This window comes from Marmota monax, unplaced genomic scaffold, assembly GCF_021218885.2.
Source record: "Marmota monax isolate L192 unplaced genomic scaffold, Marmota_monax_Labrador192_F-V1.1 WCK01_AAM20220418_F8-fsc00021, whole genome shotgun sequence".
Classification (NCBI taxonomy): Eukaryota; Metazoa; Chordata; class Mammalia; order Rodentia; family Sciuridae; genus Marmota; species Marmota monax.
In genome coordinates, this window is record NW_026695228.1 from 13,384,236 (window position 1) to 13,528,414 (window position 144,179).

At 41.7% G+C, this 144,179-nt stretch overlaps 2 protein-coding genes and 1 pseudogene across 10 annotated transcripts; 2 read left to right on the top strand and 1 right to left on the bottom strand.

Moving 5' to 3' along the window:
- Nucleotides 1–1,907: 1,907 nt before the first annotated feature.
- Nucleotides 1,908–5,229, top strand: Rpl14 (ribosomal protein L14). The gene is made up of 6 exons (XM_046437422.1): nt 1,908–2,008; nt 2,511–2,612; nt 3,041–3,135; nt 4,366–4,465; nt 4,551–4,604; nt 4,878–5,229. Exons 1-6 carry the CDS (start codon nt 2,006–2,008, stop codon nt 5,181–5,183), a joined length of 660 nt encoding a protein of 219 aa, XP_046293378.1. The 5' UTR covers nt 1,908–2,005; the 3' UTR covers nt 5,184–5,229.
- A 6,984-nt stretch (nt 5,230–12,213) lies between these two features.
- On the top strand, nt 12,214–61,960 carry LOC124087785 (zinc finger protein 621). Of its 9 annotated transcripts, none has more exons than XR_006850195.2 (7): nt 12,214–12,352; nt 12,968–13,048; nt 17,406–17,532; nt 17,710–17,880; nt 18,093–18,209; nt 22,098–24,513; nt 24,848–27,323. XR_006850195.2 is itself a non-coding variant. In XM_058576829.1 (7 exons), exons 2-7 carry the CDS (start codon nt 13,025–13,027, stop codon nt 60,763–60,765), a joined length of 2,457 nt encoding a protein of 818 aa, XP_058432812.1. In that variant the 5' UTR covers nt 12,214–12,352; nt 12,968–13,024; the 3' UTR covers nt 60,766–61,960. The 9 variants fall into 9 exon arrangements, 8 of the variants coding, with proteins under 8 accessions (XP_058432812.1, XP_046292812.1, XP_046292814.1 ...); XM_058576829.1 differs by lacking the exon at nt 24,848–27,323 and adding an exon at nt 59,884–61,960 and having other exon boundaries at nt 22,098–23,233; XM_046436856.2 differs by having other exon boundaries at nt 17,710–17,859; nt 22,098–27,323.
- An 8,482-nt stretch (nt 61,961–70,442) lies between these two features.
- On the bottom strand, nt 70,443–70,844 carry LOC124087863 (histone H3.3A-like; annotated as a pseudogene).
- Between the last annotated feature and the right edge of the window lie 73,335 nt (nt 70,845–144,179).

Here is a 144,179-nt window from a genome sequence, read left to right on the forward strand (position 1 = left end):
CCAGAGGGCATTTAAGACCTGAGCCACATCCCCAATCCTTTTTATTTTTTTTATTTGGAGAGAGGGTCTCACCAAGTTTCTTAAGGCTTCCTTAAGTGAATGAGGCTAGGCTGGAAGAGCTTGTAATTCTCCTGCCTCAGCCTCCTGAGTCTGGGATTTCAGGAGTGCTAGCACTCCGGGCTGCATTGCGATTCTTAAGGGAAATAGAGAGGGGAACACATTCTAGGAAAGGAGGATCTCAAGTGTATGAAAGGCCAGGGGGTGGGGGTGGGGGGGTGTAGGTATAGTGAGATAGGAGTGGAAGAAGCAGAATGACCAGATCTGTAGAGAAAAAATAGGAGGGTGTTTTGGGGTGAGATTGTGGAATGCGTGTTTGTTTGAAGAATGAAATCCATGGACACAAGGGTGAGAGCAAATAGGATGTATTAGAGTAATAGAAGAAAACAGAACTCCCCAAGGGGGAGGGATCCCAAGAGAGGGTTGCCAAGGGATGTGTGTTCTCTAGGAGTTTATATCAATCATGGGGTTGAGAAAGTTAGCACCCAACCCTGGGTAAGGCAGTGTGCACAAACTCTTCGTGAACCTTTTGGTCCAGTCAGATTACCCTGCCTTTTTTGGAGGGAGTCTGACCACCAGGCAACAGATGTTTCACTATCAGTTTGTATACTTACCTAGGAATCAGCCTGACCTTGGTGAGGCCTGGCTTTTATTGTCTGTAGTCTTTTAGTCCTGCTATACAGAAACCTGACCTTGAAGGGGCCCAAGTTGCCTTTTTTGTGCCTCATTATCATGAAAGACTAAGAAAGGCTCAGCAACTGTTATAAATTTTATTAATTTGGTACTGGCAATTTGAACCCAGAGGTGCTTTAACACTGAGCTACATCCTCAATTTGAGACAGGGTCTCCCTAAGTTGATCAGGCTGGCCTTAAACTTGCAGACCTCCTGATTTGGGTGCCACAGTCATGGGTGGTTATAGATGCTATTTGTTTACTTGGGACACCAGAGATTGAAGCCATGGAAGCTTAACCCCTGAGCCACATCCTCAGGGATGAGACAGGATCTCACTAAACTGCTTCTCACCTAACTTGCTGAGTCTGGCTTTGAATTGCAATCCTCCTGACCCAGCCTCCAGAACCTCTGGGATTACAGGCAAGCACCACGCACCCGCCCTGTTACTGATAAGAGATCTGCCAACTAAATACAACTTGTAATCCCTCAATTAGATAGGGACCAGGGTTTTTTTCTTTCTTTCCCCATTTGCTCCAAAGGAGCAAGTGGGACTACTGAAAATATGTGAATAAGGATTGTGTACTAAATTAATGTTTCCCGATTTTGAAAATTGTACTTACAATGTAAGAGAATGTCTCTGTTGTTAGGAAATGGATTTAAGAGTGTAGCGAGAAAGGAATATCATGTCTGCAATTCCCTCTCAAAACGGTCCAGAATAAAATGATAGAATGAGAAAGCAAACCTAAAATAGTAACATTTGGGGAATCTAGAAATGTAGAAAGGTTTATGGAGATTACTTCTAGTTTGGTAGCATTTCTACTAAACTATTTTAAAATAAAAAGTTAACAAAACTACTGTGATCACTTACGGAGGGAATATGAGAAAATAAAGCCCTAGTACTAAACTATGAGTAACATCAAAGTTTAGACAAAAATCCGAGAGCAGTGAACACTGGAAGATGTTTTTAAAAATGGGACGCGAACAGTTTTGATGGAAAACATAGCCTTAGTATTCTTCTTTACCCTGAAGGTCTAAGAAAGGAAAACTTTCCTGCAATTCGCCCATTCAAACCACCCAATTCAACTTCATCCCACAAGCCCGCGAAAAATCAGCAGGCAATTAGCCGGAGAAGCCTTGTTTTCCAGCGAGCATGCGCACGCACGCAGGTCCCAATCAATCGGTGCTCACGTCGGCGTCTCTTTACGTCAGGGGCGGGCACTCTTCTACACATGCGCAAGATCGAAAAGGCCTTCTTTCTCGCCCTACGCCGCCAACATGGTGAGTCTCACTGCTGATGGCTCCGTGACTGGGGCCATGCCTCTTGACGTTTTCCTCGGAGGGAATTTTGAGCCCTGGAATGGAACCCAGAGGGTCCTGGGAAACGCTTGTTGAGGGTCCCTGGGCGGTCGCTGCGCGGAACTCTTGCCAGTTCTGGGCGCGTGGCCGGCGATCGCGCTGAGGGCCCGGCACCCCGGCGCGCCATGGGCCACGCGTGCGTGCCGCCGCCCAAAGCAGCATGGCTGAGACCGTCGTAGCTTCCCCAGCCTCTGGGGCCGAGTTGGACTGGGTGCTTTCGTTCTGGGGCATGCAGGGCCTTTGAGCCTGGAAGCCGGCTTTCCCCCAGCGCCACCCCTGCGGATTTCGTTCATTCAGGTCCTCTCCAGGCACTTGGGCGTGTTCCACTTAGTCGTTCTCTGAATTAGGCATGTTGTCTATAGGCTGGGGGACGTTATAGCAAACCTTTAAATATTCACTGTGTTTTCTCTCCCTGCGCTTTCAGGTTTTCAGGCGTTTTGTGGAGGTTGGCCGGGTGGCCTACGTCTCCTTTGGGCCTCATGCTGGAAAGCTGGTTGCAATTGTAGATGTTATTGATCAGAACAGGGTATGTATAAGAAAGAAAAAGTGTCCTAATTTTGACTTAACGTGGCAGTGAATGGTACCCACTATAGATGATACTGTAATTAAGTGACCTGTTGGGAGCTCTTTGGGTGGCAGTGTTATTTTACCGTTCACTGTGGGTAGGGTTTCAAGCGCAGACTTGAGTTAGCTGCTACTTCTGGGTTATAGTATTGCCTCAGCCTTTTAAACTTGCTTTCGGCCAATTCTAGAACAAAACATTGGCTATGTTTAAGTTATTATGTGTAAAACGAGTTCAGAACATACTCAGGCATACAGAAAGCACTTTGTACTGTTGTTAGTCTTTTAATAATATGTGGGTTGGATGGTTCTGAAAAGACAAGTAATTATACAGAATATTCATTTAAATTGCTGTCATGTTTTACACTGAAATCTCTGATCTTTGTATTTTAGGCTTTGGTTGATGGACCTTGCACTCAGGTAAGGAGACAGGCCATGCCTTTCAAATGTATGCAGCTCACTGATTTCATCCTCAAGTTTCCTCACAGGTAACTATCCACCAATCATCACAATCCCCTCTCCTTAGTTTTGTTTATACTAGTAAAAGTTTGTTTAATTTTGAAAACCTTGCCACTTTTGTTGTCTTTCTCTTGAGAATACAATAAATAATACAGAAGATTTATAACTGTTCCAGAAGAAGGATTTATATTATGAAGTAAATAGGCATTATTTACTTTTAAAATGACCTTCTCTTTTCTTCTGGTGTCATAATCACTTTTAGCCTTAAAACAACAGTGTGTCACTCTTGTCTCTTTCAATACTGTTATCATTAGTTGAATTTTTAATGTGTTGTTTACTAAGTATTTAGCTTTGGGGGTTTAAGTTGTTAACTTTGGATACCTGTATAGTGTTCCAGAAAATATTTATATTCTATACTTGTGTCATCTCCTAACATCTGCCACCACTACCTGAAAACAAAAACCCTAATAGGACAGAAACTGTGATATGCTGGATACCTTTAGCTGGGCGTGTGCATTTAGGATGTTTGAGTACTGTTTTTTCTTTAAACTTACCATTCATACAGCCTGGAATGAGTATGTCCATTCTGTTGCTACTGTGATTACACATTATTACATTATTTAAAGAACAGTTAGGGGTGAATCTTGAAGATGTTCATGGAGGATCACAACAATACAGGAGTTTCTGGTGACTTGGGTTTTCTTTGGGTACCCTTGTAATTCTTTGATCTCTGAGTGATACATACTGGGTTTATTTTTGGCCACAAGTTGTTGTATGAAGTAAAAACAGGAAATTGATTTCTGCACTACTTTAAGTGACATGTCATCAGTGGTGATTTTTAAGTCTAGTAAAATGGATTAGATTACAGTTTTGATAAAATTATACTTCAATTTATGTCTTGGCTGTGTGAACACCATTCAGTAGGTAAAACACATTGTTGTGCCGGATGGTATGTATGCCAAGTAAGACTATAGTGAAAAGTGTAATGGAATCCTTCCTAAAGGAAAAAGTTTTGTGACCTAAAAACTTTGTTACTTGCTGGGTACACTGGCACATACCTTTAATCCCAGCTGCAAGGGAGGCTGAGGCAAGAGTACTACAAATTCAAAGCCAGTCAGGGCAGCTTAATGAAACCTTTGTCTCAAAACAAAGAGGGCCTTAGGATGTGACTCAGTGCTTGCATCTGTGCAAGGTCCTGTGTTCGATCTACAGTGCCAGAGAAGGCCAATTGCTTAATCTGTGGTTTTGCCTCTTTGTAGTGCCCGTCAGAAGTATGTTCGGCAAGCCTGGCAGAAGGCAGATATCAATACAAAATGGGCAGCCACAAGATGGGCCAAGAAGATTGAAGCCAGAGAAAGGGTAATGACTTTGGGTCATTTGAATTCTGACTTCATCTCTTTTGAAGGATTTGAAGTAAGATAATTTTTCATTTCTTTTTAAATAGAAAGCCAAGATGACTGATTTTGATCGTTATAAAGTAATGAAGGCAAAGAAAATGGTAAGTTTTTAAATCTATGTCCTGTAAGTTTGCTTCTGGATAAGAAAACAGTAACCAATTTCCATTTCAGGCTGCTGCCTCTTTGGAGCTTACTGTGAAAAGAGGTTGTCCGTCCTTATTTGCTTTATTTCATGGTATCCTTAAGAAATTATTCTTTTTATTTGGATTTAGTTGTGGAGAATGGGCCACTTAATGCCCTTTCTAAAAACTAGCATATGTCAGTTTTATGTATGCATATGTAATAAATGTTTTTCTTATGTTGATTCTTTTCAGAGGAACAGAATAATCAAGAATGAAGTTAAGAAGCTTCAGAGGGCGGCTATCCTGAAAGCTTCTCCCAAAAAGGCACCTGTTGCTAAGGCTGCAATTGCAGCTGCAGCAGCTGCTGCTGCTGCTGCTAAAGCTAAAATTCCAGCAAAAAAGGTAACTCCAGCAGGCAAGAAGGCTCCGGCCCAAAAGGCTCCTGCCCAGAAAGCCTCAGGCCAGAAGGCAGCAGTGCCGCCTCCAAAAGCTCAGAAGAGTCAGAAAGCTCCAGCCCAGAAAGCACCTGCTCCGAAGACATCTGGCAAGAAAGCATAAGAGGCTATTTAAAAAGGAATAAAGATTCTTTTGACATGTTGGCAAATCTGTTAAAAGTCCTTGGATTTTATACTTGTTGCTGAGGCAGGGTTAGGAGGCAGATTGATAAACATCAGGCTCAGTTCCTTGAACTGCCCAGGCTTGGTTATACACAACCATAACTAACTGATCTCATTACAAATCATGATAATTAGAAAGTGACTTTATTTCCTTATGCAAAAAAACATTTTCCCACACGGGGTAGAGTTCCAGCCTCCTGATGTACAAGAGACTAAAGTTTTCTTTTAAAAATAGTATATAAGAAAATAGACAAATATGCAAATAATATGGTGGATTGATTTCTTGTCTTTTCATACCCTCTCCCCCAAATTTTGATAGAGATTCTAGCTCTGTCCCCCTTTTTTGGAGATAGGGTCTATTTTGCCCTGGCTAGTCTTGGCCTCCTGGGCTCAGGTAATCCCCCTGATTCTTAAAGCTGTGTAACTTGGGCAAACCCTTAATCCCCAAAGCCTGTTTCCTATGCTTTGGAGTGGTTAGTAGTTAATGGTTGTATAGCCTATTGAGAGGCTTATTAGAGATAAGGTAGTGCTGGTTAGGATAGGTGGGGTTCATGAATTAACAATTGAGATGGAAATTTAGAGATCAGAAACTAGCAGGTTGACATGGAAAGAAACTTAGGATGGCATTTTTTGGTTGAGTTTGCCAAAGCGGGAGAGTAAGTGAAAGAAACAGGGAAGTTGAAATTTGTTTTGCTAAGTATCTTTGGGTGCATCAGGAAAAGGAGCTAATGAAAGAAGCTCAGTGCCCAAAGTATGGAATGGTGAATCGGGCATTAGCTTTAGGGGAAAGATGTCTTTTGCATGAGGAATTTAGAAAGGTTTAGATAATCTCTAGATCTAAGGGGGATGAGAATATACATTTGCAGGACAGAAGTTAGTAATTGCATGTGGAGGAAGTGGGAGAGCACTTCTTTGCAGCATTTTGGGTCTAGCCTATGAGGTTGTCAGAATGAGAATGTTTTAGAGAACAATTGGAAATACAAATCCAAAGGACTTTAGGAAAGTGTCTGAGGCATAGGGCACCTGAAAAGGACTAAGAGTTGGACCAAATAATAGATTTTGTGGCCAGTGATATATCTTTAGGAAGATTAGCATAACAGTATAATCTAGATTGAATTGGAAATGGGAGGTAGGTTGAGGAAAAAGTAGGTACTTAAAGTTCACTGCACACATGTTCTGTTACCATGATGAAGGGAAGGTGGCTTGAAGAAAATACTGAAGCTGAGTCGGATGGCACAACCCTGTAATCCCAGCTATTCGGGAAATAAGAACCCAAGATCCAGGCCTGCCTGAATAATTTAGTGAACCCCCATCTCAAACTTTAAAATACAAGGACTAGTGATAAAAGTCAGTAGAACACCCCTGGGTTCAATCCCCAATACTGCCAAAAAAAAAAAGGTATTCAGATTTAAATCTGAGTATTACTGAGTGGGGCCTGTACTATCTATGAAACTCATCTAAAAATCAGGGGACCCAATACTTCCCTTATATTGTGGTAAGTATCATATGAAGTGCTTGTGAAAATAAGTATAGTGTGTATCCTTAATATCAGGTCTTCGCTTAAAGGATAATAACAGGTTGAATTGTGTTGCTCTAAAGTAGTTTTATGGACAAAATTTGGATAGTTGGATTTTCAGGGAGCCTCTGCTTCAGTTGCCTCAGATATTCAGATAGTTGGCATGTCCTCTAATTCGTGGTATTTTTCCTCTCATTTGTTGGGTGAAATACTGTTTAGTATCTAAATTAAAGGCTACACTTAAATCTACCAAGTAGCTGAATTTAATTAATTTTGGTACTGGAGATTGAATCCAAGGGAGTTTAACCACTAAGCCACATCCCCAGCCCCTTTATATATTTTTTTAAAATATTTTTTTAGTAGACAGACATAATACCTTTACTTTATTTGTATTTATGTAGTGCTGAGGATTGAACCTGGTACATCACACACACAAGGCAAACGCTCTACCATCTGAGCCCAGACTCTACATATTTTATTCTGAGACGGGGTCTCAATGAGTTGCTTAGGGCCTCACTAAATTGCTGAGGCTGGCTTTGAATTCTAAATCCTCACCCTTCCAAGCCACTGGGAATTAAAGGCATGTGCCACCATGCCTAGCATAGCTGAATTTTAAATCCAGTCATAAATATATTGACACCATAATAAGACATTTTAAAGTAAAGGGCCCCTTGGTCTCCAATTCCAGAACTTTGTAAAGGAAACAATTATGTACATTCTCGCAGATATTTTTCTATACATTTCTCATATGTGTACAAAAAGTAGTCACATGATTCCTCGTTTTAAGCAATGTTTATGCTGCATATATCCTAACTTGTTTCTTTGAAAAAAATGCATTATAGCAATCATATCTGGTTGGCATCTATTAAACCTTCTCCAGAGAAACAACCAATGTGATAAGGTATGAAAAATTTAAAGGTATTGACTTGTGATACAGAGGCCAAGAAGTTCATGATCTGTAATCCACAAACTAGAAAACTAAGAAGTTGGTGCAATTTAGTTTCAATACAAAGGCCTGAGAACTCAGAGCCATTGGTGTAAGTCTCAGCCCACTTCTGAAGGTTCAAGAACCAGGAGTTGCTGAGGCTGAACATAGGAGAAGATGGGTATTTCACTCAGAAGAAAATTCAGGCCCTCAACAGATTTAGTAAAACCTACCTACATTGAGAAGGGTGATCTTTATAAAGTCAGCTGATTCAGATGCAAATCTCTTTCAGAAAAACTCACAGACACCCAAAAATGTTTTACCAATGATCTAAGCATCTCTTAGTTGACACACCAGAATTAATGGTCAAATCCCCTATTCGTCCACCTATTTCTTTTTACCTTCTTCATAGTAATCCATAATATGAATGTTCATTTTTAAAGCAAATTTTATGATACCTATATTATATAACTTTAAAATGCAGAGTATTAATTCATAGTGTTTATTATGGATGTTCATTTGACTCTTGGTAAACATTAAGTATGTTGCCACCTGGGTATGGTGGCACTCACCTGTAATCTCAGCTGCTTGGGAAGATAAGGCAGGATGATTGAAAGTTTGAGGATAGCCTGGGCAATTTAGTGAATGACCTGTCTGAAAATTTAAAAAATAAAAATGGCTCAGTAGTAAGGTGACTCTGGCTTCAATCCCCAGTACTGGGGTGGGGTGGGGGGGGGGGATGCTGCTAATTGCTTTTTCTCTTTAAACAGTACTTACAGGGCTGGGAATGTAGCTCAGTCGCTAGAGTGCTTGCCTCACATGCACAGTGCCCTGGATTCAATCCCCAGAACTCCCCCTCCCCCCCGAAAAAAAGATTATCTATCTATATATGTATACACACACACACACATATATATATTAAATATATACTGTGCATATATAATATGTATTATATATACTGTGTGTGTGTGTGTGTATACACACACACAGTACTTAAGTAAATATCCTTGTACCTACCTCCTACACAAAATTGCATTTATTTGGGGCACATTTACCAATCAATCAGTGCAGTTGGTAGATTGAACAGGGTGTGTGTTGTTTTTCGTACTGGGAGTGAACCTAGCGGTGTTTTACCAGTGAGCTACACCTCCAGCTCCCTTTTAATTTTTATTTTGAGACAGTTTCACTAAGTTGCCTAGGCTGACTTCAAACTTGTAATCCTCCACCCTCAGCCTCCCAAGTAACTGGGATTGTACCACAGCACCCTGCTTTAAGTTTTATTCTAAATACACAAATCAGAGTGTAACTGTCATGATATTTGCTTCTTAATACTTTTTGTACTGGGTATGCAATGCATTCTTGTAATCCCAGTGACTCAGGAGGCTGAGGTAGGAGGATTGCAAGTTTGAAGACAGCCTCAGCAACTTAGCAAAACCCTGCCTCAAAGTAAAAATTTAAAAGAATTAGAGATGTAGCTCAATTGTGAAGCTTTCCTGGATTCAACACCCAGTGCCAAAAACAAACAACAACAAAATAAAACAACATCTTTGTGTGAATGTGTGGTGCTAACGATTGAAACGAGGGTCTCACATATGCTAAGCAAGTGCTCTACCTGTCAGCCACACTTCCAACTCAACATTTGCTTTTTTTTTTTTTTTGATACCAGGGATTGAAACCAGAGGCACTTAACCACTGAGCCACATCTCCAGCTTTTTTTTTTTTTTTTTTAATTTTGACACAAGGTCTTGATAACTTGTTTAGTGAACTCGTTAAATTGCTGAGGCTAGCTTTGAACCTGCCATCTTCCTGCCTCACTTCCCCCTTGGGATCACAGGCATGTGCCACCATGCCCAGCAACATTTGTTTCTTGAAATTTGAAATTTTCTTAGTTGCCTACCTGGCATACTTAAGTTTAAAGAGAATGTGTGTAATGGGTTGGGGATGTAGCTCAATGGTAAAGTGCTTGCCCAGCATATATAAAACCCTGGGTTCAATCCCCAGTACCACCAAACAACAACAACAAAATGTATATTATCTTCTTGCTGTTTATAGTAATTTCTGTTAATAGTTATCCTTACTATTGAAATTCTTTGAATTACATTTTTGCCTATTTAATTTTAAAGAATTGTGTTAAAAATCTCTGTACAAATATAGATTTATCAGTTTCTTATATTTCAAATAGTTTTTTGCTTTACATATATTAAAATGTGATGTTGCCAGGCGTGGTGAGCACATGCCTGTAATCCCAGTAGCTCGGGAGACTGAGGCAGGAGGATCGAGAGTTGAAAGCCTGCCTTAGCAATAGTGAGGCTAAGCAACTCAGTGAGACCCTGTGTCTAAATAAAATACAAAATAGGGCTAGGGATGTGGCTCAGTGGTGGTTGAGTGCCCTTGAGTTCAATTTCTGGTACAAAAAAGAAAAAAAAAAGTGATGTTAGATATATTGAGTTAGTTATCACTAGAACTTTTTGTGGATTAGACTTTCTCCGTGTGAATATCTCCCTCTTTTAATGTTTCCCTTGAATTCTATTATTTTTTTCCAATTATTCATATTGTCATATTTACTTTCATTTTATTAATAATTATTTAGTCAAGCTTTGAAGAAAATCTAACAGCACCCTTCCTTACTTTCATTGTGGCTTAGGCATTATTAGAAAATGCAGAGTCAAAAAAGAGCATACTACAGGGACACAGCCACATCAATGTTTATAGCAGCACAATTCACAATAGCTAAAATGTGGAACCAACCTAGATGCCCTTCAATAGATGAATGGATTAAAAAATGTGGCATTTGTAACAATGGAATATTACTCAGCACTAAAAAATAACAAGATCATGGCATTTGCAGGCAAATGGATGGCATTAGAGCAGATTATGCTAAGTGAAGTTAGCCAATCCCTAAAAAACAAATGCCAAATATCTTCTCTGATATAAGGGGCGTGACTCAAAATGGGATAGGGAGGAAGAGCATGAGAAGAAGACTACCGCTAAATAGGGAAGAGAGGTGGGAGGGAAAAAGATGGAGAAGGGGAGTTGCACGGAAGATGGAAGGAGAACCTCATTGTTATACAGAATACATTTATGATGTTGTAATGAGAAAAAGAAAAAAAAGGTGTCACATTAGATTGGATAGAGAGAAAGGATGGGAGAGGAGGGAAGGAGTAGGGGGGATAGGAAGGGCAGCAGAATAGACAATATGATTGATGTATGTACATTCCATGTATGTATTATATGTCAAAATACATTCTGTCATGTATGACTAAAAAAAATTAAAATTTAAAAAAAAGCCACCAAAAAAGAAAGAAAAAAAAAAAAAAGAAAATGCAGAGTCAGGAACTCTGCCTCAGCCATTTTAGACACATCTCCTTTACTTTTCACATGAAGCAGGTGGAGTGCCTACAACAGAAGTTCCCCTAAAGGAGCTCTCAGACCACGGAGAGAAAGTAAAGGTGCAACATCAGCAATGCACTGACATCAGAAAAGACTTGAATAATGATTTTCTTGAATCCAAAAGGCTTTGTAACAGTACTTGAAAAAGAATATACTTCAGAAGGATTTTAAAAGGCAGAAGTGTCATGCATCTAAAATCACCCTGGTTGCAATATGGGAAGAAAAGGTTGGAGGGGGCTAGACTGGAGACCATGAAAAGGGAGGAAGGAGGCTGTCTCAGTAATCTAGGTGAGAGAAGAGTAGAGGAAGGAGCCAATGATAATTCTTAGACCACTAACTTGGCTGGTAGGATGCATGACACTCCCTATAGAAGTTGAGAAAAGATGATGATCTTAGTGTGGACGTTTAGGCCCCTGTGGGTTAGGTAAGTAGAAATAAACGGTGGGCCAGTAGACACAGATCTCTAGCTCAGAACTAACTTCACAGTGCCTGCCCAATGGGCACCAGCTCCATGATCAAAGTTATATCTAGGCTGGAAAAGTAACGGGAATGTTTTACAGGACAGTGACACTGATACTCAGGAGTAATAATGATGTCAGCAACAAAATAGCACTTATTTTGATTTAGTTATTAACAGAGTCTTAAGTGTGTTGGATGAGTGAACTCAATCTGTTGAATTTATAAATTTGAAACTATTACCATTCCAAGTTGAGAAGTAGCTTGAGAAAGTCCATTCTGTTCATAAACAGTGGAGTTAGGGTTTCACCGCAGTCAGACCCCAAACTCCACGATATTAGGTCACACAGGTCAATCAGCCATGAAGTGGGAGACAGGGGCTGTCAATTCATTAGGTAAGTTACTGCTAGCAAGCTCTAGAGCCAGAGGCGTTTATTTTTATACATGGAGGAATTTATCATCTGTTTGGGGATGCTAAGGCATGATTGATGGAAAGTCGGACACATGACTGATGAGAAACGGTCTTGAGCACAGGGCCTGGAGCCTCGCTTGGGCGAACCATGGAGAGAGGACGGCCTCCATCTTCCTAGAGCGGCGCCAGGGCCGCCGCGGGTCTCGCTTCCGTCTTGGCGGATTCGGCGCTCTGCAGGAGCTTGCGGTGAGCGGCTCTGGTTGCGCAACCTGGTGCCGGTCCTGAAGGTTGCGTGTTTGGGCCTCGCAGACGCCCCGCGAGAGCCCCATGAGGCCGCCCGAACCCTGGCCAGCCCCTGTTGTCGAGGCACGACTGACCTTCCGGCCCCGAGACCTTGTCCTCTGGCTCGAGGTACGCTGGGTGGGCGCCCGCGACCGACATCTGGGGTCCCCTGCCTCCCGGGTGGAGCGTTGTGATCGCGGTTGGGTCTGTGGTCACCATCTCCAGTGGGACATTGAGCGTCTTACCCATTTCACCTGAGGTTAGTTCGCCACTTGAATTTTGCGCTGCAAACCGTTGTTGATTCAGGGATCCCTTCTCTCCAGAGGCTCCTTTCGAGTCTTTGCCGTGATTCCTACAGGTGTTTCTTACAAAATACTTAGCAATGCATTCTTGGTGGGGCCACGGGTTTTCTTAAAAGCCACGAAACCACTGCAGTTCTTTTTTGTTTCTCCATATTTTTTTTATTGGAGCAACATAATTATGCATAATGGTGGGATTCGTTGTTACCTGCTGCAGTTCTTAACCCTTGCTGCACAGACATTCATTTTAGGAATTTCCAGCATCGCCAGACACATTTATTAGAGAATGTATAAAGGGGGGCATTTGCAGCAGCACCTCAGGAATCGGTGGAGAGGATGGTGGAGAACAGTGTCCTAAGGATATCTGGTTCCGTTAGGAGACAGAGCAAGTGTGGGAAATAAGACAGCTCATTCTCAATGTTTTTTTTTTTTTTTCTTTCTCTAGCTCTGCAGGTTTTCCAAGACTAGAGGGCGCAGTGCATGAAGCCAGGGGTTATCCACCATGCTCCAGACAGTGTGGTCCCAGGTGAGCTGAGCTTTCTTTTAGCATACTCAGAGGCAGGAAAGGTCAGGGAAGGCCTAGCAGCCTCATTTGATCAGTCCTGTGCTTAGCATTGCCTCCATCAGAGTGTGGCAAAGGAGTATGCTAGGGAGTTGATTAGAGAATATGTAGGCTGGGAAAGAAGAAAGCCCAGCCAAGAAATTCTCCTAGAAAGTGAAATCTACTTGTGTGAAAACTCAAAGTGTGGTCCATGGATGAGAGTTTTGACATCACAGGAAGCTTGTTGGGAAAGGCTGGATTTCAGGCCAGTTCTCCTGAATTAGAAACCATGTTTCACAACATCTGGAGAACTTAGGGGCTGGTTAAAATGTGAGGAATGCTAGTCTTCATCACAAGACCCAAAGGACATGTATTTTCTCAAGGAGAGTTTACCCTGCATGCTGCCTGTGTAGGATATAATGATACCAAATGTCTAATTTGGAAGGTTTGGTTCTTGTGGGTACTGTGCTCTGGGGGAATGCTGAATTTGTAGCTGAAGCAGCTCAGTGCAAAGATGTCAGCTTAACCTCTGTGAGAGCCTATAGCCCTTGTTGGCACAGATTCAGGTAGCATAGGGAGCAGTTGTCCCCTCCCCCAATCTTGATGGTAGAGGATGAGTTTACTGATTTTTTTTCCATTGTCCTGTGTCATATGCTGAGAAAGCTATGTATATAATGTAATGGATAGATCATGTAATAAGAAAACTCCATACCCAGAGACTTAAAAGCAAGCAATGGTGGCTTCTTTTGTGAACATTGGTCCATCCAAATCTGTTTGAGCCCTTCAACCAAAATTAGTTCTTGCAAGTCAGGAAAACTTTTGTAGGGGCAATCTGTTCTTTCTTGGCACCTTGCTTGCCTATTTTCTCAGGATTAGTTTCCATTAAGAAAACTCAGAGCAACAATGGCTTAAACAAAATAAAACCTTCTCTTCTATGAAAAACAAGTTTGGGAGAGTCAGTCCAGGGCAACTACACAGTTATGCACACAGGCTCTTTCATTCTGCGCTACTATCCTAGCACTGTTCTCATGCTGTAGGCCACCTTATAGTCCAGAGTTGCTGCTTGGTCTCAGGCAATTATGTGGGTATTCTAGTTAGATGTAGAGATAACAAAAGAGGTGAACCTTTCAGCTGAGTTTGCATCCTTCTAGGACCTTCTAAGAAGTCTCTGATAGTATTTACATTTGGGTTTCATTGATCTCACTTAGTTGCCTGGGTTGGATGCAACCTCAGGTAAAATTAGGGTTCTATTACTAAAGAAGAAAGCGAGTACATGCATATCAATATACCTGTTAGTCTCAGCTAAAGTCTCTGTGAGGAATATTTTTCTAGAAGATTCTGGAATCTTCTAGAAGCTTTCCTCAGTTTCATATATGGTTGTAGTAAGTATTGAGATTTATATGACATTGTGTGCCAGGTGAATTTTTAGTGCTTATCTATATTAACTCATTCTATCCTACAAAAGCCCTATAAAATAGATATTATTGGTATTCTAGTTTTAAAATGATGGAGCTGAGGCACAGAGAGGTTTAGTATTCTATCCAGTATCAGGGATGGAATTTGAGCCTCAGGTGTCTAGCAGGTATTTTTCAACCTTGGCTCAATTTACATTTTATCTACAGATAATTATTTGTTTGGGGGGATTCCCTATGCATAATTCATCAGCATCCTTGGCCACTGTCCACTAGGTGCCAGTAGCACCACCACCACCACCATCACGCTGCAGCTGTGATGACTAAAAATATATCCAGGCATTGTCACCTTTCTCCTGGGGGAGGAGGGCAAAATTGTCCCTGTGTTGAGACAAGGCTCACAAGTCTGCTGTTTGCTACTATGCTGTGCTGCCTCTGTAACCTGTTTCTCACACACGGGAATCACAGCTCCACTACATAAAGGAGGTGGTAAGTGCTGGCAGAGAACAGAAGCAGTGTGATCACAGATGCACTTCATGCAGCAGGATGTTGAGAAGCTTAGTGTTTCAGAAAACAAGAAACCAAAGAGTGCATGGATAATTACAGAGGTGTGGAGGGGTAGAGCATAATGTGGGGGAAAGAAGGTAAGGTCTATGTTTCCAGCTTTTTTCTTTTCTCTCTCCTTTTTTTTTTTTTTTTCTACTGGAGATTTAACCCAGGGGACTTTATCACTGAGCTACATCCCTAGATCTTTTTTATTTCTTATTTTGAGACAGGATCTCACAAAGTTGCTGAGGCTGGTCTTGAATTTGCAATTCTCCTGCCTCAGTCTCCCTAGCCTCTGGGATTATAGGTGAGTGTCACTGTACTTGGCTGCTTCCAGCTTTTGACTGAAGAAGATTAGACATATTATTAACATTTGGGGTTGGTGAAGTGTCTATTCTGCCCTGAACAATAAGGTTGCCCCTAGCTTCCTCTGCCTATTTAAAATTAAAGTCAATTAAAACTAAAGGTTCAGTTTCTTATTCATACTAGTTATATTTACACTTTTATGTACAAGAGACTATAGATGATTTCTTCACATATAGTTATGATTTTTCCCTTGCAACAAAGAGTTTATGGGGAGGTATTTAAGATCATGCCAATATCCTACTCTTTGTTGAACCTTCCCCTGAGATTCAGCATCATTGATGTTTTTTGTCAGGACTAATTTTCACAACAAGGACTACAAATCTAGTACTTCTCCAGTTGTATTTCTTTTACTTGGTAGAGACTACTACATAAATAAAAGGTAGCTTCTCTTTTTTTTTTTTTTTTTTTGGTACTAAGGATTTAACTCAGGGGTATTTTACCACTGACCCATATCCCCAGCCCTTATTATTCTTTATTTTGAGACAGGGTCTCATTAAGTTGCTTAGGGCCTCACTAAGTTGCCAAGCTGGTCTCAAACTTGTGATCCTCCTGAGTCAGCCCTTGAGTCGTTGGGATTGCAGGCGTGCACCACCATGCCCAGTGAAGAGAGGGTCATTCATGATGATGAACTGGAATGGTGTAGTGGATAATTTATATGTAAGTGGTCAGTTCATCTTAAAATTTTTATTTTCTTATATAGCCTTGTAATAAGTACTCAGATGAAGAGGACTCCCTTTCGTCTATCTCAAAGTGTTTAATATTGCTGATTCCCTAGGGAATAATAATTCTTGCTTCATAAATTATTGTATGTTGAACAGATTGAGGTAAAAAAATAACTAACACTGAACCCTAACCCTGTGATGGTTTCCTTCTTCCTTAAGAAGTTGTAGGTGGCTTTGCAGAGGCAAAGGGAGATAGATCTGGTGAAGAGGATGGTAGGTTGGACAGAGCTTAGGTGATCAGGGGCTGATCTGTGAACAAGGTTTGGGACATGGCCATCCTGTCCCTGGGGTCAAGTGTGTTAGGAGAGGAGGAGACACTGAATGTTGTCTTCAAGGGAGAACCAGCTTTCTGGTAAGGCAGGATGGTAGAAAGAGGGAGAAAGGGTTGAATGAAAGGAACTCTATCCCCATGAACTCACTTCTCTGTCCTTAGTAGAAGCTGTGGAGGAAGAAGACAAGAGGAGCTGAGTCAAGATCCCTGATGGGTGCTTCAAGATGAATGAACACAGGGTGAAAGACAGATACCTGCTGTGGTCAATTTAGGAAAAATGCCAGAAAAATATATTTGGCTTATAGAAGCAGAGATGGGTTGACGTGATCACCAGGGAGAGAAGAGCAGGTGCTGGGCTGTGAGCTTAGGCTGACAATATTGGGCCCACAGAGATGTGTTTCCACCATGCGACCAGCGCACTGGTTTCATTAAAGAGGTTCTTGGCATAAAAGTTAACTAGTGAGATCGAAATAAAACACACAGACTCAGTTACATTTTTCTATGACCAGGTCCGAGACGGCTCCCCCTCTGGCTCCCACCTCGAACCACCCGGTAGGGCAGCAGGGATTACTCAGGGCTAGCAGGAGAGAGGGAGAGAGCACGCCAGGGAGTAGCCTTTTATTGGGGAACAAGAAATTCAGGGGAGAATTCCATCCAATGAAGGTTGAGGGGGGCAGCACTCCAAGGTCAGGGTCAGTGATTGGCCCCCGGGGTCAGTGGTCAGTCACACCCCAACACGGACAGGCTCTCGCACCAGGAGAGGGTCGGGAAAGCTCTGACACAGTTTAGCCAGAGCGCCTCAGACCCAAACCGGGAGTTGCCCAGTCACATGTGAAAATGGCTCCCCACATGTGTATATGAAAAGTGGGAATTCTGCCTGAGGGCTGCCCCTGCTTAGAGTGCTGTGTGTTTCTCATCATTGTAAACCTTTCACGGGGCTCAGAACTGTGGGTTGCAGTAGATTCACCCCTTCCCTGCCTCCTTCTGCGCTTATACAGGACTTGAGCAGGAACCTGTTGTTTTAGGAGGCAGTGACCTTTGAGGATGTGGCTGTGTACTTCACCCAGAATCAGTGGGCCAGTCTGGAGCCTGCACAGAAGGCTCTGTACCAGGAGGTGATGTTGGAAAATTATGCGAACATAACTTCTTTGGGTAAGTCCTCTTCCTCTGAAACTTAGCTTCTGCCTTTGGGGCTCCTAGATTCTCCCTTAGCAGATCTGGGATCTTTAATATCCCCAGGATTAATGACCCATGAGCTGAGCTCCCTAATTCCCAGTTTCAGGAGTAGCTGAATGGAGAAAGATCTGGATTCACTTTGGTTTTTAACAGGACTTCCCTGTTGGCTGGTTCCTGGTGGGGACTGTACTGTGAGGGGTTTGCTCTGGGAGCAGAGAGAACTGAGAAGGTTCCTGGTGCCCCACCTTCATTCCTCCAGTCTTCCCGTTCCCTGGAGGAGACCCCGGCCCATCTACTGTGTGTGTGAGTCTCCTAGGACCCCAGGTATACACTTCCAGTGACTGTGGGTACTTCCTGTTCTCTCAGAGGCTAGAATAAGCTATGAGCCCTTCCTTAGATCCCCAGATTCTCTCCTCATGAACCTCACTTGGTCTCCTGGGCATCTGCCTCTTTGTTCACCTGGCAAAGCAGAGGGTAGACTGAGGGAGGTTGGTGGTGACTCTCTCAGCTTCCTGTTCCTTTTCTTTCTCCTTTAGCAGCATTACCATTCCCTAAACCAGATCTGATATTCCAGCTGGAGCGAGGGGAAGCCCCATGGGTCCCAGATTCATGGAGACCTGTTGGGGAAGAGGCCCTTGGAGGCAGGTGCACAGGTGAGCAGGAGAACAGACCATCTTCTTTTCCAGCTTTGACTCTTGTGTGTCTGTCTGTTTCTCTTTCTCTTTTTGTTTTTGTAGTAGCTGGGATTGAACCCGGTGAATTGTATCCCTAACCCTTTTTATTTTTTGACTTTGAGACAGGGTCTCCCTAAGTTGCCCAGGCTGGCCTCAAACTTGGGATTTCCCCACCCCATCCTACTGAGTATCTGGGAATATAGATATGTGCCACTGCACCCAGCTACTTCTCTTTTGATATTTTAACATGAGATGAAAGAGGTATTTCTTCGGAACCATGGCTGTTGTGGGATGAAAATAGTCATGCTTCAGCTCTAAACTAGAAGACAGCAGTCCAGATGTTCCATTCTCTCTCATTTTTCTTCAGAAAGTGAAAGGATTGCAACATTTTATTTTTTTTTTAATTTTTAATTTTTTTTTTTTTTTTTTTTTTTGTGGTGCTGGGGATTGAACCCAGGGCCTTGTGCTTGTGAGGCAAGCACTCTACCAACTGAACTATACCCCCAGCCCAGCAAACATTTTAAAACTAGTATTTATTTAATTTTAATTTTGTTTTCCAGTACTGGGAATTGTATCCTGAGATGTTTTACCTCTGGGCTACATCCCCATCCCTATTTATTTTTTATTTTGAGACAGAGTCTCACTAAGTTTCTGAGGGCCTTACCAAGGTGCTGAACTTGTGATCCTCCTATCTCAGCTTCCTGAGTCATTGGGATTACACATATGTGCGACTGTACCTAGTTACTTTTACTTTTGAGACAGTGTCTTACTAAGTTGCTGAGGTTGGCCCTGAACTTGGAATCCTCCTGCCTCAGTCTTCTTAGTCACTGGAATTATAGATGTGTGCCACCATACCTGGTTTACGTTTATTTTTTTTTTAATTAGTGCATCATAATTATACATAATAGTGGGGTTCGTTTTGCTATATTTAAATGTGCACATAACATAATTCGTTCAGTCTCTTATTCTCCACATTTCAAACTCTGTTAGTGAAATAGGCTTCTGTTCATCAGTTTAGGAATATAAACATGATATAGTTAAGAACTTCGTTTTCATTTATTAATTTGTTTGTTTTATTTATTTTTTCCTGTATTGGGGATTAAACTCAGGGCCTTGTATATGCTAGGCATGTGCTGTACCACTGAGCTACATTCCGAGCCCTAGAACTGAGTTTTTATAAGAACTCTTTGTGTGTATATTTATGTGAAACTGTACATGAAGATGGAGTCATTCTGATTTTCTCATTTAATAATAAATAATTAGCCTTTGAAAGAACTCTTGTGTATGAAAAATATATATTTATATATGGAATGAATGGTTTCCTTTTTTGAAATATGTTGAATTGAATAGATGTAAAGACCCATCCAGAGATTTGGTAGATAACCTGTCTAATTCAATTGCCTTGTTCTTATACTCTCAATCCTTTGTGCCTTTCTGAGCTTCTGTACCCCGAGTGCTGCTTTCCATTCCCCTACTCCTGTCTTAACACATGAGTCAACTTGGGGTCATCTTGAGAGAGAACCTTTCCTGGCAGCCTTCCCATGGTTATCAGTGTTCCCCTTTTCCATAGTCACCAAAAGCTTTCACCAGCATTGTCCAGTAGAACAATGGAAATATTATATATCTATACTGTCCAATATGAGAGCTGTTAGCTCCTTGAACACTTGAAGTGTGGCTAGTATAACTGAGGAACAGTTTTCAATTTTATTCCACTTAAATTAAATTTAAATAGCCATTTAAGGGACTATGGCCACCCTACTGGACAATACAGTATTAAACTCAAGAGTTTCAGTGTGCTTTTTTTAGTGACTATATCAGTAGGTTTCGAATTCTGGTGTGCATTAGGATTACTTGGAGGGCTTGTTAAAACACGGATTGCTAACATTACCTCCAGAGATTCTGATTCAGCAGACTAGGGCAGGGCCTGAGAATTTGCATTTCTCACAAGTTCCCAGGTGCTACAGGTCCAGGGAACATAGGAACCATTGTGTGGTCATCAAAGAGTGTAAGCAGCATTTAAAAATTAGAATAGGGCAGGTATGGTAGTGCCCACCTGTAATCCCAGCAACTTGGGAGGTTGAGGCAGGAGGACCACAAGTTCAGGGCCAGCCTCAGCAATTAACAAGGCCCTAAACAAGTTAACAAACCCTGTGTCAAAAAGGGGGGGGGGGGGCGGTGCTGGAGATATGGCTCAGTGGTTAAGTGCTCCTGAGTTCAATCCCTGGTACCAAAAAAAAAGAATAGGCTAATACAGGATACTGAGGCTAGTCGAGTGCAAGTTTGAGGACAGCCTCAGCATTCTAGCAAGATCTTAAGCACCTAAGCAACTTAGTGAGACCCTATCTCAGAAGAAAAAACAAAAGGGGGCTTGGATGTGACTCTGGTTAAGCACCCCTGAGTTCAATCCCCAGTACCCCCTCCCAAAAAAATATGTAAATATATAGACCAAAATAGTATAAAATCTGTTGTGAAGGCATCAATCTTTTTTTTTTTTTCTTTTTTTGATGATGGTTTTGGGGGTGGAATCCATTTGCATCACTCTTATTAAGGAGGTTGTTTCGTGAAACTTTTGACCCTCTTTCAGGTGTGTGTATATGAGCATATCTGTACTGGATTAGGATCTGAGCTATGAATTGGTGACCAGGGGTCTAGAAACACTAAGCTGTGTTAGATTTTGGTGCTTGTAAAGGCAAAAATGGCTTCTATGTTGTAGTGCCTGCAGTGAAAGGTGAGCCTCCACCCCAGCCAGGTTGCTATCTACTGTCTGTGCTGAGTTCATTTTTTTTTTTAATATTTATTTTTTAGTTGAAATTGGACACAATATCTTTGTTTTATTTATTTATTCTTATGTAGTGCTGAGGATGGAACCCAGGGCCTTACTAGGTGAGTTAGGTGAGCGCTCTATTGCTGAGCCACAACCCCAGCCCCATGTACTAAGTTCTTAGCCAAGCCTGTTATTTCCTCTCAGAAGTCTGTCTCCCAGAGGACACATGGGTTTTAAATAGTGATTGTCTAATGAATTCTTCATAACCAGTAGTGTTACACATTGTTTCTTTTCTTCTCCATTCAGGCTTGTGATAAAGAATATCTCATTAAAAATGATAGAGGATTGGGCACAGTGATACATGCCTGTAATCCCAACAACTCAAGAGGCTGAGGCAGGAGGATCACAAGTTTGAGGCCAGTCTCAGCAACTTAGTGAGGCCCTAAGCAACTTAGTAAGACCCTGTCTCAAAATAAAAAATAAAAAGGGCTGAGGATGGAGCTAAGTGGTTAAGTGCCCCTGAGTTCAATCCCTAGTACCCCCCACCACCACCAAAAGAAGAAGAATAAACAAAGGTAGAGGGTTGGAGATGTAGCTCAGTGATAAAGTGTATTCTTAGCATATGCTAGGTCCTGGGTTTGATCCCCAGAACTACACATACACTCAAAGACAAAGTACTTGCACAGATTTCATGCCTTGACTGACCTTGGGATCTGCTATTGTAGACAGCATCTCTAGTTCTCTGGATACTGTGTGGTGCTGGAACTGCGTACCCACCTCTCTTTTCCAGTTTAGAGGTCTCTTTCTGCACCTTGCTTCTCTTTATTGCTTTCCCTTCCTATGACTTCTACATCCCATTCTAGTATTTCTTTATCCATTTGTTTCCATTCATAGCTTTTCCATCCATCCCATTATTGTTGTCCTTAGGGCATTACTATCTTCCCCACCTCCAGGGCTTTTCCTTTCTATTTGGGGTACCATTGGATGTCTGTCTCTCTTTCTCCAAGAATACATGTCCCCAGGGCAAGCTAATGCTGCTTAATCCCTTTCCTTTTCTAGCATAAATAATAAGGGATTCTTATGTTTTCTTTTTGTTATGGTAGGTGGTAAGACCAAGTCTGAGGAGGAGGAGCCAACTCCAAGGCTGAACATGACTACAGAGTCAGAGTCCCACGGACCCACAGAGGAGGGGTTAACGATGGAGGTTCCCCAAAGCAGGTTAGAGAAGCCACAGCAATGTGACCTAGGGAAGAAAACAAACTCAGAGAAAGGAGATCCCATAGATTTGACAGTTCAGGATCATAAGTCTTCCACCGTCAAAAGGAAGGAGACAGCCAGGAAACTGCAAGGAAGCAAGAGTGTTATTTCAAAGCAGGGCCCTCCTAGGAAACAGGTGTTTCAAAAGTGTGACGAGTGCAGCAAATACTTTAACCCAGACTCAGACCCTCACCAGCACCAGAAAACTCACACTGATGAGAAGTCCTTCAAATGCAAAGAATGTGGGAAAGCCTTCAGATACAACTCAAAACTGTCACGGCATATGAAAATCCACACTGGGGAGAAACCATATGCATGTGAGGAATGTGGACATGCCTTCAGTCAAAATTCCCACCTTCTTCAGCATCAGAAACTCCACGGTGGAGAGAAGCCCTATGAATGTGGGGACTGTGGGAAGACATTCAGCTACAACTCAAAATTGATCCGGCATCAGAGAATCCACACTGGGGATAAGCCTTTTAAGTGTAAGGAATGTGGGAAAGCCTTCAGAGGTAGCTATGACTGCATCATCCATGAGCGAGTCCACACGGGGGAGAAGCCCTATGAATGTAAAGAGTGTGGGAAAGGTTTCAGTTCTAATTCAGTTCTGATCCAGCACCAGAGAATCCACACTGGGGAGAAGCCTTATGAATGTACAGAGTGTGGCAAGGCCTTCCGCCGCAGGTCAGTGTACCTGCAGCACCAGAGGTTCCACACGGGGGAGAAACTGTACAAATGCAATGAATGTTGGAAAACTTTTACTTGCAGCTCTCGCTTCATAGTGCATCAGAGAATCCACACTGGGGAGAGACCTTACAAATGCCAGGAGTGTTCAAAGGCCTTCAATCAGAAGGTTACCCTGGTTCAGCATCAGCGAGTCCACACTGGGGAGAAGCCTTATGAGTGTAAGGAGTGTGGGAAGGCCTTCAAATGGAGCGCAAGTTTTCTTCAGCATCGAAAGTTGCATACCAGGAAGAAACCTGCTCAAGATCCAGGGCCTTCCACGGTAGAGCCCCAGGGTCCTTCAGGCCTCTCCCCTTCTTCTCCCCAGCAGGCCTGCTCTGCCTCATCCCAGCCAGGGCCATCCTCTGCACCTTTCTCACCACTTCCCTCATCTGAAATGGCCAGCTCTTCACCTGCCCAAGTACCACACTCCTTTCAGGATCTTGCTTCTCCTAAAAAGTCATCCTCTCATAGCCTAAATCCCTTGTCTCACTCCCCGTGAATTTCTCATGTTCTCCATTCCGGTCGCACTTTGAGTTATCAGGGTTTCTACTGGATCACTGGCCATGCCTTTATCTATACTCTTGTGATCTTATGGAAGACATTATTATTTTCCCAATTCTATTTTAAGTAGTCACTTAAGGACTGTGTTTGATTACTCTCTTTTAGCCCCTGGGTAGGAAATGGCAGTATTTGTCCTTGAAATTTACAGTGTCCAGTTTTGGCCTCTTTCATCACTCTGGCCCTGGGACTATTGGAGTTGAAAGAGTTTGCAGAACATTTTGGGCTTCAAGGAATGTGTGAGTTGGGCCAATGTACTTAGAAATATAGGGGAACTATAAAGCCCACCGGAGGAAGTAATCAGAGAAAGTAACCAGTGATTGCCTTCAGGATTTAGGGAGGGACATTTGGTGGGCCAGTGGCAAAGATCACTGGGGAGAGAATCTGAGCCTTGGAAGTTTTTAATTACCTTGGTAGTGACCATTAGAAGGATCCTGTGTAACTGCAATAGACCAAGAAAATAATCAGGGAAAGAACTTGAAGGGATGAGAGTAATAATGTGAAATTAAGTCTTTAAACTTGATTAGGAGGGAATTTTATTTTTCTGTCCTATTCCTGACCATATCTTTGTTTAATTTCAGTGCCCACTCAAATATGTAGGCACAGAAAGTAACTTGGGCTTATGTAATATAGGGGAGGTACCTGACCGAAGTGATCTCCTGGAGTAGATGGAGTAAGGCAAGGAAAGAAACTCAGCCAGGGCTGGTTACAGTTCTGGCCTCTAGAGGGAGCCCATTCCTGATCAGTTACTATACAGTCACCTACTTCAGATTCCCCTATTAAATCAGTTTGTGATTGGTGGTACTTTTAAATGAATTTTATAATGAACTACTGTGGAAACACTGAGAAGTGTTTTATGTATGCTGATCTTTGCAAATGTAATGATCTCACTCCTTTGGCTATATTTTCCATCTAGTGACCAGAGGCTCTGACCCTTCTTAGAATCACTGCTTCAGGACAATTGTAGCCCATGGAAAGGTACTTTTAAAAAATTAAGCGGGAATACAGTATTAAGAAGGTGATATGTATACTATTGTATTGATACCACAAAAATTATATCTCTAAGGTAGGGTAAAGAGAGATGTTGGTTGGGTTTTGGCTTTGGTCAAGTTTATTGAGATGCATTTTTATACAGTAAAAGCCACCCCATTACTGTGTATAATTCGGTGAGTTTTGACACATGAATATGGTTTTGTAACTAAGATATAGAAAATATTTATCATCGCAAAAAGTTCCCTTGGCTCAGGGAAAATTTTATTTATTCATTATTTATTTATCTATTTATTAACTTTTAACTTTATTTTTTTTTCAGTGCTGGTGATCAAATCAGGGAGAAGTTTAAATGGTTGGTAAGATGTTGGGGACTTTTATTTATTTTCATTCCTTCACAAGATTTGTGCAATACTTAGAATTTAGGAGGAGAAAAGCAAAAAACCAAATTCATTTTCCAAGCTGTGGGCGGAGCTTCTGGAATATGAAAGAGCTTGGAATCACTGCCAAGAAAAGCAGTCAAAATGTAGGAATATGGGCTGGGGCTGTAGCTCAGTGGTAGAGCATGTGTGAGGCACTGAGTCCAATCCTCAGCACCACATAAACAATAAAAAAATAGAGGTGTCCATGTATAACTAAAAATTTTTTTTTAATGTAGAAATATAACAAAAAGTAAGAATACATCTGGTTTCTTTGACATATTTTGGACACAAGACGCTTATACAAAATTTTTGACCTAATCACCAAAGCATTATTAAACAGCAAGGGCCGTAGGGCTTCTAGGAGGGTTATAGCAAGCAAGGAAGTTCAGGGCAAGAGGCTTCTCAGCTGGCCAGTCTTCAAGTAGGAGAGACTTCTAAATATGATCTGGAGGACAGCAGATTATAGCATTCGAAGAAAGCGAGGACTGCAGGGAAAATAGATGTTCCTTGACTTACAATAAGATTGCCTCCGATAGCCCTTTAAGTTGAAAATATTGTGAGTCAAAAATGCATCGAACATACCTAATCTGCTGACCCTTAATAGTGCAGCCTAGTTGAACTTGAATGTGCTCCAGAACACTTACATTAGCCTACAGTTGGGCAAAATCATCTGACACAAAGCCCACTTTTGAATATCTCATGTGAGTTCTTGAATATAGTACCCTGTGGAGTATTGGTTGTTGGCCCTTGTGATGGAGTGGAGCTGCAGCTTGCTGCCAGGGTCCAGCATTGAGAGAGAGTATCAGACTGCATATTGCCAGCCTGGGAAAAGACCAAAATTTCAAGTACGGTTTCTGCTGAGTGTTTAGCACTTTCCCATCATCCTAAACTCAGAAAATTATAGGTTGTCTATAAATGGATCTTTTCCAGTCCTTTGGCCAAGAGATTTATGGAGTTCTGACTAGCAAATTTTATTTTTCAGTTTTTTGTTCCTTCATTCAACAGAAACTTAGAATTGTCCCCCACTCCTTGCATTGTTACACAGATGTTATTGTACAACTTCCATAGCACTTACACTACTACTGAAGATAGATGAATGATGTGTCATTCTTTATAGTACAGGGATGAGTGTTGCCAGGTTATCTGGCACCTAATACATACTCAGGTGGTTTTTGGCAAGGACCATGAGTAACTCTTGTTACTATAATTGAAGGTTCTGCTGCTTGCTGCTCAATAAAAACTTAGGAGACAGAAGTTGGTGGAAGAAAACAGGTTTATTCAAAGTTGGCCCTAAAGAAAATAGAGACTTTTTCTGCCTCAACTCTTTATCTTTGGGGGGGCTCAGGGATGTAAACTCTTTTATGAGAAAAAGGGATACAGTGGGACCAAAGACAGGAAATACATGCATGTGGGCATGTGTGTACACACACACACACACACACTTAAGACTAGGTTGTCCTAGACAGAGAAATATATTACAATTCCAGTTTCCTTGGTACTTGCCCTGCCTGATGGGTAGCTTCTCAGTTTCCATTCTCAGCATGAGGAAACTAAGGTTAAAACAGCTTTTACTAGGAATGGAGGGACAAAAATCAGACAAAGGGGCTCTGTTACACGCCTAGTGGGGACAACCATCTAAAAATGAACTCGTACATCACTTAATTTCCAACAATGGTGTTCCCTTAAGAAGTTTCTATGTTCTCTGAAAGTGAAATGTTATATTTAAACATACCAACTCCCCTCCCCCTATGAAATTGTGATACAATAAGAAATATATCTATATACATATCTAGTTATCTGTGTGTGTGGATATATATATATATATATAGACTTCATATATATGAGTCTTGAGTTCCTGGCACAGTACTTCTAAAACCCTTGTAATTTCCAGAGTGATAAGTGTCTTGTATTTGGTCTTAGTCCTGATACTAGGGCATCCAAGACCCTTGGAATCTCCAGAGTAATAAGTGTCCTTTTTGTATGCTAATGGAATGACTGGTGATTGAGGGCCCCTAAATAGCTTAAGGATAGGGGCTGGTTATTAGAAAGATCAATGTGTGAAAATCTGATTGAAAATTTCAGCCTCAGTCCCAACCTATAGGAAGGGGAGAAGGGCTGGAGATTAAGTTGATCACTAGTAGCTAATGATTCAATCAGTTGTGCCTACATAATGAAGCTCCCATAAAATCCCTAAACAAGGGAGTTGGGAGAGTTTTCAGGTTGGTAGATACATTGATGTGCTGGGAAGAGAGTGCACCCGGAGAGAGCATGACAGTTCTGTGCCCTTCTCCCATGCCTTGCCCTGTGTGTCTCTTACATTTGACTATTCCTGAGTTGTATCTGCTTAATAAAACTAATAATAGCAAGTAAAATGCCTTCCTGTGAGTTTTGTGAGTCATTCTAACAAATTATCAAACCCGAGGAGTGGGTTGTTGGAACCTGTGAGTTAAAACTGGTCAATTGGAAGTACAGATGGCCTAGGACTTAGAGTTGGCATCTATACTGGGAGGAGTCTTGTGAACAGAGCCCTTGATCTGTAGGGTCTGACACTAACTCTGGGTAGTTAGTGCCAGAATTGAATTGTTAGGACACTGCTTGGTGTCTAGAGAGTTGGAGAATTGTGTACCCACACGTTTGGTGTTAGAAGTTAAGTAAAAATAGTTCCTACCCCCTCTACTTACTAGTTTGAGATTTGCATAAAGACTGCCCCATTGCCTTTAGGCAAGGTATATGGGTGTCATTACCTGAGTTTAATTTGGAGACTTGCTTTTATCAGTGACTTAGCTAAATATATTATTTAGGACTCTTAAATAAAAACAGGAGACATCTCCTTGAATTAAATACATTTAACCTATTGTGAGGATTCCTGCATGCATCCTGAAACTCCAGGGTAAGAATGCAAGAAGGAGCTGGGTATGGTGGTACATGCCTGTAATCCCCTAGGATCAAGAGGCTGAGACAAGATGATCATGAAGTTAAAGACCAGCGTCAGCACCTTAGCTACTTAGAACCTATCTCGATAATAAAAAAGACTGGGGATGTAGCAAAATGATAAAGTGCCTCCCGGGTTTAATCCCCAGTGCCCAAAATACAAAACCAGGGAGGTCTGGAACCTGGAAAGTCCAAGCAATCAGAAATAACCGGCACACACTCAGGCTTAGTCCCAGTCTCTGCTGTTTACTCACTTCTGCACCTTCCTTCCCTCTCTGCTTTCTCTACCTGGGTTCATCAGTGATCTTCCTTTGTCCACATGACTGGCTGGCCAGTCATGGGGTAGAAGAGCTAGTGGAGTTATAGGAGGTAGGGACATGGGCTCCTCTGATTTTCTCTGGGCTCTGTATTTGGGGTAAGCAAGCACATCTAGGCATGGTTGTATAAGGATCAATAGTAGTTCTGGGGTCTTTCTCTTTGGGACCTACATGTGCAGCCAACTCAGCAGCTGTAGAGGCTGGCTCTCTGTTATAGATCTTTGTCTGGTTCAGTCCTTTTTATAGTGCTCCCTGGGTTTCCTTCTATAATTCACAGCCACTTCAGCATGGAAGCTGGGTTGATAATAACAAAAACAATGTGGCTGCATGATTTCTCCTTTCATCCAGCCACCATTGGCATGTCTCCTGAAGGTTCAGCCTCTGGTGGGGCAATGCCTGCCTTTCTCTTGACTGCCTCTGCCCCAAGCCACCTTCTCTCAAGCAGAGATTTCCTAGTAGCACCTTTGGAGATATCTACACTCCTTGTACTCCATACTGTAACAAGGATTAGGGTAGAGCTCTGCCTCCTCCTACAGTTCAGTCTAGATTGCAGTGTGCTTGGCTGGTAATCCTTAGTGTTTGCAGTTTGAAATTGGACTAATGCTGGGTGTGGTGGTGCATGTCTGTAAAACCAGTGGCTTGAGAGGCTCAGGCAGAATTGCTGATTTGAAGCCAGCCTCAGCAACTTAGTAAGACTATAAGCAACCTAATGAGACCCTGTATCAAAAATAGTAATACGGCTAAGGTTGTGGCTTAATGGTACAGCACTTGCCTTGTATGTGTGAGGCACTGGGTTTGATCCTCAGCACCACATAAAAATAAATAAAATAAAGGTATTGAGTCCATCTACAAGTAAATACTACTACTACTACTACTACTAATGAGAGCTGGGGATGTGGAACAGTGGTTAGGCACTCCTGGTACCAAAAAAAAAAAAAAAAAAAATCGGAATAATTCCCCAGTTTGTAATCTTTCTCTAGGAGAAGGCTAACACTCAGTATGTCAAAATTAGCTGTGTTATCAAGTCCTCTGGGAACAAGTAGCAATCGAGCACAAGCTAGATGCTGCTACATTCATATTTACCAGTTCAGCTTCTGGACAGGGTCCTGTCAATGGTGAGGGTTTAAGAAGAGTTACAAAAAGCGCTTTCCCTATATGATGGATACCATGCTGTGGAAGCCAAGAAGTCTGGCTTTTCCATCTTTCTTGCACATGGAGAAGCCTGGAGTGCAGGCAAAATCTAGAAGCATCTGTGTCCTCCAGGATCCTGCTGGGACCCCATCTGTGGCCAGCCTCTGAGATCTGGCTACGTAAGGCTGCACCGCTAATCAATAGAGAATCTTTAATAATGCCGGCGTGATGGTGCAAGACTGTAAATCCCAGTGACTAGGGACACAGGCAGGAGGATCCCAAGTTCGAGGCCATCCAAGTCTCAAAAAATAAAAATGACTGGAGATGTGGCGCTGTGGTAAAGTGCCTCTGGGTTTAATCCCCCGCACCACTCCAAAACAAACAACAAAAAACTTCCAATATTGACAACAGAAGGCGGCTTGGGGCCGAGCCAATGTACCACCGAGAGGGGAGGCCTCCGGGCTTCCTAGAGAGGACGGGCTCCAGCAGGACTTCCGGTTCGTGGCCGGTGGCGGGGCAAATACTCTCGCTCGGGAGACGGGCACTGGCCCTACGATCTGGGCGACCTATGTGATTACTTTCTTTTCCAGTGTCTCATGGTCGCGTCTTCTGCTTCTCCGAGCTCCCAAGTCTGCGGCCAGCGTTAGCACCTGGGCCACTTGAGCCTTTAGCTCGATTTGCACCCAGCAGCATTTTGAGCATTTTGCCCTAAAGCTCTTATTGATCCAGCTGCCATCTGCCCCCTTTGCGGAGGCGTCTTCTCTCGGTTGCTGTCAGAGGCATGGAGACGCATTCAGTACCAACTACTTGCTTCGCCAACCCAAGTAGCCCCTCTGGGGCCAAGATTCTGTCTAGCTGGGACTCAGTTGTGGACACTGAAGTGCAGTGGCGTGTTTTGAGACGCTTGGTGCCTTGGCTGTAATACAGTTATTACTGGTAGCCTCGCCCAGAGACCATGCCTGGATTTCAGGATGGCAGGATGCAGCAGCCTCTCCTAAGAGGCAAACGATAAGAAAAGGAAGAATGAACTTCATGCAATTTGGTCACATTGGGTTGAGAAGCAGCTAGGTCGCTTCTCCACGGGTCCCACAGAAGACATTACAATTTATAGAAACAAAAGCCAGAAGATAAACATATGTTGATGCAACTAGGCTGTGCTTAGCCAGAGAATATATCAATCTTTAATTATTCTTGGCCTCCGTCTTCAACATGAGGAAGCTGATTTTCAGCATGAAGAAATTTAGAAACTGTTTCCCAGTGATGGAGCAGTTATTAGTTACTAGTGCAGTTGGGGCCAGGAGTCCCCTGTGTGGGATGGCAATCATGATTCTCAGTGAACCAGTTACCGGCATGGGTATAAGAAGGTAGGCGGGTATGGGGGCTGCAAGAGAAGGCCAGTTTCATTCCTGGCTTAGTTCCTCACTTAGATCCAGAGGCACTTCCTTTTCCAAGATCAGATAGCAGTGCAGGAAGCCAGAGAAAGTCAAAGGTGCTCTGGACAGATGAGCTGATCTTAAGTCTGCCTTGTATTAGCTCTCAGAGAAGTCAGTACAATACTTGGATCCCACCTGGCTTCCCCTTGACAGTGCAGCTATGGCAAGTCTATATGTGTGTCTATGCACATGAATATGTATGATTTTTGGCGAAAGTGGTATAAGGCAAAATGAGAGCATCAAGACTGGGAAATAGCTTTGGTTAGAGAGAGCACCTATTTTTGAGAAAGTCCATTTAATTGGTGAAGTGGAAGCACATGCCAATAACATTTTCTGGAAACTGGGAATTCACATTACTATCTATAGATGAAAACTGAAACAGGAAAAGTCTTGTAGTGGAATACATTTGCCCTGTAAATTGTGCATGTAGATTAGCATAAACCTGGGGGTGTTTTCTTTCAGCAGATATATTCTGAGCAGCCTCGGTGTGCCATGCCATGGGTTTTGTGAATATGATGGGAAATTGTGATAAGAATAATTTAAATTATTAAATTCTTTGCAGACTCATTTATTTAACAGGTATTTATGGCATTCCTGCTTTGTATTAATAGTAACCAAGACAGTGTCTTCAAGGAACTTAAATTCGAATGGAGACACCAACAAAACACCATTGAGGCATAATATACAGCCAGGGACTGATACATGCTAACAGGGAAAGGTTTGTAAGGGAATGAGGAGTGACTAGAGTGTGTGGAGTGAAAGAAGGGCTGCTCTGAGTAGGTGATATTTAAGCAGAATGAGGTGAGGGAGTGAATCAGTCAGAGAATAGCAAAGATCAAAGGTGTTGAATAGTCTTACAATATTGTGAGTTTTTAAGCAACAGAAAGAAGGCAAGTACTTCAAAAGTGAAAGGAACCAGGCAGGGCAGATAGAGATGAGGTGAGAGAGGCAGGCACAGACCAGTTCTTGTATGACTTGTGTACAACTGGGCAAGGCCTCCTTCATCCAGTTGGAAGGTCTCAGTGACCAGATGATGTCTGCACTGTGATCTAAAGAAAGGGGAGAGAATTCCAGGTTGGTGGAAGAACAAACACAAAGTCCTTGGTAGGAACGAGTTTGACTTGTTTGAAGATGAAGTGGAGAAAGGAAGCCAGTGTGGCTGGATTATACAGAGCCCAGGGAGAGAGCTAAGGCTGGCTGAAGCTGTAGAGAGATGCAGGGGTCAGATCATGTGGGAACTTAAAGGTCATAAGAAAGAGTTTAGGTTTCATCCTAAGAGTAGTTGGAGCCATTGAAAAAAATTTTCATTTTTCTTTTCTATCAGATCAATGAGATTTATAGAAAAGCTATGGGGGTATAAAGTGAAAAGTGAATGTGACTAGTAGGAGGTAATTGTAGGAGTCCAGCTAGGATATTTTTACTGCACTGCTGATGTCTGGATAGAGCAATTCCCTTTTTGTCCCCAAATATTCATATATATATATTCATAATACAGATACTTTTGAGTTTTAGAATAAGAAATAATTTCCATTAAGATTGCCCTGATTTATAGATTAATTTGAGCAACAAATTTTTAGAAAAAATACTTCTCATTCATGAACATGTTCTCTCATGTAAATTATCCCTTTATGTTGTTGTTCTTTAGTGAAGGTGTGTGTGTGTGTGTGTGTGTGTGTGTGTGTGTCTGTGTACACATATATGTCTTTCCATTTCCCAATGGAATTTTAATTTGCTATGTTGATTTTAATCAGACTATCTAATTATCTGCTGCTGGTGCCCACACTCCTGTCCTCATTCAGGATTTGAGGGGGAATATTTTGTTCCAGGAGCCAATAACCTTTGAGTGTGTGGCCCTGTATTTAACCCAGAAGTAATGGGCCAGCCAGGTGCCTACCCACAAGACCTATACAGAGATGCTGTGTTGGAGATTTTTTTTTTTAACTTTCATTTTATTTTTATTTTATTTATTTTATTTTTAATTTTTTTATTGTGGGTTGTTCAAAACATTACAAATTTCTTGACGTATCATATTCCACACTTTGATTCAAGTGGGTTATGAACTCCCACCTTCACCCCATACACAGATTGCAGAATCACATCAGTTACACATCCATTGATTTACAAATTGCCATACTAGTGTGTGTTGTGCTCCGCTGCCTTTCCCATCCTCCACCCTCCCCCCTCCCCACCTCTCCCCTCCCCTCCCCTCCTCTCTCTCTACCTCCTCCACTGTATAACCCTGAGGGTCTCCTTCCATTACCATGCAATTTCCCTTCTCTCTCCCTTTCCCTCCCACCTCTCATCCCTGTTAAATGTTAATCTTCTTCTCCTGCTCTTCGTCCCTACTCTGTTCTTAGTTACTCTCCTTATATCAAAGAAGACATTTGGCATTTGTTTTTTAGGGATTGGCTAGCTTCACTTAGCATAATCTGCTCTAATGCCATCCATTTCCCTGTAAATTCTATGATTTTGTCATTTTTTAATGCAGAGTAATACTCCATTGTGTATAAATGCCACATTTTTTTTTTATCCATTCATCTATTGAAGGGCATCTAGGTTGGTTCCACAGTCTTGCTATTGTGAACTGTGCTGCTATGAACATCGATGTAGCAGTGTCCCTGTAGCATGCTCTTTTTAGGTCTTTAGGGAATAGACCAAGAAGGGGAATAGCTGGGTCAAATGGTGGCTCCATTCCCAGCTTTCCAAGAAATCTCCATACTGCTTTCCAAATTGGCTGCACCAATCTGCAGTCCCACCAGCAATGTACAAGTGTACCCTTTTCCCCACATCCTCGCCAGCACTTGTTGTTGTTTGACTTCCTAATGGCTGCCAATCTTACTGGAGTGAGATGGTATCTTAGGGTGGTTTTGATTTGCATTTCTCTGACTGCTAGAGATGGTGAGCATTTTTTCATGTACTTGTTGATTGACTGTATGTCCTCCTCTGTGAAGTGTCTGTTCAGGTCCTTGGCCCATTTGTTGATTGGGTTGTTTGTTCTCTTATTGTCTAATTTTTTGAGTTCTTTGTATACTCTGGATATTAGGGCTCTATCAGAAGTGTGAGGAGTAAAGATTTGTTCCCAGGGTGTAGGCTCCCTATTTACCTCTCTTATTGTTTCTTTTGCTGAGAAAAAAAATTTAGTTTGAGTAAGTCCCATTTGTTGATTCTAGTTATTAAATTTTGTGCTATGGGTGTCCTATTGAGGAATTTGGAGCCCGACCCCACCGACTGTAGATCGTAGCCAACTTTTTCTTGTATCAAACGGCGCGTCTCTGATTTGATATCAAGCTCCTTGATCCATTTTGAATTCACTTTTGTGCATGGCGAGAGAAAGGGATTCAGTTTTATTTTGTTGCATATGGATTTCCAGTTTTCCCAGCACCATTTGTTGAAGATGCTATCCTTCCTCCATTGCATGCTTTTAGCCCCTTTATCAAATATAAGATAGTTGTAGTTTTGTGGATTGGTTTCTGTGTCCTCTATTCTGTACCATTGGTCCACCCGCCTGTTTTGGTACCAGTACCATGCTGTTTTTGTTACTATTGCTCTGTAGTATAGTTTGAAGTCTGGTATCGCTATACCACCTGATTCACACTTCTTGCTTAGCATTGTTTTTGCTATTCTGGGTCTTTTATTTTTCCATATGAATTTCATGATTGCTTTCTCTATTTCTACAAGAAATACCGTTGGGATTTTGATTGGCATTGCATTAAACCTATAGAGAACTTTTGGTAATATCGCCATTTTGATGATGTTAGTTCTGCCTATCCATGAACAGGGTATATTTTTCCATCTTCTAAGATCTTCTTCTATTTCTCTCTTTAGGGTTCTGTAGTTTTCATTGTATAAGTCTTTCACCTCTTTTGTTAGGTTGATTCCCAAGTATTTTATTTTTTTTGAAGATATTTTGAATGGAGTGGTTGTCCTCATTTCCATTTCAGAGGATTTGTCACTGATATACAGGAATGCCTTTGATTTATGCGTGTTGATTTTATATCCTGCCACTTTGCTGAATTCATTTATTAGCTCTAATAGTTTCTTTGTAGACCCTTTTGGGTCTGCTAGGTATAGAATCATATCATCTGCAAATAGTGATAATTTAAGTTCTTCTTTTCCTATTTTTATGCCTTTAATTTCTTTCGTCTGTCTAATTGCTCTGGCCAGTGTTTCGAGAACTATGTTGAAGAGAAGTGGCGAGAGAGGGCATCCCTGTCTTGTTCCAGATTTTAGAGGGAATGCCTTCAGTTTTTCTCCATTCAGAATGATGCTAGCCTGAGGCTTAGCATAGATTGCTTTTACAATATTGAGGTATGTTCCTGTTATCCCTAGTTTTTCTAGAGTTTTGAACATAAAGGGATGCTGTACTTTGTCGAATGCTTTTTCCGCATCTATCGAGATGATCATATGGTTCTTATTTTTAAGTCTATTGATGTGGTGAATAACATTTATTGATTTCCGTATATTGAACCAGCCTTGCATCCCAGGGATGAATCCTACTTGATCATGGTGTACAATTTTCTTGATATGTTTTTGTATCCGATTCGCCAGAATTTTATTGAGGATTTTTGCATCTAGGTTCATTAGAGATATTGGTCTGTAGTTTTCTTTCTTTGAAGTGTCTTTGTCTGGTTTAGGTATCAGGGTGATGTTGGCCTCATAGAATGAATTTGGAAGTTCTCCCTCCTTTTCTATTTCCTGAAGTAGCTTGAAAAGTATTGGTATTAGTTCTTCTTTAAAGGTTTTGTAAAATTCTGCTGTATACCCATCGGGACCTGGGCTTTTCTTAGTTGGTAGTCTTTTGATGGTTTCTTCTATCTCCTCAATTGATATTGGTCTGTTTAGGTTTTCTATATCCTCCTGACTCAATCTGGGCAGATCATATGACTTAAGAAATTTATGTATGCCTTCACTATCTTCTAATTTATTGGAGTATAAGGATTCAAAATAATTTCTGATTATCTTCTGTATTTCTGAAGTGTCTGTTGTGATATTGCCTTTTTCATGCCATATGTTAGTAATTTGAGTTCTCTCTCTTCTTCTCTTTGTTAGCATGGCTAAGGGTCTGTCGATTTTATTTATTTTTTCAAAGAACCAACTTTTAGTTTTGTCAATTTTTTCAATTGTTTCGATTTCATTAATTTCAGCTCTGATTTTAATTATTTCTTGCCTTCTACTTCTTTTGCTGTTGCTTTGCTCTTCTTTTTCAAGGATTTTGAGATGAAGTATGAGATCATTTATTTGTTGTTTTTTTCTTTTTTTAAGGAATGAACTCCAAGCAATGAATTTTCCTCTTACAACTGCTTTCAATGTGTCCCATAGATTCCGATATGTTGTGTCTGTGTTTTCATTTATCTCTAAGAATTTTTTAATTTCCTTCTTGATGTCTTCTATAACCCATTGATCATTCAGTAACCTATTGTTCATTCTCCAAGTGATGTATGCTTTTTCCTTCCTTCTTTTATCGTTGATTTTCAGTTTCATTCCATTATGATCAGATAAGATGCATGGTATTATCTCTACTCCTTTATATTGTCTAAGAGTTGCCCTGTGACATAATATATGATCTATTTTTGAGAAGGATCCATGTGCTGCTGAGAAAAAAGTGTAACTGCTTGATGTTGGGTGGTATACTCTATATATGTCAATTAGGTCTAGGTTATTAATAGTGTTATTGAGTTCTATAGTTTCCTTATTCAACTTTTGTTTGGAAGATCTGTCCAGTGGCGAGAGAGGTGTGTTGAAGTCTCCCATGATTATGGTGTGGTGGTCTATTAGACTCTTGAACTTGAGAAGAGTTTGTTTGACGAACATAGCTGCACCATTGTTTGGGGCATAAATATTTATGATTGTTATGTCTTGTTGGTGTATGGTTCCCTTAAGCAGTATGTAGTGTCCCTCTTTATCTCTTTTGATTAACTTTGGCTTGAAATCTATTTTATTTGATATGAGTATGGACACGCCTGCTTGTTTCCGAAGTCCATATGAGTGATATGATTTTTCCCAACCTTTCACCTTCAGCCTATGTATGTCTTTTCCTATCAAATGCGTCTCCTGTAGGCAGCATATTGTTGGGTCTTGTTTTGTGATCCATTCTACTAGCCTGTGTCTCTTAATTGGTGAGTTTAAGCCATTAACATTTAGGGTTATTATTGAGATATGGGTTGTTCTTCCAGCCATATTTGTTTATTTCTGTTACTAAACATGGTTTGTTTTCCTCTTTGATTATTTCCCCCCCCCTTTACTGTCCTACCTCCCACTGTTGGTTTTCATTGTTATTTTCCATTTCCTCTTCCTGTAATGCTTTGGCGAGGATGTTTTGAAGAGATGGTTTTCTAGCTGCGAATTCTTTAAACTTTTGTTTATTGTGGAAGGTTTTAATTTCGTCCTCCATCCTGAAGCTTAATTTCGCTGGATACACAATTCTTGGTTGGAACCCATTTTCTTTCAGTGTTTGAAATATGTTATTCCAGGATCTTCTAGCTTTCAGAGTCTGTGTTGAAAGATCAGCTGTTATCCTGATTGGCTTGCCCCTAAATGTAATCTGCTTCCTTTCTCTTGTAGCTTTTAAAATTCTCTCCTTATTCTGTATGTTGGGCATCTTCATTATAATGTGTCTAGGTGTGGATCTCTTATGATTTTGCACATTCGGCGTTCTGTAGGCTTCTAGGATTTGGGATTCTGTCTCATTCTTCAAGTCTGGGAAGTTTTCTTGTATTATTTCATTGAATAGACTGCTCATTCCTTTGGTTTGGAGCTCTGTACCTTCCTGTATCCCAATGACTCTTAAGTTTGGTCTCTTAATGTTATCCCATATTTCTTGGATGTTCTGCTCATGGTTTCTTAACAGTCTTGCTGAGCTGTCTATGTTCTTTTCCAGTTGAAATACTTTGTCTTCATTGTCTGATGTTCTATCTTCTAAGTGTTCTACTCTGCTGGTAGTATTCTCCATTGAGTTTTTACGTTGGTTTATTGCTTCCTGCATTTCTAGGATTTCTGATTGCTTGTTTTTTATAACCTCTATCTCCCTGTATAGTTGATCCTTTGCTTCCTGGATTTGTTTGTGTAATTCGTTGTGGAAGTGATCTTTCATTGTCTGATTTTGCTGTTTAATGTCTTCCTTGATACTCCAGATCATCTGAAGCATGTATATCCTGAATTCTTTATCTGACATTCCATCTGCTGCAGCTGTTACCTCTTCTAAAGTTGCGTTGACCTGCATTGCTTGTGGTCCTTTCTTTCCTTGTCTTTTCATACTGCTTGCGTATCTTTCCTGCAGGTGCGGGCGGCGGCTCTGCTCTCTCCTTATTCCAATTGGGGTTCGTGGCTACCACGCCGGCAGGTCACTGGGCCTGTTCTGGGAGCTGGCGGCAGCTCTGTTCTGCCCCTACTCCAATTGGGGTGACGAGTGTACCACGCCGGCAGGCCACCGGGCCTGATCCGCCGGTCGGTTGCAGGTTTGCCTACCCTGCAGGCGCGGGCAGCGGCTCTACTCTGCCCCTACTCCAAATGGGGTGACGTGTCTGTCGTACCGGCAGGCCACTGGGCCTGTCCCGCTGGTCGGTCGCAGATCTGCCCACCTTTCGGGCACGGGTGGAGGCTCTGCTCTGCCCCTACTCCAATTGGGGTGTCGTGACTACCCCGCCTGCAGGACGCTGGGCCTGTTCCTGGCACGGGCGGCGACTCTGCTCTGTCACTACTCCAATTAGCGTGGTGTGTGTACCACGCCGGCAGGCTCCTGGGCCTGATCCGCCGGTCTGTTGTAGGTCTGCCTACCTTGGAGGCGCGGGCGGCGGATCTGCCCTGCCCCTCCTACCACGCCTGTGGATCCCTGGGCCTGATCTGCAGGTTGATCACTGGTCTGCTCACCCTGCGGGCACGGGTGGCGGTTCCGCTCCGCCCCCACTCCAATTGGGGTCACGTGACCACCACACCGGCAGGGCCTGATCCGGGCGTGGGAGAAGGATCTGCTCTGCCCCTACTCGAGTTGGGGTGACGTGTGTACCACACTGGCAGGCCACTGGGCCTGACCCGCCAGTCTGTCACAGGTCTGTTTACCTTGCAAGTGCGAAGGGCGGCTCTGCCCTGCCCCTCCTACCTCGCCCATGTACCACTGGGTCGCGTGTCTGCCCACCTTGTGGGTGCGGGTGGCGGCTCCGCTCCGCCCCCTCTCCAATTGGGGTCACGCGGTCATCACACTGGCGAGCCGCTGGGCCTGCTCCGGGCGCTGGCGGCGGCCCGGCTCCTCCCCTCTGGCTCGAGGACAAATTGAGGAGACTCGGGTGACTGTGCCTCACCCCCCCTACCAGGAGACCAACTGCTTATGTCACCGCTGGTATTGATGAACTTCTCTCCTCCGCCGCTTTCTGCTGACATCAGATCTCTGCCATGTTGGTATCCTATGCGAATGGCCGCATTTCGTTCCCCTTGCTGGGCAACCAAAGCAATGGGTGAGTCCTGACCGGCCCTCAGCAGGACCCGGACCGAGACGCAGTTTCCGCGGGCTCCTAGCCCCGGTCCAGGGAAGTTCCGGGAGCCGGAACTCGGCCGCTCCGTGCTCGGTGTAAGCTCCTATAAGTGTAAGCTCCAAGAAGCAGTCCCCGGGGGCTCAGTTCCGGGAGCCGGAATTTGGCTGCTTAGTGCTTGGTGTATGCTCTGGTAGTAGCAGGGTCCAAGAAGCAGCCTCCGCAGGCTCCACAGCCCTGGGCCAGGGCGGTTCCGGGACGGTTCTGGGAGCCGGAACTCGGCCGCCCCGCGCTCGGTGTTCGCTCCGATAAGATCAGATTCTAAGAAGCCCCCAGGCGCTGAACCCTAGCAATCTGTCTGCAAGCCGCAGGCGAATTGCAGCCTGAAGTTACCTGTTCTATGGCTGAATGAGCTGCGGTCAGTCGAAAACAGGGAAGGTGACGTCAGTTTACCAACATGGTGGCTGCTGGCCTCCTCTGTGGTCTGACCGGTGTGGAAAACCGAGATGGACCGCTTCCTTCCCCCGTCTCGGACCCAGAATTCAGCCCTGAGTACGGTGCTTGCGCGGCTGGCAGAAACTGCAGCGCTGTAACCCTGCGTCTCTATCCCAGCGCGCGCTGCAGACTCTAGCCGCGGGGTGATTTGCTGAATAAGCAGTGTTACCCTCCGTGCGACAAACCTCTCGCGTTTGAGTCCCCGTAGCCGATCCTCTTGCGATGGAAATCCTTCCTCCAGGTTCCGGAGCACCCCACTATTGCTGGAAATTCCTAACAAGATATCCTTTAGCCGTCCTGACTTGTCATACTCCCACACAGTGAAGCAGCACACGGGGGCAATGCACTCCCCTCGCCGCCATCTTCCTCCCTTGTGTTGGAGATTTATAGGGCTGTAATTTCTGAATAAGGCTCTCTTTCCTCTATTACTTAGCCTCTGTACTTTGGAACTTTCTGTTTTCTTTCCCCTTATAGGCTGAGATATTTCTCATAATCTCAGTTTTTATAACTCTATGAGTTGAGTTCTCCAATTCACCAGCCTCAGGGACTAGTGTTTGGGGAGAGGCCTGGGGTCTCTTGTAATATTAAAATATATGTCCCAGGTTCCTTAATAAAGGCTATGCTCTGGGAAGAATGGGAAATGAGAAGTTTTTTGATTCCCTAATTGAGCCCTGTTTTCCTAGACCATCCCTGTTTTCTTGAGGTATTGGTCCCCTAACGATGTGGTTAGGATACTCCCAGTATTTCAGCCCAAACTCAGATAGGGCCAGATGTGTTTCATTTCTTCCTGAGATAATTTGTCTCCTTCCCTTTGGACCCACCTCACTTGTGTGTTCCAGCTTCCCCTATCTAAAAGCAGAATATGAACTGAAAAGAATTCCATAATTCACTCTAATTCCTCTTATTTTCCTGTTCTTCTTCTTTCTCTTTTAACAGCATTCCATTCCCTAAACCAGTCCTGATACCCTGCTGGAGTGAGGGGAAATACTGGGAGGGCCACTGGGCACTGTTTAACAGAGGAACCCTGAGAGGTGCCTGTCCAGGTGAGAGAGAGAAACTGGGACCTTATCCTGCCTTGCCTCTTCCTTCATTATAATAATTTATAGGCAAAAGATTTTCCTCTCTCATATGGCTCATGTGGGGGATGAAAATGGTTATTTTTAAACAGAGAGTTTCAGAATTGTGGAGAGCCTTCCCCCAGTTTTTTCATTTAATGGGAGAATTTAATTTTCTAATCCATTTTTAGGATGGATTTCAGTTACAATTAGAGGAAGATAGGCTTCTGTGAGCTAGTCTGGAAATGTTCATATCTTTATCATCTATAGTTTCTGTAAGAAAAAATAATGTTTCTAAATATTGACCTAAAATAAACTTTTTGAGGAAGTCACAATTGTAACAGGGATGGACATTAGCTTTCTTCATTTAAAAGAAAATATTTGAATAAGATTTAAAAAATAAATCTCTAGACCAATACCTTTGGCCTTCTGTAGCCACAGACTGTGCACTTGCAGATCCAATCAATCTCAGATTGAAAATATTTAGGAAAAAAAAAAACAATGAAAATAGCAATAAAACCATAAAAACAATACAAGTAAAAACAATACAGTATAACAACTATTTGCATGGCAGTTTTAATGTATTAGGTATTTTAAGTAATTTAGAGGGGCTGGGATTGTGGCTCAGTAACAGTGCACTTGCCTGGCATGTGTGAGGCACTGGGTTCAATTCTCAACACCACATATAAATAAATAAAGGTCTTCCAAAAACTTAAAAAAAATAAAGTCTTAAAAAAGTAATATAGAGATGATTTAAAGTATATGGAAGGATGTGCCTAGGTTATATGCAAATATAATGCTATTTTATAGAAGGGGCTTGTTATCCTGGGGGAATGGATAGTCCTGGAACCATTTCCACGTGCATCAGGTGCATATCAAGGGACAGCTGTACACCTGTCAAATAATCACAACCAAGATAAGGAACATATTCTTACCCCCAAAGTTTCCTCATGCCCTTTTATAATCATTCTTTCCCAACCTGTTCCCCCTCTGTTCCAGGAAACCACTGAACTCTTTTCTTTCACTATAGATTTGTTTTCCTTTTCTAGGGTTTTATACAAATGCAGTAATTCTGTATGTGCTTTTGATGTTTGTTTTTAGTTTGGTTTCTTTCATACAATATAATTACTTTGAGATTCACCCTGTTATTGTTTATCAATAGTTCATTCCTTGTTTTGGCTGAATAGTATTCCACTGTATGGATAGACCAGAGTTTGTTTATCTAATTTGTTTATCTATTTGTTTCACCTGATGATAACCATTTAGGTTGTTTCAGTTTGGGGATGAAAGCTACTATGAACATATCTGTGCAAGTCTTTTTTTATGTTTTAGTTTTAAGTGAAGACAATATCTTTATTTTACATTTATGTGATGCTGAGGATCGAACTCAGTGCCTTAAGCATGCTAGGTGAGCACTCTACCACTGAGCCACAACCCCAGCCCCTGTGCAAGTCTTTGTAAGGACATATGCTTTCATGTCTCTGGGGTGAATACCAGGAGTGCACTGGGTAGGTCATAAAGTAGGTTTATATTTAATTTTTGAGACTCTTCAGAACTAATCTGCTAAAGACTTTTTTGATAGGATGAACAAAGGTTCAGTATTGCAAATATGTGTTTTTCAAGTTATTTCTGGAAATCTAACTCATTTAAGACAGTTGCTTTCAATAAATTTATGATAAAAATATAGTATAGATTTTATAAAATGGATTATTTTTGTGATAGGTAGTCTCTGAGTTAGATAGCCTCTACCATCCCCCCACCCCCAATGGTCGGTCCTCATAATTTAAGTCCTTGTGTATCTTGTCCCACACTGAATCATGACTAGCCTCTGATGATAATGTATTGAGAAAATGATGATGTGTGACTTTCAAAACTAAATTGCAAATGATATTGTAGCTTCATTCTTGGTCTCTTGGAGAGCTCACTTTTCAGGGAAGCCAGATGCCACGCTGTAAAAACACTCACATGGGAAAGAACTGAGACTTCCTGGTAACAGTTCCTCAGCCATATGAGTGAACTACCTTGAAGGCAGATCCTCTAGTGTCAGTCAAACCCTGAGATGACTTAAGCCCCAGTGACATCTGATTGAAAACTCAGGAGACACCCTTAGCCAGTAAAACTTAACCAAGCCCTTCCTAAATTTTTGTTCCACAGAGACTGTGAAAAATAAAAATGTTTATTGGTGTTTTCAGCCAAGAAGTACTATAGGGATGAATTAAACATTGGTAGATACTTAATATAATCTCCACAGCACAACTTGTGTTGTAGCTGGAACACAAGTCTAGTTTTCTATGGAAGGAATACAAAGCTCCAAGTAGTGAGACCCTTGATAATAGAGGAGTATATCCAGATGTCCAGATGTTAGTATTTCTGTTCTTGGCGGGGTGGGGGTGGGGGGGGGAGGATAGTTTTTCTATGTAGCAGTGCTTGGTGAGTAATCCATGTTTCTGAAGCTTTTTTCAGAAGTACTGGACTGTCAAAGTAAAACAGTCTTCCATTCTGTTTCTTCCTCCAAGGAGAGCTTCTTGGGTAAGGAAGGAGAAATTTGCTTGGATTGAAAATAGGTAATGTGGGAGATTCATGATGGTTCTCCCATTGACAGATCTATTGAAGGCCCCATTATTCACAGGCTCCTGAGCCATTAACCAAGGTTTGGCCTGAACACACATCTGGTATAGGGTGGGAAAGGATTGTAAGGCCAAATGTTAATAGCTTTTTTTTTTTTTTTGGTAAACCATGACATATACTGGAGCCCCAGCAGCTCCTATTTTATATCATCAAAAACAAAGAACACAATTAAAAAGCATAACAAACTCATGAACACCTATTATGTGCTAGGCACTACTGTAAATACTTTGCCAATCCATTAACTCATTAATGACTTAACCCTCAACAGTCCCTTGAGGTTGGTGCTACCTTCTGTACTCATTTAGCAGGCAGAAAAACTGGCTGCAGGTCACACAGCTAGTAAGTGGTGCAGCTAGGTTTCTGGACCTAGCCTAGTCAATGCTCTCAATGAATACATATTCAGCCTTTTTTGGGGATGGGGAGAAGTACTGAAGATTGAATCCCATTGAACTATCTCCCCAGTCCTTTTTATTTTATTTTAAATTTAAGACAGTGTCTTGTAAAGCTGCTGCAAGTTTCTCCAAGTTGCTGAGATGTGTCTCATTATTCCGGGTGCATCACAGCCCCAGAACCCAAGCAATGTGGCACATGTGGAGCAGTAGTCCCCTCAGTACCTGTAAGTGCAGCCAGAGTGGCAAACGCGAGAGAACCCTCCCTAATACTCCAGACCAGTCATTCAGCGGGCAGAGCTGGCCTGACGACATCCCCAGGAGGAACTGCCGGTAGCAGGGTCGTTGCCTGTACCCCAGCCTAGGCTTGCCAGTCTGTCCCTAGAGTGGTAGTCAATGGTGATCGAGGCTCAGGTAGGGGATCTCGGAGACTCGGTGCTTCCCAGGCTCCTGGAGAGGAGGGGGAGGTAAAACTACTTGCGGTGGAGCGCGGCAGCTCTCCCGGAGTCTCGGGCAGGTGCGGTTCCCACGCTCTCTGGGCACTGGCGCCGAGCTGGGCTTGTGGTCCTTGTAGAGCAAAGCTCGTTTTGCGGTCTTGGTAACTGATTGCTGATGCCGGGCGTGTACTCTCTCATTCTCCAACCCACGTCTTTGGGATACAGAGGTGGCTGGACGTAATGGGACTCCTGTCGTCTCCATGCGAGGCAGCAGAAGTCTCACCTGTGCCTCCTTATTTCTCTTTAGCATAACTTCTCCAAAACCCGAAGGAGTGCGTGAAGCAGGGAGGCTGGCCATGCCCCAGACCACTTGGTGCCAGGGGAGCGAGCATCCTCTTAGCCTATGCAGCCCCCCTTTCCTGCCCTTTTTACCCTTTTGATGTCCAGAGGGAGCAGGTATCAGCTCTGTATCCAGATCCTAAATTGTCCAGGCTTGTGGCCTCCATTGTACATCGTTTACTGTGATGGAATAGACAGGTGAGAATTCCCCCCCACCAAAAGACATGACTGGATGAAGAAAACTAGTGAACAGGAGATTGATTGGGGCAGCCAAAAAAAATTCTCCTGAAAATCAGAAATCTTCATCACTGCAAAGAAGACCCCTTTCCTGTCCTCAAGACTGGAAAAGTTTTTCCTTGGACAAGCAATATCGGTAACTGTTTTTGTAGATTCTAGTGAATTTTCTACACAGACAGGTCATCTATGAGTACAGACAGTTTAACTTCCTTCTTTCCAGTCTGGAAGCCTTTTATTTATTTTTCTTGCCTCACTGCACTGTCTAGAACATTCATTTCAATGTTGAATGGAAGTGGTGAAAGCAGATATCCTTATGTTATTCATGACCGTTAGATGAAGGCATTCAGGCTTTCATCATTAATGATTTTCATTGTAGGTGTTTTGTTCTTTTTAAATGCTCTTTATTATTTTTCAATGGTGTTCTGAAGAACAGAAAATGTTAGTATTGATGAAGGCAAATTTATTAGCTTGGTGTTTTATGGATCATGATTGCAGTGTCACTTTTTGGAAAGATGATTGCTTCCCCACTGACTTGCCCTTGCACTGTTGTTGCATATTAACTGCCCATTTACTGGGGGTCTATTTCTAGATTTTATTCTGCTCCATTGATCTGTTTGTCTTTCTTAAAGCACCTGTTTGACTTCATTAAAGCATCATCTTAATTCCTATAGTTTTCTAGTAAAAGTATTGAGGTCATATAGTGTTAGTTCTTCAACTTCGTTTTTTTGTCTGAGATGATTTGGCCATTTGTACTTCCATAGAAATTTTAGAATTAGCTTGTCAATTTCTATAAAACACCTCCTGGAGTTTTGATTGCACTGAATGTGTAGATTCATGTGTGGGGGTGGGGTGGGGTTGGGGGCAGTATTGACATCTTTATATAGAATCTTTTGACCCAGGGACATGGGTGTCCATTCATTTAGATCTTTGTTAATTTATCTCACAGTCTTGCATTTTTTATTGAACATATCTTTCATACTTTTTCATAGACTTATTTCTAAGTAATTCATATTATTCAATATTGTTAAGAGTAAATTTCCCATTGACCATTGCTGGTATATAAACTATGGTTGGTTTTTGAGTATTGATCTTCTATCCTGCAACCTTGCACTGTTCACATATTAGTTCTAGTAGCATTGTATAATTTTATAAGATTTAGTAGCATTTTATAATTTTATAAGATTCCATAGGATTTTCTAATATTAAGGCTCATGTTTGCAAATAATAACAGTTTCACCTTTTCCTTTCCAACTCCGGGTGACTTTTACATTTCTTTTTCTTGCCTTATGCAGTGGCTAATGGGTGGAAGAGTGTGTTTTTAGGAAGAGCCAATCTCTCCAGCATTGGTCTGGTGAGCCACCTAGCTCCAGGGACTACTTTCCTGAAATGTGAGCAGACTCTGACAAGTGCAAACTCTTTTGGTTCCTTTACCCTTTAGATGTCTTTAGGTCAGCTTTGCCTGTATTCTGTTTCTTTGATGTGGCTGTCTGGGAAAGAATGTGCTTTTGTAGCTTGCTCCCAACCTAAGGTTTCAGTTGGGCCTATCAAAGCTCTCATTTATCTCCCTGCGTGCTGATACCAAACAGAGGAGTAATGTGTCCAATCTTCTTTCCTTTCAAGTTAAAAATATTATAACAATTGACAGATACTTTTTAAAGGTTGTGTTGTATTTGTGTGCATGTACACTCATATGTGTGCCTACATACATACACATGCATGCAAATGTTCATTTCCATAGGGACAGTATCCAAATATATGTCCTTATCATGCTGTTGTTCCTGGAAGTCCAATTTATTTAAAACAATTGCTCATACAAACTTTATAATGAAAATACTATGGATATTACAAATAGGGCTGTTTCTATGTTAAGTAAAATCTCTGCATAGTCAGCCTACACAACAGTCCCCCCTGGCATTCATACTCTTTTTTATCTTGCCTAACAATGCATCATGACTGACCTATGATGATATATACTGAGGGAATGACAGGGTGTGACTTTCAAAGTTAGGTCATAAATGACACCACAGCTTCAGTCTCAACCTCTTAGATTGCTCACCTAAGGTAGAAGCCTGCTACCATGTTGGGAGAGTACTCCCTATGGGGAGGACTGAAGTTTCACAAGAATAACCAGAACCAATTTGCTAGTCATGTGAGTGAGCTGCCTTAGGGAGAAATCCTCCAGTCTCCATCAAGGTGGAGATCATGGCAGTCCCAGGTGACACCTAAGTGGAATCTCATATGAGATTACAAACCAGCGCCTGAGCCACTCCTAAACTGTTGATCCACAGACATTTTATGAGATAATAAATGTAATGTATTGCTTTCAACTACAAAGTTTTAGAGTGATTTGTCATACTGTAGATTCCTAATAGTCTCCATGATAGGACTTCTTTGTGCTATTGTTGTTAGTCCATGTGAAAGTAATTAAAAACAAAACAAGCAAAAAGAAAGACAAAACTCTAAGAAGTTGTATTCCTATAACAAAATAATATATTTAGACACCCAGGGTCACTTCCAGCTTTTTGTGGTAGGAGGCTAATTCTCTTTTGTAGCACTAAATGCTTGGTGGGTAGGAGCTATGTACCTGAACTATGTTCAGTAGAATTACCAGAGAGGTGAAAAATAAGTAAGTGAAGCCTGCCTGTCTTCCTACATTACTCCCAAGAGGTCATTAAAGCTACTTGTTGATCCACTGATTTTTTGGAAGCATGGTTATTGTAGTGAGGTAATTGCTGATTGGTTGTTGTCCAGCAGGTAAGTCCACCACTGATTGGCTGGTTTGAGGGGTACTTATCACTGATAGGTTCATGTTCAGAAGGTTGCAAAGTACTTGCTAACTTTCAGGATGACATTTACGGAGGTGTGGCATGGAGGGGAGGAGGTGGGCACCCAGGTGAGGCCTTTGCTTCTTGTTTTTATTTTCAGCGCATGTGTGCTGACCGACCTTAAGTTATGTAAATTAACAGCAATTTGGGACTTGGGATTTTGGCCAAAGAATAGCTTTTTCTGTTTTTCTTTCTCACTTTTGTTTTTCCTTTAAAAAAATTTGAGCAGAGGCCTTGCTAGGTTGTCCAGATGGGTCTCAAACTCCAGGGTTCAAGCGATCCCGCTACCTCAACCTCCCAGGTAGCTGGGATTTCAGGCGCACACCACAGTGCCAGCTATTTCCTTTCTTGACTATGAAAAATAAGAACTTAAAATTCTCACCCTCCATCTCCCCCACCCCCTTCCTTCAGAGAGACCATCAGGGATTGTCCAGATCTTTATTTGTGAAGGTATGATTCACCCCACCCCGCAATATTACCATGTAAATGATATAAGTGCCAGTTGCTGGGCAGAAACATAACACTAATGAGTTTTTGTAATTATTAGAAAAAGCTAAATATGGAACATTTTGGGTATCCTACCCATGTCAGTACAGGACAAAAACATTTAATACAGGACATACCCTGTATATACAGGATGTCTGGGAACAGTCACATTTATTTTCATTGTTAGATGAGTCTGTCCCACACTGGTCTAGGTCCCAGGAAAGACGAAGACTAAAAGGGTAAGTGGAACCGTGGTTTTCCTTGCCAACCGTGGCCTCCAGCAGGATCCCTGGCTCGGGCCTCCTGGAGATGACATAACAAGTGACATTCTCCCCACACCTGCACAGCAGGGGCTTCGGGAGATCCACGCAGTAAAGTGGGCCGACAGCTGAGAGGCAGTTGGTTAGGCGGGTGTCACTTTTGTCCAAAGGCTGCTGTCTCAGAGACACATGTTAATATATAGGATGTGTCATCTACCACAGATCAGCAGACGCCGCGGCAACCAGGAGTGCTGCGCTGGGCGCCGAGTCACGCGGGTCCGGCGGAGGGGACCACCGAGATGTGCGGCCTCCAGGCGGCCTAGAGGGCCCTTGCTTGCTTCCGGATCGGCTTTTAGTTTCCAGCTTCTAAACGTTCGCGGAGGAAGATCGTCGCTGTTAGCAAGTTCCACAGGCCAGGTCTTGGGTTGCCAGATTCTTCGCTGCCCCTGGCGGCTCGTCAGTCTCCTCCCTTGAACTAGGTCCCAATGGTGGCCTGCCCCTCCGTCACCTGCGCTCGAGCGTTTGAGCCTCGCAGAAGCCGCCCGAGGTAGCAGCGCGACCTTCTAGAGCCGGCGCCCAGCCCCCGGCTGCCCCACCGAGGCGTGAGCCTCATTTCTGCCCCCCCAAAATCTTGTCCCGACAGCCTCCCTCGTCCGGTATTTACGTTTCTGATATTGTGGTTTCCTCCTTCCCTGGGTGGGGTGTTCAAATCCCTGTTGGGTCTCGGGTCAGCATCAGTCCCTGGTACACGAGTATTTCCCCTTCGTCCGCATTCAGCCACGCCTGCTCCCTGTCTCCAGAGAGACCCCTGCTCAATGCCAAGGTCCCTGTATGCAGTCTGTAAAACCACGTTTGTAGAGACCCAACGCTATAGGTGTTGGGAGTCCCCCGCTCCAAAGATGGCGCGCTTCTCTTCCGGTGTTAACTTCCCCATCCCCGCGGGAAGAGCCGCCCAGTGGTGAGCCCTGCTGACTCATGATCCTTACCCACCAATCACAAAGCGCCCTGTGCCAACTGTTAAACCGTTAAACTGTTAAACTCGCCCCAGCTCTATAAATGTGCAGAGCTGTTCCTCCATAAACTGGCACTTCTCCAGTGACGAGACTTGTCTGGTGGTTCTTTCAATAGGGATGGAATAGGGTGGTTCTTTGATCCCTCGATCCACTGCATGTGAGTGGACTCAAGAATGCTTTTCAGTCTGAGCAGGCAGCTGGAGGATTGTCCAGCTGAGCAGAGCAGTGAAGGAAATGGGGTCATCGAGTGAGAAGAGCCCGAGAGTTTCTCCAGTGAGAGGGTGGGTGTGGGTGCTTAGGACAGGGTTCACAGTACTCATGGCTCTTCTTCTTTTAACTTCTAAGGTTCTGCTTTCCCAACCCAGAAGACAGTACATGAAGCCAGGAGACGTACTATCAGCCATGACCCAAACAGCTCCGCCTCAGGTGAGCTGTTTCCTTTAAGTCTTTTCACTCACATTAGCTATCAGGTAATCAGGCAGGGATGAAGAGGGCCTCATTTGGCTAGGCTGTGGTTTCCTCTTTGATTTTGTCACCAGGGATATGGCAATGTAAGATATGTGAAGGGGGAAATAAGGGTTTTGTGTGTACAGTCGTGAACTTTAATGTGTAGCTTTAAAGTAGACGTGAGGGAACCCAAACATTCTCCAGCAAAAATGAAAGTCCTGATCACATTCTGCCAACAAAAGTTACCTGCTGAAATCAGAGAAATTCTTCACTGAAGAATTGATACATCCAACAAATTGTGGATGTATCCCAGAAAGACCAGTATTGTTTTTCCAGTATGCATTTTCTAAATGCTAGATGCAAAGGCTCTGATGTGGGAGAGAAAGCTGGGTATTCTCCAGAAATAGGAAGAGGCCAGAGACAGTGGTTCAATATGTGGTGGGAGAAGTAGGCACAGGTATTGTGTGAATCATGGTGAGGACTTTTATTTCTCTTAGAAGAGTCCAGGGGGAGTCCACAGAAGAATTTTAAACAGGGGGAGGTGACATGGTTAGAATTCCATATTAAAAAAAATTCCAGTCCTTAGTGGTGAATTCGCCAAGTGAGTTAATGAAGAGAATATTGAAGTTCAGGTAAGAGATTAAGTAATGTTCTTTCTTTTATTTACTTATTTTGAAAACAGTCTTTGATATTTTGTTGAAGTTTTAGGTTCACAGCAAAATTGGGCAGAAAGCACAGAGTTCCCATATGCTTCTTACCATCACATAAAACAGAGGTTTCTACATATGTACATCTTGCCATAGAGGGGTACATTTGTTACAAGGGATGAATCTATGTTGACACATCATAGTCCCCTAAAGGTCAGAGTTTACATTAGAGTTTGGGTTTGGACAAATGTATAATGATGTGTATCCATTATTATGGTATCATACAGGATAGCTTTACTGCTCTAAAAATCTTCTCTGCACTTCCTGTTCATCCCCCTCTTCACCTTAACCTCTGACAACAATTGATTGATCTTTTTACTCTCTCCATAGTTTTGTCTAATCTAGAATGTCAGAGTTGGAGCTGTATGTATATAGCTTTTTCAGATTGGTATTCTTCACATTAAGGTTCCTCCAAGGACTTTCCATGGCATAATAGCTTATTTCTTTTTAGTACTGAATAATATTCCACTATCTGTACCACAGTTCAGTTTGTTTATTCATTCATCTATTAAAGGACATCTTGGGTGCTTCCAGTTTTGGCAGTGATGAGTAAAGCTGCTTTAAATGTCCATATGCAGGTTTTTGTGCAGACATATATTTTCAGCTCCTTTGATAAAATCCCAAGGAACATTATTGCTGGCATATGGTAGCATAGTTTTATTTATTTAAAAAAATTTTTAGTTGTTGACATTTATTCTATTCATTTATTTATATGCGGTGCTGAGAAATGAACCCAGTGTCTCACACATACTAGGCAAGCCCTCTACTACTGAGCCATAATCCCAGCCCAGGTAGCATAGTTTTATAATAAACTGCCAAACTGTCTTCCAAAGTGTGTGTACCATTTTGCTTTCCCATAAGCAATGAATGAGAGTTCTTGTTATTTCACATTCTTGCCAGCATTTGGTATTGTCTGTGTTTTGAATTTTGGTAAGTGTACAGTGGTATTTTATTGTATTTATTTATAGTTCCATAATAGCATAATAACTTACAGTGTTGAGCATCTTTTCATATAACTATTTTCCATCTGTATATTTTCTTTGTTGAAGTACCTGTTCAGGTCTTTTGCCCATATTTTATTTTATTTTTTTTAATTTTAAACATGTTAATATTTTAATATGTTAATTTTTCCAAGAAAACATATAGGAATTTTAGAAAATTTATTACAGAGAAAGAAAAAAACTCATTTTTTGATCCTATTTATAAGAAACAATTTATTGGTGGAATTTAAATTATTAAATCATGCATGATTTTTGGTATAATATAAACAAGAACACAACAAAAATTTTAACAATTTTAGTGGTGTCCCACCCATTTTCTCTTAGGAAATAATATAACAACAGGAAAACTTAAGACCATCTATCTATATGTATACACACTATATATGTAATTGAGGATAGACAGAGAAAGAAAAAGACATAATAATTTCCCAGGAGAATATTTATGATTTTAATAAATTGACTAGCTTTTTAATTAAGTCAAAATAAGTTATTGTATTGTCTTTTAAATAAATCCCCTTACTCATCACCCTGCAATTTCACACAACAGAAATGGGAGTACAGATAGTAGGGTCTATGTTAGTATTATTTGGAATGATTTTTAAAAGTCTTGGTAAATTTGCAATTTTGTCTCCTTGGGTTTAATATACAATCCAATTTTTTAAGTTCATAATGAAATGTATTTTCCAGTTCTTTGTATGATTATATATGTTTAAAGTACATGATTCTGTCTAATGCTACTTCAGTTACTATCACCTTCTGAAATTAGGACTAGCAACCCTAAGAACTGGGTGAATCATATTTGTTTTTATATCTTATACACTGTAAGAATTCAATCTCATAAAAAGGTGGACAGTAAATTAAAAATAACAGGTTAACATTTGAATAGCAGCAAGTTATGTATAAAGAAGTAACTTGATTGATACAAGTTCAATGAAAACTGTGATTGAATCACTATTGATTTGTTTCCTCATGCTCCCATATTATTCTTCAGATAGAACCATAAAGACAATAACCATTCCTAAGATGACATACAAGAAAATGCTTAAAATTGCTTCCTCTCAATTTTCAGGCAAAACGAAGCCTTGGCATCTTCTTTTTCTTCCCCTTCTTCAATGTTTTCTTTGGTGCACAGAAGTCCATACAAGAAGCTTCATCAGAGAACTGGTTTTCACTACGGTTACAACCACCAGACATGAATTTTTCACATGTAATGGTCATTAGATTGAAGAAATACATTTCTCTGGGCTCCTTCCATATATTCTCATTGACTTCCAACCGGCAAATGTGGGGAACTTCTGTCCTCGCTGGCGGTGATCACACCGTCCTCCTTGGGGATGAGCAGCGCTGCCGTGCCGGCCTCCTGGTGGCCCTCGATCTTGCTCAGCAGCACCGGGCGGCTGCTCTGCGGCCTGGAGTGGATCTCGGCCGCCATGTTGGCGCCTTTTGCCCATATTTTAATTGAGGATTGTTCATAAGAATTATTTTTTATAACAGTGCTTTATCAGATTCCTCTCTCTCTTTTTTTTTGGTCCTGAGGATTGAACCCAGGAATGCTTTACTACTGAGCTACATGCTCATGATACTGCTGGTTATCGGTGCCAAGTTCTGCTCCCTCACATGATGAAGTTTGAACATTAGAGTAGTACACCGAGGCAAGCATATAAACCAGGGTTTATTTAAAAAGGGGTAACATCGACTTCTCCCAGGAGGGAGAACAGGGCCATAGCTGGTATCCTGGTAACCCAAGAAGTGAGGCTGGCTTTGAACTCGTGATCCTCCTGCCAGCCTCCCAAGCTGCTGGGATTACAGGTGTGTGCCACTGTGCTCAGCCAAATATTTGCTTGTTGCCTGTGGTTTATCTTCTCATTTTCTTGACATATTATGCCTTTTTTTTTTGAGCTGGGATCTTGCCGTGTTGCTTATGCTGTCTCAAATTCTTATGCTCTCACCGCAGCCTCCCAAATAGCTCGGATTACAGGCACATATCACTATGCCCAGCTAACATATTGTCCTTTTAAAATATGGTTTAGTTATCCCTCTTCTTTCTTTCAAATTTTTCTCCTAAAATATTGTTGACTAGTCTTTCACATGTATTTTTTTTTCAGAAGTCTTTAAGTAATTTCTCAGCCCTACATGAATCTCATTATTATTATTTTTGGGGTGGGAAAGTGAATTTTGTTGAATTCATAGGTGAGTCTGGAAATAACTGACCTTTTTTTTTTTTTAAACAAATTTGATTCTATTCAGAAATTCTATATTCCAATTTACTCAGTTCTTCAAGTAAGTGAATATTTAGTTTTCCTCATCTTGATCTTGCATGAAAATTTCTGTTAGGTCTGTTCTTATTTATTTTTATATAAAAGGCATCTTATTTTATCCCATTATATTTTCCAATTGTTTGTGATGATGAAGCCAGAATTAAACAGGCAGATAGGCAAGGGTTGGATCCAGAGAATGGAGGAATTGAAATGTTAATTCCTTCAGAGCCCTTCTTCTACCCTGTCAAGATAATCTGCTTATTACTCTGCATTAAAAAATGACAAAATCATAGAATTTGCGGGGAAATGGATGGCATTAGAGCAGATTATGCTAAGTGAAGCTAGCCAATCCCTAAAAAACAAATGCCAAATGTCTTCTTTGATATAAGGAGAGTAACTAAGAACAGAGTAGGGACGAAGAGCAGGAGAAGAAGATTAACATTAAACAGGGATGAGAGGTGGGAGGGAAAGGGAGAGAGAAGGGAAATTGCATGGAAATGGAAGGAGACCCTCAGGGTTATACAAAAGTACATACAAGAGGAAGTGAGGGGAAAGGGAAAAATAATACAAGGGGGAGAAATGAATGACAGTAGAGGGGGTAGAGAGAGAAGAAGGGAGGGGAGGGGAGGGGAGGGGGGATAGTAGAGGATAGGAAAGGCAGCAGAACACAACAGACACTAGTATGGCAATATGTAAATCAATGGATGTGTAACTGATGTGATTCTGCAATCTGTATATGGGGTAAAAATGGGAGTTCATAACCCACTTGAATCAAAGTGTGAAATATGATATATCAAGAAATATGTAATGTTCTGAACAACCAACAATAAAAAATTAAAAAAAAGAAGTTTTTATCATTAAAATGATTCTTGCAAATAAAAAAAAAAAGATAATCTGCTCCTGCTCCAACCTGTTGCTAAGGTAACCTGTCCCAGGAATTTCTCCTCCCTATACGGAGTTATAAAGTTGTTAATTAATGTGTTCTGGGCTCCTTCATCTGGCCCTTTCCCATCCATCTGCTTCTTACCTTTTGGCCATCCCATCTAGCATCTCCTGAGCCTAGTAGCAGGAAGGAGAGAGATAAGGAGAAGAGAGCAGGAGAACAAAGGAAGCCTAGGACATATAAAAAGGCAAAACACCCTCACTTCTTGGGATACCAGGATACTAGCTATGGCCCCCTTCTCCCTCCTGGGAGAAGTCTGTTTCCCCTTTTAAATAAACCCCGGTTTATATGCTTGCTTTGGTGTGCTTCTCTAATGTCATACTTTGACATGTGAGGGAGCAGAACTTGTGACTGATAACCAGTGGTATCAATGATATTTAGGAAATCTAATAATTATAGTTTACTTATCCTGTATCTAAATAAGTTAATGAACTTTTTGTCAGTTCTAAGTGTTTCAGTTTATTCTCTTGGGTCTTTAGATACTTTTAGACAGATAGTTATTTTCTCTTCAAGCAAAGATATTTATGTTCATTACTTTTCTATATTTATGCTCTTTTGCCTGATTGCAGAAACCTCAGCTCAGGGTAAATATTCATCCCTCAGCTTTAACAGATATATTGTGACATTTTACTGTTACAGTGATGTTCATAATAGCTTCTTCATCCTCCTCACAAGTTGAAAAACATTTTTTCCATCTATGGCCAAACCAATTTTGAAATTACTTCTTTCAGCAAGTGTTATTAAGCATCCACTATTGTGTGTGCTAATAATCCAGTCATGAACAAAACAGAATCCCTGCCTGAGGGACTTACATTCTGGTGGGGCAGATAAACAGCGAATAATGTAGTATGTCAGATGATGAAAAATACTGTGGAGAATAACAAGGTGAAGTTCAGAGGTACCTTCAAAATACATAAGAGGGAAAAAAGACATCCCAAACCCAACTGTCTTAAGACAGTACATTTTCCCTTTAATGTTAAGCATATTTTTAGAACTCATGAAACTTGGGATATTTGATGGCAGATGGGAAGGTCAATTTGGGGAGGAAGAGATTGGTAGCATTAGGCTGGAAGGAAAAAGGTGTTCAAGAAGCTTTGGCGATGTTGGGAGTAAGGTTTGCCTTGCTGTAAGTGAAGGTGAAATTTGGTTTTACCTGCAAGCCTGTGTTTGTCATCCTTAGAAGCTTTTGATGCCCAGTTGAAGTGATGATAACTCACAGGACAACTTGATTCAGTCTGCTGTTTGGATTTTTGGGGTGTGCTTTGCACCTCATCATTGCTCAGTTAAAAGGCTAGCTTCCCTTTGAGAAGTGTCTACGTTTATTCTTTTTCATTCAGTATCTCCTTTAAACAGAGTTCTTTTCATTGCTCTTGTTTTGAAAGGACCCTCTCATAAGGACCTACATGTAGAGTCAGTAGAGCTGCTGTGAGCAATTTGAATTGCCAGAATTTATCCTTGGTGTGTTTTTTCCTTGCTTCCTCCAAAAGCAGTTCTAGTAGCTTTCCTTTCTCCCCATTCCCCCATGCAGACTCCAGGGCACAGGCTACTTTAAAGACTCTCAGAGTCAGATTGAAACTATCTGGGTCTTCACTGGGCGTCATGGAAGGGTTCAAAGCTCTGGCTCCCAGTATGTTATGTGTGGTTTTGAAATAACTGACCTTTAATCCAGATTGGGAGGAGGGGCCCAGGTGGCCAGGAGGAATATGGTAAATATGGATTGAGTGATGGTTTGAGGAGTTGGGGAGTTTAAGAAGCTAGTCTCCAAAAGGGATGTAGCACTAGATTTTCATGAAGTTCAGGGTTTAGCTATGTTTTTGGGGAAGTTTATGAGCCCAGAGTGGAGGACTGGTATGCATTTTGATATTTGACAGATATGGGTTGAAGTTAGAGCTCTACTATTTTCCTGGCTGTATGATCTTGGCTAAAGTAATTATCTTTCTGCACTTTAGTTTTATCATTTGAAAAATGGGAATGTTAATTCCTTACAATATATGTGTTGTAAGGATTAAGTGAAATACAAGATTTAAAGTCACTCACCTCAGATACACAGGGCTAATCAACAAACATTAGTTCTCTCCACTCTTGGGAAGATGGAGATGGCCTCAGGGAAGACAGAGATAGGCATACTCAGTGAGGAGGACAGTCTGGGTAGGTGGGATGGAGCTCAGAAGACTGGGAGATGGATCTGTGTCCAGGGACAGGGCACTTCCAACCTGTCTCTGAAGATAGGTGGTTCAGAGAAGACAACCAGAATAGGCAGGGTACAGGTTTCTTTCAAGAAAGCCAGCTTTCTGATAAGGCAGATAGGTAGAAAATGCAGAACATTTATAAGTAGTGGCTACTCTGCACACAGAAATGATCTTGAGGAAGAGGCAGTTGGGGCTGTATATGTGCTTTGGATGGGTAGAGACAGGGTGATTGGCAGCTGTGTTTAGTGGATAATATATAGAAAATACAGTGATGGATTATGGAGTACATGAAAATGAGAAGTGCCAGAGGAACAGATCTGTAAAGCCAGGAACACAAGGGTTGACCTGGTTACCAGGGAGAGAGTGCTGGAGGCCAGGTTATGTGATTGGGATAGCAATTTGGGGCTCCAGAGGTGTATAGATGGGACATTGCTGGTGCTCCCCATTTTAGGAAACGTGCCCGACAGCCAAATCCTGGCTGGGGTGCTGGGTGCTTTTCTTCCTAAGGAAACCTTCTCTGGGGCTTAGGGTGGTGAACCGAGGCTGGGCTATTTCTTCCCTGCAGGTTAGACTGCCCCCTTCTTCCCTTTACTCAGAGCTTGAGCAGAAATCTGTTGTTTCAGGAGCCAGTGACTTTTGAGGATGTGGCTGTGTACTTCACCCAGAATCAGTGGGTCAGCCTGGAGCCTGCACAGAAGGCTCTGTACAGGGAAGTGATGCTGGAGAATTACGAGAATGTGGCTTCCTTGGGTAAGATGTTTCCCAGGGGCCCTTTGTGAGAGACTGTTAGTGCCTCAGATGCTTTGGAGATTCTAGTATCCCTTAGGCCTGGTGACTCCAGAGGGATGCTTTCACCATCCTCCAGAGATGCTGGGTGGGGAAATCCCTGATTCCCTTGGTTTTGAAACTGAAGTTCCTTACACTCCAGGGAAGGGTGTGGTTCTGGGACCTGAGGGCAAAGGCCCTTCCTGGCTCCTAACCCAGGTGAGTGCTTTGTTTCTCCATCCTTGCAGTTTTAGGGATGTTGGTTCTTCTCTGTGAAGTCTCCCAGGAAAGCAGTACATACATGCTTCCAGAGGGAGTTTTCTTCTAAGTCAGGACCAGATGGAAAAGTTTCTTCCTGAGGAGAATCATATCCCCCTGGTTCATTGTGGAGCACAGTTGGACCCCCTCCTTGGAACTCTTCTGTAGCTCACTTGACCTTCTGGGTGTTTCATTTCCCTCCCTAATAAGCCCAATGGAAGGTAGGCTGAAGAGGTCTCAGGAACAGGGCTGGATGTCTCCTCTCAGCTTTATTTCTTGCTTTCTTCCTAAAGTAGCATTTCCATTCCACAAACCTGTTCTCATCTCCCAGCTGGAGAGAGGGGAAGTGCCATGGGGTGCAGATCCCTGGGACACAGAGGTTTTGCGCACCGTCAGTCCTGGTAAGTAAGAGAACCTAGTTGTAATGTTCTTACCTTGCCTTCCTGGTTTACTGTGTGAGAAATGTTTCTTCTGCTGCAGGAATCAAAGCTCCCAGTCTTTGCTGAGGTCATACCCTGTGCTCACTGAGTTCTGACCCCGAGCCTGGAAAAACCAGCCCCTAGGAGTGCACAGCCCCACACTGTCTGCCCATTCTTGTGGCTGTTTTCCTAAGCAGTAAAGCTATGACCCAGTAGCTCCAAAACTACTACTTATCTCACTTAGCAGTGTGAATTCTTGATTTTTTTATGCAATTTTTCATTGCAAAGAAGTGAGGTCTCAGCCAATTTTAAGGAATATGTGATCCTGTGGGCCAAACTGATTTGTATTAGCGCTACAAATTTTATTTTTAGGCCTTCAGCAATGACAAGAATGGCTTTGTCTTTTTTGTATCTAAATCATCTAAAAGTTCCATTTCCCATAATCTTTAGGTCCATATTGTATTTGTCAAAGATGGGACTGGAATATTTGGCCAGGAATATTTTCCTAGCATAGCCCCAACACACATGCCCAGAATACCTAAAGTTCTCTGAGCTGGCTTACCAGTCTTGGAAGGTTTTGATTACCCAGGTTTGCTTTCTTTTGTAGGAGAATTCCCCATCTTGCTTCTCATGCACTCTAGGAGTTGATGTGTGTGGGTCCTTGAGTAGTGATGCCATGGTGGTCCACGGCTCTCTAGTCCAACTTCTGTTCCAGCTGCCTTTCTGAAAGAATTTTCTTTTATTCCACCCAGAACATTATATAGAATATTTTAAATATTATTAGGGTATTATTTAGAATTTTGGGTGGTTTCCTGGGTTATAGGTGGGGCATGGAATCCATTGTTTTTCTGCTTTCTGTTTCTCAGCCTGTGAGATCTGCTGAGCTGTTTCTCTGTTCTTCCCGTTCTTGCATCTTTTTTTCCTCTCCTAGGTCTCTGGTCTGTCTTTTTTTTTTTTTTTTTTTTTTAATTTCCTGCCAATCCCTCTTATCTCTTTTTATCTTTTTTGGTTTCCCCTTTTCCCAGTGCCTCCTTTCCTTCCCATTCCTGAGCTTCTCCTTTCCATTTTCCCTGCCTTAGTTCATTTTTCTGGCTTCCTCATGGGGGCCATTTCTGGTTGTCTTTCCTGTTCTGTTTTTGAGCATCTCCACTTCTCCACTTGTATGTCAATATTTATCTTTGTGTCTCTCATTCTCCTTTGTGGGTACTTATAGCCATTTCAAGGGTATTTTTCTAAAGATCATTCTTCAAGGGGAAATTGGCATCACCTGACCGTTTTCCTTTTGGCTCAGTAACTAGTATCACTTGTGCTTTCTCTGGGCAGGTGGTAAATCCTGGATCAAGAGTAAAGAGCCACTTATAAATCAGGAAGCCTCTGAAGAGACAGAGCTACACAGCATGCCCAAGGGAGAAGGGCCCAGAAACAATACTCAGCATTTTGGTTTAAAAAGCAAGGCACTAAGGCAGACTTTCAGTCTAAATCCAAATCTGATACTTCGAGGTGGAATGAAGTTCTATAAATGTAAAGAATGTGGGAAGATCTTCAGATTCAACTCAAAGCTTCTTCGGCATCAGATGAGTCACACTAAAGAAAAGCCCTTCAAATGTAAGGAATGTGGCAAAGCTTTCAAGTCTAGCTATGACTGTATTGTCCATGAGAAAAACCACATTGGAGAGGGGCCCTATGAATGTAAGGAGTGTGGCAAAGGTCTGAGCTCCAGCACAGCTTTGACTCTGCACCAGAGGATCCACACTGGAGAGAAGCCCTATGAGTGCAAGGAGTGTGGCAAGGCCTTCCGCCGTAGCGCGGCCTTTGTTCAGCACCAGAGGTTGCACACAGGGGAGAAGCTCTATAGATGTAAGGAGTGCTGGAAAGCTTTTGGGTGTAGGTCACTTTTTATTGTCCATCAGAGAATTCATACCGGGGAGAAACCCTACCAGTGTAAGGAATGTGGTAAAGCCTTCACTCAGAAAATAACATCCATTCGGCATCAGACAGTTCACACCAGGGAGAAGCCTTATGAATGTAAAGTGTGTGGAAAAGCTTTCAAATGGTACGCAAGTTCTGTTCAGCATCAGAAGTTACACCCAGTCGAGGAGAAGCCTGTCAAGGCTCTTGAGCCGAGCCTGAGCAGACCCCCGTGCCCTTCTCCAGCCTTAGCACCAGCCTTAGTACCAGTTCCTGTCCAGGGGTCATGCCCTGCTCCCACTGTGGCTGTGCCTTCACTCACCTTTCCAAATGCTCTTCTCATTCCTACCTCTGGGCCTTTGTTCATGCTGCTGCCTATATCTGGAATACCTTCTTCATCTACCCAAATAGTCCATGTTTTTCAGAGTTTTACTCCTTCTGTGAAGCCCACCCCAATTATTCTGATCCCATCTCACTCCTCATGACCCTTTTTTTTTTTTTTTTGGTACTGGGGATTGAACTCAGGGGCACCTGACCACTGAGCCACATCCTCAGCCCTATTTTTTTATTTTATTTAGAGACAGGGTCTCACTTGAGTTGCTTAGCCCCTCAATTTTTGCTGAGGTTGGCTTTGAACTTGTAATCCTCCTGTCTCAGCCTCCCAAGCCGCTGGGATTACAGGCGTGCACCACCACTCCCAGCCTTCATGAGCTTTATCTTGACATTCCTATGGCTCTTATGACCAACAGATCTCCACTTTAATTTGATTTTATTTGTATTTTTTTCCTTTCCCTTACATGGGTTACTACTGTTTCTATATAAACTCCATTGTAATTTGTATACATTTAAAGACTGTGTTCATATAATATATTCTTTTCTGGGTAGAAAATGGAAATACTAAACATTTGCATTGGTCCCTTTCAGACTTGAACAACAGTGACTGTGACTGCATCCTAGGGATACCAGTGTTAGAAGAACTGATGAATTAGGTACATTAAGGAAGGTTGGGAAAGAGGACATCCCTATATTAGGCTGATGTAATTAGAGAGAAGCAACCTCAGAGAAATAGGAGGAGGCATGAAAAATCTGTGGAAGTAGAGAATTAGAATAAATTTCCATTTATGGACTTTGAAAATTAATGCAGATTATTTACCAGGCCATTCACTAGGTAGGTATTAATACTTTTGAAATTGTGTTGCCTTTGTTATGGATCATTGAGGATCCAATACTCTATGCACAAGTTAATATGAAATAATAAAACTTATGCATTGATAATGGTGAGAGCAGTCATGCACAATCATTTCTTTACATGTAAAGGAGGATTTTTCACCTTTAGGTTTTTTTTTTTTTTTTTTTTTTGAGTACTGGGGCTTAAACCCAGAGATACTTTACCACTGAGCCATATCTCTAGTCCTTTAAATTTTTTTTTTTTTTTTATTTTAAGACGGGATCTCACTGAGTTGCTTAGGGCCTCACTAAGTTGCTGAGGTTGGCTTCTATCTTGTGATCCTCCTGCCTCAGCTTCTTGAGCTGCTGGGATTATAGACATGTGCTGTTGCTCCCAGCTTCCCCTTTAGTTTAGCTCTTGATATGTAGATGTCTCTTTTTAACCGTTTTCCCTAAATAAATAGCCACATATGTACACCAAACAAAATAAATAAATATACACAAAGGCTTTTATCCATGTTGCATCTGTTGTATAAGTTTTTCCTGGTGAGAATCCTGGTTTTCTCTTTGCAAGCACTGATTTCTCCATTTTCTTTTTTCCAGGTTTCATGAGTTGTAAGTATGAATTTGATGAATTACCAAAGAAATAGAAGTGATGATATGAATCTAACTCGGGTTAAATCTGAATAAGCTTCCCAAATTGTTTTTTAGAAACAAAGAGGGCTGCATAGTAGATCAATGACTAGGCTTCTGTTGTAGGTTAATGAAGTGGAATTTTCAGTTGATTTTTTTTTTTCGCCCAGTGCTGGGAATTGGACCCAGGAGCACTTTACCACTGAGCCACATCCTCAGCCTTTTTTTTTTTTTTAATTCATTTTTTACTTTGAGACAGCATCTTGCCAAGTTGCTTAGGGCCTTGTTGATTTGCTGAGGCTGGCCTGGAACTTGAAATCCTCCTGCCTCAGGAGGATGCACCACCACACCAAGCTTAGTTGGTCTTGTTGGTTGATCCCTTGAGGAGGTTCTTTTATTACAGCTGTGCAAAAGGCTGTGGGAAGTGAATATGGGAAAATAACTTGAGGTATGCATTATTAACATTAATGTAAACGTAAGTCCTGAACACGGATGGAAAGGCCATACATTTTTTTTTCCTTTAGTGTTGTTGCTATCTATATATTTCTCCATAGCAAGTAATTAAAAAGGTATTTACATTCTTGTGTTTAAACTTAGTCTGAATTTACCTGTGTGCTTGGGGAACAAAAAAAAAAAAGTAATTTTCTGACCTAACTACCTGAAATTCTGATTTTGGGTACCTGTGGTATTGGCCAGATCTTTAGGTGTGGCCCATGCTTGGGAGAGAGACTTAAATAGAAAATGCCTGTGGGCTATTTTGAAACATCCATTCATAAGAGATTTGGGAGGGACTGCCTTAGTTCACAGTGGATCTTTAGGGAGACCTCTAAAATTAGTTCAGGTGATGTCAGAACAGAGAACAGCAAGTGAAACATGTCCTGCTGGGAAGAGAGGCAAAGAAATCTTATGTAATTATGAAGAGCCCCTGCCCCCATGGCCATGAGTTTTATTTATTAAATTGAATCTTTTTTTGGTTTGTTTGTTTTTAAACAAACATTTTATTTTATTAGAGCTTTATAGTTAAACATAATAGTTAGATTCATCTGACAAACTCATACATGCATGGTAAATCTAAAATTTTTTTATGGGTGCATTGTAATTATGCATATTAGATATCATTGTTATATATTCATTCATGTAGACAACATAATTTGGTCAAGTTCATTCCTCATTAGTTTCCTTTTCCTATCCTCACTCCCTCCCCTTGATCTCCTTCCTCTATTCTACTGGTCTCCTTTCTGTTTTCATGAGACATCCATTTCTTTTCTGCTTCTTTTCTCTCTAGTTTCCACATAGGAGAGAATATGAAGAGTTCTCGAGTCTCCACTGTGGGAAGGCTTGTGGGGGTTGACATTGGTGCTCTCTTGCTACTTATTTGCTTATTGGCTGAAGTAAAGAGGAAAATATTTTTTTTTCTTCTTGTAGAACTAATACACTTCAAAATAGCTTTGGATTAAAGGACACAGTAGATTCTAGAGATGATTTAGATTGAGTAACAATAAGAATAGGACATATCAGGACTGGGGTTGTGGCTCAGTGGTAGAATGCTTGCCTAGCATGCGTGAGGCACTGGGTTCGATCCTCAGAACCACATAAAAATAAAGGTATTGTGTCTACCTATAACTAAAATATATATATATATATATATATATATATATATATATATATATATATATAAAAGGAATAGGACAGATCAGTCTATGGGATATGACAAGAGGTGTTACTTAGAGCAGTATTGAGTTTTACATGTATTCTTGAGAAAATAAGTTTGGAAGCCTACACTTTGGGTGGATGCTTAGTGGTGGGAAATAACAACAAAATTAACCAAGAACAAAAACAAACCCCAACCCTAAACTAAATTTAGCAGATATAAGATACATGAGGGAAAGTTGTAGTTAATTGAACATGAGTGTTAGCGCACACCTTCCTGGCACGCCACAAACAGTTGAGGGGTAAAAGATAAAAAGGAATTACAAACTCACAAGGACAAGAAAACTGATGATGATAGATAGATAGCACTTAGAAAGCAAGAAAGCCAGTCCAAGAGTGCTGACTTTTAGCAGACCCCAGAAAGGTGAATCCTAAGACATTGGCAAAGTGGAGCAGCCAGGCTATATGGCAGAATTCCCAAAGGGCTTAAGAATCAAGGATTCAGGTACCTTTGAAAGCAGGGGACGCAAGTAGGGATAAAAACAGGAAAACTAGCTGAAAGTCTTTAGAAACCACTTTGATTGTCTAGTCACCTCCCCATTCTTTCATTCTCAGGAATTTTGGAGGATGAGTGCCACACTTAATGTTTGGTCCTTCCCTGTCACCCCTCAACTCTATCCCCTCTCTGTCATTTGTTACCTCTCTCTAACTTCTGAAAACCTTTCATTCTACTCTCTACTCTCTAGGTGATTTCTATTCAAAATGCTGCCAACTAGACTCTGGCACCTGCTAAGCTAAAACCACTTTGGTCAGGTCAAAAGAAAAGACCAATGACACTGACATCTCAGATTCCCCAATAAAATGGCTCTACAGAGAAGTTATAACCATGCACAGTTCCTTTCTTAGATACAAATAAATAGCCAAGAGTATGAAAGGCTGAAATAAGCAAGAGGTGGGGGTGGGGGTGGGCAATGAAGCCCACTTAAAGGAAACATACTATGTAAGAAGAAAATATTAGAGGAGATGTTCACACCCATGAGATAAGAGCATGCTATAAAAAAGAATTCAGAGGAAAAAAAGAAACTTCTGAAAAACTCAAAATGCATGTCAGAAATGAGACACTCAGTATAAGCACTGGAAAAAATTTCCCTAGAAGGTATTGATAAAAGGAGGGGAAAATAGCAAAAAGATGTCCAGTATATGTGCTCTAACAGCTAAATAGGCACTAAAGAGTAGGAGATGGAGAGGTTGCAAAGGAAGAAGGTATTAAGTAATTCAACCAGATCCCCAGAACTGGGGGCGGGGGGCTCCAGGCCTTCATTTGTACTTGTTAAACCTTTAACACCCAGAGAAAGGTTATCCCTCCTCAGGCCTCTATGCCTCCAATGGCAGAAATAAAGAGGGGAACTCCAGACCCAATTCCGTACAAGTCAGTGTTCAATTGTGGACAACAGAATCCACTTTAAGAAGAGGGGATTTGCTATATACTGTTAGCTCACAGAATTAATTTTCTCCCTCCCTCCCTCCCTTTCTCCCTCCATCCTTCCCCTTCCTTTCTTTGTATCGGGGATTGAACCTAGGGGCAAAACACTGAGCCACATCCCAAGCCCTTATGTTTTATTTAGCAACAAGTTCTTGCCAAGTTGATTAGTGCCTCACTAAGTTGCTGGGGCTGGCTTTGAACTTGGAATCCTCCTGCCTCAGCCTCCTGAACCACGGGATTATAGTCATGCACCACCATGCCCAGCTAGCTCACAGAATTTCTAAACAAGGCATAAGATGGGATGCCACACAAACAGAATACAGGAAAAACCACCAACCGCAGTACCAAACAGTTCCAGTGGAAACCTAGCAGCTTCCAGGGCCTGCTGTTGGACTGCCACATCCACAGAAGACAGAGGCTGGCCCACAAGTTTTGCTTTGTATTCTGGAGAAAAAGAAAATAGCCTCACAGTCACTTTGGTAGATTGTAGAATCTTAGGATCTTTATTTTCATCTTCTGCAAGTATGTACCTGCTCAGTGGAAATGGTTATCTGTGTGCTTCTAAGTAGCAGGGGATTCTGGGAAATACAGTTTTTGGATTCTTCCTGGGAACGGGAGAATCATAGTATAGAGAAATCTTAAAATGGGAAAGGATTCTCAAAAGGTTTGGGGCAGCTATAAAAAATGTCCATTACAGGCATTAAAAATGACTCTAAATGAGGATGCACTCATGGGTAGGGAAGGACAACATTGAGATTTAAGTTTTTGTCATTTAATTTGGGAAATTAAAACAGTGTCATTTAATTTAGGAAATTAAAACAGTGTCAAAATTCCAAAGTGATGTATATGTGTGTGACTAGACAGACTGATTCTAAAGTTTATGTAGAAGGGCAAAGGACAAAGAATAGCTAGAAAATTCTGAAGATCATTTGTGCTCCCAGATGTTACAGATCATGTTCATAGAAAACTGAATAAAAAATAAAATAAAAGCAAAGTAACAAATACCAGAACACCCAATAAACAAAACAAAACAAAAAAGCTCAAGTTGCAAAAAACCCACATATACTGTAATATATGATATGTAGGAAATTTAAAAAATCTATTACAACTCCATCCATTTACCTGCAAATGCCATGATTTTATTCTCTTTTAATGCTGAATAGTATTCCATTGTGTATATATACCACATTATCTTTATCCATTCATCAACTGAAGGGCATCTAGGTTGTTTCCACAGTTTAGCTATTGTGAATTGTGCTGCTATAAACATTGATGTGGCTGTGTTCCTGTAGTATGCTGTTTTGAAGTCCTTTGGGTATAGACTGAGGAGTGGGATAGCTGGGCCAAATGGTGGTTCTATTTCCAGTTTTCCAAGGAATCTCCATACTGCTTTTTATATTGGCTGCACCAATTTGCAGTCCCACCAGCAATGTATGAGTGTGCCTTTCCCCCCATATCCTTGTCAACACTTATTGTTGTTTGTATTCTTAATAGCTGCCACTCTGTCTGGAGTGAGATGAAATCTTAGAGTAGTTTTGATTTGCATTTCTCTAATTGTTAGAGATGTTGAACATTTTTTCATATATGTGTTGGTTGAATGGAATAGTATCTAGCACTAAAAGAGAATAAAATTGTGGCATTTACAGGTAAATGGATGGAGTTGGAGAATATAATGCTAAGTGAAGTTACCCAATCCCCCAAAACCAAATGCTTTCTCTGATATAAGGATGTTTTCTCTGATATAAGATGCTGATTCATTATCACCAACTAACTGGGCTGGCGACCTATGCTGGGTTCCCAAAAGCTGGCTGCACCAGTAAGTTACGAAAACGGTAAAGAAAACACATAAGAACACAGAAATGCCTTTTCAAAATCCGGGACAGCTCTCAACCTTAGGGGTCCATTGGAAAGAGAGAGAGAGAGCCACCTGAATTCTTTATTCTTATGTAGGGGGAACACACAAATGAAGGTTTGATGGACTGTTCTTGCCAAATAAAGCAAAGGGTCAGGTTTCAGGGGGTGGAGTCTTGCTTGTGATGTCTTGTGGTCAGTAGATTGATTGACACACCCATCTCAGGTGCTGTGTGGGATCAAAAAGCAGAGGGGGCGAAAAGGACACAGATGTGCACAGCCCAGACAGAGCAGCAACGTCAGTCCAGTTCATTAAGCGCTCAAAATGCTCACAGTTCACACACACAGCCTATGGCTGGCCCGCAACAATTCAAAATGGGGTTGGCGGGAACAAGGGAGGATTAGATGAATTTTAGATAGAGTAAAGGGGAGGGAGGGGAAAGGAGGGGGCACCAGGGTAGGAAAGATGGTGGAACAAGACAGACATCATTACCTTGAGTACATGCTTGAAGACACAAATGGTGTGACTCCACTTTGTGTACAACCAGAGATATGAAAAATTGTGCTCTATGTGTGTAATATGAATTGTAACGCATTCTGCTGTCATATATAACAAATTAGAATAGAAAAGATGAGGATAATTTTAAAAAAAATCTATAACAATGTACTACGTAGAAATATACATTTTATGTAAAGTTACAGAGAAAGTTTAGAGGGATTGAGTATTAGTGGCACAGGCAAAAAAAAAAAAATACGAGGTCTTTCTGCCTCTTATCTCCTTTGTTCTTCTGCCTCTTTCTGTCATCCTCTGCCAAATCCCAGGAAGTTGTCCCAAGAGCTGCCCGTTGTCCAGCACTCATATTTGCCACTTATTTCTTGTTTGAAAACAGGTCATTTGTTTCTAAAATACCTCATATTACTCTCATAAGTACTACAAAGTGTGGTCTCTTAATATGCCTACAAAGTAGATTAGTATTAATAACTTACTTCATGGCTGTCCAGAAAGAAGTTATAAAAATTGCTTTAATATAAAAATCATATTTTAGGGGTGGGGTGAGCTCAGTGGTATAGCACTTGCCTAGCATAGCAAGTGCAAGGCTCTGGGTTTAATCCCCAGCAATGCAAATATAAATAAATGAATTTTTTAAATTGCATCATTTTAAAAGCCAGATGACTAAACAGATTGCCTAAAGGAGACATTTTGGCAATTTTGTTAAATAAAGCCTGATTGGAAGATGGCTCATCTTCCACTAAAATGAGTCAATAATCAATGTTTTATTATTTCCACTGTCTACTTACTAGTTGCAAGGTATTTATGGTGTTATAGGAAATTTCAATTGGCCCCAAAATTTCTTTCTATTCCATTTTGCTACTTCCATAGGACACCTTACATTTTTTTTTCCACTAGAGATTGAACCCAGGGATGTTTTCCCACTGAGGTATAGCCCCAGCCCTTTTCATGTTTTATTTTGACATAGGGTCTTGCTAGGTTGCTTAGGACCTCACTAAATTGCTAAGGCTAGCCTCAAACTTGTGATCTGCCTTCCTCAGCCTCCCTAGTTGCTAGGCTAACACCTAGGATTTTAATAATAAAAATACAAACTTTGCTGGTATCCTTTCCTACTTGATATTTCAGCACAGGGCGTTGCAAGTTTTTTTATTTTTATTTCTTTTTTTCTTCCTGATATAAAAATCTCAGATTTGTATAAAAAAGATATGAGACTTTAGAGATAGTAAATAACCTTATTTGTGTTTTCAGTGGTTGGGAACAGAGCTGGAGTATTTTGTTGCCCACTCTCAACTTTAATGTTACCAGTCTCAAGGATAGCAGGAGTTTTCAGTGTATCAAGTAATGAATTAAATAAGCAAGGTTTTTTTTTTTTGTTGTTGTTGTTCTTGCTGTTACTTTGCAGGCAATATTAGCACATTAGTTGTAATTTGTTCTCTCTCTTTTTAAAAATTTTTCTTTTGCAGTTGTAGATGGACAGAATGCCTTTATTTGTTTATTTTTATGTGGTGCTAAACCCAGTGCCTCACATAATGCTATGCAAGCGCTCTGCCACTGAGCTACAGCAGACCTGTAATTTGTTCTTAAGTGACTACCAGAAAATTGGTTAATTATGGAAGGAGTGAATGTCCATTAAATTGTAAGAGTGTAAATTAGTATTAAATATAGAGGTAGCAGAAATCTGAAGCCAAATTGTGCCTGTTTCTGAGAAGGGAGGTTCTCTATATACAGCTGCTGTGTTTGGAGACAGTGTTATTTTCTTGTACTCCTTGGTTCTCTCATGTTCCATAAACAAGGTACTTAATTGTTTTACAAACAACTTAGAAGAGATAGTACCCCATTTGCATAGATAATCCATTTTTAACCTTTTAATTATATAAAGTGACTTTTAAATTTAAATCAAAATAGTTTTCTAATTAGAAAAGGAATACATGCTGAGAGCAAAAGACTTACCTAGAAAAATATCTATGCCTGACTTTAGCATTTAACACTTTGGTGAGCACACCCATGTACACACTAATACAATTACATACACAGGCACACATACATGAATTGTCCTCTCACAAATTCCCCCTTTTTTTTTCATTTAGTAGAATATCATGCACATGTCCCAAGCAGCAGGTCATCTCTGATATGTTAAATAGCTGGAGGATGTTACATAGTATTACATTGTAGGGATTTATGTCCTTCATGTAATCAGTCTGTCTCTTATTATTGAGCACAATATTTCAATTTTGAAACTCTTAATACTTTGATGAATACCTTATGTATACATAAATGATGCATTCATGATTTTTAAAGTTTGTAAATTTTTTATAGTTTAATGTATTTTAATAGCTAACTTACAGGAACAGCACAGAAGAGAGACAACATTAAAAACATGTACTTGCATGTAGGACAACTCAGAAAAGCATAGTGAATGGATGGAATCTACTCTATGATAAAAATGCTACAAACACATCTTAGTGGCTGTCAATAAGAAATGTACTTGTTTAAAAAAATCCAAATGCTGGCATTGTCCAGAAAAATTTAAGAGTTTTATTTATAATTATTATAAAGTTGAACTGCTGAAACTTGTTCACTGAAACATTTTGATTTGCATTAATGCTTTACATCCCTGCATTTATATTAAAAATTTACACACAAATGAAAATGGAAAAACAGCCAATACCTGATTTCTGTCCTCTATTTTTCCACTTGCAATCATATACTTAGGTTCCTTTTGACCCCTTGGAAAAAAATATCTAACGTTCAGAACTACCAATAATAGGAAGAAGAGAGGAAAAAAAAAAAAATATATATATATATATATATATATATATATATATATATTTTTTTGAGAATGAAATGTTTCCCATCATAGTGAATTCTTAAGAAAGTTCTCCACGGATGCGGTGGCGTGCTAATTGAATGTCTTTTGGCATAGTTATTACACGTTTGGCATGGATAGCACACAGGTTGGTGTCTTCAAAAAGGCCAACCAGATAGGCCTCACTTGCCTCCTGCAAAGCGCCAATATCTGCGCTCTGGAAGCGCAGATCTGTTTTGAAGTCTTGAGCAATTTTCGCACCAGGCGCTGGAAGGAGAGTTTGTGAATCAAGTTCAGTGGACTTCTGATAACGTCTAATTTCACGGAGTGCCACAGTACCAGGCCTGTAACGATGACCTCATCTTCACCCCGCCAGTAGAGGGCGCACTCTTGCGAGCAGCTCTTGTTTTTTGGGTGCTTTACCACCGGTCGATTTGCCGGCGGTCTGCTTTGTACCAGCCATGGTAGAAAGACCTCCTTGCTTACTCCCCTTATCCTTTGGCTGGAGCTCAGTGAGCTAGAGGCAGTGTGGTGGCTGTGAACACCTAGTTTGTAAATTTTTTAAAATAAAAAAATGAAGTATATTGGATAACCTCAAAGTCCCTTTTGTTCTCTTCCCTGTTAGCCTCTATTATTTTTCCCGAGTTAGTTTATAAGTTATATAATACTGCTTTGTACATTCAGACAAGTTAATAGATGCTATTGAACCAGGGATACTAGAGATGATTATGCCATGAACAACTATGTACAATGATTCTGTATTTGTCCCTGTGTATCATTTATCATTTCCAGATAGAGCTTTGACATTACCCAGGATGGGTTTGAACTCCTGATATTAAATAACCCTCCCACCTTGGCCTTCTGAGAAGCTCAGACTACAGTTGTTCCACATCACATCCAGCTGAGATTGGTTTTTCTTTTTTTCTTTTTCTAGTGACATTATGCTGGAGATACAATATTAGAGAATGTGGTTCAGCAGGAGGAGGACACATACCAAAAAAGAGAAAGATTTGGTGTCCAGGAAATGGAGAAGCCAATATTTATAGACTAGTGAAGGGAAAGAAGGATAGCTATGTACTTGTCCTAAACATTAACCAGTTCAAATTGGAGTAGGATGATGAAAACTGGAGGAAGACGAGATCGGGCGCGTTCAGGGTGGTATGGCCAGAGTATTACGCAGCACTAAAAAATGACAAAATCATAGAATTTGCAGGGAAATGGATGGCACTAGAGCAGATTATGCTTAGTGAAGCTAGCCAATCCCTAAAAAACAAATACCAAATGTCTTCTTTGATATAATGAGAGCAACTAAGAACAGAGCAGGGAGGAAGAGCAGGAAGAAAAGATTAACATTAAACAGATACATGAGGTGGGATGGAAAGGGAGAGAAAAGGGAAATTGCATGGTAATGGAGGGAGACCCTCATTGTTATACAAAATTACATATAAGAGGTTGTGAGGGGAATGGGAAAATAAACAAGGAGAGATATGAATTACAGTGGATGGGGTAGAGAGAGAAGATGGGAGGGGAGGGAGGGGGGATGGTAGAGGATAGGAAAGGTAGCAGAATACAACAGTTACTAATAGGGCATTATGTAAAAATGTGGATGTGTAACCGATGTGATTCTGCAATCTGTATTTGGGGTAAAATTGGGAGTTCATAACCAACTTGAATCTAATGTATGAAATATGATATGTCAAGAGCTTTATAATGTTTTGAACAACCAATAAAAAAAATTAAAAAAAAAAAAGAAAACTGGAGGAAGTCGTCTAGGAAGAAAAGGAGAAAACATTTTGAAATTCCGGCACATCATTACACAGTGCCAGGGTACCAAGATCAAGAAACTAGACCAAGAATTTCTGGGGTTGGTGGGATGGGGAACAGGTCACACATCAAGGAACTGGAATCAGAACAGCACCAGACTTCTCAACAGCAATGTGGGATGCTGAAAGATAGTGGAGCAGTGCCTTCAAAATTCTGAAGAAAACGACTTTCAATCTAAAAATTCCATCCCTACTCAGACTATTCTATTAATGCCATGTGCTGAGTTATCGCGTCTCATGACTAAACCAGTCAGGGCCACTCCAAGCGAATTTGGGAAATAAATAAAGACACAGACACAGAAAGTACCTTTTCTTTGAGCTCAGTGACCGCACCTCAGCTGCAGCTTCTGCAAGGGGGGGGGGAAAGGCAGGCAAGAAAAAGAGTGAGGAGCGCATGCTGAATTCTTTTATCAGAGAGAAGCCATTCAAATGAGGCAAGGGGTAGGTAGGATGACAAAGGAATAGATGAGTGTAACTCAACCCCAGTGGGGTGACGCCTGCAGCTGAAGCCATGCCTTGTTATCCGGCTGGGGTAATGCCCAGGTTACTGTGACCTGGCACTGCCATGCCAGGCTGAAGGTAATAATTGGTAGACTATTTATAGACTTAAAGGCATCTGCATCCAGGGCAGCTCCTGACACTCAGTGATAAATGTTCTAGAACTGCTAGAATTGTAGAATCATCATTTTGCAACTATTAGATGAAGATCTGTATAGGTGAGAATCAAGTGGATATTCAATCTAGGCAGAAATTGAACAAAGAGCAGAATATTTGCACTGTCTTAAATATCTCCCAGGGAAATAATTTTTGTTGCAAGAGAAAGCTCAGTAACTATCTAGAAATCTATCTAGTCAAACCTTGATTGATGACTAAAATTCACACCATCAATGAAGGGCAGATGGAAATTGCTCCTTCCATCAGGATAACCTGAGGAAGCACATCACTTCTGAGTATTCTAGCCAGAGATGAACTATCTGAATCTAACCACAAGGATGTACCCAGTGTGGGGGGCTGCACTGTCCTTGAGCTAAGCATGCCCTCTCAGCCTTGAGTAAAGGGGTTTTGGTTTGTCCTGTGCGAAGCAAGTGGCCTTCACCTTCAGTCGGTGCTTCAGCTCTGGACTTGGGCATTACCCAATGGGATTGGACAACCCCCTTTTGAAAGCTTATCCTCTGTCTTATTTGGTGAAGAACATTCTATCAAAACTCCTTTGTGTGTTCCCCCTATAAAAATAAAGAGATTCAGGGTGCACACTCTCTTTTTCCAGCTCCTTCCAGCACCTTTGAGAGTGGAAGTTGACCCTTAAGGTCGCAGAGCAGTCCGTCCTTCCATCTGAGAAACTCATGCCCGCATGTTGCGTGATTTCTGGGCAGTTTTCTTAGTTGAATACTGCAGCCAGCTTCTTTGAACCCAGCCTATCTGGTCAGCACGGGACGCTGGCAAAATGGAGTATATTCTATTTCAAAAAGAGTTTCTGTATTCTTAAAAAAATATAAATGTCAAACAAACAAACAAAAAGACCTCAGAAAATATTCCATATTAAGGATGACTAAGGAGACATGACGACTAAAGGCAATGCTTGATCTGACTGGATCTTCTACCAGAGGGAAAATAAACTGCTATCAAGAGCATTTTGGTCTGTATCTGTTATAAGAATTGTAATGCATTCTGCTGTCATATATAAATTAAAAAAAATTAATTAAAAAGGAAAACATTTTGGGGCTTCTTTCCAATATTAGAATATAGACAATAGATAAAAGCATTGAATCAATGTTAAATTTCCTCAAGTTGAAAACTGATGATCATGTAAGAGTAAAGTAGTTGGTTTTATGAAAACATATACACTGAAATAAAACTTCTGGTCCTGAGCACTTTGGATAAGGGGTACTCAACTAGTTCAGAATTTGTCATCTTTTAAATAACTACTGTATTATTTGAATATTTACAGGTCAATTCTTTACTGCCTAGATTCTCTCATGAATCTTTGAGGATGTGACTGTAGGCTAGTTGCACCGATCCACACTTTCTTACTTTTGTGTTTGGTTTATACTATGCACTTTTTCTGTTTTTTTTTGTTCCCCCATTTGCTTTTCCATCTAACAAACTCCTTTGTTCTAAATTAAGTCCATGGCCTACATTAAATCCTGTCACTTCTATAAGAGTTTCAGATTTTGCTTCATGCAAATCACTCCTTCTACTATGTTCTAATAATGTTTGAAAAAAACCTACATTATCTTTGACAGTTTAGCTATTAATCTTGAAGTCTCCACTTCCTAGGATTGCACTTGGCATATAGTAGATATTAATAAATGCTGGTGAGGGGATCGTTGGCCATGTGAAAGATTTTTAGAACTTTCTATCAAATTTAGCATTTTTTAGCGATCTATTGTGTCTATATATTACTTTTGTTTTTTTTTCAAATGTTTAATTCATTTAAGTTAAATCTTTAAAATAAACAAGTATAAAATAAATATTTTAACTAAAAATGAATATTCTGAGAAAATATATACACTGAAGTACTTATGGATAAAGGGCCATGATGCAGCAAGTAACTCTGAAATATTTTAGAAAAAAATTTATCACTATCATCTGTTCATCTCTGAGAGAGTGAGAAAGAGACGGAGAGAGAGGAAGAAAAAGCAGATGTTAGAATGGTTCAAAATATTAACAAGTGAATTAGGCCATATGCTCTTTCTATTCTTTTTTTGGGATCGGGGGCAGAGGTACCAGAGATTGAACTCAGGGGCACTCAACCACTGAGGCACACCCCCAGCCCTATTTTTTATTTTATTTAGAGACAGGGTCTCACTGAGTTGCTTAGCACCTTGCTTTTGCTGAGGCTGGCTTTGAACTTGTGATCCTCCTGCCTCAGTCTTCCAAGCCGCTGGGATTACAGGCGTGCATCATGGCTCATGAAGGTTATTTCTATTCCTATAACCCTTCTATAAAGTATAAATTACTTCCACATTAAAAAAGCAACATAACGGTATTTTAGGTATTCAGGAACTAAATAATTTAAATGTACAAGAATATAAGAGTGGGTATGCTTCAGAAAAATAAAGAAATAGCCAAGAAAAACAGTCCAGGAGATCCAGAAACTGGAGACCCAGCACAGGAGGAGGATGTCTCCTTTTAGAAAGCAATTGTATCCCGGGGTTAGGCAGAAACCAGTCCAGATTATAGTAGAAGGATAAAAGGACTGTAGGAGGAACAGCTCCTCAAGGAAAACAACAACAACAAAACCCTGATGGATTCCTTGGGGTGTGTGAGTGCATGAAACAAAATATACTGTTGTCTAACAGGGCAGTGGAAGAAAGCAGTCATAAAGAATAAAACAAGTTAAAACAAATATCCAGGCAACTATGAAAGAAAGAAAATGAAACCATAACTTACAACTTAGCTTAGAAAATAGTATTCACACAGTCATGATCATGTAAATGCTGTATTTTGTTATAATCAAACCTTTTGATATAATAAGTTATAATAAATATTGGGAGAATAGTAGAGTATGTGGAACTGCCAAAAAGCAAAATCCTTAACAATCGCAGGAGCTCAACAGATTCCATCTAAAATGAATAACTCCCTCGGTGAAGAGCAGCACAAACCTATGTGGCAGCTACAGTCAGTGTCCCCAGTTCTTCCTTCTACCTGGGTTTTGTTCGCATTCCCTTCTGCCATTAGTCATGCACAGCAAGAGACATCTTCAGGGGGTAAACCTGTCTCATTTCAAGTCAATGGTTCTACAGCCCTTTCTGATCAGCTAGGGCGTGGCAGTGTGCTGCAGATGTGCCCAATAGCACCCAAAGGAGGGCTTGTGAGGGGCTTCAAGGAGTAGATCTTTTGCTTATAGAAGACATACTTAATGAAGTGGACTTTAGGTATTGTCACGTCTGTATGTGGCATTTGTGCTGTTGCAGACTTCTTGTGAGCTGAGGGGAGCAAGCCAATGAGGCAGAGGGGAGTTTCAGAGAAGTGGAGACCTGATCACACTGAGCCTTATATTTTCTTTATATATTTATATATTTCTTTAAAAAAAATAAAATCCATAAGAAAGAAGAAGAGAGGGGAGGGGAGGAGAATGAAGGAGACAGAGAGGTGAGGAGAGGGAAAGAAAATCTAAGTTCTTCACCTAGATGTAGCTATGAATACTTAGGGTGCATATTAGTCAAGTAATTTTGCATATCTAAGTGTGTGTGTAATATATATATATATATATATATATATATATATATATGATTTTCTATCATATGTGCTATATATTTGTATGTATATACAAACAATTTTTTAAAACACTAATGGGGCTCATTCTATTGACCAGGGCTCTTTAAGCTTGAATGTGCTTAAGAGTTGTCTAAATGGCTTCTTAAACACAGATAACTAGGTCTCATTCACAGAATTTCTACACTGCAGGAAGTATAACTCAGTCTTCCCAAGGACTAGAAGATATGCCCCTGCAGTCCTGCCACCTCAGCCCCTCTGAACACCATAACGCACATCCCCCTTTCCCTTTCTCTCCCCACTATGAGGCAATGACCTTTCCAAATTCTAGATCCTTCTCCTCAGAGAAGCATGAAGCCTGTGTTGCGTCTTCTCCCCAGTCTAGTTATTTTCTCAATAAACTTATCCTTTTAACAGCAAATGTCTGTGTTGAGGGATTCTGAGTTGATGTTTATCTTTTTCTAAACACAAACACTTATTAAATGCTCCTGTGGAGGGGAAAAAATCTAGATTTTCAGTGTTTGGGAGATATCTGTTCTGTCCTCTTGGGAGAGAACAAAAATAACTCTCATTTGATGACTGACAGAATCAAAGATAAGAAAACAAACCATAAGCCACTTTTTTTTTTTTTAAACCACCCTGCAGCCCAGGATATGCCAGATGCTATAGTAATCACTGGTACAACCCAACAGACGATCCTCTTTGTGATGTTTTCTGCCTCACCCTTGACTGATTTACTATGTTCTTTGCAACATATTTTCCCTCCCAAATGACTACTAATGCTAATTCTGTTTGATTTTCCTCCCACCTCAAAACTGTGGAGATAATGAACACAGGCTGGCAGAGACTTCCAGGGAACTTAGAAGACCTGAATCTAAAATGATAACTGTGCCTTAGAGACAAACCTATTCTAAAATAAAGTGCTATGTATGTATGGTTTGGATATGGTTTCAGCGTGTCCCCTAATGGTTTATGTGTTGGAAGCTTGGTCTCCAGTGCAGCAATATGAAGAGATGGTGGGACCTTTAAGGGATGGAACCTAGGAGGAGGTCTTTAGGTCATTAGGAGTTTCCCCTATAAGGAATAAATGTGGCTCTCATGGGACAACATTTATTAGTTCTTCAGAGTTACTATAAAAGAGCAAGCCTTCTCAGCTAGTCTCTCTCTCTGGCTTTCTGTTTCATCATCCGATCTCTCCCTATTGCACATGCTTTTGCTATGATGCTACCCACCATGTTTTGATACAGCCAAGGGGCTCATATAAGAGCCAGCACCATGCTGCTCCAAAACTGTGAGATAAATAAGCCTGTTTTTTTTTAACAAGTTATCCAGCTTCAAGTATTTTAGAATAGCCATGGAAGATAGACTAACACATGATATGTTCTAATAACTAATGATACACATGATAGTTAACAACATATTGGTGGATCAGTAAATAAATATATTCATTTTTTCTCCTAAAAATATTTATGGGGATTCTCATTATGCTCTAGGCGTTGAACTGGGATAGAGATATAGTGGTGAATAAGTCTTCATCCTCTTGAATCTTATAATCTTGAGTGGGAGACAGATAGTGGAGCAGATAATTGAACAAGTTATTATAATTTTGGGAAGCACTTGAAAGACTTATTTTACAGTCTAGAATGTGGTATATTGTAGAGACTGTCCTATGTGTATTTTAAAAGAATGTGAACTGTGCTGTTGTTGATTAAACTGATTGCTACCTGCCTTTGAGGTCAAGTTGGTTGATACAGTTGTTCAATTCTCCTGTATCCTTGCTGATTTAATGTCTAATTTTCTATCAGTGATTGAGAGTAGAGTATTGTAGTCTCCAATTATCATAGTCTCTTTCTTCATAAAATTCTGCCAGTTTTAGTTTTAAGAATTTAAAAAGTTTTTTGGGGGCGCATATATGTCAATATTCATTCTTCAGGCTGAATTGTGCTTTTAAAATATTTAAATTAAAAAATTAAAGTAGCAGTTAAAAATCTGTCTGACATTAATATAGCTATTTTAGCTCCTTTATGGTTACTATTCTGCATATTTTTAGTTTAATTGTGCCTCTGATTCTAATTTGTGATAATTTAAAAGATTCATATTGTTAATCTTTGCCTTATGATTAAATTTAATCCATTTACATTTAATGTAATTACTAACATGCTAGGATTTAGTCTACAACTTTGCCCTTTGTTGTCTGTATTGTTTTTCTTGTTCCTATGTTCTTCAATACCTTATTTTATGTTGTATAATATTTTTATGTACCATTCACATTTCTTTGTTGTTTATTTACTGTATTTTTTTTTTTGGAATTGTTTTCTTAGAGAGTGCCCTGGGTTTTACAATAACAACTTGAAACAATCTAATTCAGATGAATTCTATCTTAATTTCAGTAGTATATATAAACTTTACTCAAGTAGTGTCCATTCTTTCCCTATCTGTTGTGCTATTATTATCATACAAATTGCTTCTTTTTACCTTATACATTCACTTATGTAGTCAGCTTTAGCAATTCTATTAATTTCTTGTGAAGCTTTGAGTTATCATCTAGTTTTCATTCTTTTCATCCTGACTTTATTAAATATTTCTGTAGAATGTATCTGCTAGAAGCAAACTCTCTCTGTGTTTATCTGGGAGTGCCTTAATTTCTCCTTTTCATTTGAAGGATAGTTTGCTGGGAATAATTCTTGTTTATCAGTCTTTTTCTTTCAGCACTTTAATAATTCCTTCTACCTTCTAATGCCATAATTTCTTTTGATAAGTCATCTATTAATTTTACTAAGGATTCCTTGTACATGCAGAGTTCTTATTCCTCTTATTCCTTTCAAGATTCACTCTTTGGCTTTTGAAATTTGACTATGACAAGTGTAGGTACATTTTTTTTTTTTAATCTTGTGTGAGTTCTATAGTTTGCATCTTAAATGACCACCAAAAGCTCATCTGTTAAAAGCTTGGTCCCTGGGCTGGAGTTGTGGCTCAGTGGTAGAACACTTGTCTAGCATGTGTGAGTCCCTGAGTTTGATCCTCAGCACTACATAAAAATAAATAAATAAATAAAGGTATGTGTCCAACTACAACCAAAAAAAAAAAAGCTTGGTCCCTGTGATGGCAATATTGGAAGTGGGACTTTTAAGAGGTAGGCCTAGCAAGAGGTCTTTAGGTCACTGGGGACATGCCTTTGAAAGACATGGTAAGAACCCAGATCTCTCTTTGCTTTGTTTTGCTCCTTGCCCATGAGGTAAGTGATTTTTCTCTTCCACATGCTCTTGCCATGATGTGCTGCCTTACCCCAGCCCCAAACCATTGGGCCAATTGATCATGATTGACCTCCAAAGCCAAAATATACCTTTTTTCTTTATACATTGATTGCCTCAAATATTTATGATATTAATGGGAAGCTGACTAACACAATGGGGTACATTGAATTTTTAGGTATGTAGATTAACGGTTTCCATCAGATTTGGGGGTTTTGGCCATTATTTCTTCAAATTTTCTTTTACCCCCTTTTCTCTCTCTTCTTGTCAACTGAGATTTTCATCATGCAGATATTAGTGTGTTTGGTGATATTTATGGATCTTTAAGGCTCTTTATTTATTTTTCTTAATAATTTCTTAATAATTTGCCTATTTCTAAGACTAATAACCTCGGGTCTATCTAGTTTAACAATTTGGTCTTCTGCTACACTAAATATGCTGTGGATCTCTTATTGAAACTTTTATTATTTATTTGTTTATTTTTGGTACTAGGGATTGATCCCAGGGACTCTTAATTACTGAGCAACATCCCCAACACTTTATTAAAAAATATTTTATTTAGAAACAGGGTCTTGCTGAGTTGGTAGGGCCTCACTAAATTGCTGAGGCTGGCTTGGGACTCACAATCCTCCTGCCTCAGCCTCCTGAGCTGCTGGGATTACAGGTGTGCACCCCTGTGCCCAGCTCAGAATTTTTATTTGGTTATTTTTTGTTATATCTCTATGTGTTGATATTCTTTATTTGGTTTGACAATATTGTCATACTTTAATTTTTTTGGATGTGGTTTCCTTCACTCTTTGAACATATCGATGAAAGCTAATTTATAACCTTAGTCTAATAAGGGATAGGTTCTATTGACTATTTTTTTCCCCCTGTCTTTGGGTCATTATTTCTTTCTCTTACCATGTCTTATAATTTTTTTTTTTGTTCCTGAAAACTGAACATTTTAGAAAACACAATTTAGCAACTCTGGACATTAGATTCTATCCACATGATTTATTACTGTTGCTGACTTTGTTTAGTGACTTTTCTTGTTAATTTTGTTAACATAGGAAAGTCTGCAGTCACTATATTTTGCAGTCACCAAAGCCCCTGTGGTTAGCTAGAAGTCAGCTAATTACTGGTCAAATATTTCCTCAAATGTTTTAGTTAGTCAGTCTTCCATGCTTGGCTAAGTGTCCTGTGTGCAGGTTGGGCCATATTTTCATGCTTACAAGTCTGCCTTAGCCTTCACTTCCTCCTCATATAGGGCCTGAAGCTCACCCAGCAGTAAGTGGTTAGAACCCTTCCGGATCTTTCCTGGGCACGCTTACAGTCCAGCATGTGTACATAGCCTTATCGATCTCCAGAAATATATCAGAGTTTTCCACATTCTATAAATGTCTGTTCCCTAGATCTATCAACTATTTTTTTGTTCTTTTTAGATATACATGACAGTAAAATGTATTTTGACATATTATACATATATGGAGCGTAACTTATTCTAATTAGGATCCCATTCTTGTGATTGTGCATGATGTGTAGTTACACTGGTCACGTATTCATATATGAACATAGGAAAGTTATGTCCAATTCATTCTACTCTTTCCCGCCCTATTAATTTTTGACTGGGTTCTTATTTTCCCCTACTGACATGGCAGCCTTAGGCAACTGTGATGTTGAACTTTGCTACTTATTGTTTTTGCCAGTGCCCTGGGAATCGGGCATTTCCTGTGGAGTGAGCGGAGTTCTGAGTTGGGGCAAATAATGACAATGCCCTGTAAATGGGGTTTTCTAGAGAGCTGTGAGAATAAAATAGCAGCAATGTTCTGGGGACAGGCCTTCTTGAAGAACTCAAACCCAAAGGCTGTTGGTTTTCAACCTTTCCTTAGAGCTAGGAAGAAGGCTATGGGAATAAGTCAAGGTAAAAACGCTATAAATTGGAAGGGAGGAATGGATGGAGGCTGGTTAATGGGTATGAAAGGCATTTGGATAGGAGGAATAACTTACAATGTTTTGTAGAAGAGAAGGACAACAGTTCACAGAATAATTCAAAATTAGAAAGGAGTTGGAACGTTTCCAACACAAATAAATGTCTGAGGTGATAGATTTGTTAATCACGCAGATCTGATCATTACTCATTGTATACAAGTATTGACACATCACACTGTACGTCACAAATGTACAAAATCACCATGTATTAATTACAAATAAAAATATATTAAAAACCTCCACAAACCTCACTGTCATTACTGGGTTTTGAATAGATCCTCTTTAGATTGTTGTAAACCTTTGGTTGATTTTCAGAGTTCTGAAAAAAAAAAGCCGATTTGATTTTAATAATCATGTCAGTATCTTCATTGCTTTCATGGAGAAGTGTGAATGTATGGTTGTACACACTCCACCGTCTTGAAAGTTCTGCTAATATTGACTTTGGAAAGAGATGTCTTGTAAAAAAGTCCTTTATTATGACTTATATTACTTCTGATGGATCTTGTTTAACCTGTTTCTTCCTTCTCTGTGTCTCCTATAAACCTGAAGTGTGTCTTGAGGTTTGATTGGGTTCTTTTTATACATTTTTGGTAAGAACATTTCATGGTGATGCTGTATCATTTAAAAAAGTTATTTTGGGGGTTGTAGATGGACAGAATGCCTTTATTTTATTTGTTTATTTGTATGTGGTGCTGAGGATGGAACACAGTGCCTCATGCATGCTAGGCAAGTGCTCTGCCACTGAGCCCCAGCCCCAGCCCAGATGCTGTATGATTTATGTAGCTTCCTATGGGGACTCGATTGATGTCAGGATGTCCTACTGTCATTAATGCTAAATTTGGTCACTCAGTTAAGGTGGGGCCACTAGATTTTTCCATTGTAAAGGAAGGTTTTTCTCTTTAAAATTATGTGATTTATAGTGTAACAGTTTAACATTATGGTAATTTCTTATTCCCCAACAATCTTTCATCTAATGGTTTAATATCCATGAATGATCTACTCCCCAGTGATCTACTTCCTCCAGTTGTGCTCCTTGAATGATTGTGTTAGCATTTTAGCACTGGGACCAAAATACCTGACATAAACAGGAGGACATACTTATTTTGGCTCATGTTTTCAGAGGCTTCAGTCTATGGTTGCCTGGCTTCATTGCTTTGAGCCTGAGGTGGGGCAGAACATCATGGTGGAAGGGCATGGTGGAAGAAAGCTGTTCAGCTCATTGTAGCCAGGAGGCAGAGAGAGAGGAATGAAGGGTCAGGGACAAGATGTAGTCCCCAAAGCCATGTCCCCAGTGATCTACTTCCTCCAGTTGTGCTCCACCTGCCAACAGTTTCCACCACTTCCCAGTAGTTCATTCAAACTATTAATTCATAAAATGGATTAGTCTACTGATGAGGTTAAAGCCCTCAAGGTCATTTACCAAAAGCTCTACCTCTGAACATTGCTGCAATGAGGAACCAAGTCTTTAAATACAAGGCTTTGGAGGACATTTCAGATCCTTGTCTGAATCAATGTTTGGCGGTTGAAAGAATTATTTTCCAATTCTATTATTCCTTCTACTTTTATTAACCAATATTCTTTGGTAAAAGTCTTTTTATCTCCTTCCACTTTGAGTATCACTGTGAACTCGTGTTTGTAAAAAAATATTGTTCAATGTTATAATCCATTTCAGTCATTATTCTTATTCTTTTTTTTGGCAGGGCGGGGGTGGGGTACCAGAGATTGAACTCAGGGGCACTTAACCACTGAGCCACATCCCCAGCCCTTGTTTGTATTTTATTTAGAGACAGGGTCTCACTGAGTTGCTTAGCGCCTTGCTAAGTTGCTGAGGCTGGCTTTGAACCCATGATCCTCCTGCCTCAGCTTCCTGTATTCTTAAATTGTCCCAATTGGGTTACTGGGATCCTTTTTATTTCAAATCCCGAGTTCTTCCATCTTGTCATCAGTAGTTTTTAAGCATTTTGTGCTTTCTGGCACAACATGATGTTCCTTGCTTAGCTATTCCTTCTTTACTTCAGCCCTGGAATCAACCGTTTCTTTAAGGAGTCCTGGTATGAGGAATGATAGTTAGAATAAGAGTTGGAACCAGATACTGTGTTATCTTGAATATGGATTGTTTGAGGCTGGGATTTGATGTATTTAGTCTAGATCACGAGTGTGGGCTGTTGGACATTTCTCTGTCCCTTCAATTCTAGCTTCTTGTGAAAACTCAAACTGAAATGACCCCGGATAGATCTCTGTGATCTTGGTGCATAAACTGTCAGTTCTCATCTGAACCTGTAGGCATTGAGGGTTTTTTTACTGTAAAAAAAAAAAAAGAGTAAATAATTTATGATTGGGTGACATGTCTAATTTATACAACTATCTGATTTCCAGATAACTAATGGAGTGGTTAGCATGTTGAAGGCTTTCGATAAGTGCCTTTTAAATAAATTACGAAAGCATCTTTGTATAAATAGTTATTGCTTTTCTCATAATTCAGGCTGCAGCTTGATGTCACCAGAAGATTAAGTAGTAAATAAATAGAGATTCATGAGTGATAAATTATAAAACAGACCTCACTATTGATTAAAATACAAATAATTTCTACAGAACCTAGTTTTTTTAAAAAAAAATAAATTGGAGAAACTACTCCCACAATTATAGGATTACTTAAGGACATGCACAAAAATATCTCAAAAATTAAATGCCATATTGGTAGGTAGATATTTGTCATTAGCAAAAGGAAAGTGAATAATCTGAGAATCAGCAACTTTAGTGTTTCCTTATTAGTGGACAGGGGGGAAAACTTTGGCATTATTTATAGCTCTATTTTGCCAGTGCCCAGATTTTGAGAAAATAACATTTCTAAGAAAAGTGGTGGTGAGCTAGAGTGTCTTTTGTTCTTAAATTGACAGGTGTTATGTGACAGTGCAGCATCCGTCATGGTAACAAAGGGAAAAGACAGAAGATCTGAGCCGTTCCCATCCATCCAGCCAGACACAAACAGAGCCCCCCAATAGTTCAATTTGTTCCTATTGAGACACTGACTGAGAGTTTTTTTCTGATTTTTGGGGGGTGTTAATAATCCAGAGAGGATTAAATCTGCTTCAGATCTCTATTCTCATTTTCACCTTATTTGAAACAAGATTCACACAATTTTTTTTCCTCTCTCCTTTTGTCTTTTTACATACACACTCACAAGTTTTTTCCCCCTAAATCTTTAAAAAAATTTTTTTTAGTTGTATATGGATACAATACCTTTATTTTTTGTATTTATTTTTATGTGGTGCTCTCGAGGATTGAACCCAGTGCTTCACACTTGCTAGGCAAGTGCTCTGCTACTGAGCCACAACCCCAGCCCTTTCCCCTGAATCTTTTGAGAATAGTTGCCCATATCACATACCTTCACCCCTGAATACTATTGAAAGAGCAGGAACATTTTCTTATTTATGTACCTCAATATAGTTATCAAGTTCAGGAAATTTAGCATTGAACAAAATGCTGTCTTCTAATTTACAGTCTATATTCCAATTTCACCAGTTGCCCCATTAAGGTCCTTTACAGCTGTTTTTTATTTATAATCCAGATCACCCATTGCATCTGGTTTTCCCGTCTCTTTAATTTCCTGTAATTTGAAACACATCCTCAGGATTTTTTAAAAATTTTGTCTTTTCACGATTCTAACATCGTCTAACTGGTTTTGCCTGGTGCTTTCTCTTTTCTGGGTTGAGGTTACACATTTTGGCCATAAGTAACGTGTATCTGCTGGGGCCTGGATATGGTTTAAGTGCTCCCCTCCTGTTTCACGTGTTGGAAGCTTGGTTCCCAGTGTGGAGACCTGGGAGGTAGTGAAAACTCTATGAGGTGGGGCCTGGTAAGAGGTGGCTAGGTCACAGGGCGGTGGGGGGAGCACTACTTTCTGAAGGTATTAACGCTGACCTCAAGGAATGAGTTATTATGAGAGCAAGTTATAAAAAGGGCAAGACCGACCTCCCGACCCTGGCTTTCTGTCCTGCCAAGTGACTGTTCTCTTCTTCTTGCATGAACTCTCACTGTGATGCCATTTGCCATGATATGTAGCCAGGAGGGCCCTCACCAGAGACGAGATGGAGCTACTGATCTTGACTTTCAGCCTCCCAAACTGTGAGCTATAATAAATTTTTATTTATAGTTTTTATTTATTTATAATAAATTTTATTGATTTATGATAAATTTTTCGTCATAAGATCCGCAGTCTCAGATATTTTGTTATAGCAACAGAAAATGGGCTAAAATCGTATCCTACTTAATGTATCATATCTTTAGTTGTGTCATTATCAATGATGTGAATAATGATCCCTTGGCTAATGTGATGTCTTATCATCTTTCCCCATCAGTAAATTACCATTTCTTCTTTTGTAATTAATAAGCATTTTTATGGGAGACATTTTGAGTGTGCGTAAATATGTTTCTCACCAAACTTTAACTTATTCTTTCCTGAAACATCACCCTAATATAAAAATACAGATGATATATACTTACCTAAAATACAGACGGGGCATGGGGTGAGACCTGAATCAAGTTGTGGTAATTCTACTAAATTGTCCTTAGCAGGTGAGATAGCTGTACAACACAAGCAATGTTGTGATGACTTATTTTGTAGTTGACAAACCAGTTGGGTGAGCGCTGCCAGACAATTTTAAATAGTTATAAACAACATCAGAGAAAAGAAGAATAAATTCAAGCTGAGACTGGAGCCTGGTAAGTCCTCAGGCCACGTTCTCCTGCTCCTCAGAGCCAGGTAGACCTTGACTAGGGTGACCCTGCAGTCTTCCTCCATTCTCAGGATTGGGAAATCCCTTCATTTCTCTGTTGAGTTACTGACTGTTTCTTTTCTAATTAAACTTGATTTCTGAGGCTATGAGTCTTTCCAGGGAGAAGCATTGTTATTAATGAAGAATTCTTAGACTTGTGAAGAAGGTGCCCTCTGCCCCTCCCATGCCTTCTGGCTTCACGGGCGTGACTGGACTTGGGCTTCCTCTGGCTCATTGTATATGGGACGTCTTCTTTCTAAAAGGAACATGTGTTCTGTACTCATTGGTTCTGGGTGGTACGGTTCCTTGACAGATCCCATATGAAGAAGTGGCCAGAGACTAAACCTAGTTTTAATTGAAATATAATAAACACACAATGAGATGTGCATCTCTTGAGCATTTGATGAGTTTGGACATGAGGGACTGACCACCAGCAAAACAAGATATGGAGCATTCCCACCGACCTAGAAAGTTCCCTCTTGTCCCCATCACATCAATACCTCGCAGAGATGGCCACTGCTGATTTCTGTCACCATTTTTTCCTGTGAGGTGACTATTGAACAATAACTTGCATTTCAAAACACTTGTGTCTGTTTTTGATCTTCAAATACTGGGATCCTACGTATGTGTTCTTTTCAGCGTCCAGTGTCTTTGCTCAATACTGTTTGTGAATTCATCCTTATTGTCACACACTTTTTCGTGGTTGTGTAATAGTCCCCAATGTTATTTTGAAGCAAATCCCAGACAGCAGGCCATTCATAAACATTTCAGTAAGTAATTCTAAAAGATAAGGAGTTTTAAAAGATGCTACATCCTTACATATTAAAGGAATCAGTATGAAAGCTCTGACCTAGAGCAGTGGAGATGGATGTTGGGGACTCTGGCCTGGGTTGAGTCAGGAACACTGAGAGGTTGGGGCCAGCCTGTGGCTGAGGACCAAGCAGCAAGTGTTGGGGGAGGCAAAGTCATGGAGACTGAGGGAGAGGGGTGATGCCAAAGTACTTAGTTGGGACTCTAAAAGTATGTGGAATAAAGGAGTGATAACAACCGGGGGGCGGGGGGCTTGGATGGAAAGCACCATTTTCTGCTTGCTTCTGCTGTTTAGTACTAGTTTTCGGCCTCTGAGCCACACACCTTAAGAAGCCTCTATTCTCAGTGTGTTTATTATGATTAAATATCCAACTGACCATTCTTGGGACATGCAGTATCTTTCGATCCCCAAATACCTTTTCATCTCTTCATTTACAATGCATCTTTATCCACATCCCCATTCCCTTTCTGTTGGAATTAAACATTTTTTTTTTTTTAAATTTGATTTTGACTTGAAGAGATTGGTCTCATTCCAAGGTTACTGCGAAGATGCCTGCCTACTGTCTTTTCTTGTTCATTAAAAAAAAAAATTCTTTTCCATTTTAGTTTTCTATCCCAAAATATGGTATGTATTGACACAACTTGGCATGCAAATCAGTAACAGCACATTTCATGTTCTTGGTATATTTCCCTGTGCTTGCCTCTATTTCTGCAGCCCTCCTGCTGTTTTCCTGCCTGTGTGTTCTTTTATTCTGTTGATAGCTTTCATTTTGGTCTCCCCTTCGCATCTGGCCCTTCAAGCTGGGCTGTGGTTCTGCACGGCTGTTCAGCGATTGGACTCTCTCCAGCCCCCACCAAATGCTGTCTCTTTCTGTAGCAGCAATGTGAGCTTAGGATGTCTTGCTTATCATGTCTTGAATGATGTATTTTGCTTTGGGTGCAAAAACCCATACCAACTTGAAATGCTATCTGAATATAATAATAATAATAGAAAAAAAAACCCCTCACACTGTTACAGCCATCTTTGAGCAAAACCCTCCCCCTTGGCTATTATCTTTCAATAATATTCAGAAAGATCTGCAGGTTATATTGCTAAGTGTCTTCGTGAATGTTCTGTTCTGCTAATATCCCCTCCTGTGTTATGAATTTTATCATATCCCCTCTCCATAGAAATGAAAAATTTTAAATTAGAATTGTTCTAGCTGCTGCACAGAATAAATGTTCCTCAAGCAAAACAAAGAAACCAACAAACAAAAGAAAGATACTACGATGGAAAGAGACTAAGCCTAGCTTAATTGAAATATAATTGACATACAATGAACACGCATCTTAAGTCATCGAGAAGTTTTGACAATTGGGTACACTCATGTGTCACCACTCACACAAGTAGAGAACACTTCCATGGCTCTGAAATATTCTTCCTGTCCCCTCCAGCCAATACCCACCTCTTCAAGATAGCCAGTATTTTGATTCTAGCACCATAAAACAGTGGTGCCTTTTAAAATTTTTATTTATTTTATTTTTTCACAATGCTAGAAATTGAACCCAGGACCTCACACATGCTTTACAATAGACCTGCACCTCCAGCCCTCTGCCTGCTCTTGAAAATTATATAGCTATGGTAGGAATGCTCTTGGGTCTAATTTTTTTTAACTTATCGTCATGTCTGTGAGATTCATTCATGTTATATGTATCTGTAGTCCATTCCCTTTTATTGCCAAGTAGTATTCTGATGAATAGTCATACAATCTGTTTATTCATTTATTTGTTGATGAGCATTTGGGTTGTGTCCAGTTTGGGACAATTTTGGATGAAGTTGCAATGAACATTTGTGTACAAGTCTTTGCACAAGTGTGGCAAGAGACTCTAAATGGCTCCCAGCGATCCCTGCCTCTGGGTATTTACACTTTTGTGTGGGTGGGACTGGAGACTTCCTCTGACCAAGAGAATATGGCAAAGGCATGATTATGTTACAAATGGTTGTTCCTCCCGTCTTGTTTGCAGATGCTGTAGACTCTTTTGTAGACTCTGATGAAGAGGCCCATATGGCAAGGAACTGGGGTAGCCTCCAGTCAATAGCCAATAAGACATTGAGAAGACATAGAACATTTTCATCACCCTAGAATGTTCCTCAGTTGAGAGTCTATGAGGAACTGAATCCTGCCAACAACCACACGGGTTAGGAAATGGTTCCTTTCCTAATTGATCCTCAAATGAGCCCTGAGCCTTGGCCAACACCCTGACCAGGTTAGATCTTATGATTCTAAACCTAAGTCTTATGAGAGATTCTGAAGCACAGGACCCAGCTCAGCCATGGAGATCCTCATCCACAGAAACTGAGGTAATCCATGGGTGCTCTTTAAAGCCGCAAAGTGTGTGGTGATATCACTCAGAACTGTTAGCTAATATAGTGGACACATGTTTTTATTTCTCTTGGATAAAGATCTAAGAGTGGGATAACTGGATGGGAACTGCCAACCTCTTGTTCAAGTGGGTGTATGTCTGCACCCCCTCCAGCAGTACACGAGGGTCCCACTCGCTCTGCATTCTCAACAGCATTTCATATTTCCAGTCTTTTTGGTTTTCCTCTCTGATTGGCATGGAATTATGTCTCATTGTGGTTTTTAATTTGCATTTCTTTGATGACTAATGAGGGATAAACCTGTTTTAACTAGTTACGCAACCTGTTCAAATTTTGTTTTCCTTTCAAGAGAATCATATCTTGTTTGTTGGCTTGTTTGTTCCTGTTATTTAAGATGTATAGATGAAAAGACAGGTTCTGGTCTTAAGAGAAATCCTGAGTAGAATAAACGTCAATATTTTATTATACGTAAAATCTAAAATGAGGAATAGAGGTTATGAGGTCCGTGTTAGATGTAGATAAATGAGTAACTCAATATATAATTGATAGGTGAAATAACATGCACTACTATGCTATAAGGTAGGTATTTGTAAATTGCATTTTAAGATAAGAAATCTGGCCTGGTGTGGTGCGTGGCTGTAATCCTAGCTACTCAGGAAGCTGAAGCAGGAGGATTGCAAGTTGGAGGCCAGCCTTGTGCAACTTAGCGAGGCCCTGTCTCAAAATTAAAAATGATAAATAAGTAAATAAGTAAATAAATAGGGCTGGGATGTAGCTCAATGTTAAAGTGCCTCTGGATTCACTCTCCAGTCCAAAAAAAAATATGGGATCTGGAATTTATGGAGTCTTATCAGTTGAGATGGGCTAGGCGATACTGCAGTACAAGGAGTCCACCATATTTCAGGATTCTTCTGTACTCTGTTCTGCATCGATGTTTCCATTACTGGCTAACAGTATCCACCACCTGGAATGCTGCTGATCTCTGTGGCAGGAGGCAGAGACAGCACAGCAAAGCTTACAACAGCCCTGGAAGCTATATCTGGAGTAATGTATGCACTTCTGCTCACTTTCATTGGCCAAAGGAATGACCCAAATGGACAGGAAATGTGATGCTATCATGAGGAGGTGAGCACACTTACCCTAAAGGGAGTAATCTAGACTTAAACAGATCTTACATTTCTAAACCTAATGCTTTTCATCCCATGCCACAGTTATCCCAAATGATCCTTCAAATCAGATAATTTCATTTACTTACTATTTCCATAGTATTGTGTTCTATTTCTAAAGCTGAAATAACACCATATTTATTTTTCATCAGGATAAGCCAGATATCTCATCTAAAAAGAATGTACTTATTTAGCCTTTTTATTTCTATATAGATGTGTATTTTCAATTTCTTCCTTTCCAGTTCAGAAAGCTCTGTTGGTAATGAATTTCCATTAAAGTCGTACAAGATTGGAAAATAAAATAAGTTTCAACACATTTTCCAAGATAATCAACACAAACCCAATGTGAGAAATTAAACAATTATTACCTCCAGGATCAACCCCAGATTATTAAAATGCAATTATATTCAGAAAAGTAAACCAACAGGGGGCCGTGTTTATTTTCTCAATCATTTTCACAATGAATTTTCTCAAGGTCTAGGGGACAGACACTGCCTCCACATTCTTCTTGTAATATCTGAACAATGCTGTAGATTCACCCAGGAATCCAGGGTAGAAAAATTTCCCTTTCCTTTATTGATTTCAAAGATACCAATCATAATATTAAATCGGATATGGTCAGATATTTCTATAGATATGTTTCATGTGCTTAGAATTAAAAATAAATTGACCAATGATAATTGAAAATCTTGCATGCATGTTTGAATTTGCAGCTTCTCTCAGAAAACTAGAAGCTGGCAACTCTGGGCCCCATTCTTATGTGGAAGCACTTGGCTGGTGCTGAGCAACAGCTGTCCTTTTAGGAGGGCCATGTGTTGTCCACATCTCACAGTCCCCACCTGGGGTCCCTTTACACACGTGTGCTTCCCAGCGGGGGCACAGAGGAAGGGAGGCATTTCTCAGCATCTTCCTCTCCCTAATTTCCCTGCCCCAGCTGTCAGAAGCCACTTGACGCCCTGAGTTGCTCAGCAGGGGAGCTTCCCCCCGAAGAGCTGCCAGTAGGGTTGAGAGCCAGGTGCTGTGGAGGTAGGTAGGTACCAGAGGACATAGCTCCAGGATGTGCACAGTCCCTTTGACTCCAGTCACAGATTTCAGGCAATGCTTAAATTCCTCCTGATGTGACTCTTTGGCTTGCCTTCCGGCTTCCACCTTCATTCCTGTGACAGTCCACACCTTGTGCAGTTCCAAGATGTGAAAAGACTTTCAGAGCTGCCTGTGACTTGCCCTTCTTTGGTAGCCTTCTGGTTAGCACCCTTGGCTTCCTGCTCACCCATTGAGCTCACAGCCTGGCAACCTCCTCTGGGTGTCATGGCTCAGGCTCTCAAGTGGGTACAGCACTGCTCTGAATCATTGATGGCTTAAGTTTTGTTATTTGTGTGCATAGGTAAGCATACAAGGTCTGTGCTTCAGGAAGCTGGATGATGAAGCGACCAATGTGACAGAATGCATAGTCCAGAAACTTACCTATATGACAAAGTTGACACTGCAGTGTAGTGGGGGAAAGTCCCATCTTTTAAATAAAAGGTTAGGTCAATTATATAACTGTATGGGAAAAGCCTCACACACGTGCAAGAATCAATCACAGTGCACTGCAGATCAGAAACAGGCAGGTCTCCGGAAAAATACAGAGGAGAACATCTCCAGGTCCTTGGAATATTCTTTTATTTAGTTCATTTTTGAGTCATTCAACATCAAATGGGATTGAGTGCCTACTGTATACGCGGTTCTGTACTGGGCAGCATGGATACAAGAGTAAAAAGACAGTCTTTGTTCTCAAAGAGCTTTCATTTTAATTGGGGGAACAGACAAGGAGCAAATGATTACAACAAAGTGTGATGAGACCCGAAACAGAATGTCATGGGTGCCCAGAGGTGGGGGTTCCCAACTGGAGGTGGGTTGAGGGAGGGGGTGATGCCTGAGGGAGGAGTTAGCCAGGATGAGTGGGGAGGAGGGCATCCTGGGAAGAGAAACCCACAGCATATGCAAAGGCAAATAGGACCAGGACAGGTTGCTACCAATTTCTTAAATTCTCTTGGCTTATATGCTGGATTTTTGCTAAGAAGTATTGCGTATTTGCTGTCACCAAAACATGATCCAATGTCATCAGGGATGGGTATTGTTTTCTCTATTTTACAGGGGGTGGGGAGGCAGGTGTATTTGGAGCACTTGGAGGATTGATCCAAGTCCATCTAAGCCTCCAGTGGACCCTCAGGTCCTTCTATACCTGTGCTATGGAGCTACTAGCTCAGTCATGGACAAGGATTTGGGACATCAGAGCCCCAAGGGCTTTAAGGGAGAGAGGACACATGTTCCAAGTTGTTTTCTGACCAGGTTTACAACTGGCCAGGTTAGTGCTTTCAGGTTTCCGGCATGGATAAAGCTAAGGTAATGGTTCGGAGAATGTTATGTGGAAATGATCTCAAAGGGTCAAAGTCACATGTGTGCTGAATCAAAAGTGTTCATTTTACATGGAATGGCTCTAAATGTAGGGAGATGGTCCTGAAAGAAAATGCATATTTGGATGCCATGCCATCAAATATGCCACTAGGTGGCGCTCAGATACAGGAATAAACTAGCAATGGAGCGCTTTGCAGAGGGTAGCTTGCACGGAGTAGATGAATGTCCTGGTATCTCTGAGGAACACCGTGATGGAGTCAGGAGGCTTTGGACATACACAGGATGACAGTCTCCAAGATCTGCGGTGGTTCATTTGTAAACCCTTGGCTGAACATCCTTGTTGGTCCTCTGAGGTCGGTGTGCACTGGAAACTGGTAGATGCATTTACCTGTGTGTATGTGGCGGGGAGGGGGTGGTAACAAGTGGATTTGGAGAGATTATGGTACTGTTCCCCTCTCCCATATATAAGTACACATCACTGTGCCCACAAGACCCATCATGCCAACCGTGAAGGAGTGTCCTTTTCTAGATTTTTTTTAATGGCTAAATTCTGATTGGATCCATCAGATATCATCTCTTTTTCTGATGTCCCTTGGGAATTCCATGTAGATGACAAGCAAACCTCTTGGCACTTAAAAACCTCACTTTTCTCATCTGTGATGTGGGGACAGCTTGTACCTCCAAGGGCTGCTGAGAGCATCACACAAGAGAAGAGAACTTAAATATATTTGAAAATTGTAAAGTGCTCCATAAAGTGCTTAATGAAGGTATACCTATGGTGCCGAGACTTTTGTTATGCTATTTATGTGTCCTTCTAGATAGCATTGATTGTGTGCCAGGTGTGGGTCTATGTGCTTCATCATTCAAAAATCTCAGACCCTGCAAGCCATGTGCATCTATATCCTCACCAGGCTAGTTAGAGGTACAGGGGGCTTCAAACCCAGACTTGTGGCTTTAAAACTTTGAAATCTGGGGCCTCACTACTACCCTAGTTGGTCTCTCCTGATCAAAGATGCGTTCATTGCTGCCATGGAAAACCATGTGCCTTGCTTTTCACATTTTCATATATGAACAGATGGAGGCTTAAAAGCAGTTCTCCCTGTGGGTCTCACCTTCTTTTGTATTTGCCTCCAGCCTCAAGGCTCTTCCTTGGGCTCAGCTGTTCCTACTCTCCTCTACTCCTCTCTGCTGGAATGGAGCGGAAGAGAGGAGCAGGGTGGATGGAGAGAGCTGGAAAAGCAGAAAGGGGGTACCCCACTTTCTGTGTCCTGCTGCCTGTAGGGTGGGAGTTGCTCTTGCAGGAATGAGGAAGAGGTGAGGGGCATCTCCTGCCAACCCCAGGCACCAGTTTGATTCTGTTAGGGATAATAACACTTTGCCATTGACTTATCCCCACCCTGTTGATTGGAGTCACGCTGGGCATGCAGAATTAGAAAACAGGAGACTCCTTGGGGTGGCAGCCTCCTCTTCCATCTGAGAGCTAGTACCTCCCACCTTGGGCTGGCGAGGTGGCTCCTAGTGCATCGTCCTTCCCTTCCCCTCTCTCACACAGCCTAAGGCAGTCGGAGCCTCTCAGGTCAGAGAGCTTCATCCAGGAGATGGTGGAGGATCTCTACTGCAGAGACACTGGACCTGGTACCTTTCCAGTTTTTGTATGATGTGTGTTTTCACAAGTTCATGGTTAGTGTTGGGAATCTAAATCGCTTAGGAAAGGGCAGGGAGATTTGTGAGAAGGAGAGTGGGTAGATGTATTTTGTGAAGGTATCAAGCTCTAGTGCCAGCACTGAATGAAAGGATTGAAACCAACTGGACAAGAAAGGGCTCTGGAAGTTAAGGACCCCTTTGGTCCTAAGGTTTGGAGATTCAAAGATGGGGTTCTCTATGTTTGTTTTCATTCAGGTGATAGTGACTGATAATGTTCATTGACTGCTCTTCTTGCATTTTCCATTGGAGCTATAAATAAGACTTTCTTCAGCCTGATTCTCTAGAGGACAGTTCTAGAAAGAAACAAGAGCAGAACTGCAGAGGGAATGCCCTCCTCCACCTTCCAGGTGTGCATGTGAACTTCAGCCAACTCTTCCAGGAGGAAGTTGCTGTAGCAGCTGGAGCCATGACTGGGTGACACCAACCTGGGTCAGCCACACCCTCCTGGGCCCCACAGTCACCTCTGGCCAACTTATATTGGAATGACAAAATAGGCTTGTCTCTCTGGGTGCCCTGGGGAGGGAATGAGTCCAGAGGGAAACCTCTTCTCCTGAGCCTATTGGAAAGGCAAATATCTAGTCCTATGATTCAGTCCCTTTCCAGTGCAGCAGGTGTGGTCCCTGAACACAGGGGCCGTCATGTGCCGATGCAAAGTGATAAAGGAACCAACCAAATATTTGCTAAGTGCTTCCCAGAAGGACTTTATGCAGGAAGACAGGCCAGTGGTGAAATGACTACGTGGGGAGGTTGACATCAGAGGAATGCATGGGTGGGGCACGGTGGGGGCTCAGGTAGTGGCGAGAAGGGAGGAGAGTTCTCTGGAGGAGTGCTGATGCTTGGCTGGGCAGAGTCAGCCAAGTGAGGAAGCAGCAGAAGATCCTCCAGGCAGAGAAGCAGCTTGTGCAAAGGCCCAGAGGCAACCAACCGAGAATGGGCAGATGCTGGGCTTAGCAAGTTGCTTTTCCTTGCTGGGCAAGGAGCCCTGTGGTGGGAGGAAGTCAGCGAAGCCAGTGGGCCACTTAGGAAGGAACACCCAAGAGTTAAGTCAACAACCCTGGCAGAAAACCAAATGCTCTCTGGAGGACCAAACAGGACCAGGCAGGCCAGAGGACACAGAGCAGGGCTGGGGCTATCGCCTCTTCTGGCCACGGCTCGTGTTGGCATAACATTTAGAGTCAGTCCCTACTGCCAGGGCAGGAGGAGAAATGCTGGGCCATCAGGAGGTACCAGAGGCCAGAGAGAGCCCAAGACATTCATGGCTCTACAGATCCTCCCTGAGCCCTAGCTGAGGAGCCTGGGTTGTGTCAATCAAGCCTCCCCAGCCCCACAGCAGAGGTAACATCCTCAGTCCAGGACAACTCTCAGCTATAAACGAGAGGGAGACTCCCAGTCCAACAGAGAGGGTCTCCCAGCCTGCCCCATGGGCCTCACTAGCTGTTTTCTCCTTGCAGCTCTGGTCAGGTTTGGATATTGGAGCTCTAGTTACACCATCCCTTCTTCCCTGAGATGGGAATCCTGGTTGTTGATGGTCAGAGCACACAGGGCCATAGAAGGGGCATTGCTGTCAAATGCCAATACTGGACAGGCCAGTTGCATCCAGTAGACCAATCACTCAATTCTCAGGACTTTTGATTCTCTTTTCTGTGAAAGGGGTTGAGGTCTCCACCTGGCGGAGTTAAAAACTGAACGAGACTGTGTAGTGCTGAGGCCCAGACCCAGTTCTGTCCTCCCAGCCATGAGCCAGCACCTTGCAGAATAGCCTTCTCTCACCAGCCGGGGCCACATGGACAGGAAGTTTCCAGGGGTTTGGAGGAGATCAACGGTGCAGCCTGGACCTTGGCTTGCTTCCCAGCTGCCCGGGGCTCCTGGCCTGCAGGGGGCAGCAGTGAAACGTGCAGCCGGGGCCCAGGCAGCTCCAGGCCCCTCCAGGCCAGCTGCTTGGCTCTCCCTGTAGCCTGAACGGAAAGTTCTCCTTTGCGCAGTGAATGCAGTTGGGTCGATTTGTTTTTAAATGGGTGATGTTTGAGGTTCCTTTATGAAAGCCCTTCACATCTGGCATTCAAAGAAAATAATCAGTCTAGACTATCAGGCCTGATAGCAGCTCCTGTGAAATTTGGGCCGACTTTCCAGTAAAAGTGCTTCCCAGCTCCACGCAGCTCCTGCCCTCTCCCTTCTTCTCTTCTTGTGACCTTTTATCTCAGCAGGAGCCCTGACTAGAAAGAGGGTTCTGGAAATGTGGTGTGTTTCTCATTAAGTTTCTGCAGCATAAAAGTCACGTGATAGAGAGCTCTTTCCCTCCTCCCCATTCTCCTTTCTTTACCCTAAGTATCTACAATAACTCCTGCTGCTGAGGTTTTGTTTAATTGGAGATGTTTAATTGAAAACCGAAATTTTGTTGATATGAAGATTTTTTTTTAAAAAAATGTCTGTTTCCAGGGTGCTGATGATATGTTTGGTTCATTTTTCCTTGGCACTGAGGTGGTCAAACAGAAGCCCAAATAGAATCAGTCCCAGGTTATCAATGCTACTAGGGTCCAAATGTCCCCCTTCCGGTTTTTCTTTTCATATCTGCAAATTTCTTCCTTTAAAATGCAAAATGTGAGACTAGGTCTTGGGAGATGTTAATGTGGGGCGAGCCCAGATTACTGAAGGGACTCTAGGGAATCCCTGGGGGTGGGGGTGGGGGTTGTGAGGAATCTGGAAACTCTAGGAGAGTCACTGCTGTGAACAGCTGTTCTCTTCCCGGTATTTGTGAGTGGCTCTTGTCTGAGCCTGGTGGTCTGTAGCTATGGAGAGAGGAAGAAAGAGAGAGAGAGAGAGAGAGAGAGAGAGAGAGAGAGAGAGAGAGAGAGAGAGACAAGAGATCACAGGTCCTGGCAACTGCTAAGTCTCCTTTATCCTCTCCTGGGGCCAGAGGCTGAAAGCCCTACGCTGAATCTGTGAACATGAAGCCACTGGTTGGAGTTTGTGCAGCTGGTGGCTCAAAATAGGCTCCCAGCTTCATGCCTACAGCAAAGGCCTGTGACAGCATGAATCCACCACACCTGTGCAGGTGAGTGTTACAGTCCTGGTGTTGGTGTGATTGAGGGTCCCTCCTCTTCCATCCTCCCATAGAACTCAGCTCCTGGACTCATTCCCCTGGGTTCCTTCCCTTGGTCTTCAGCAGCGGGAGGGGACAGCCCCCCACCTTCCTTTGAAGAGCAACAGGGTCATCTCCCTGCCCTCTAGATGTGGTGGAGGCCGTGCCTCTCACTGTGCCCACTCGGGGCTGATCCTCAGGTTGGAATGCTGACGGCTGCCTGGCTTCTCCCTGACTCTTCCTGGAGCATCATGTCCCCCTCTATTCTCATTATTCATGGAAGCGTCTTGGATTCAGCCCCTCCCGCTTAGACTTCAGATCTGAACAACAGATTAGATCTGAAGGGGGTGTGTGTGGGGGGTACATTCATTCCAGTCTAACTGCAACCAACTTCCTGTGAGGCTGGGCAGGACATACTTGTCCTTGTCCTTGTCATCAGCAAAGGATCTGAGGTTTGCTAAACTCCCCTCCAGCTCAGAGTCTGTGGCAAGGGTCAGCAACTTATTGCCCACAGAGACCTTTTTTAAAAAACAGGGCTTTACGGTAGCCCGGCCGTGCTTATTCATTCATTTAGGTATTGTCTATGACTGCCTCTGCCCGTCCTCAGTGGAGTTGAGCAGTTGCAACACAGACTGTACCTAAGACCTGCAAAGTTTAAGATATTTACGATCTGGCCCTTTACAGGCAAAGTTTGCCAACCCCTGGGCTAGGCCTTCAATTTTATTTTATTTCCTGTGGAGTGAGATGGAGTTGTTCCCAGAGCCATGGTCATTTTGTTTTGTGGAACAGGATCCTGGTGAGTGGCCACTTGAATGCTGCAGAGGAGGCAGTTCCAGGATTCCTGCCAGAGAGCAGGTAGAGGAATCTGTACTAGTTGGCTTGGGCTGCTAAATACCACAAATACCACAGACTGGGTGGTTTAAACAACAGAAACGTATTTTCTCACAGTTCTGGAGACTGGAGATCCATGATCAAGGTACTCTTGGCTTGTAGATGCCACTGACTTGCTGTGTGTTCCTATGACCTCTTCTTCTTTGTGTGCCAGCAGAGAGAGAAATGGGGGAGGGGGAATATGCGTGAGTCCTCTACCTCTTATAAGGACACTAATCCCATCAGATCAGGGCCCCACCCTTATGATGTCATTTAATCTTAATCACCTCCTTGTAAGCCCTGTCTCTATAGTCACATTGGATTTAAGGCTTCAACATATGAATTCAAGTTATGTGGAGGGGACACGATTCAGACCATAACAGAATCAGAACCCTTTTCTCAGGAGACTTTCTCATTACGCCAACCGGACAAATGGGGAACTAGGGTGATGGGAGGGCTGATGTTCCTTCTGTGTCTTAGGTCAGTTTTCCCAGAAGCAAAACCTGCAAGGAGGACAATGCATTGAGATGTGCTCCCTGAGGCATCAGTAAGGGCAGGATGAGAGACAGTGCAATCCCTCAGTGGGTGGCTTCATCCTGATCCTCTAGGGGAGCTATGGAGTGCAAGTTACAGCTCAGAGTCTGATGCACCTGCATCTGTCAATCATTGGCCAAGGGCTGCCTTGAGGGGACACTGGTTTTCAGGCATTTCCAGGCTCTGCAGGTGTGAGCACAGCAGCTCTCGCCCCTGAGGATCATTCTCCAACAGGAGCTGCAGGTGCAGGTGGCTGAAGCAAGATCACACAGAAGCCCAGGGGAAGGCCACATAGCATCTACAAAAGGGACTAGAAGGTGTCTGGGCAGAGTGTAGACTGTTGCTACATTCCACAAAGAAAAGTCTGAGTCGGTAGAGAAGCATCTACTGGAGAGAGTCTAGGCTGAGTCTGGTAAAACAAGGTCTGGCATATCTGCGAGAATGTTCTGTGCTTAGAAGTCATCTGAGGAAGGACTAGACGTTTTTGTATTCTCCCATTTCCAGATCTGCACACTGTAGGTGCTCAGTTAGGCTGGAGGGCTGTTTGGAGAGGGAGGGATTGGATATTGGGAGATGGACTGGAGCTGTGGATGACAGGCTGGGGTCAGATTTAGAGAGTGGCCACTGCTCAGGGGCTCTGATAGCCATGGACCCGGCCTGGGCCTGATAGTCCAGCTGGAGTTTTGGCCATGGGCCCCTAGCAGTCCTATTCTGGATTTCTTCTACAATCTAACCCATCCCAGACATGACACCATCTTGGCTTCAGGGAAAATCCTATCAAATATCTTTTGTGCCTTGCACCCACCCTGACTTTGTGTGTGTGTGTGTGTGTGTGTGTGTGTGTGTTGAGGATTGAACCCAGGATTTCATACATTCCAGGCAGGTGCTGTACTGCTGAGCTGCACCCCCAGCCCTTCAAATACTTTCTTTACAATTTTGGAGAGTGTGTTGTGAGCTGGAGGGGCATTAAAAGGCTGGGGTAGGGGGGTGGGAACATGTGCATGCAGCACAGGTGGACTTGACTTCTGTCTTGATTCTATATACTTCTCAGAACACACAGAACAGGGGTAGTTGATTTCATGTGGTTTTTGTCAGTTTTGTCACATCACCTGAGCCCCCCAACTCCCCACCCTTTGGGAGAATTGAACTGAAAAACTATTAGAAATAATGAGAGTTCAGTAAGGCAGTCAGTTACAAAATAAATGTACAAAAATCAATATCTTTCCTATTTCCAACAGTAACCACTTAGAAAAAATAATGGGAAAGAAAGATCTCATTCACAATAGAAACGAAAGATATTTATCACCTCGAAGCAAACTCCTAGGAGAAGACTTATGTGAGGCCTTTCTTTCCTCTGTCCAGACGTCCTCCTGGGGTGGGGAGAAGAATTACTATGGCTCCAGTGTGGATTCTGGGCCCTTATGCCCCAGACCTTTGCCATGAGAGGACTGGGACCAGGTTTCCCTGGCCTCACTGGGTGGGAATCTTATGCTTCTTCCAAGATCCATTGAAAATATAAGCTCTGGGCAGCTCCCAGGAGGCTGTTGGACCTGCTGGTAGTCCTATGAGGTTCTGCAAGCAGTCATCCTACCCCAGAGCAGAGCCTGGCTGGGTCACACGGCCTTAAATGGAGCAGGGAACCATAGGAAGTGGTGCTGATTTCCTGGAGAACAAGCCAACACTGGGAGACTCCAGGGCTGACCACCTCTCCCACTCTGGGATGCCTCATGGATGATCCAACCAACTGTGACCAGGGTGGGTGCGAGGCCCAAAAGATATTTGATAGGATTTTTCCCGAAGCCAAGATGGCGTCATGTCTGGGATGGGTTAGATTGTGGAAGAAATCCAGGGCTATTTTATTCCAGAAATAGTTTGAGGCTATCTAGTCTGACCCCTCACTTGGGTGGAAGTCTCACTTATATTAGTCAGGATGTGTTTTTTCCTTTGAAAATGGCAGAAAGCCTAGCCTAATCATCCATCTTCTACACAAAAACAAAACAATACAAAACGGGAGTATCCCACCCCTTTCCCCTGGATGCTGTGCATACCAGCTTGACTACAGATCGCCAAGTTCCTGTGACTCTGCCCAGGACCCTGCTTCACCCATGCTCATGGCAAGCCAGAAAGGAAGTGGGGTACCAGTGAGCCCTGAGGACAACCTGATATAACCACAGTCAGCAGAGGTGGCCAATACCCTAGCACCCTAGCTCCCTTTCCCCCTTGGATGACATCACTCCAAAATGGGTGCTCCACAAGGTCTCCTGGAGTTCCCAAGTAGTATGGAGCCCAAGTTGCCCTTCAGCTGTCCTCTGCCCAGTAGTGCATCCCTTACTGGCTGCCTTCTCCTCTCTGTCTCCCTTTCCCATTCCCCTGTGGGAATTCCTGGGGTCACTTCTCAACTAAACGTTCTGCATAAGAATCCTTATTTCAGATGCTTCTTTAGGGGGATCCTCAAGTGTGTGAGAGAGGTATACAGATTTTTCTAGGTAGCTATTTAGCTTTAGCCTCATATAACTGGAGTCCAGGCATAGTGTTTCACGTAGGGTGGGCCAAGTCAGAGGACTCATACAATATCATTAGGATGATCCATGCTTCCCCACTACTTGGTTCTGCTTTATCTTTCAACAGACTCAACACAGTGGCTCCCAGGCTTATATTCTTCCAGCTGAACCAACCTAGCAAAAAGAAAAGAACTTGTTTTTGTTGGTAGTTCAAGAAAGTGTTAGAATTGCAAGTTACTGGACTGACTTGCACATCTCTGAGCATTCACTGAATCCAGGTGAAGAGAATGGTCTGATTGTCAGGTGCCTGTGGTTCTCTTTCAGATCCTCTTCCGTACCCTCCCATTTTACTTCCTGCGCACACCCTGGTTGCATACACCAGAAAGAGTGGAAGCAAGGATGAGGGAATTGTGTTTTGGAAGCAGATAAAGACAGATGCTTGTACTTGTGCATCTGTCTATTTGTTGAAAGGGAGAAACCTTGAATTTATCTCTAGCTCTAAAACTGAATTACTTGTTAACCATCAGACAATATTGGCGAACATTTTCAGAGACTCTTTGCGTGAGTCAGACCATTATTTTCCTCAAAGTTATGAGGCAAACAGAAAAGGAACATCCCGGCCAAAGTCCTGTTCCCATTCCTTTCATACCAGTAATTTCTGTAGAAGAAACCAAACCAAGATTTGACAAGAGGAGAAAAAGCCAGAAGAAAAGTAATGTCTAGAGAGTTCCAGCTGTGTGCCAGTCATTGTCTTAGTGCTGTGTAGTTGTGATTTCATTTGATATGAACTCTGCAATGCTCATCTTATAGAGAGGCACACTGATTCTGGGTGGTTCTGTTAGGTGCAGAGGAAGCAAAACAGGCTCTCAGCCTGTTTTGGACCATTTGAGATCTCACCCACAGCACTTCCACTATTATAGATGCCTTCCTTCGGAGAACTGTGTTGGGAAAGGGTAGTCAATTCTGTGGATTCTGTGGATAAGGTAAACTTTCTTTCCACTTGTCTAAATACGATAATGGAAAGGAGACACTTTAACCAAGTGGAATATATGATCATTCAAGGTGTAAGAATCAGAAGCAATCTAGCAGTGGTTGTGAAATCACAAAGCTCTTAATGAAAAACGAATTAGTAGTTTGCTCAGATCCAGGCTGGCAATACCCATCCATGTAGCTCATAAAGCAGGTGAGTCGGGGGTGGGGGGGAAAGGTCAGTCTACATTGTGATATTGTGATTTTGACGCCTGAGCCCAGTACAGGGCCTGACACACAGTGAATGCTAGATATGTAATTAGTGAGTGAATGACCGGATGGGTACACATTGGTTTCTGTTTTTTCTCTTGCTTTTGCTTTCTTTTTAAAAAATGTTAATAGTACTACTTTCAAATGTCTTTCTATAATAAGAAATAATTTCTGATTGTTGCTTACAGTCCCTAAGAGTTCACTTTATTTAATACTTTATTGAATCAACAGTTTGCAATTATTTGATACATTTAACTCATTCCCCAAACTTTTGGTTTCTTGGGCAGTTCACATCTGGGGTGTACATATTAGACAACGAATGGGCATCCATGTGCTTAAACTTACATGAACTTCAAAAAGTTTCCCTAGGATATATGAGAGAAGAATTATTTTGTTATTACTACCTGAATGATTTAGCACCTTTTTTGGGATACATGTAGCCAAATATATATCTGTCTACAATAAGGAAAAGTGTAATTTATTTTGAAAATTAAACAGGGTTTGCCTTGTCACAGTCTTAGGATAGAAATATTGTTTATATCTTAGTCCATATTAGTGTTCTGAAGTGAATTAGTTACTTTCTATGGATTTTTGTGTAGGGTACGTTGGCCACTGGATAAGACTTGAAAGTCTTTTGCTTTGTTTTGGTTTCTGGCATGCTGTTCCGTGGGTCCTGGTGGTCTTGTGCTGGGCCTTGGGGCCCTGCCTCATGGAGCTTCCTTCCTATACTGTCTCCTCTCTGCCCCTATCACCTCATTAATGTCTCTCACACAGAGGATTCAGATTCCAAAAATACTTGTTAAGTGTTGGCAAGAGTGTGGGGAAATCCAAACGTGAACACACTGCCGTGGGAGTATTAATTGGTTCAGCCACTTTGAAGGCAATTTGGCAGCATCTATTAAAATGTAAAAGTGCCTACCCTGTGATTCAGCAATTACCCTTCTCTACATCTTCTCAAGAGAAACGTATGCACGTATGCAGTGGTTCACTCTGCACTCGATCACGATAGTAAAAAGCTAGAAGCAACTCAAATGGCTATCAACAGGGGAATGATTGAAAAAACTGAAAAAACAAAAACAAACAAACAAACAAAACATTCTGTGCTGTGCAGTAGTTAAGGGAATGATGTAGACCAGACATACAAAAAAAAAAAAAAAAAATTGGGTCCTATGGGACAAATCCAGGCCAGCAGAAGTATTTTATTCACTTTGCATGGTATTCCTCCCATGTATTCTATAACCATTTAGGCACAGTTGCATCTTGTTATTTGTGATAGATGAGATGTGTCCTGTAAAGTTACTGGGAACAATGGATTAGAAAATACTGAACCATTGATCCTAGGGAAAATATAGGATTACAGTCCTGGGGGCCCCTGGTCACATCTCACCAATTAGTCAATGCATTATCTTATTGGATGTCTATTTCCACTTAAAGATACCTTATATATATGTGTTATTGATTCATTAACATTGAACTCAGGGCCAACAGCTCTGTAACAAATGCCTCCATGAGACTTACCTGACACACGTCCTTTCTCTGTAGAGCACACCACAGCTTTCTTGGTGTTGGGAATACTAGACAGCACTCAGCACTACTCTTGGGGCTTTCTGAAACAGTGAGGTCACTAACAAAAAAGTGCAAAGATGTAAAAAGTGTAAATAGAATGTGAGAGGGATTCTTGCTTACAGTGATGAGAGTTGGGAAGGAGGAGGCAGAGAGCCTCCTGTTCAACCTCAGGTGGGAATGGGCACACCACGCCACTCAAAAACTTTGCCACTCTGCATGTGACTGTAAATGACTAAGAAAGTGCTATGAACACTGATTCTGAGATTACGAATAAATTTTAGTGAATTGGTGAATTCACTAGTACAGAATCTGTGAGTAATGAAGATTACTTGTGTACATCTCTAAAATACAAGGACTCTTTTCAAAACACACCTCAATTGCCATTCTTATTCCTAGATTTCTTAGTTTTAATTAGGCATAGGTGATATATTCTAATTTATCATAATGATTATTATTTGTTATTAATATAATTCATATTATTTCTGATGCTTAAATTGTCCCATCTTTGGCTAAAAGGAGTTTTTCCAAATTGGCTTATCCCCACATTTGATACAATTAGATGTTTCTAGCTCTTCCTGTGTATTTCCTATACCTGACCTTGAATTAGCTATTTCTCCTAGCAGTTTTGGTTTCTTTTAATGAAATGGTACAGGGAGATCCCAATATGAGTGCTAAAATGCTCACTGTTATTGACATTTTTCCTTGTACCTAGTTATTTTGAGAGAATAGAACTAGGAAATATTTGTCTTATAAAAATACATTATGAATTTGAATCAAGGCTTCCTTTCCATTTTCAGGATTATCTAATTTTTTTTTTTAAGCTCTTCTGTCTTAATCGCATTTCCTTCTTCCCACAGCCCCAATCTTTGTTCTCAAAAACAACCTGGATGATATAACATCACATAATTACAGGTAGGTTTTCTCTCATGTTACCAATACAGCCAATCTTAGAATAGCAAAACCAGCAACTACCACCAGCCATATTATTACTGAAAACTGTTGTTTTGTTGTTATTATTTTTGCAGTTCTTTTTACACTTAAGACACATTCCATCAGGGTTGTGCAAATTTCTATGACTTCCGTCTGTCATTGCACCACAAAATGAATATGCTGGAAGTTTGTTAATCTTGTGTGTGTGTGTGTTTGTATTTTGGGATTAATATTTAATTTTTGCTTAAAATTATGTAAAATAATTACATGGTATCAAAGTCATATCTAAAAAAATAAATTTAACTAAGTTTACCTCTTAGACCTGTCTCATCCATTCTATTCTTTCCTTTCCCATATAGATAGCCATTAAAAATCTTTATGATTCTTTCTTCCATTAAAAAATAGAATTAAATCTGTATATATCTATATTTCTATCTATCTATCTATCTATCTATATCTTCCCTTTTATATCATAAAGAAGTAGAATGTAATACACATTTTGCATTGTATTTTTTGTTTTAATTTTTTTCCATTTTTTATTGATGCATTATACTTGTACATAATGGTGGGGTATGTGGTTGCATATTCATACATGCACATAATATAACAATATAATTTGGTCAATATAATTTCCCAATATTTCCCTTTTCCTTCTCCTCCTCCCTCTCCCAATCTCTTTCCTCTACTCTACTGATCTCCATTTGATTTTCATGGAGACTCTCTCTCCACATTTCTTTTCTTTTTTCCTCTCCAGCTTCCATATATGAGAAGAAACATACAACTCTTGTTCTTCTGAATTTGACTTATTTTGCTTAACATGATGGTCTCGAGTTCAATCCATATTCCTGAAAATGACATAATTTTTCTTTATGGCTGAATAAAACTCTATTGTGTATACATACCACATTTTCTTTATCAATTCATCTTTTGTAAAATTACATAGTCATTTAATAATAAATGACACCTCAGCTAGTTCTGTAGTTTGGCTGTTATGAATTATGCTGCTATAAACATGGGTAGGCATGTATCATTGTAGTAAGATGCCTTTAATTCTTCAGGATAAATACAAAAAGTGGGATAGCTGGGCCATATGGTGATTCCATGCCTAGTCTTTTGAGGAACCTCCTACTGATTTCCATAGAGTTGTACTAATTTACAATCCCATTAACATGTGCTGTATTTTAAAAATCATTTTAGCAATTGTGCTTGGATATTGCTCCATAGAAGATGGAGATATTCTTTCTTCCTTGTTGTTATTATTATGATTTGCAGTAATGACATCAAATCCAGGGCCTCATGTATATTAGGCAAGCACTCTACAACTGAGCTATATTCCCAACCCTTTTTATTGTATTTCAGGGCAGGATATCACTAAATTGCTGCCCTTGAACTTGAGATCTTTCCATATTAGTCTTTGGAGTAGCTGGGATTAATGTATACCACCACTGCTAGCTACATTCCTTACCATAGTTGTATAGAGCTCTTTCCTGTGAACGTATCATAATTCATTCAACCAGTCCCGATTGTGACACTTGGATTATCTGTCTTAGCTGTCATAATAATTAGTGCTGCAACTAGGGACCTTGTACATATATCTCCTTTGAGGTTTTACGAGTGCATATTTAGGGTCACTTCCTACAAGTATGATCATTGAGTTAAAAGACTAATGAATATGTAATTTTACTAGATACCTTCAAATTCTCCTTCACAGGGATTATACCATTTTTCATTCCTTCTAGCAGTGAACACAACAGTGCCTTTTTTTTTTTTTCCAGCTTCACCAACAGAATATACTGTTGAACATCTGGATTCTTCTAATCTTTGGATGGGTGAGAAATTGCATCCCAATGTAGTTTTAATTTGTATTTCTTTTATTATTGCCCAACTTTCCAAAGAAAATTAAAAAATGTAAGGACAACATGTACAACAATACACTTCATATAAAAACTGGGATTTCCATCTCTCTTGAAAAATTAATTTGGCAGCATTGAACCAACATTTCCATATGGCATATGGTTGGAACTGCGTTTGGGCATGTGTTTTTCCAGTGCAATAAAGACTCCACTCTGCCTCTTCACTGGATTACATTGCCTGCCTTTCCCTGTTGGCATTTCAATTCGTCACCTCAGTCCTTGGCTTGGAAGGTAGGTATATCAGTTATCTATGGCCACACACACACACACAAAAATGCTGCATAACAGTCACAAAGCTGCAGAAGTGTGTGGTCCTGAGCATTTATTGCTGTTGCCCGTGGGATACTTGGCAAGGTGGTTCTGCTGATGTGAGCTGGGTTCATGCACATGTGTGGGTGTTTCATTAGCTATCAACTGATCTAGATTGTGGTTATAATGGTATATGTACATAACACGACACCAGGTATGTAAAACACTGGTGTGTATTGGATGATGTACTTTTTATCTAGTTCGAGGCATGAGCTCTCACCAGGTTTCTGGTTGGCCCTATGTCCCAATTTGACCTCTATGTTCTGTTATTCCTCAGATCATCCTCATTCCCAAATTTCCCCCTTTTAATCACATTCTGGGCACTTCAGTCTCAGGCACCTGCTCAATATCAGCAGGGTCCTTTTGCTCTGTCAAAGATGAAAATGTAGTCTGATTCTGCATGAGGGACATGGCTGGGAGAGAGATTGAATGTAGTTGTGTTGGTCTTAGAAAAGACTTATGTTCCCCAGGAGAAGGGGAAATTCTGGCAGAAAACCCCCTTTGGACTCAAAACTACAACTCTTCCCCGCGTCTCCAGCCTGCCAGCTTATACAGCCTGATTTTGTACTTGGTAAGCCTCCACAAACACTGTGAGCCAATTTCTTAAGATCTCATTCTCTCTCTGTATGATGTGTGTATACATGTGTGTGTGTGTGTGTGTGTGTATTTATATATACGCATGTACATGTAAGCACATAATCATGCAATGCATAGTGAGATTTCAGTCAATGTCAATGAAGGGTCACTTGTATAATGGTGGTCCCTTAAGATTATAGTGGAGCTGAGAAATTTCTTTTGCTGAGGGACATGCTAGCCACTACATAGTCATAGTGTAGCATGTGTTTGTGGTGATGCTGGTGTGGATGAACCTACTGCCTTGCCAGATGGTAAAGGTAGAGCACATATAATTATGTACAGTACATAATACTTGGTAATAAATGATTATGTCATTGGTTTGTGTACTTACTATACTTTTAGTTATTATTTTGGAATATACTCCTACTTACAAAAAAAGTTGACTGTAATATAGTCACCCTATTCTTCTGGCAGCAATCTCCTGTATCTCATGTTTACTGTCTCTTGACTGAATTGAGAGGCCACACTGGGCCCAGACTGTGGCACTATACCACAGAAGAGTGTGTGTAAGTACACTCGAGGATGATTACCCATTGACAAAACCACCTCTTGACGTGTTTCCCAGACTGCCATGTGTTAAGCCATGCGTGACAGTATACATTCTGTTCCTCTGGAGAATCCTGACTATGGAATGTTGGTGGGCAAGGGCTTCCAACATGGGTTGTAACTTGTTTTCGCTTTATTGTCATTTGTTTTATTCTAAACCAATTTAAATATTACACACCATTATGAGAATCAAATTCCTTTGGTTTTGCATGGATGAATGACCACCCCTCACATAAACAAATTCTATGTCTTATCAATATGCTGACTTTTGTTTCTTCTCACCGCCCACTCCCTGCTTGTCATAAGTCACACTACACAGGTTTCTGTATTAAATGACAACGAAGGGCCTCAACTCCAGATAAGTGTAACTCCTAGAATTTTCTCCTTCATAGGTGAGTTCACATGGTAGTGAGGGGGTACAAGGAACAGCATAAAAAGAAATCTTTTCATGATGCCACAGACTTTGAGAAGATCTTTGTGGTTTGTGTCCTCCAAATACTTAGCCCTTTCCTAAGTACCATTTATGTTTGCCAATTGCCCTGGGCTCAGGGGCTTGTTTGATTCAGGCCCAAACCGGTAAGGGTGATGGTAATGTAAGAGTGTTTTGAGCCACTTTGTATCATGAAACCTAACAGAATTTACACTTAAAAATGGAAGGCTCTTGTGTGTCCTGGGAATGGGGAGTTTGATGCAAATGGTATCACCGAGATAAAATGACCCACTTTTGAAGATCCCGAGAGCAGGTGAGGAAGATCTCAGTAGCAACATGGTACCAGAAAGGGCGTGGAAGTGGGTGGCAACCTGCAGCTGTGCTGGGCATTCCAGACTCTGGTGCTTTATGGCAGCTGAGGCCAGGATGTTCTTCCTCCATCACCCTATTTTGCAAATATTCCAAAGAGCATGTATTCTGGCAGGGCAACTTTTGTGTCATAGGAACCTGTAGCTGGGAGGAGAAGGAAATGAAAGCACTTTGAGATGGGGACTGGTTTCTTAATTCTGCATGCCATGTGAAATGGTTAGGATATGAGTTACCCCCAAAAGCTCATGTCTAAGACATCACAGGAGTATTCAGAGGTGACGTGATTAGATTGTGAGAGCTGTAACCTAATCGTGGGTTAATTCATTGGATGTATCAGTCATTTTGAAAGACTACTGTGTTGGGTGGTAACTTGGGCAGATAGGGTGTGGATAGAGGAGGTAGTCACTGGGGGCATGTCTTTGGGGTTTATATTTTGTCCCTGGTGGGTGGAGCGCTCTCTCTCTCTCTCTCTGCTTCCTGGTGGTCATGAATTGAGCTACTTTCCTCTACCACTTCCTTCTGCCATAATGTTCTGCCTCACCTTGGGGCCCAGAGCTAGAGCGTCAGCCAACCAGGGACTAAACCTCTGAAACCATGACCCCAAACAAACTTTTACCCCTTCAGGTTGTTCTGGTCAGTTCCTTTGGTCACAGTGATACAGAGCTAACACTCTGTGGAAACAACAAAACATGACCAACATGCTCTGGAAATCCTTTTCTGAATCCTTTCCAGTTTATGCCTTTGCAGAGAACAGGGGCATCACCTAAAAATGAATAATCACATGGTCCCTGAAACTCACCATGGGATGAACCAGGGAGGGCCTGATGGGCTTGGCTCCCCAAATTTCGGTCTCAGTTCCCAGATTGCCACATTAAACATCCCCCTGGGGTTGGGAGTTGGGGTGGGGGTGAATGGAGAAAGGAACAAGAAGGCAGAAGAGGTGGTGATGAATTGCAGTCTTCCACAGGCCCATTGCTTTTTGGAGAAGAGACCGTTGAGCAAGCAGCCAGCATGGTTTTGCAGGCAGGTAGATCCAGGTGCAGATCAACGTCCTGCTGCCAGCTGTGTGCCTGGAGTCACAGTGTCTAACTCCCGGAGCGGTAGCTTCCTTGTTGTGCCAGGAGAATAGTCACTACTGCACCAAGGTGCTGGTGGAGTAAGATCACGCCTGCTCAGCCTCTGGCGCAGTGAGAGCAGCAGCTAGCTGTTGTTATTGGAATCCTGATTGCAGCCCCGCAACGAGAGCCAAGCAGGGAGCCACTTAGACCTCCTGTGAGGGGCCGGGGAAGGGACAGGAGAGGAGAAGCACACCGTAGCCTGGTCAGGCAGTGGCAGATGGGGCTGAGAGGGGACTTCTTGCTTCCTGATCCCTGGCTCATTCTAATTAAAGGAACAGATTCTCGATAAGCCATTACCTAAGTGAAAAACAGAACAGCCTTGGGGACAGGTGTGTTCTTTGACTCGAGGCCACCTGGGTTTATCTGGACAGAGTCTTCAGCTGGCTTTTGTCCCTCCCATATGGCCTTCAGGACAGAGCAACACGCCCCTGGGTTGGTGCGTCTCTTTTTACAATGACTTTTCTCTCTGGTTTTCTTAGGACATAATGTTCTTGAATTATTCAGGTTTGTGTGTGTGTTGGCGGAAGGACCAGAGATTAATAGGTCTGAAGGGGGAAAACCCCATAAGGAGAATGGATCAGACAGCAATCCTTTCACAAGGAGATACCTCTCTCTCTCTCCTACACACACACACACACACACACACACACAGACACACACACACACCCCTACCTCTTTCTCTCAGTCTTTGTTTTAATAAACTTGATGCTCTCCCCAGCTGCAGCAATCATGATACAGTCTTGATTTTTCCACATTATAAGAATCAGTTTTCACCACAAAATGGAGTTACATTGAAGAACTGAGCCACTCTGTGTGACATAGCAACATGGAAGAGTGGCAATGTCAGTGGATTTGGGTACAGATGTCCTGAGTTTGTATCCTGGACCCATACTCAAGGGGCTCTGTGATCTACAGCAAATTACTTATCTGAGTAACTTTGAGCCCAAGTTTCCTCATCTGTGTAAATGATCTTGGTTTGTTCACATTTTGTGTGTGTGTGTGTGTGTGTGTGTGCCTCACGATTTTGCAATATTTGTGTTCTGGTTGAAATTGGAATTGTGACTTGTTTGGGGAGTGAGTCAGTACTGAACATCAATTTTGAAATGTTAGGCGATTACTTATAAACATACCTTGGAATGTTCTGGATCATTTCAGGGTATCAGGGAACAGCATTTTCTGAGGTTCTATGTCAGGCAAGATAAAGAGGAACTGAAGCTTTTCGGATAAGGTGTTAGACCAGGACGCAAGAAAAGACCACTGACTCCAATTAAAATCAAATTAAAGCAAGCTTATTATTTCGACCGGCCGGGCTGCCTCTCCCACCAAAAACCGTGGGAACAAGACAGCCCTGCATCTTTCTTGCAGCCCAGCTTTATAGCCCAGAAAGTTACTCAAAGCGGGGAGTTACAAAAAAAGTCTGACGAGCTTAACACAAAGGCTAGTTTACATTTTTGCTGGCCCTGACATTGCTATGCTTGAATTCGGGACCCCCAAAAGACCACCAGAGGTGTTTATTGCGAGCTAGCTCGGTCCTCCGTGCACACACAGCAACTGGTGACGCTGAGAGGCCCCAAGCCCAGGGTTTGCAGCAGTTTTATACACTCTTCGGGGAAGGCAGGGACTTCACACACATCATAGCATCTCTTAGCAAATCATCACACATCGAGGGAAAATCATAAAACAACTGTAAAACATGATTAGCACATTCACTGGCAGGAACAAGTTGGGTAGGGGTGATGGGTTAGTACAAGAGGGGGATTCCTTTGAACTGATTGGTTTAATCTGTGAGGGGAGTACGTGCTGAACTACATGGTTTCCCAACATGTTATCAACCACCATAAACTACTGGGAGAGTCATCTGGCATTCCAGGTATTTCCCTGTCTCATGTTGATTGGTGGCTGCTAGGGGGCTGCTATGGGTCCCCACCTAGCCTGACTGAGTCAGGGACACCTGGCGCAGCAGATCTCTCCTGTTATTTGTAGATAAACAACTCAGCAGGGTGGGAATGTGCCTAGGAGTGCTCTGTGGGTCTTTCCAAGGACAAAGTTTACACCCCCTTCCTTGGACAGGCTTTGTTCTGAGGTAGAGGCTGGTTTTTCTTTCTTTTTTTTTTTTTAATTTTTATTGTTGGCTGTTCAAAACATTACATAGTTCTTGACATATCATATTTCACACTTTGATTCAAGTGGGTTATGAGCTCCCATTTTTACCCCATATACAGATTGCAGAATCACATCAGTTACACATCCATTGATTTACATATTGCCATACTAGTGTCTGTTGTGTTCTGCTGCCTTTCCTATCCTCTACTATCCCCCCTCCCCTCCCCTCCCCTCTTCTCTCTCTACCCCCTCTACTGTCATTCATTTCTCCCCCTTGTATTTTTTTCCCTTTCCCCTCACTTCCTCTTGTATGTAATTTTGTATAACCCTGAGGGTCTCCTTCCATTTCCATGCAATTTCCATTCTCTCTCCCTTTCCCTCCCACCTCTCATCCCTGTTTAATGTTAATCTTCTTCTCATGCTCTTCTTCCCTACTCTGTTCTTAATTACTCTCCTTATATCAAAGAAGACATTTGGCATTTGTTTTTTAGGGATTAGCCAGCTTCACTTAGCATAATCTGCTCTAATGCCATCCATTTCCCTGCAAATTCTATGATTTTATCATTTTTTAATGCAGAGTAATACTCCATTGTGTATAAATGCCACATTTTTTTTTATCCATTCGTCTATTGAAGGGCATCTAGGTTGGTTCCACAGTCTTGCTATTGTGAATTGTGCTGCTATGAACATCGATGTAGCAGTGTCCCTGTAGCATGCTCTTTTTAGGTCTTTAGGGAATAGACTGAGAAGGGGAATAGCTGGGTCAAATGGTGGTTCCATTCCCAGCTTTCCAAGAAATCTTCATACTGCTTTCCAAATTGGCTGCACCAATTTGCAGTCCCACCAGCAATGTACAAGTGTACCCTTTTCCCCACATCTTCGCCAGCACTTCTTGTTGTTTGACTTCATAATGGCTGCCAATCTTACTGGAGTGAGATGGTATCTTAGGGTGGTTTTGATTTGCATTTCTCTGACTGCTAGAGATGGTGAGCATTTTTTCATGTACTTGTTGATTGATTGTATGTCCCCCTCTGAGAAGTGTCTGTTCAGGTCTTTGGCCCATTTGTTGATTGGGTTATTTATTATCTTATTGTCTAATTTTTTGAGTTCTTTGTATACTCTGGATATTAGGGCTCTATCTGAAGTGTGAGGAGTAAAGATTTGTTCCCAGGATGTCGGCTCCCTATTTACCTCTCTTATTGTTTCTTTTGCTGAGAAAAAACTTTTTAGTTTGAGTAAGTCCCATTTGTTGATTCTAGTTATTAACTCTTGTGCTATGGGTGTCCTATTGAGGAATTTGGAGCCCGACCCCACAGTATGTAGATCGTAGCCAACATTTTCTTCTATCAGACGACGTGTCTCTGATTTGATATCAAGCTCCTTGATCCATTTTGAATTCACTTTTGTGCATGGCGAGAGAAAGGGATTCAGTTTCATTTTGTTGCATATGGATTTCCAGTTTTCCCAGCACCATTTGTTGAAGATGCTATCCTTCCTCCATTGCATGCTTTTAGCCCCTTTATCAAATATAAGATAGTTGTAGTTTTGTGGATTGGTTTCTGTGTCCTCTATTCTGTACCATTCATTGGTCCACCCTCCTGTTTTGGTACCAGTACCATGCTGTTTTTGTTACTATTGCTCTGTAGTATAGTTTGAAGTCTGGTATCGCTATACCGCCTGATTCACACTTCCTGCTTAGCATTGTTTTTGCTATTCTGGGTCTTTTTTTTTTCCATATGAATTTCATGATTGCTTTCTCTATTTCTACAAGAAATGCCGTTGGGATTTTGATTGGCATTGCATTAAACCTATAGAGAACTTTTGGTAATATCGCCATTTTGATGATGTTAGTTCTGCCTATCCATGAACAGGGTATATTTTTCCATCTTCTAAGATCTTCTTCTATTTCTCTCTTTAGGGTTCTGTAGTTTTCATTATATAAGTCTTTCATCTCTTTTGTTAGGTTGATTCCCAAGTACTTTTGTTTTTTTTTTGAGGATATTGTGAATGGAATGGTTGTCCTCATTTCCATTTCAGAGGATTTGTCGCTGATATAAAGGAATGCCTTTGATTTATGTGTGTTGATTTTATATCCTGCCACTTTGCTGAATTCATTTATTAGCTCTAATAGTTTCTTTGTAGACCCTTTTGGGTCTGCTAGGTATAGAATCATGTCATCTGAAAATAGTGATAATTTAAGTTCTTCTTTTCCTATTTTTATGCCTTTAATTTATTTTGTCTGTGTAATTGCTCTGGCCAGTGTTTCGAGAACTATGTTGAACAGAAGTGGTGAGAGAGGGCATCCCTGTCTTGTTCCAGATTTTAGAGGGAATGCCTTCAGTTTTTCTCCATTCAAAATGATGCTAGCCTGAGGCTTAGCATAGATTGCTTTTACAATATTGAGGTATGTTCCTGTTATCCCTAGTTTTTCTAGAGTTTTGAACATAAAGGGATGCTGTACTTTGTCGAATGCTTTTTCTGCATCTATCGAGATGATCATATGGTTCTTATTTTTAAGTCTATTGATGTGGTGAATAACATTTATTGATTTCCGTATATTGAACCTACCTTGCATCCCAGGGATGAATCCTACTTGATCATGGTGCACAATTTTTTTGATATGTTTTTGTATCCGAGTGGCCAGAATTTTATTGAGGATTTTTGCATCTAGGTTCATTAGAGATATTGGTCTGTAGTTTTCTTTCTTTGAAGTGTCTTTGTCTGGTTTAGGAATCAAGGTGATGTTGGCCTCGTAGAATGAATTTGGAAGTTCTCCCTCTTTTTCTATTTCCTGAAGTAGCTTGAAAAGTATTGGTATTAGTTCCTCTTTAAAGGTTTTGTAAAACTCTGCTGTATACCCATCCGGTCCTGGGCTTTTCTTAGTTGGTAGTCTTTTTATGGTTTCTTCTATTTCCTCAATTGATATTGGTCTGTTTAGGTTGTCTATATCCTCCTGACTCAATCTGGGCAGATCATATGACTTAAGAAATTTATCTATGCCTTCACTATCTTCTAATTTATTGGAGTATAAGGATTCAAAATAATTTCTGATTATCTTCTGTATTTCTGAAGTGTCTGTTGTGATATTGCCTTTTTCATGCCGTATGTTAGTAATTTGAGTTCTCTCTCTTCTCTTTGTTAGCATGGCTAAGGGTCTGTCGATTTTATTTATTTTTTCAAAGAACCAACTTTTAGTTTTGTCAATTTTTTCAATTGTTTCGATTTCATTAATTTCAGCTCTGATTTTAATTATTTCTTGCCTTCTACTTCTTTTGCTGTTGTTTTGCTCTTCTTTTTCTAGGATTTTGAGATGAAGTATGAGATCATTTATTTGTTGTTTTTTTCTTTTTTTAAGGAATGAACTCCAAGCAATGCATTTTCCTCTTAGAACTGCTTTCAATGTGTCCCATAGATTCCGATATGTTGTGTCTGTATTTTCATTTATCTCTAAGAATTTTTTAATTTCCTCCTTGATGTCTTCTATAACCCATTGATCATTCAGTAACCTATTGTTCATTCTCCAAGTGATGCATGATTTTTCCTTCCTTCTTTTATCGTTGATTTTCAGTTTCATTCCATTATGATCAGATAAGATGCATGGTATTACCTCTACTCCTTTATGTTGTCTAAGAGTTGCCCTGTGACATAATATATGATCTGTTTTTGAGAAGGATCCATGTGCTGCTGAGAAAAAAGTGTAACTGCTTGATGTTGGGTGGTATATTCTATATATGTCAATTAAGTCTAGGTGATTAATTGTGTTATTGAGTTCTTTAGTTTCCTTGTTCAACTTTTGTTTGGAATATCTGTCCAGTGGTGAGAGAGGTGTGTTGAAGTCTCCCATGATTATTGTATTGTGGTCTATTAGACTCTTGAAGTTGAGAAGAGTTTGTTTGATGAACATAGCTGCACCATTGTTTGGGGCATATATATTTATGATTGTTATGTTTTGTTGGTGTATGGTTCCCTTGAGCAGTATGTAGTGTCCCTCTTTATCCCTTTTGATTTACTTTGGCTTGAAATCTATTTTATTTGATATGAGTATGGACACTCCTGCTTGTTTCCGAAGTCCATATGAGTGATATGATTTTTCCCAACCTTTCACCTTCAGTCTGTGTATGTCTTTTCCTATCAAATGCGTCTCCTGTAGGCAGCATATTGTTGGGTCTTGTTTTGTGATCCATTCTACTAGCCTGTGTCTCTTAATTGGTGTGTTTAAGCCATTAACATTTAGGGTTATTATTGAGATATGGTTTGTTCTTCCAGCCATATTTGTTTATTTATGTTACTAAACATGGGTGTTTTCCTCTTTGATTATTTCCCCCCCTTTACTGTCCTACCTCCCACTGTTGGTTTTCATTGTTATTTTCCATTTCCTCTTCCTGTAATGTTTTGCCGAGGATGTTTTGAAGAGATGGTTTTCTAGCTGCGAATTCTTTAAACTTTTGTTTATCGTGGAAGGTTTTAATTTCATCTTCCATCCTGAAGCTTAATTTCGCTGGATACACAATTCTTGGTTGGAACCCATTTTCTTTCAGTGTTTGAAATATGTTATTCCAGGATCTTCTAGCTTTCAGAGTCTGTGTTGAAAGATCAGCTGTTATCCTGATTGGTTTACCCCTAAATGTAATCTGCTTCCTTTCTCTTGTAGCTTTTAAAATTCTCTCCTTATTCTGTATCTTGGGCATCTTCATTATAATGTGTCTAGGCGTGGATCTCTTATGATTTTGCACATTCGGCGTCCTGTAGGCTTCTAGGATTTGGGATTCTGTCTCATTCTTCAAGTCTGGGAAGTTTTCTCATATTATTTCATTGAATAGATTGCTCATTCCTTTGGTTTGGACCTCTACACCTTCCTGTATCCCAATGACTCTTAAGTTTGGTCTCTTAATGTTATCCCATATTTCTTGGATGTTCTGCTCATGGTTTCTTAACAGTCTTGCTGAGCTGTCTATGTTCTTTTCCAGTTGAAATACTTTGTCTTCATTGTCTGATGTTCTATCTTCTAAGTGTTCTACTCTGCCGGTAGTATTCTCAATTGAGTTTTTAAGTTGGTTTATTGCTTCCTGCATTTCTAGGATTTCTGTTTGTTTGCTTTTTATAACCTCTATCTCCCTGTATAGTTGATCTTTTGCTTCTTGGATTTGTTTATGTAATTCATTGTTGAAGTGATCTTTCATTGTCTGATTTTGCTGTCTAATGTCTTCCTTGAGACTCCAGATCATCTGAAGTATGTATATCCTGACTTCTTTATCTGACATTCCATCTGCTGCAGCTTTTACCTCTTCTAAAGTTGAGTTGAAATAAGAGAGGTAAATAGGGAGCCGACATCCTGGGAACAAATCTTTACTCCTCACACTTAAGATAGAGCCCTAATATCCAGAGTATACAAAGAACTCAAAAAATTAAGCAATAAGAAAACAAATAACCCAATCAACAAATGGGCCAAGGACCTGAACAGACACTTCTCAGAGGAGGATATACAATCCATCAACAAGTACATGAAAAAATACTCACCATCTCTAGCAGTCAGAGAAATGCAAATCAAAACCACCCTAAGATACCCTCTCACTCCAGTAAGATTGGCAGCCTTTATGAAGTCAAACAACAACAAATGCTGGTGATGTGGGGAAAAGGGTACACTTGTACATTGCTGGTGGGACTGCAAATTGGTGCCGCCAATTTGGAAAGCAGTATGGAGATTCCTTGGAAAGCTGGGAATGGAACCACCATTTGACCCAGCTATTGCCCTTCTTGGACTATTCCCTGAAGTCCTTAAAAGAGCGTACTATAGGGATACTGCTCCATTGATGTTCATAGCAGCACAATTCACAATAGCTAGATTGTGGAACCAACTTAGATGCCCTTCAATAGATTAAAAAAATGTGGCATTTATACACAATGGAGTATTATTCAGCACTAAAAAATGACAAAATCATGGAATTTTCAGGGAAATGGATGGCATTAGAGCAGATTATGCTAAGTGAAGCTAGCTAATCCCTAAAAAACAAATGCCAAATGTCTTCTTTGATATAAGGAGAGCAACTAAAAACAGAGCTGGGAGGAAGGGCATGAGAATAAGATTAACATTAAACAGGGACAAGAGGTGGGAGGGAAAGGGAGAGAGAAGGGAAATTGCATGGAAATGGAAGGAGACCCTCATTGTTATACAAAATTACATATAAGAGGATGTGAGGGGAAAGGGGAAAAAATATCAAGGGAGAGAAATGAATTACAGTAGAAGGGGTAGAGATAGAAGAGGGGAGGGGAGGGGAGGGGAGGGGGGATAGTAGAGGATAGGAAAGATAGCGGAATACAACAGTCACTAGTATGGCAATATGTAGAAACGTGGATGTGCAACCGATGTGATTCTGCAATCTGTATACGGGGTAAAAATGGGAGTTCATAACCCACTGGAATCAAATGTATGAAATATGATATGTCAAGAGCTTTGTAATGTTTTGAATAACCAATAAAAAAAAAGAAAGATGAAAAAAAATATACAAAAATATATCTGTATATAAACACCAAAAAAAAAATAAAATCAATAAAGTTGAGTTGACCTGCCTTGCTTGTGGTCCTTTCTTTCCTTGTCTTTTCATACTGCTCGCATTTCTTTCTGCTTGGTGAAACTGTTGTATTATTGAAATTTTCCCCCTATATATTTATATTGCTCTTGAATAGTTGAAAAGTCTCCCTTGCAGGGGCGGGCGGCGGCTGTGCTCCTCCTCCAATTGGGGTGATCTGTCTACCACGCTGACAGGTCACTGGGCCTGTTCCGCCGGTCGGTCGCAGGTCTGCCTACCTTGCGGGCATGGGCGGTGGCTCTGCTCTGCCCCTACTCCAATTGGGGTGACGTGACTACCACGCCGGCAGGCCGCTGGGCCTGTTCCGCCGGTCACAGGTCTGCCTACCTTGTGGGCGTGGGTGGTGGCTCTGCTCTAGAGGCTGGTTTTTCAACGTCAGAATTTTTGAAGGTCATTAGAGCCTCAGAGAAGGTCGTTATCTGGCCTGGGAAGGCCAGGATTTATGAGGCATCACTAAAGTTTCAGAGAGGGCTGCTATCTGGTCAGAGAGCAAGGCATGGGTGCGTTCAAGGCACAGGCAGGCATTCCAAGCTAGTTCAGAATTTGCAGTATTTTATAGTAAAACCGAAATTATCTTTTCATGGCTTTGTGGCGAGATGGCTCCCAATTTTAAGAGAAAATCAGTCTGGGTTTATCAAAGGAAAGACAAATCCATGTCTGCCATTTTTGAGATCAAGAATCAGATCCTACTCAATGTAGAGTGGAGAGCATGACAAGGGCCATTCTTGATAATCCTGGAAATACCAATCTGACCTAAACCCTGCTTTTCTGTGTTTGTTTTGCTCAAATAGAGAAAAAGTGGGGATCATGGATGGCCAGATGCCTAGGATCAGTCTTAGTGTTTCATCCTATAAAGCTGGTCCCTATCCCAGAGGTGTCCCGAGATTGTGAGGAGGCTGTGGTTTGAGAAGCACTATGGTGAGTAGAGGGGTGGAGTGGTGAGGAATTTTGCAGTGTTCACTGTTGGACTGTGTCTCCCAATAATCCATTTCTTCTTCAAGAACCTGGGAGACAGGCTGATAGTGGGAGAGGCAGGGTCCTGGATTTAAACTCTGATGGACTTGGCTGAATATCTATGATAAAACTCACTGGAAGGCCAGGATCATGGGTCCATGGGAGCTCTGAGTTTAGTAGAAAACAGTGACCCTCAAAGAGCCCCAGTGTCCTCTAGTTCATTGTAGGATGAAATTAAACCAGGGAAGGGAGAATACAGAGGTTTGGGGGTTCTAAACAGCTTGGCAAAAGCCTTCTTCAATAAGGTTTCTTCATATTGCTGTTGGTGCTGGGTCTTCTGACCTCAGAGGAGGTGCCTTCAGGTGCCTGACCATAGCTCCCCATCCCAGGGTCCTTTTGGAATATTTGTGAAAAGAGACACAAGATAAGTATAATAGGAGTGCTTCATAGACATTGACCTTTATGCAACTCTAAGCTGCTATAGTCATTAGCAATGCTCTTATTTGTCACAAATGAGGTAGAGAGAAACCTGCCCCTGACATTGGCATGCAAGCCTTCGTCATTGTTTCAAGAAGAAAATTCTCCTAGGACTGTACCTTCATGGGATTGTTCCTGCTGATGCCATTTTCCTCTAAGCATCTGCTAGGGGAAGCCCCTGGAGCAATATTATCCCCAAGACACCCCAATGTGAATCATATCCAACCTCTTATTCCATTTAAAAAGGCAAACAAGATCTTGCTAGTTTGCTTGCCGTATGCGGTATGTGGCAATTTATCATCTTTATTAAGCACTGTGAGTCATTAAGAAAAAGATGAAATTTCCATTCCTGGAAAAATAGAAGATTAAAAAATCCGAAACCCTTTCTTTGCCAAAAAACTAAAATGTTAGATAGCATGTAAAACACATAATGTTAAGTGCATGGATGGCCTTGCCCTTGCAAGAAAATGAAGGAAGTTGCCAGAGACCAGGGATGAGTGGGGGTGGGAGTGAGTGCTGGTGTGACTGGCCACCCAGAGGCATCTGCAGCTGCACATGTTAAAGGGGGCAAGGGGGCACACCTGTGAGTGTTGAAGTGGGGTCTTTGTTCCACCCTATGTGAGGCTGTGATCTATAGAGGTCCATAGTTCTAGTAAAAAGTTAACTAGGAAAAAAAAAACAAACCTTCTATACAGACAGAATGCAAGGAAACTCATGTGTCTCAATCTAACTTTAACTCTGGGAAAAGGGGAAAAATATCATCTGTGACTCTATGCATGTGGGGGCTGGTACCTGAATGCCACTATTTGCAAACTTAACAATAAATTAGCTAAGAATTTGAATCAGTTGGAATCCAGATCTCTCTCTCTCTGTCTCCGCACATACCACAATTGGGAATAATAGCAAGCAAAAAAAGGTAAAAATATATTTGTAATCATAGCAAATATAAACATATTGAACTATTTAAAAGATATAGAATCTCACTCTGAAGAGGAAAAAAAATACCAATATATCAATTATAAAGCCAAAGAGGAAAACAATGGAAATGTGAAAATAAATAGCACTAAAAACTGTAACAGGTATATAATAACCAAAAGAAAGCTAACTTAATAATGCTGATATCATACAAAATACACTTGAATCAAAAAAGCATCTCTAACGATTGAGAGGTCTTATGTAATGATAAAAGTTTTAATTCACTAGGACATAATATTTCTAATCCATTACATACTGAATAATACAGCTCTGAGATACATAAGACAAAAATCAACAGAACTGCAAATTCCCTATCAGAGTGGGATGTTTTGACATATTTCTCTCAGTAATCAATAGATCAGAAAGGAAAATCTGTAAGAATATGGAAAACTTGAATATAGTAATTCATTCATTTGTTCAATATTTTCTTCATGGCCATAATGCCAGGCACAATTCAAGGCACTGGAGAAATAGCAATGGAAATCTGATTTTCTTGCTGTAGAACTCCATGTTCAATAATTTTCAAGTAGTACTGTTTAATAGCAAAAAAATCTGGAAGCAGTGAGAATAACCTTTAACAGGAGAAGGATATATTTACACACTGGGATACTACATAGTAGTGAAAACAATGCTACACACATTAATAGGGAATACAATCAGAAATATAATGTTGAATGAAAAAGCAAGTTGTTGAAGAAATCATACACTATAATATTACTTCTGCAAAATTTCAAGGAAAGCAAATTTAAGTAATAAATTGTTTAGGAATACTTATGACTGTGGTAGAACTATGAAGAAAAGGAAGAGAATACTAAATGTAAAGTTCAAGAAAGTGGGTACCTTAAAAATTAAAAAAAAAATTAAGAAAAGATAGTGGGTACCTTTGAGGGAAGCTCAGTCTCACTAAGGAGTTTCAATTCTGTTGTTCATATTTTATTGTTGATGATACCAGTTGAATTCATGTGTATTTGTTTCATAATAATGCATTGTAACTTACACATACAGGATATATTTTAGTATATATAAAATATTACATAATAAAAAAATGAAAATATCCCCGTTCTTTAGGAACTTTCAATTATCAAGACATACAGAGAAGAGATAAATGAAAATATATAAACAATAGGAGATTAGGATTTACTAAAGTGAATCAACCCAGGGAGATTTTATAGATAAACTGACTCTAGAGAATACAATTGTGAACCAATTCATTTCTGACATTTGGAAGCTTACCCAGTGAGCAATAAAGGGATTTCTTGCTCTAAAAGTTCCTGTTAGAGTCTGTAAACAAGTCAGGATGGCACCTAGCATTTTGCCAGAGGGAGTGGTTAATGTTAAGGTCTGTAAACAAGTCTGGATGGTGCCTGGCAAAATGCCAGAGGGAATGGTTTGTGAAGTAACGCCAGCGAGCCATTAAGTGTGGAGATTCCTTATTGCTTGACTGATGTATCTAGTTTATGCTAATTAAGATAAGCTGTGCAAAATGTATAAATACCTCTGTTGTCCTACAATAAACGGCCCCCACTCCTGCTGTATCAATGTACACAAGTTGTTCGTCACCCCCCAGTTAGTTTGCTGCAGCCGGACTGCGGCAAGTTCCTTCTGATTTAGGTTCTGTGATAAAGAAGACATCTGATTTGCATATATGAGTAATTAGTCTGAGTATATGTTTTGGTTATTATTACTGTAACAGACCATCCACAACTTAATGGTGTAAGGCAGCAACTACACTGTTCTGCTCATAATTCTGTGGGTCCGGAAATTGGGCAGGAAACATCAGGCATAGTTTGTCTCTGCTCCATGATGTATGAAGCCTCAGCTGGGGATGGCCAGGAAACTTTGACTGGAGCCATATGTATAAGGCCTTGATCTTGACTGTCAGTTGGGTTCCTTGGCTTTTCTTCAGGTGGTGTCAGTTGGTGCACAAATGTCTAAAATGTTTTCATTCATATGTTTGACTCTTGCTGGGGGAGAGGGGGAATTGTAGAAAAATCCAGGAACTGGCTGATCATCTCTCTCTTCATTCAGTCTCTCCTCATGGCTAACCTTGGGCTTCCCCAGACCATGGTGGTCTCAGCATAGTCTGATGTGGTTTCCAATGTGGTCCAGTGTGGTACGCCACCTGTGAAGCTACTTGAGTGGTCTTTTACTAAGTACTGAGCCATTGGGGACTTAGGTCTCCCCTGAAGAACAATCCCAGCACTCCCGTGTGTAGACTGCCCAAGGCCTGAGATCTCTGCCCCTGTTCTACCAATGGGACAGCTCTAGTAGCTCCAGAATTGGGTGTAACCTATTGGGTTTAGACAGCCCACCTCCTGCCTTATTCAGGGAAGAACATTCTGTAGAAAGCCTTTGAAGTTTCCTTGTATAAATAAACCAAACACGTGCTCTCTCACTCTCTTCCAGGTGTGGAAGCTCCATCACTGCAGAGTGTGCTGGAGAGCAGGGTTGAAGTCTCAAGCCCTCTTATCATTGAACTTGGAAGTCGTGAGGTCTTTTCTGCCACATTCTGTTGGTTACCAGAGTCTGCCTAGATTCAGTGTGTATGTGTATGTGTGTGTGAGGTTAAGGGGGATATGAACTGGGGGGCCCTGTTAATAGGAGTAGGGGCCATCTATAGAGGTTATTTCTTACAGCGTTCAAACGTATATCCTTGGATATGGAGAGAGGAGACAAGAGATGACTTTGGTAGGTACTAAGAAATTGGTTTCCAAATAAAGCCTATACACAGGACTCAGAGCCTTGGGACTTGGTTCACTCTTCTTTCTAACCCAAGTGTCTTTGTCACAGCCCTTGCTTTGTTATTGAATGGCGGCTGGGAAGACCCATCCTCCTCTTAGTTCACTTAATGAGAACCTCATGAAGAAAGTGAATGATCCATTAATGATGAGCTGCACATTGCAAAATGATGATCTTCTAGTTCTATTATTTATTTTTATTTATTTTTTTAAAGGTGAGAAATTGTTTGATTATCTGGGCATCTCTTCCAAAACATAAGTTACGGTGTCTGGTTTGATCAAATTTATTTTTTCAATTATTAGCTGAAACAGGTCTCTGCAGAGGCACTTCCTTCTGTCTACTGTTTGGTTACCTAGTGACCCACCTCCTCCAGCCAGTGGCACAATCCAGGAGCTGGTAAGGAAAGCAGTTTCTCAGGTCCCACTCTAGACCTGCTGAATCACAATTAGTCCCTTAGTCAGATACCCTTCCAGTGTGCCCATTATGGTGTGCATATGTCTGCACAGCTCTAAGCATAGGGAATAACTAATTTACTCCTTGAAATAATTCTGATTCTTGATTTCAGAACCCTCACCTAGTCTAGGAATCCCAAAATCTTGCACGAGGCCTGGCCTGAGGTGATAATCTGGAATAAATATGTATTTTGCTCCTTTTCCTCTTGATCAGGAAAGGCTGCTAAGACCAAAATTGGATCTGGGATGTGTTTACATTCCATGAGGTGGGGGTGGGGGGGATGTCTTGAACCCCAGAGTCCCAGCTTTATCTACTTTGAATTTACAATGGCACAGAGCAAGAATCTGTATTTCTTATGCCAAAACCCTGCAGCCATTTCCAATCCCAGTTCATTCACTCAAATTTTGCCAGAACAAGGAAATCACCAAGGCTCCGTGACCCAGTCTTTCCTTTTGATGGACATGTGTGTTTGTTGCTATAAAGGAGCCAGGAGGACTCTGATGGGGGTTCAGCGCTGAGAGCCAACAGTGTGGGAAGAGCTGGGGTGGTTTGCAAATTGGTGGATTCATTGCTCTGCACGCATTGCATTCCAGAGAGTTCTTGCTGTACTCCTGGGTGCCTCGCTACTGACCCAGAGGGAGTCATTAATCAGCTTGATCACTTTAATTAAAGCTCTCCAATATTTCATTGGAGATTTATATCTATTTTCAAGAAGCTAAAGTTTTAACTGTTGGGTGTAGTGAGCTAAAACCCTGAGTTCCTTCAACAGCCCAGGGCAGAGCAATGCACAGAATGACTCTGAAGGATTTATGGGGTGCTCTTTGTAAATGGAATAATCACTACTAACCACCATCCCCACTACCGCCATCACTACTGTTATTACTAAATAATGGCAGTTATTGTTACTATGCACTAGAAACTGTTGCAAAGTTATTTTATTTAATCTTCACAACCATCTAATGAGGTAAGTGCTATTATCCTTATTTATAGATGAAGCCGTTGAAATTTCAAAAGGTTAAGTAATACACCCAATGGCAGAACTAGTGAATGTCGCAGCTGGGATTTGAATGCCATTAACATTGAATGTTAACCATTGCCTCCTCAGATGCCAAACTTTTCATTATGGTTCTCCTGCCTTTAGGACCACAGGACATTGCCATAAAGGTCTTCCCAATCCTTCAATAGATAAAGGAATTGTATCTGTTGGAATGCTTTCCCCAGCAAATATTTGAATACATGTCTCTTTCTGGCTTAAACTTTCAGGAAATGAGTCCCCTCACATTTTTTTGGGACAATAGTCCCCAGGAGGGTAGGCATCAGAGTATCATCACAGTGATTCTGGAACTAGGCCTGTATCACTCTGGCTGGATCTTTCTCTCTGTGGAAGTTTTGTCCTCCATTTAAAATATATAATATAATAAATACATAATATATTATGTCCTCCATTTAAAATATAATAATATACATATTTTTTAGTTGTTAATGGACATTTATTTATTTATATGCCGTGCTGAGAATCGAACCTGGTATCTAACACATGCCAGGCAAACACTCTACCACTGAACCACAACCCCAGCCCACTCATTTATTTTTTTATTGGTGCATATGTGGCTGCATCTGCCCCACAGAAGAGGCTTTGCTTCGGTATTCCACTGAAGGAGAAGAGACTGACTACTGTGCACACTTTCTTTATAGGGAGGTAGTTTCCTTACCTGAAACCTTCAGAAACCTGCACTTACATCTTAATGACCCAAATATGATCATTTGCTCATTCTTGAACTGATTCCTCAGATCAGGAAAATCCCATAAGCTGGTGGGCTTGGAAAAATTGAACCTATACTTTTGTTAGAGGTTTGGGATGAGGCTGGTTGAGTTAAAACAATAAGAGCTTTGTCCCTATCCCCAAATCTCAGTTTGGGATAAATTTATTTTCCCAAACTGTCTGGAAACTATATGGTAGAGATAGGATGAAAAAAAATGTTATTAAGACAAACTCCATTTCCACTATCGGGATAAAGGATGATGAATTTGTCTTTGGGTTTCTTTTCTTTCTTTCCTTCTTATTTTGTGTGGTGTTGGTGATGGTGGTGGAGTGTGTGTGTGTGTCCACTCAGGCCTTTGTTGGCCTGGACAGAACAGCCTCTTTCCTTTCCCCCATGATTCCTTTGACTATCAGAAGGGTTGTCTTAGATAAAGCTGAGACGTGGGTGTGCCAGACTTGGGTGCCCACTCACCTCCTCTCTATGGTCTCAGCTCTCCTTAAGAACAATAGGATTTGTCATAATTTTCCTGCCTTCAAAATGGGCCTGGCATTTAATCTAGCAATGTTGCTGTGGCTCTTCTTCCTTCCTTCTCCCCTCTTTTTGGATCCTGTTTTCTTGGGATCTGCTAGGAACCCAGCTAGAGCTAAGCAGATGGGCTTGAGTGTGCTCTGCTGTGGTGGGTGAGGTATGCTTGCCAGCTGCCGTTCTGTCTTCACATGGAAATGCTCTGCTCTCAAACTGGAACCAATGTGGGTTCTCCACATTGTGTCAGTGGTTGGATTCTATTTGGATAAAAACCTGGCTGATGTCCTTCACTCCCCAAACATTGTATAGTTCAAACATAAATAAATAAATAAAATTAAAACTCAGTAATCTTTTAGAAAGAACACTGAACCAGGGTTCTCAAGAATTTAAAAAAAAAAATGTCACCTTCAAAGGACCTAGCCAGAACCTGGCATAGAAGAGATGTTGAATAAATGGTAGCTGTCATTGTCACTATTGTTAATTCCACATTGGTCTCTGTGTTAGTCATCTTAGCATCGCTGTGACCAAAGTACCCAACAAGAACAACGCAGAGGAGGAAGAGTTCATTTTGAGCTCATGGCTTCAGAGGTTTAGTCCTTGGTCAGCCAACTTCATCACTTTGGGCCAGAGGTGAGAGAGACAGAGAAGCATCACAGGGAAGATGCACCCTTCCAGGGCACACCCCCCAGTGACCCACCTCCTCCAGTCATGCCTCACCTGCCAACAGTTACCACATAGTCCACTCAAACTAGGATGGTTAGGTCATAACCCTCATAAGCCAATCAGCCAATCATTTCACCTCTGAATATGTCTGCATTAACACAGGAGCTTTTGGGGGACACCTCAGATCCAAAACATAGCAGTCTGTTTCTTCATTCATGGTCTCAGGCACTTCAATGATTTGAGCTTCAATTTTCTTTTTTTCTTATGAGGACCCATTTTTAAAAGTGGACAATTCACATGCCAATCTAATTTTCTTATCTCTAATAGATAAATCCCATTAACAAACAAACATGGTGTCATTTCTTTCATCTTTGAGAATCAAATAAAAAAATGTACTATTTGACCAATAGACATTGTACACTCATGTTGAAATGGTCACAGTGGACCTCATAAGTGTTTGATTGAAAATAAAATTATTGAAAAAAAATAAATTAAAAAAAGAAAAAAGTACAAGAAAATTAAGAAATAAGTTTATCACCATCTTCCTCTTGCAAACTCTTAGAAGGACGCTGTCTTGACCTGCCCTCACCACTCTTTCTCCTCTCATTCCTTCAGGGCCACTGTTCCCATAAACATGAGCCTCGATTTTCCTATCAAGGAGTCTGATTGCTTCTACCTATAAAGTGGTAATAGCACCATCTTGCCACACCTCGGCTGGGTTATCATGTAGCTCAAATAAAGACCAGGAATATGCTTTGTAAACAGTGGTATACCCGATGTGGCAAGCAGGGTTTGCTTGGCTGGCACCATGCTTTGAGAAATGAATTAATATTTTCTATAAGTGTCAGCTGAGTATTGACTATTGCAGAACCTTATGTTGGAGATACAATGAATAAGATCAATTCTTGGGCCCCAAGGAGCTCACAGTCTACCTGGGGACACTGAGATTGTGTTTTAGTCAGCTTTTGTGCTGCTGTGACTAAAAAATCAGCACAACTATAGTGGAGGAAAAGTTTATTTGAGGGCTCACAGTTTCAGAAGTCTCAGTCCATAGACAGCAAGCTCCATTCCTCTGGTCTCAAGGTGAGGCAGAACATCATGGTAGGGGGAAGTGGTAGAGGGAAGCCGCTCCCATCATGATCAGGAAGCAGATATATACAAATATATACCCAAAGCCACGCTTCAATTCCCACCTCCTCCAGCCACACCCTACCACTTCAATTACCACCCAGTTAATCCCTATCAGGGATCACTAATTGGGTTAAGGCTTAATCAGTTAATTAATCACTGATTGGGTTAAGGCTCTCCTAACCCAATCATTTCTTCTCTGAACCTTCTTGCATGTGAGCTTTTGGGGGACAATTCACATCCAAACGATAACACCAAAGAGATACAATAAATGCTGTTATTAGGATGTGAAGGGATCTGGCTGAGCCCCTGTCTCCCCAGTGATCTGAATTAATGCAACAGCTGAGCTGGTGTATAGGCAGGTGTTCTCTCCTCCTCACTGTTCCCTGTGTGTCCCTCCTGAAGTTGTGCACTGGGTCAGAGAGGACAACCATCCTCAGTAGGAGAGGACTGAGGATGAATAAATAAATAAACAAGCAAATAAATACACAAATAAATTGTAAAGGTCAGCCTAGGGCTCTCTGGGAGACCAGAGGAGAGCAGCAAACCTGATGTGGATGGGACCAAGCAAGGTGTCCCCAGGACACGACTCTCAATCTGAGCCAGAGAGGGAATTGAAGTTAACCAGAGGAGGTGATTAGAGGCAGGGGAAAGTGAGGAGTGAGATAGAACCAGACCATGTCTAATCTGGCTAGAGTGCAGCAGTGGGGACATCATGGGGTGCAGGGAGAGGTAGGCAGGGGCAGACCAACCAAGGCCTTTTCCGCCATGTGAAGGATTCAGAATTCATTCAGAGGGCCAGCTCTCTGTTGTGGCAAGGAAACTCACCATCTCTTTAGTTGTTTGGTGAAAAATGGATCAGAGAGGGAGACTAGAGCAGGGGGCTGTTGCATTAATTCAGGAACCATGGGGAAAAAGCAGACATATTTGGGCAAGAGTTAAGAAGTCCAATCAACAGGACTTGGTGACTGACTGATCAGAAAGGGTGGCAGAGAGGGATCTGAACGTCTTACCAGTTCTCTGGCCTGAGTGCATGGTTAAGGTCATTCAGAGAGATGGAGAAGGCAGGAGGAAGAGCCATGTAGAGAAAACCATAAACTTAGCAGGGGTCTGAGGGCTCCAGATGTCACTCAAGAATGCCTCCTGAGGATGGCTGTCACAAATATTGGGATCTGTGGCTGACGTGTCACCGGTGGTCAGAATCTCGGTGCTCCTCTCCTTGTCCTTGGTGAAGATGGCTTGGCAAGCAGGACAGAGTGGAGGCTCACACGAGTGCTGAGTGGATGAGCCCACGGATGCTGATAATTGATATTCTGTCAGCTGAGACAGGCCGCAGGAGGGCCCTTGTTTGTGTTTTTGTGGCATTTGCTTGGTGTGACTCAGAGCGATTTGAATGTCTCTTTGCTGCTTGCAGATGTGGCTGCATGGTAATGCATTCCTTTGTCTTGTCCAAATATTAATAAAAAATATTTTGCATAGAGCTGTGGGCGCCTTTCTGGAAGGTCTAAGGGCTTTGAACAGGCTCTGGCTGAGAAAGAATTGATCTCTGCAGGGGAGGAAGCTCTATCTCTGTGTTGCACACAGAGTTCCTCAGCTAAGAATTCACAGCTGCTAATGGTGCAGGGTAGAGAAATCTTACTGGTTTTTCAGCAGCAGCAGCAGCGGCAGCATCTTCTCCCAAGCTGGCTCAGTTGCCGCTATAAGATGGAGGGGAGGGTAGCACCTCTGACTCTCCTGCGAACTGACCCAGGAAAAAAGGTCAAATGACATCCACCCCAAGTGAAGCCCTGCATCACAGACAGCATGACTTTCTCCCACCTTCTTGGTCACTTGCTACTTCTCATTTTAGACAAAGGAACCCTGGGTTGAGAAGCAGGAAGACAAGAAGAGGGTGCAGTTCAGGTGCCAGGCTGGGAGTACCTCTTGAATTTTGGAAACAACCCATAAGGGAGATATTCTCATTTCATTTAGCAAAGAGGATCTGGAAGCCAAAAGAAGCTCAGGCCTTGCCCAAGACCACACAACGAGTCCTGGATGTGTGATTTCACTCCAGGACTCTTCAATTTATAAAGCTCATGCTCTTTTCTCAATAGGATATAAAGAAGAGAGAGAAGGAGATCCACAGGGAACTAGTGAATACAGCACCTCAAGGTTCTACCCGAGGCCCAGGGAATCAGCAGGGCTCTGCTGAACCAAAGAGAACCATAAAAAGGGAAATCAGAGTCAGGGTCTAAAATGACCTCAAGAGGCTGAAAAAAGGCCACATTAACAAGATGATGTGAAGTGAGTGTTATAGAGTAGTCATATTTTTGAAGGTAACATGGGTTAGGACTTCCCAAGCATTTCTGTGGGTGCTCTGTACATATAACTGTCTGATTCAGTTAGCACAACTATCACTGTCAACTATTCCTCTTTTTTTTTGGTGCTGGGGACTGAATCCAGGGGTGCTTAACCACTGAACCACATCCCCAGCCCTTTTAAATATTTTATTTAGAGACAGGATCTTGCTGAGTTGCTTAGTGTCTTGCTAAGATGCCGAGGCAGGCTTTGAACTTGCGATCCTCCTGCCTCAGCCTCCCAAGCTGCTGGGATTACAGGTGTGCCCCACCATGCCTGGCTGTAGACAAGGAAACTACAGCATAGAGATGTTAAGTAACTGGCCAAGGACATCCTGCTAAGGAAATGGGACTTGGACCTGACACAGGACCAGGCAGTCTGAAAGCCCATCCTCTTCACCACTGTGCCTGGTCGACTTCTGATAATAGCTCAAAAATCTGCTTGTGTGGAACACAAGTTGTGCTTGCATTAACACTGCTGAGGAAGTAAGGTTATTGCTGTTATTATTTATTATCTTAAAAAATAGAGCAGATGAAGCAGAAAAATAAGCAGAATTAGAGTCGGGCTAATTATTATTCTCGGATGATATTATTATCAACCAAAATCAAAACCAAAAAGACTCAACTGATAATCTGTAACATTGTAAGATTACAGTAGGAGGGTCATATTTAAAAATAGCAAAATCAATGGTCCTTTTTCATGTCAGCAATAATCAGTTAAAAATCCCACTCGAAATAGGAATATAAAGGTCTTAGGGATAAATTCAATAAGAAATATACAGAAACAATACATAAGCAGACAACAAAAACTTTACTGAGAGATATAAAAGAAAATATGAATAATTTAAGACATACTGACTTAAGAGTGAGAAGACCCAATACTTAGGGGTATCAATAATTCCCTTATTTATTGTTGAGTTGCCATTCTGTTCTCTCTGTCAATATGTTCTATGAAATTGAAAACATGTATCCATGGGATGCCAATGATCCCCAGATTAATTGTTTGGTGCATTTCTTTAAACTATATTTTTATTGTGGGTTTTAAAAGTGTGGTAATACATGTTCTTGGTTAAAAAAAAATCAAACGATACAGATAAAACACAAAGAGAAACAATTCGTTCTTGCTTTATATTTCCCATCCTGAGTCCTGCTCTTTAGAGACAATCCTCACTAATGCTTCTAGCTATTTCTTCTGAATGTTACCTCCATATTTTATTTATTTATTTATTTTTAGAGAGAGAGAGAATTTTTTTAATATTTATTTATTTTTTTAGTTCTCGGCAGACACAACATCTTTGTTGGTATGTGGTGCTGAGGGTCGAACCCGGGCCGCACGCATGCCAGGCGAGTGCACTACCGCTTGAGCCACATCTCCAGCCCTTACCTCCATATTTTAAAGTATGCTTTTCTGCAGTTTGTAGATTGGTCACTTTTGAGTGTTAATTATTGACTTGCTCTGACAGATGAAGATTGGGTTTTTTTTTTTACTTTCAGCGATTTGCTTATACTTTATTTCTCCTTAGGTCAATATCAGTGTCCGGTGACCCCTCATTTTGTTAAATGGGGTTGTTCACCCTGTTGCCACTCCTGTTATCTGTACTGGGATGTCTCCATTGTCAAGGTGAAAGATGTTTACATTGTGTCCCTTAAAGTCTCATTGTTTGTGTCTTCCAATCTCAACCCCCTCCATACACTTGGCTGGCTGGTTCTGCTGTCACCCAGAGGCCATGTCTGCCCCTTCTTTGGTTCGGGATCCTATCCTATTGACATCTTAAGAAAGGACAGGTGGAAGGTAATTCTTCTTACTTCTATATAACTAAAATTGACTTTATTCCACTCTGAGAACTAATAGCTTTTACTTTCATATTGATCCTTGTCGGTATCATTTATTTCTTCTGAAGCTGCAAACTTGTGATTTTCTAATTCTTTTCTCCCTCCCACATTTATTAGCCAGCATTCTCCTGATGATTTTATGATCATCAACAAGGTGTAAACTATTATTCCTAAAAGGTGGGGCATTGCTTTATCATTTTCTTTACGAACTTCAGAGTAAGGAATTGGTACATGCGTTACAGACCAGGTATATACATATATACACATATATATCATGTCAGTTAAACATACGTGTGAAACAGAGCAGAAAGCTGGGCAGCCCTTCTGTGGGGCTAACACATAAGGGATCCTTGGTGACTTCTGGATTTCCTCCTGATTGAGAATCAGGAGGACAGGGAGGATTGGAGTGTCCTGCTGGGGATGGCTTCAAATCTCTGCCTTTGCTTCTGCACAGGAGGTCCAGGAGGAGGACAGATCTGCCTACCAGGAACTCTTCCCTTCAGGCCTCGCTGGTGGTGTGGGATTGCACAAGAAATATCCCAGGTACAAACTTGAGCCACTGCAATTCTGGTGTTTTAAAATTTCATGCTCCAGATGTTTTCAGAGTAATTGCTGCGCCTAGTGAAGCTGCGCCCGCCTCGGCTAAGGCAGCCTCCTCCCCGCGCTCCCCGGAGCCCTGTGCTCACATGAGGCTGTGTAAAGGAAAAAGATCCCAAATGACTTCCCAGCTCTATTTGGTTAATCTGTTGTGTTCCGGTGAATACTCCTGGGCTTGGAGTTCATTGGAGCTTTACAGTAAAAAGGAGAAAAGGAGGACATTTAAAATGTTTTGTAATCCCCTTGTCTCTTGGAGCAAAGAGTCTAATTTCTGGTTCAAAGGAATTCTGGCATAGACAATCTGCCTTGTTTTATTTGTCCCAGGGGGAAAAAATGCAACCCATAAAAAGAAAAATACAACAACAACAACAAACACAACCTGTGCTTCTGCTGTGGACCTTGTGCGAGGCACAGCAGCTGTGGATATGGGACACAGGGCGTGTGACCACATCTCAGGGTGAGAGACATTTCCACACATCAGTCAGGAGTTTCTGTAGGCAATCTGTAATACTCATAGCTTCCTTATCCAGGAAAGGATGAAGGGGAAGCGGGCAGAGATCCTGTTCAGACTGTCCTGCAGTGTGGGCACAGGATAGGCAGGCAGTCAGCATCACCTCCATGCCCACTCTGCCCCTGGCCTCTAGACTTAAGTGTTCTGTGCCTCCATCTGCAGAATGGATTGATATGGGAACAGGTGGAACAGGGAGTGCTGTGAACACTGTGTTCACAGCAGGGATTTTAGTAGTGCCTTCAAAAGGACAAAGAACTTTAGAGAAATCTCTTGGGCCTGAAAATTCCCCTTCCTTATCTTGGGGAAGGAGGGCCCTGAAAAGGCAGAGCCGGGTGGGTAAGAGTTTGGAGTGACCCCGGGAGCTGTAGCCTCTCTGGACAAGAATGCGCAGAGTCCAGAAGAATGAGTCTCCTTGCCTTCAAGGGCTTCTGCTTCAGAAATTCAGTCTTCCCCTGACTCTCCTTTACTTTGTCATTTTTTTCCCCCTCTTCAAAATGCATGGTTTCAGCCCGGCATAGTGGCACGCATCCGTAATCCCAGTGACTTGGGAGGCTGTGGCAGGAGGCAGCCTCAGCAATTTGGCAAGTTTCTAAGCAACTCTGTGAGACCCTGTCTCTAAATTAAAAAAAAAAAAAAGGCTGGGGATGTGGTTCCGTGGTACATGGTTTCCCAATACTTGAATGTTGTCAAAAATTCAAACAATACAGAGAAAGTTCCAGTCTTCTCATCACATGGAGGGAAATTTCTGTTAATAGTTGGGCTGTTTGGTTGTTTAAACTTGAAAAATAAATATATAGGTATATGAAAAACATTTTATTACAGAAACAAAAATCACTTTGATGCTGCTCCCCATTTTCTGTGCCATATTGTGTCACCACCGTCTTCCATCTTTCCTGATCTGCTCCCATTTACGCAGCATACCGTTGCCCTGGGTTGGACCACTTCTCCCTCCTCATGCCTTGGCAGGGACTCTGTTTCTCACTCCTACACACTTGCCCTGGAAGGAAGGTTGGGAACAGGTATATCTATGTGTTAGCAAATGTTTTCTTTTCCACAAGTACACACCATGGTGACGTTCTGGGGGTGAGGGACACACACTGGCCCCTGATTTGTGCTTTGGGATTCCTACTATTTAGGAAAGTCTCCCTCCATGGTTTTGTTCCCCAAGAAGGTCAATAAGTCTGAGAAGCTCTTAGCTGGCTCTCTGTTCCTCTGCTGGGACCTCATTTCTTTTCCTTCCCCTTTTCACTTTTGATTTTAGTATAACTTGGGTACAGTGACGTGCACGTATCTTATTTCTGCAACATCTTGTAAATGGTACTATAACCATTGTGCGGCGACCACCCATATCCAGGGCAGGACATCCCAGGATGCTGCAGGATTCCTTCTCTGGAACTCCCTTTCCACTGGCCCAACTTAGAAACTCTGGCAGCTTGCAGGGCCAGCATTACCAGCTGGGCTACTACATTTCTCACCCTCAGTCTTCACTTCTTGATCCAGCTCCCCCTCTGTTTCCAAAGAAGTCACGCCCTTCCAGGAACCAGCTTCTTCCCTTCAGCCTCTGGGTTCCTCCCAACTCCATTTTTCTTGCAACCCTGTTTCCCAGCTGGATCTGATGCAGACCAGACCCCCCACTGCAGCCCTAACACAGCCCAGAAAGGGTTAAACTCAGGCAAGCACCAGCTCCACACAGTTAATCCGGGATTCTCGGCACTGATCTCTGTGTCTGTCATTTGCATTTCTCTCCTTTGTGCAGGCTTTTCTTCCTCCCTTTCCCTGGGCCCAGGCGCCCACATTAGCATACTGAGCCCGGCGCGCCGGCTGCTGGGGGCCCCCTGCTGTGTGCCAGCCTGTGCAATCTGCAGGCGCCATCAATTTTTCAGCACTTTTCTCATTTCTCATTACAGTCAGGCCCATGCGGCTCCCCACTCAACACCCTCCTCGGCCATCCTGCCTGCGAGCTGGCGAGCCAGAGGCTGTCACGTTCCCTCCTCGACTCTCCCGAGCATGCACCCGCTTGTTGAAGCTCCCACCATAATTAATCACAGTATTAATCCTGGCCAAGCCTGTCTTCCTGAATAATTATGTCAACACGCTTGGGTGCCTGGGCCCAACAGAAATTTTACCAACCTTGAGAACTGGACAATATCCCTTTAGCCAGGATTGCTATAGGAGATGGGCTCTTTGCCTACCCCTGGCCCCACACTAACACCCATGCGTGCCCATACGTGCTCACAGGCCTGCTTGCACACGCGTACAGGCATACACATTGCACAAAACCATAGGCATCAGAGAGAAGCAGAATAGTGGAACTCACGGCAAATAGCATTTCTTCTCAAATCAGGATACATGGCTTCACAATGAAGTTATCTTTAGGTACCGAAGTGGGTGGTTGTCATAGCGATTTGTGCATTATTAAGAATATTGTTCATCCCGGCAGCTAATCTTATAATGAGGTTGGCTCATTATCAGGTTGATCAAAGTTGGCTTTTGCTCTGCTTTATGCTATGGGCCTGGGGTCCAAAGGGGTCCCTGCTCCAGCTCCAAGCTCAATCATTGACTCCCTGCATCCATCTTACTTGGGATCCTATCTTCTCTGGTCTTCTATGGGGACAGATAGAGGAGGACTGGGTTGAGTGGAGCTCCTGATACTTTTGCCTAGTGGATGTCCCATAGCTGGGAGTCTGTTAGAGGTTGAGAAATACTGGACAGCACCTGAGAATCATGTCCCAGGCAACCAAGACCCGTGCAAATTAAAACTGCAGATTGGCTTGCAGTCACTTCCTCTGCTTTCCTTCCACAGCAGTATCAAACCTGCTCAGTCCCAGGAAATCAATCTCTAGGACCAAATAGTATCTCTTGCATCATGACCATGATTTAATGGTGGCTCCTTATTTCCCAGTGGTCACTGCAATTTTGTGAATCCCAAGATTCATGGAAAACCCACCCATTACCTCAAGTTTGGGTGCCTGATGATTCTTTCCCTCTCGGGTCAGATGTCCACTAAATTTTAAATCAATTTTGAGATCGTTTGCTATTGCTTTCCTGATTTGTGTCTACTTGGGTCTTGTATAGATTACTACCAAGGTCTGGGTTCTTGTGACTTTCATTCCTGTCTTTTAAAATAAAGTGGCTTCTAATGTTGCTTACCCTGTGGGTCAAGGGAGCTTTCTCTACAAAGGGAAAAGAGAGCAAAATAAAATACCCCACTGATAAGCTATGCCACACTTAGGCAAGTAGTAGCCGTGGACCTGAGAGGTGAGTCTGGAAAAAGAAATGGTTTGTATCTTTACCACTAAATGTAGTATGTCATAGTGAGCAAAGATGCTGCCCTTCCAGGGACAGGCCTGCCTGCCTCTAGTCCACGGATTCCTCCAGAGCCTTCCACAGCTTGTATTGCAGCCTAATGAAGAACTAGCATCTTATGGTAGGTCTTTTAAAGCTCAGTCCATGAGCAGCAGCGTTACCCAGGGACTAATTAGAAATGGAGATTTTAGAGTCCTTGGACCAACAGTTTCTCAGCTAAATAGGATGCACATAGAATTTTTTCCCCCCTGTGAGCATTTCTGTTTGTTTAATTTCAAAGTGTTTTGCTTGTCCCATTTTCCTTTTTAGAAAGCAATACAGGGTGCGATGATGAAGGTGGTTCAGACAATGAAACTCTTTTAAAATTTATATAAACTCTTAAAATTCACAAATGGCAGCATCCTAAATACATATTCTCCTGCCACTTGCTTTCTTCACTATACAATATATCTTGGCTATGGTTTTGTATAACACTGAGATATCCTCATTTTATGAAATGGCGGCACGGTACACTCTGTCTGGGAAGTAGCACATTTTATGGGTTTTGAATAAAGTCTGCTCCTCGTCAGGAACTTTCCTTTCCTCAGGCTTTGAGAACATGGTCTTGTAAATCTATAACAACCCTTGGGAAAATGGAGACAGTTCCCCCCCCCCCCCCCCCCACACACACACACACTTTTAACCACAGAGTAGCCTGTCTTGGTTTGGGTTCTTCAGAGGAAGATCCTAAAACCAGGATTCCAGTAGGGCTCATTTGTCTGGGAGGAGATCTCAGGAAGATCCTGTAGGGGAGTAGGGAAGTGAGTGGGAAGGAAGGCAGATGATAAAAGGCCTGTTACTGAGCAAGTTACCTCTGTGGGCAACAGTGAAGCCAGATTTAAAATTAGGTAGTCAGTGTAGTTAGGTAAATCGGGTCTAATATCGAGTGAAATCTAAAATGGAGGCCATGCTGACAATGAAACGCAGGACAACTCATGGAATGTTAATGAAGTCCCGAAAAAGCCCTAGGCCCAAAGTCCATCCCAAAGGAATGTTAATGGAGCCCAGGAAACAGCCCCCAACAGATTTGGAGATAGCCCATCCCAAAGAAGTGTTAATGAAGTCCTTCCTGCCCAGATTACTTGTTTGGCCCACCTGTGTCCCAACCCTTCCCCCCTACATTCCATCACCAAAACTATGAAAAAGGGAACATGTTCGCCCTTCAACGGATTCCACCTCTTGGGTCCCCTTCTTCCTCCGGGAGAAGTCTTTTCTGCTGTCCTTTAATAAACTTCTAATTTCTACTCTGACCTTGCCCTGGTGTGCTTCTCTGGTGTTATTCTTCAACATTGGGGAAGCAAGGATTCGTCACCGGCCAACAGCGGTAACAACAGGAGCTAATCCCTCTGAGTAATTCTGGGAGACAGTATAAAACAGGCCTTAGAGTCATTACATCTGAAGGGTGGGGGATCTGATCACTGGGGACTGCTGATTGCTTGTAGAATGTGGGATATTAATTTCCCTACACTTCCAGCTTGTCTCATGGGATGGGAATTCCCAGTGGCAAAGAAAGCCCTCAGCCAGAGAAATGAAGCTCCAAGTTGGGCAAGGGGGCATGGTTGATTTATCAACAGCAGCTGCTATTCAAATGGAGGCCAGAGCTTCCAGATTCATCTACATGTTCAAGAAGAGCAATGGACATATATGTGGTATCTGGAAAATAGATTCCACTCCTAGCTCTTATCCGGGTGGTTGGTGAACTTGGATGAGTTAAGTCATTCATCATTTAGAACTTTATTTCCTTCATTTACCTCTCAATATGGCTCTGAAGATTAAATAAGGATTTTCAGTTTTGGAACAAGACCTTCAGAGTCTCAAGTGCTGGTGACCATGGTTACAACTTCCTCCTCCATCATACAACCAAGTAAGGCAATTGACATCCTTCAGGACTTGTCTGAGGACACCACGTTTGGTAAGGTCAGAGCCCCTTTTCCTTATAATTATGCCAGTTTTTCTCTAAAAATGCTAAAAGTTGAATTAAATCCAATTTTCATGGCACCAGGATTTCAACAAGAAGAAGGAACAAAATGACTCCAAGGAAAATCCTTTTCATCAAGAGAGCAGAAAACCCTTTAGTCCTGTAGTAGCATGGCTACCATGTTTGTTTCTCTAAGCAACCTAGATTTTGTTTATTTATTTATTTATTTTTACGTGGTGCTCAGGATCGAACCCAATGCCTCACACGTGCGAGGCAAGCGCTCTACCACCGAGCCACAACCCCAGCACCAGCAACCTAGATTTTAGAGTCAGAAAGATTCAACTTTGTTTAGTTCATTGGTGTCAAGTATTTCTAGCCTCAGAACCCGTTCTTCAAAGAGAATGATACTCAGAAGCTTTGTAAGACAAAAATGCAGTGTCCCTTAGGTGGAATTTGATGGGAACCCAGGTCCTATATATTTACCTCCTCCTTTGCTCACCTCTGACCGGCCTTGGGCTCTGCATATACAGCTTATTGAGTACATCACTTTTTGGAGAACAAAGAAAAAAAGATGGTGCCCATTGTCACTTCATTTTGAGATCTCTTTAAATGGATCCATGGAACCCAGGTCAAAACTCTTTGGGAAAAGACCCAGTCAGGGATGCAGGAGCCCCATCTCAGAGAAGGTAAAACTGATGGAGACCCCTCACCTCTGGGCTCTGATTCTGTGCTTTGAGGATAAGTTCTTGGGTCCTTTTTCTTCTCTAAGCCTCCAGACCCCAGGAATGCTGTCAACTCTTTCTGTCTAGCTGGCAAGCTCCTTTCCCCATCAACCTTTGCTTCCAAACATAGAGACGGAGTGAGATTCCTGCTTCCTACCTGGCCCCAAGGGACTGTCCTGCTGTGCCCTTCTCCCTCCTGCCAAGGATGCTGCTTAGGAGAGGGGAATGGGATGCCAGAGAGATGAGTTGACTTGTGTAGTGTGGCTAAGATGGTCTGCAAGCCTCTGGCGCAGGTCTAGCTGGCCCACGTGATTCCGGGTAGTTTCAGGCCACTGTGATCAGGCATCTGCTGCTTTGCCTTTCCTCTTATCCTGATTAGCCTCCTCTAGGAGGCCCTGTCACCACTCCAGTAATCAGCCAAATGGCACTGGAGAAGGGCAGATTCTTGGCTACAGAGGGGCACATTTTTCTCCAGGGAGCAACAAATGGAAATGAGGCTGGATGTTGTTAAATGAGTTGGCAAGAACAACACTGACCTTTCTGTTGTAACTGCCACTTCCTGGCAGGTGGACCCCTGAGCTTTGGTTTCCTCGACCATAAAACTAGGGTTGTGTTACCTTCCTCTTTGGGTTGCTGAGAAACTACCTAGAATGATATATGTGAGAGGACTCTGGAAACAGGAAAAGCTACAAACACAGAGGTAGGGTTATTTTATTATTGTATCTTGTTGATGGCTGTGGAGGTACAATTTCTCTAAAGCTGTTTGCTAATCTAACCTCATGGGGATCCTGGAATGGAGTGTGGAAGGTACCTGCTTCTCCAGAGAACCTCTCTCTGCCTGTAAAGAGCTATTCCTTGTATGCCCACAAGCGATGGAATTGGGAGTCAAAGCTAGAGCCCCCATTTTAATTTTTTTGAATAATTACCAAGGAGTGGTATAGCTGGGTCATATGGTGGTTCCATTCCTAGTCTTCTGAGGAATCACCATAAAAGATAGAGATATACCCCCAAAAGAGATGATTCCACTGGGCATTGTGGAGCACACCTATCATCTTAGTAGCTCAGGAGTCTGAGGCAGGAGAATCACAAAGCCAGCCTCAAGAACTTAGTGAGGCATAATCTAAACTTCTTAGCTCCATACTTGAGGCCCTTTACAATCTAGTGAGATTCTGTCTCAAAATAAAACAAAAAAAAGGGGCTGGTGATGTGGCTTAGTGGTTAACACCCCTAGGTTCAATCCCTGGTAGGGGGAAAAAAAAAGATTTGCATGTTCCAGGCAGAAGGAAGAGTCTGAGCTCATTTTCCTTATTATCTGGTGATATTTGGCCCCAGTAAACTGCTTGTTAATGCATACTTTACTGGCCTTCCTTCTCTTCTCTCCTCATTCTTACTTCCTGGGGGTCTCCTTCCAAATAAGCTACCTGTACTCAAGTCTTTGTTTCAGGACCTGGTTTTAGGGGAACCTAAACTGAGACACACAGCCACTTGAGCAACAGTGGGAAGCAGGCTAAGAGAACGTAATAAAATCAGAGGAGGTTAAAGTCTCTCACAACTCTGCAGGTGATTAGGCAGCAGGGACTAGAGGCCTTGGCTGATGGCCTAGAAGGCTCTAGGGGCCCTGGAGCTGCCTGACCCCTGCTGCCTCAACTCCAACTGGGCCTATGGCTTCCAGCTCTGGGCAAACTTGTCCTCAGAATTTTCTCATTGCTGGGTGCTCCTGTGTCCAGCTGGGGTGGTACAGAACACATAGGTGCTCTGTGAAACACAGAGTTTCAACATCTCAGTTTCAGGTTGTAGCTGAGCACCTACGCACGTGGAACTTTTGGGGATATATCTCTAAAGCATTGGAGAGTTCAGATAGAGGCAGAGGAATGGAGTCTTGGTGCATCTGGGGACGCTAACTTCCCCAACTCAAGTGTGGCTGGACATAAAGGGAGGGATGGTTGAGGTGGGAGAAGATTGAGGATATAAGACTGGTTAGGGAAATTGGGGCTAGGTTGTAAAGGGCCTCAAGTATGGAGCTAAGAAGTTTAGATTATGCCAAGGGTAGCTGATGAAAGTTTTACAAAATCATTTTATTTAATAATATTTAGTTGACAAATAAAAATTGTAAATTGTATATACTCAAAGTACATGACATGATGATTTGATGTATGTATATATTGTATACCGATTACCACAGTCAAATTAATACATCCATCATCACCTGCACTCATCACTTGTGCCTACATGACTTAAAGACACTTAAAACTGCAAGTCAACAATACAGTATTATTAACCATAGTCACCATGCGGTCCACTAGATTTCCAGAACTTATTCATTTTACAACTGAAGGTTTGCATCTTTGACCACACTGTCTCCTTTTATCCTGTCTCTTTGCTCCTGGAACCACCATTCTACTCCCTATTTCTGTGAGTGTGACCTTTTCAACGTACTTTGGGAACTTGGAGCCTGAGCAAGTGAGAAGTCTTGCACAGACACGTGGTTGATGCTGAAAAAGGGGGTCATGAGCTAGCAGAGGTGTAGGGAAAGTTCAGGGGAGTTTTGGATGCCCAAAACCATGACTTTACACAGTGAAGAAAAGGCTCTGGGTTGGGAAGAGGATAAGACCATCACTCTTATTTGAAAAGGGAAAGGACAGGAGAGATACGGACATTACTGGTCCATAGCAATTCTGAAATTCCAAAAGAGAGAGAGATGGGGGAGAGGAAACTCCATTCTATTAGTATGAGGGCATTGAATCTGTATAGGGTGAGCCGATCACATCTTCACTGCTGGTCTGGGCTGGTATGGCCCGCCTTGCCACCTAAGGGGACCATCCCAGTGGCAGCATCATGACACTCTCTCACTGTGTTCCAACGTGGCGTGGGGTGCGATTACAGAGGACCACAGGTGTGTGTGAGGTATGTGGGGCTCTGCCCCAGCAGTGAGCAGCAGAATTAAAGATGATTTGACCCAGGAATTGGGTGGGCAGTTGGGAAAAATGAAACTAAACGTGCTTCTTCCCCGACTTCTCATACCATCTGCACACTACACAGAGTCCACACTCTAATAGCAACAGCATGGGAGAGGGAAAGAGGGCACGGAGATGCCGTGGAAGGGTCCCACCGAGATGCCAGGGAAAGGGGATGGGAATCTGAGTCTCTTGAAGAACCCCAGGTATGTGTTTGTGTTTGTCTCTGTATGTTTCTGTGCACGGTCACTTGTGTACTGCATGAGCGTAGATCTCTGTGTAAGTTATGTGTATATAATGCATGCATGTATGTGTCTATATGCATGCGTGTATGCATGTGAGTGTGTGTGTGTGTGTTTGTATGTGTGTGTGAGAGAGAGACAATAACAAGGAATAGCACACGGAGATGTCCTGATGTTAAAGGAGATATTTCATAGTGAGGTTAAGGCTTGGGAAGGTAGGAGGCAGGATATGAGATCTTGGCAGGCTAAGGGGACAAGGCAAAGGGAAAGAAACCAAGCCAGCTCATAAGCTAGAATAGAGTCTTTTAATAAATCAAGGGAAAAAAAAAATTTCAGGGACTCCTCCGGTCTAATGCAGCTTTTCTGGGCTGGGGCACTTTTGTGGGAATCAGCAGGCAAGGAGCTGGATGGCTGAGAGGCCCGTAGGAGAGCTCCACTTCCACATTTGTCCTACAC

Coding starts and splice junctions, on each gene's coding strand:
- Rpl14 (XM_046437422.1), top strand. Junction 4,466..4,550: donor AGATTGAAGCCAGAGAAAGG/GTAATGACTTTG, acceptor CTTTTTAAATAG/AAAGCCAAGATGACTGATTT. Junction 4,605..4,877: donor TAATGAAGGCAAAGAAAATG/GTAAGTTTTTAA, acceptor GATTCTTTTCAG/AGGAACAGAATAATCAAGAA.
- LOC124087785 (XM_058576829.1), top strand. CDS start 13,025: ATGCTCCAGACAGTGTGGTCCCAG. Junction 17,533..17,709: donor TGCGAACATAACTTCTTTGG/GTAAGTCCTCTT, acceptor GGTTTTTAACAG/GACTTCCCTGTTGGCTGGTT. Junction 23,234..59,883: donor TGCATACCAGGAAGAAACCT/GCTCAAGATCCA, acceptor GGTGGAATGAAG/TTCTATAAATGTAAAGAATG.